Genomic DNA, 144179 nt, shown 5'->3' with positions numbered 1-144179 from the left:
TATTAAATAATAAACAAATTTATCTTTAATTAAGATTTTTATTATAATGTTAGTTTTTCAGTTGAAGGTTTTTGAAAATATTTACCCAAATAATAAAAAAAATAAACTCAATATAATGCCCTGCGTCCAATAACTTTTGTTTTGTAAGCATGTGTTTTGACTTTCTTATAAAAGTGAATGAAACCTAGATTTAGTTATTTCGTACTCTTTCATAGGCAATTTTGGAAACATATTTACAAACAAAAGTTATTGTGCGTTGGACATAACAAGTGGATTCATTGCTTCTGTTGGTTAAAAACAATGTTTTTAGATGAAAATTTGTAAACGAGTTTATAAAGCTTTGTCTTTCCATGACTGAACGAATTGCTGAATTATCTCGCAAGAAAGCTGGAAATATTACATATTAATGTAGACCGTAACAAACTTTTGATCGATAAAATGTTACATTTATTTAAATCAATTTTATTAATAATAAAATGAAAACCTGGCGTGACGTGATAACTTATTTTCGATACTATTGACTGTCGATTCTGAGAAAATTAAACGATGGCTGCATTTCCTGTAACTAATGTAGACATTTATCAACAGTCACATTCTTTTAAGAAAGTCATAATGAATGGTCCAATAATGCGTTAACATAGATTTATCGATACTATCGATTCGATAGTGTCGAAAAGTTATCATTCCACCTCTGATTTTTTTTCAAACCAATAATAATTAGAAATAGAATTAACCATAGAATATAATATAAAATCTAAAACTTACTCCTTTTTATATATTTACAATAGTTTTATAAATCCTCTTTCACTAGAAATGAGCACTGTAACAAACTTATGATTCTTCTGTATATAATTGAAAAAAAAATTTGACGTGTTTTTCAAGGAATGTGTAAATTTCTAGAAAACCTGTACTAAAAATTTTGAAATAGAAATATTTATTCTTTTACAAAATAAAAAATTGCAAGGTTTTAGAGGATTTTTTTTAATCTACATATTTGAAAAAAAAAGAATATATATCGGTTAGGTGAATTTAACACGATTTTTCAATGAGCCAGTGAATTTTATAAAAATGCTATACATAATTCATTTTTTTCCACTGGGTATAGGCTATGCATCAAAAGCTAATTAGGATGGTGCAAAATAAATCAGTTTCCAGGAAAATTAAAATTATATCACTGTGCATTTTCCATATTTCATAAAATATCTGGGACAGATATCAACACAGCATTTAAAAGCAATGTAAATATCAATTTCTATAGTAAATACATTAATATTACTCTAAAGCACGTCAAAAAAAACTCGTTTAGTGACATTTCAATTTTTTTAAATTTTTTTTTATTGTCATAAAAAATCTAAAAGTAAATCTTAATTTTACGAAAATATGATTTATATTTCTAAACTAATTGGTCTATGTTAACCCTTTCTTCCGTGGACAACCATCGCCATAATAATTTATGAATACATTATGTCTCTTCCTTTGAAGTCTTATAACACTAAACTAGTGCTTACAAATGCCCTATTTACTACTGCCCCAGTTTTCCCTAAACTATGTCAAATATCATAAACTTTTGGATATTTTGGTTTTCTTCTAAAAATTTGCACTTTTGACTTAAAAATTATATAATTGTAAATTCCGGCACTTTTTGACAAAAAGAACACCTGACTTACTTTTTGTAACTGACCTTAACACTAAACCTACCAAGACCGATCAAATTGCCCGGTTTAAAAACATATATTTAAACGGCACAATGTTGCTATCAAACTTCATGACTTAAAAGGGACAGATAATCCTAACCGGCTTATGTAGGTGAGATTCTTAACGTGAGCTAACTCGGAGTGCATGCAAATTCGATTTAGAGCTGAAGTTGGGAGACGCCATTCAGTTATCTTGAATAAAATTCGTGAAATTATACAAATTTTGTATTTAAACCAAAATATCAAGGATTTGGATGAACTGACAGAAAAGTGTTATATGGGTGAAATGTAGACCAGAATGTTCTCTATAATTTTTCCATAGAACATGATCTCATCGATTACTCAGAAGCCAAGACAAGCGAGGTTTTTTGTTTCTTAACTTGTTTTTTCATCCAGAGTGCCCCAAGTAGTCATTTTTTGAACTTCAACTATATCAAAGAATTGTTGTATTTTGTGGGACTTTCCATTTAAACCCCTATTTTAAGTGTCTTTGTGGAGTAGAGGCAGTCAAATTGGCATCTGAGTGATTTCAAAGCGTTATTATGGGAAAAATCAATTTTTTCACACTTAAACGGCAAAATCGGAGTGATAGCGTAGTCTGAGCGGAAAATGATGTATGGACGAAATGTAGAGACAAATGTCCTCTACAATTATGTCGAAGTAATCATCAAAATCGGTTCAGCGACAGTCGAGAGGTTATGAAGGTTATTGAGGTTATGTGATATTGAAATTCGTTTTTTGACTGTGGCGCCCCTGGTGTTGGTCCCACGAAGTTCAAATGTTCTAGAAAGTTGTAGTATTTGGTGAGATCTTTCGTTTAAGCCCTCATTCATCAAAATCGGTCACATAGAACCGGAGATATGATTTTTTAAATTTCGTGAACTTTGGCCCCTCACATCTCCGGTTCTATTGAAACCACAGCGCACATACGCACCATTTTGGAAACGTCCTAGACTGGACTACAACATACTAAAATTTCATTAACTTGCACAATGCCGTTTTTGAGAAAAGTGACTTTGAATTTCAATGAATTTTGACGCTATCACAGCGCCACCTGTAGTGACCTTTTGAACTTCCATCTGAAAGTGCTCATCGAGACGAAACCAAAAAGGTAAAATTTATGTCGATATGTTAATTAGAACCGGAGATAGAGGCCGGTCAATGTTCGAACTTTGACCCCTTATAGCTCGGGTCAGGGGTTATGGATCGACTTAAGGTTTTTTTTGTTTGATAGGTATAATCAACGGCTACAACATACTAAAATTTCAGCCCGATGCACAATGGAATTTTTGAGTTATTTAACTTATAAGATTTAAAAATTTTCTTTTTAATAATAGCGCCCCTAGCGGTGGTTTTATGAACTTGCGATGTTAGAAGGGGAAGTGGCATTTCACGAGAGCTTTCCAAAAAGCCCTCATTTTTTTAAATTCTGACAATTAGAACCGGAGTTATGGCCATTTTAAGAAATTTTTTTTGGACCCTTATAGCTCGGGTCAGGGGGGTCGGGGGTCAATGCACCAAGTTGCAATTTTCACCCGATATATAACCTTTGCCGAAAACCGCGAGTCGATATCTTTTTTAGTTTAGGAGCTATTAAGCTCCAAAGAGCGGCCGGCCGGCCGGCCGGCCGGGAACGTAACTTAGCCACATATATATTCGTGATCAGGAAGTGCTGAAACACGTTTTGGGCAAGTTTGAGCTCGATCGGACGACATGAAATTTTGTTAGGATTATAGTAGGTGAGATTGTTAAGAATCTCACCTAATATTCATGTAGTATATTTTTCAGTATCTAAATTTTAATTTTTTCCTCTTTTTCAAGAAAAAATTGTTAAGTATCCTACCTAACGAGGTCTGTCATTTGTGCGGTAGGAAAAACTACCAAAAATGGTTAGTAGGTTTAGAGTTAAATAGGGGAATACTTTTTGACTTCGCACATACTCTGTGGCTTCGGTAATAATTATTCAGGACTAACTATTTAGGACTAACTTTTAAAATATATTGTCCTTTGGTCAGATTAATTAAAGAGATATGGGAAAAATATGAAGTGTTCAAAGCCAATGTGTGTGCAAATCCTGAAAGCCTTCCCCTGCTATTTAATAAAATATTTAAAAGCATTGTTTACATGTAATTAAATATTTAATTCCATGAGATATTTCGATTCCATGACATTCTCTGATTGGCTAGAACTTGAGAGTATTCAACACTGAATTAAACACTAATCTCATGCTAAAATTTTATGATTTTGTGCTGTGTCAGCTGCATCATTATGTGCACTAAACTTTTCTCTCATAGAGTTTTATGTTAATGTGTTTTAAGTTTGAACCAATAATTTTTAAGTGTTCTTTCTGTTCTTTCTCTCTTAATCTTTTCCCTCAAAAGGGTCGATTTGCAAAAAACCTTACAAACAGCAACTACTGTAAAACTTTTCAGCTGAAATAAAAATAAATAATTGTGATATTGTTTTTCGAGAAACAAACTTTTGGACGATAGAAAAGTGGAAAAAGTGTTTGAACGAAAATACTTACTTTTCGGTGGAATGAAAAATGACAAAGAAAATTCTTGAAAGTTATTTATTTTAAAAAGGAGAATTTCATGACAGATTTTTATGAAAAATTGCCATGTAAAATATTCCGACAGCAGAAATCTGTGTCACCCGCTATTCTGCCAGGAAGGGAATGACAAAGAATTAATTTGGAGGCATCTTTCGAGGGGTGTTATTTAATATTTGATTATGCAGCCTTGAGAGGTGTGTTTCATGTTCATGTATCAGGAGAATGCCATGCATGACATTTTCCTATTTCTGTTGATTCACCGTGACTTCTTGGTCGGAGATTCATTAGTTTCTGAGTGCTTTTCTCTCTCCCTTCAGACACCACTCCATTCTGATGGAAGCATCTTGTCTCGCTCAATGTATTTCCTCCATCATGACACCTTCTCATCCCTGGGAAACTGCATCAACCCGTGCCATCCCATTTGTGTACGCTGTTGAGATGCAATGGTCGGGGGGGGAGTAAAGTGTTGAGAATGAATTGTAAATTAAAAAAGCACAAAAGACAAATTGCACCCTCTACACTCACTTGTCGACATTCAGGAGCTGCGACAGGGGTTGAGAATGAAGATAGGGATGGTAAGAAACAAAACACAGCTAAAATGGGGAGATATACAGCGTGTGTGCACAGTGCACCACATTCCCTTTGTTTGTGTATCCAGGGAAATACCTCCACTTCACTCCCAGACACCCCAAACACCATCCAGTCAGAGAAGAGCTTAACAGTCAGGCAGGATGTGGACACTGGGGAAGGCGTATGCCAAGGATACTCTTCTTCTTTTTGCCCTCTCACAATTTTTCCGCCTTTGCTATCGCTTTGGTGAAAAATGCATGACCATTCGCAATATGATTTATTTGTGCATCCGAAAGAGCTTACTTATTCATGTAGTTAATACAGCGAGACACTCTTATTTTATTTACACTTCCCGGAGGATAATATATTAAAAGGGGTGGTAAAAGTGAGAGATTCTAGATTGCTTTTCGCACACCATTCGCACAGAATAAAGTTGAACGGAAGAAAATTTAAGACTACTTAAGCCCCAATTAATCCCAAATATTTCGAATAGAAAGCTGACGTTGGGGATCGGCTTACACGATTATCGAGCTCTTAACAGGATTTTCGTAAGGTACAGAAAACATGCTGAAATACAGATAATTCAAAACATAGTGAAGAGGTGGGCAATTGGCGGAATACATAAATAAAATAATTTATTCATCACAGAATGTTCAAATTAGCTAAAATGCAAGAGTTTGTAGTATTTTCTGCGGCCACCGCCGTCTAAACGTTAATGACTAACCTTCAAAATGAAAATTGTGGAAAACTCCTTCATTGCGTGTAATATGCCATTCATGTTTTATACATGAATGAGTAAATTATATATAAACTTTAACATATATTTCACTTATCTTAATGAGCAAGAGAAAAAGGCAAACAGAAGATACTACTCTCTGTACTATTTGCGATGATCATAAACATTGTGAGAAGTTAAAAATAGCTATAGTTCTAATTGAGCTGTAAAATAAACCATTAGTGGACGAGGTCCAAAAAATCATTTAGATTTATATTTTAAGAGAAAGAAAAAAAAACAAATTTATAAATTTGGTACAGAATGTACTATCACAACAAAAATTTTGCATCTAAGGTAGAATAGCCTAATACAGGGGATCGAATCTGTATCGGTTAAATTAAGTGAATGACGAGATTTTCACGCATTGCTAGGCCATTTGTTGAGACATTCCTAAAAGAATGTGACTGTTGATAAATATTTATATTAACTACAAAGGAGTAGCAAAGCGTCCCAGCTTTGCGAAGTGCTCGAACTCGTAATTTTGATGCTATACATCATAAGTAGGGGAAAGTACGCTCCCTTCGAACGTTCATGCCTTCGAATAATGTGAATTTTCTTTTAGTTTTCCTAAGAGACTTACACATTTCCATTAAGTAGTTGGCTTATCATTAATTGTTGAAAATTCCATGATAATTTAGTGTAAATCTCTTACGAAAAACAAATGAAATTCACATTATTCGAAGGCATGAACGTTCAAAGCGAGAGCACTTTCCCTTACTGCTTTCATATCATTTACCGTTTACCGGTTATCAACCGATTTAAACCGATTGATAAATAAATATTGTAAGCCCATATGGGGCTCACCTAAATAGAAAAATACAAACTTAGAGGGAACTTGGAGAACTGAAGGTGCCACCCATTTTTCACTTCATGAGAGTGAACCGTCCACGGCGACTGATGCTCACTCACTGAAGACTGAAGACATTTACCTAACAATAAAAGCCCCAAAGCAACCTTTCAGCACCCATAAGGATGGTAGGGGTTGGGCGTGTCAAAGGAATGAAAGATTAGGATTGGTGGGTTATAGCCGTCGACTGGGTTGACATGTGTCGAATAGGCCATACGCCCTACAATATATATCATTAAAATTGATTTTAGGGATAAAATTATTTTTTACGGGTTTGTTACCGGTTTAAAACCGAATAGAATCGGTTCAAACTTGTTAGAAATTCCAAGACCTTTGCAACGAGCCAGAGGTATTTCTATATAAGGACGAAATGTCCGTCTGCGCAATCTTTAAATTATATCAAAAAATTTAAAAAATAATCGCACAAAAGGTTTTCGATTAATCCCAAAAAAAGTGGAGCTATCGTTTCAATTTTTTTCGTAATTGATAGACGATGCTATCGAAAAAAAGTTATCACCCCAGGTTTCTTCCTTACTTTCGATTCATGGACTTTCGATTTATCGGGAGAATTAATTAGTAAGATTATGACATTAAATAATATATATTTTAAAAAAAATCGTATTCATATATGGACTGATAGAAAAATCCCATTTGAAGCAGGTTTTACTCAAAAAGTAAGCAATTCAGAGCTAGGGGTAAAACGGGTAAAACACTAAAAGAGATATGTATCTACTTCAGATCTTCGCTGCCCTCTCGGAAGACAACATCCTCTAGGTTTTTTTTCTTTTGCCGTTTCCCTCAGCCTTCATTTTCCCCCCTCTAAAACCTCTAAAACTATGCTTTTTTTCGTTTTTCTAAAAATATACAGAAACGAATTCAAATAATTTGCGGATATGTTGTAATGCTAGTCATACTGCACACGTCGCCAATTGGATATTTGTGACTGGAAATTTCTTCATTTTGAATTTTTAGAGGTCAACTCCAAAGTACTTGGAGTGCATATTTCTTCAGCGATTAAATCAAAATTCCTATCTATTTGCATAGATCTCAACTGGTAGAAAAACCGTTTAAGTACCTTTAATTGGTACTTAAAATTAAATCAATTGGACTTGAAATCAAACGATAAAGACACCGTACAAACGAGCAGTAAAATATAAATTTGGATAGAAAAAAAAAACAAATTTATGAAGTAACTCAATTTAGAGCTTTAAAAGCTATGACATTTTCATGCAAGGCTCCAGAGAAAGTATTTATCAACCGAATAGTATCATATTTTGGCTCCTTGGAAAGGTCTTTGAATTTTTAAGAAGTCTACACTGGTTCCAATCGATTCTGAATCGTTTAATAATCGAAAACTAATCCTAAAATCAATTTTATCACTCCTAGTTGTGAATCGGTAAATAAATAGTAAATTTTGCGAAAGTACTTTTAAAGTATTAGCATTTAAATCACGAGTTCGAGCATTTCGCAATGCATGTGACAGGGGCCTATGAAACCTAATAAAAAGTGAAGCTATTTTTCACTTTTCCTTTCAAAATTTTGCAGATATTGCACGGCGATTTAAACATTATTCTCTCGTAGTTTTTGTATTACTTCAGCGAACATAATGAAATATATGTATATATATTTAGATAGCTTTTAACGCACAATTTTGATATGTATCAGACTTACTCGTATAAGTCAATTCTCTTTAGAAAAAGAGTTGCCATTAGGTTTCAGTGCATCTATGCAAAAACGTAAGAAAAATGAATGTCGAGAGGCCTTTGGTATGGGACGCTTTGGCACCCGCTTTTTAAACTATTCCGAACAAGTTTATTTGTAACTATCTAAGAAAAAAATCGTTACCTAGAATTAAAATCCGATTAGAGAATAGGGGAAAATATTATCAAAATTAACGTAAGGTCAAACTTTGCTTGCATAACTTCGTGGACAAACTCTGTGCTCGAAATATTCAACAAAATGTACTTTTATGTTTATCTATATATTTTTCCCCTTCCACTGAAGGAGTAAAGTAAATAAAAATGTTTCCTCGCGATCAATACGGATATCAATTGTATAGGAATTAATTATCCAAAATTGTTCAGTTTTTTTATCATGTATCATACCATAGTCACTAATTAATTAAGATTGATTAAAAATGATATTCTGATGATAAATCAGATTGAATTCGTAGAAAACCGATATGAATCAAAATTAAAGAGTAATTCACGAAATGCTCTATCTCCATTTGTTTGAGCATTTCGCAAAACAGAAACGTTTTGCCATGTCTTTAATATTTTCACCAAAATTTGAAATGAAATCGAGTTTTCTCAATTCATAAGTTTCTTATTGTTCGGCAACGTGTGAAAAAAAGTTTGATAAAGAGTACATTAGGCCTGAAGGATGAGCCTTTTGACCAAAAAGTGGGAGAACCTTGGGATGGAACTGATGAAGAGAAGTTCCCAGTGACTTCAAGAATATTCTCTATCAGTATAAATGGTTGAAACCTGTAACTTCCTACTGGTGAGTACTTCATGAACCTCTTGATTTTTAATATCTGACCACCACCGCCCGGTTTATTGGGTATACAAGTAAGAGCATCAAATTTATGAAATCTCCATCGAATTATCCAGGAGATAAAAAAATTAAATACAATTATATACTTATCGAATATATAGTACCTATACTAGGGGAAAGTGCTCTCCCTTCGAACGTTCATGCCTTCGAATAATGTGAATTTCTTTTGTTTTTCATAAGAGATTTACCCTAAATTATCACGGAATTATCAACAATTGATGATAAGCCAACTAATATTTAATAAAAATGTGTAAGTCTCTTAGGAAAACTAAAAGAAAATTCACATTATTCGAAGGCATAAACGTTCGAAGGGAGAGTACTTTCCCCTACCTATATCTCTCTGTAAGATACATTAGTTATCTTTCCAAAGTTCCGTTTCTTATAAAAAAAAAGAAATAGCATAGCAATATCCAGAAACTGCATAAGTGTGCTTTATTAGTTAAAATTCTATCTGAAAGAAAACGAAGATTCACAGGCAAACTATTTTCATTGGGTCTATAAAAGATTCTTCTTTTGTGCTTATGCATGTTTTCCCAACGTAACGACAAGCATAGAAAGTTGAAGAAATGAAAAGAAAATAAATCTTCGATGAACTTCTTATATTCTGCAAATGTACTTTCATGTCAAAAGCTTCTTCTTTGGCACCTAAACTTTCTTCCATCATTCAATCTATTTTTCCTCATCGACACACATGGAAAAAGTAATAGGGGGGAAGAACTTTTCATGGTCCTATGTAAATGCTGAGGCAACTCTCCATTTTCACCCAGAATTCACTTGTGTAATATGATGAAAAACTGATGTGCTGTGAAGTTGATTTTGTAGTATGAATCTTACAACTTTTGTGTAAACTTTCCACTTCTTCCTTTTCTTTATGAGCTTTCGAGTTTAGATCTACATTTATAAAAAAAATTGTTTTTTTCTGCCTTCCTCACAAGTGAGAAATCCCTTTTTTCACCAAAAAAAAATCATCCCAGAATGGTATAATAGAAAGGAGGAAAAATGTGTCTACCTCTTCTCCATGCCATCACAGCAAGAGAAAATATTGACGATGGGTGAAATGGAAAAGTTACTTGTTCTTACTTTATATTTTCTCTTGCTTTATGTCTATGTAGTTTATTCTCCAAAGAGGCAAAAAAAGGGGGCAGAAGATGGAGATATTTTCTGTGGGCGCCAAACGGTAGAAAAGTGGGTGAAAATCGTGAATCGCGGACATAAATGTCAAGAACAAAACTTTTATGGCGCTCAGAAAATAAATCATGAAAGAGGATTTCATAAATATTATTGATAGAAGCATGTACCCTCTTGCAATGAGAAAATTGAGTCATTTTTCAAACAATTTGCACTCACATGAAATTGTTACTGGAAAATATGAAGAACGAAAAAGATCAAGTTCCTTTTCATCATACATACACCACAGGGAATTTTTCATTTCAAATCTCTTTTCATGGGGGAAGAATATGAAAACTCTGGGTATTTTTCTCCTAACAATAGCAGGATTTTCAGCTGAAAAACAATCAAAAGATACGGACTTTCAGTTCGTTGAAGAATATATGCTATAACTTTTCATGATAGACAAAATGCACTCATAACTAAAAGCTACTTATAATTCGGTACAATGAATGATTATTAGGAATACTTATACATTCAGAAAATAAATAAATATCTCCCCAGTGAAATGATGGTCGGAAAAATTAATACGCCCTTTTCACAAGTCATTGCAAAAAGTCATAATTATTTTGAATGGAAATATATTAATATTAAAAGTTATAGAACTTTGAAATGCATTTTGTCCATTTGAGAATACGAACATAAGGCACTAGACCACTAAGCAAATGCTTATGAATAATCAAACTCAAGCAATACACAATATTATACAACTATTTGTATACTTAGAGAAAACACTCCCCCTAAAGGGCTGAGATAATAAATTGATGCTATTGACCCGGATGTTCTTCTTCCTAAAACGATATGGCACTAGGGTTAAGTGCCCCTAATTGGCCACACCTCACTTTCTAGCCGAGTGGTCAAAATATATTTGATTTTACAAAACTTGTAAAAATTTAAATAACAAAGTCTCATAAGTTTCGTCTTCTAATAAAATGTTAGAATCTTCTCAAGATAATAAATACTATGCTTGATAATATTTACATTTTATGTTATGACCAGCGCACAATAACTTTTGTTTGTAAACATGTTTTCAAATTTTTCTATGAAAGAGAGTGAGATGACTAGACTAGATCTCACTCACTCTCATTGAAATGTCAAAAACATGTTTACAAAATAAAATTTATTGTGCGTTCGACATTATGCTCAACGCACAATAACTTTTGTTTATAAATATGTTTTCAAAATTTCCTATGAGAGAAAATGAGATAACTAGATCTCTGTTTCATTCACTCTCATTGAAATGTCAAAAACATGTTTACAAAACAAAAGTTATTGTGCGTTGGACATTATAGTCCTTTATTATGCCCAACGTACAATACCTTTTATTTTGTAAACATGTTTTTAACATTACAATGAGAGTGAGTGAGATCTAGATCTAGTCATCTTGCTCACTCCTATAGGAGAATTTTGAAAACATGTTTACAAACAAAATTTATTGTGCGTTGGGCATTATGCCCAACTTTTGTTTTATAAACATGTTGTCGAAATTGTCTATGAGAGTGAGCGAAATGACTAGATTTGGATATCTTTCATCTTTCACTCGCATTGAAATGCCAAAAAATGTTTACAAAAAAAGAAGCTATTGTATGCTATTATGATCAACGCGAAATAACTTTCGTTTGTAAACATGTTTTCAAAATTGCCTATGAAAGTGAGCGAGATGACTAGACCAAAGTTTCATTACCTCTCAAAGAAAAGCTAAAAACATCTTTGCAAAACAAAATTTATTGTGCGTATTATTGGGAAATTTTAAATATTTATGCTCTTCAAATAGACATTCTAAACATCTTTCGGATAAGCCTATTCCTAATGAATCTATTCCTAATGAATTATCTTTTTTTTTATTCCGGAACTTAGAATCAAGGCTAAGACGACGATGGCCGTATTAAGAGAAACATTCGAATATTACGGGAGTTATATGTTCTAAAAGGGGTGGAAAAGCATTACAGGCTTTGTGAAGTACTCGAACTAGTGACTTAAATGCTATATCTCAAAAGTACTTTCGCATCATTTACCGTTTACCAGTTCTCAACCGATTTAAACCGATAACGCAGTTTTAAAAGTAATAGAATTAATTCTCGCAAAAAATTATTATTGAATAATTATTATTATTACTCAAAAAAATCCTTCAAAATTGTTTTAGGAGTAATAAAATTGATTTTCGATCCAAAACTACTTATTTGTTCATAATAGGTTCACAACCGGTTTGAAAAAATTTATAAATCTCTCAAAAAATACCAAAAATAACGTAGAAGGAATATAATTAAATTTCGGATAAATATTAGTTCTCGATTTTGAACATCTACGGTACTGATCTTAAAATATGTATAAAAATAGAAAAGTTGTGAACAAATAAATTTTGTACTTTGTTCAAGTGAGCTTTAAAAGCTCTCATAGGTTTTTAGATTCAAGATCTTCCAATCTGCCTACCTGTCTATGCCTTGAAAAGCTTTATATAGAAATATTTTTCAAATTTTCTACAATTCAGAATCAATTATAACAATCTGAAAAATACTTAAAAAAAAAATATAAGAGTTTTTAAATTGATGGAAACATAAGTAACATTCCAAGTATTAATCATAAAATTTCATTATTATATCAATTTTCATTTCTATTTCAATTTATTCTAGTAATTTATGTAAGAGAAATCGGAGCATCACTGAACATTGGATAGCACTGAACCGAACACAGATTTTTATTTCTAAACTCCTTGGGCTATGACGATAATTTCTTCAGTGGGCAAGCATCCTAATAGTATCTATGAATGCATACAGGTCTCGTCCTCTGAAGGTTAATATTTAATTAAAGAATCATACTGTTCGGTACTACCCCATGTTCGATGGTGCCCCAGTTTCCCCGCTTCATTTTTGCATAACTTCAGGATATTTCGAACTTTATTACTCCTATATTTTATAACAGATTATAACAGATGACAGGGAGATTTTCCAAGACTCATTGTTGAATAGCATAATACGATGTATTTAGAAATACTTCAGATTAAACGCGCATTGGGGAGAAATTCGACCCTAGTAATAAATTTTGCAATGAATCTCCCAATTCAGTGATCATTAAATAACTCCTTAAATTGATTGAATAGAGAGGGCAACACAATATATCGATAACTTTTATATTTCCTTTTCAGTAGTTTTCAGTTTTATGGATTCCCGCTATGTAGCCATTCCAATCTTAATTCATCCTTTTCGTTTACTTTAGAAATTCAATAAAAAGAAGAAAATTCATTTTACAATTTCCTTCACTCGAGACCAAGAGACGCAAAATGTCTACATAAAACGAAATCATAAATTGATATTGAGAATGTGCACAAGTAGAGTCAATCAATTGGAGAGAAGAAAAAAATCTATAAAGTTAAAATAAAATACGACTGCTTTAACTCAAGTCCCTTATTGCCATCATGTACCTTCGACCCTTGTGATGTTAAGTCAACTAACCTCGGTTCCACTTGAATAATCTCTCTTCCACCTTCTAAACATTTATTTACAAAGTTTCTTTCGCACTTTCTGTCCCAACGCTTCTACCGCACACAAACTAATCAAATTACATTGATTGGGTGTTTTATATACCCCTATCGATCAGTTTCTTCCTTTTCCCATCTCATTTGGGATACCTCTTGTACGATTTTCATCTCTCTGCCATCTACATCTCCACTACCACTTCTCCAATGTTTATAGCTCTACCCGCTCTACCGATGCTGTGTTGTTTGCTACAATCTTTCTTGGTCCTCCAAGAAAATATAAATGATAAGGTTTACTATTACTGTTTACCAATTCCACCCTCTCATGCACTTTTAGGATTAAATGAATTTAAATTAATTTCCTTTTCATTCAATTTCTCCAGGAAGAAAAGACGGAATTCCCCAGATTCACGAAAAAACATGCTACATTTGTGCATCCGTTATAAGAATCTATTTTCGAGATTGTAGAAAAGGGAATTATGACTAATCCACAAATTTATCCAATTATCCCTTTTACGAGTTGTACTATAAGAAGAGAAACCCTTCAGATTACTCAACAACAATTAAACCTTTCAATGAGTGCTTATGAATAATTTCAATGTCCCAGATTTGCAATTCTGGCGGACTTACAAAGCTTTTCATTACGTTTATTGTATTAATTTAATATGTACAACATTGTCTGTTTCTATGTAAAGGAAAATAACAGACTGCAACATTCGCTGTTCAAATGAAGACTTTTGCAAATTATTCAGATCAATAGAATATAATTAAGTTAATTGTGGCGTGTATTTGTGTGTTCTGCACAAAAGTAACACAACTAAAGTGCTCTGTTGCACTTATTCATTAAGTTATTAGTTGAAATTTGTAAGAAATATAATAGACAATATTAAAATTATAGTTAACAATAAATTTAATAAGAACTAAGATTAAACAATACAACGTACAGCTTATTATAGCGTTATCCGTAAAATAAAAAGGGAAACCTGTAGAGGAATTCTCTATCTTTAGGACAATGTCATGTGGAAAATTTAAAATTTTTCATATGATAAATTCCGATAAACTAATCAAATATCTGTCTCATATCAGTCACTAAAAGCTTCATAGAGCCTTTTCCAATTGCCATTCAATGCTCACTGGTCTTTTATAGTTTTGTTTTTCCGAATTTACCACGAGAATTTGTCATATGACATTGTCAAATTGTTACAGAATTTACCCACTGTAAGGAAATTCTGTAATGCCCTGGACACGCTTAGGACTTAAGCCGAGAGGCGACTTAGTGGAAAATGATGGAAATGCACTTTAACCATTATTTCTAATATAATTACGCTAAGCCGTCTCTCGACTGATCCTCATGTCTGTCAATGCCCTAACACTCTGGCAATGCCATATAACAAATTACGTTCGAAACAAAGGCGATCTTTTTCGAAAATGTGAATATGAAGTCACATATTTGAAATTTCTGGTGTTTCAAATGACAATAAATTTTACAAAAATATTCTTTCAATTAAAAATGAACCAATAAACGGACTGCATTTGTATAATATCATTAAGTTAAAGGATTTCATTAAAAAATCAATAAATTTCATTATCTAACTCATGTAATATAATAAAAAAAGCTTGATTGGTATTGTCATGTTTCGAAGTCACGTATGACAGTGCCACAAAAATTACAAAATTCGCGTACCGGGGAGACCGGAGTAGAATTAGTCACCAAATGATTTTTATTTGCATAAAATTAGTAAAAAATACTTAATAAGGTAAAATTGAATATTTCGGACATCACGGAATCAGGCAAACCATTCTAGAGTCAAGCATTTCGAACGTGATAACAAAAATCAATGAAATAATTTTCAAAGTAGGGGAAAGTACTTTCCCTTCGAACGTTCATGCCTTCGAGTAATGTGAATTTCTTATATTTTTCGTAAGAAATTTACACTAAAATTTAGTGTAAATCCTAATCCTAATTACACTAAATTTTAGTGTAAATTTCTTAAGAAAAATATAAGAAATTCACATTACTCGAAGGCATGAATGTTTGAAAGGAGAGTACTTTCTTCTACTCTTGAACTACGTAACTACTAGTAACTACTACGTAACTACGGAACTACACCGAGAAAAACGTGGATGGTAAAATTTACCATCCTGCATACAAAATTCTAATGGCCGGATAGTAAAAAAGTCACCCAGCAAACGCGATATTAAATTGGACTGTCAAAAATTGTAGAATCTATTGCATGGATAGTAAATTCTAATAGCCGGATGGTAAATTTTAATATCCCCGGATGTTAGATTTTACTAGCCGGATGGTAAATTTTACTGGCAGGATAGTAAATTTTACTAGCCGGATATTAGAATGAAAAATGTCGGAAAAATTTATTTTTCCTTATTTTCATTGCTTTTTGGCCATTGTTTGAGGGCTTGGGGCCCTTCTTGGATGATATTCTCTGTATTTCAAGCCATTTTGGTGCGTGAAAATTGACGACTGCGCCGAGATTTGAACACGCGACCTTTGTGATGACAGTCCAGCATCTTCCAGCTGCGCCACGAATTGCTATAATGTATTCAAAGCATATCGGGAACGGTTGAATCGGCACCCACGATATTCCAAAATGACATTCTAACAGCAGGATGGCAAATTTTACTGGCTTGGATGGTAATTTCAATCCAAATTACTATCCTCCGTTAAAATTTACTGTCTTCCAGTTAAATTTTAACATCTAATATGCGGCCAGTAAAATTTACTTCCCGGATATTAGAATCTAAGAGAGGTCAAGGTAAAATCTAAATGAGGATAGTAAATTTTACCATCCGGCTGTTAGAATTTACTATCCATAGGATAGTAAATTTTAAAATGTCAAGATGGTAGATTCTAAAGGAAAGTTTCTATGGAGGATGGTATTTTCAACTATCTTTTGAGATAGTAGAATTTAAAGACACGATTTGTAGAAAATACCATCCAAATTTTTCTCGGTGTAGGTTGGACTGACTAAAATTTCACGTTGTTCGAAATTCTACTTTTACACTACTAATAGCCTTTCGAAGAAATAAAGACATTCGAAAGCCAAACTAGACCTATTCGGAGATTGACTGTAAGTCTAAAGTGCAAGTTTACATATTAGCCGTTTTAACGCTGGCTGTTCTTCCATTTCGAATTTTCAGTATTGACACTTTAATCCTCAATAAGTACCTGAGTCCAATAAAATAATAAAAAGCAATATATACTCAACAATAACAGTAATGTTGGATACACTTATGACTTAAGTCGAGAGACGGCTTAACGTAATTATAATTAAAATAATGATTAGACTGAATTCCCACCAGTTTTCCTCTAACTGTCAGAAACTGATGGAAATGTAATCGAATCATTATTTTGATTAAAATTAAGTTAATCCGTCTCGCGGCTTAAGTCGTAAGTGTGTCCAGAACATAAACGTTTTGCTGCAGAGAGTATTTTTTGAAGTTTTATGAAATAACAGGATGGTAAAATGACTGATTTTATATTAAAAATAAAAGGAATGACCCTTTTCTTGAACTGATTAACTTTTGAGCAATGCTTAAATTTTCGAACTTCCAACGGGATTTAAGGTAAGTTATCTATATGATATACCTTCGAATCGGGACAGAAGAAACCTAAACCGGAAAGAGCCCTCAAATCGAAAAGGTTTATTACTGATTGCAATACTTTGATTAGGAGGGAGTATATGTAGTTGTTTGGCACACTTTTTATGTATTTTGACTGTGAAAAATTATTCCAAGAAGATTGTGAAGAATTTTCAAGAATTATTCCAAAGGAGAACAAGGAACTGTGTTTCAAAGCTCAGATGAAACTCAGAAAATAAATAAATATTCTTGGAAAAGGAAAAATGTTTAATTTGTTGTTTTATCCTTATAAATCCCAATTTAATGACGCACAGTGATACAAAAAATAATGTGCGAGACGATTTTTTCTAGTATCATTTGGCATTTCTGGATAAAGTGTTTCAGTCCTACGTAAAGTACTTTATACTCAAGTACTTCAAATGCTTTATAATTTTAGTATCTTTTATATCTCTGCCGGAACACTTTTTCCACCTTTTCTGTATATTTTCGCATCCTTAGGAACAAGAAAATTACGTTAAATACTTAATTTATTAAAATTTATTTGAATTTATTCTTCGCTCTTATTTTGACAATAAAAGGATGCCCATGCTTTGTTCGTTTCCAAGCTTTGTAATTACTAAATTTTTCACCATAACTACCTCCAAAACATATTCGAAAATGAATATTCTAAAAGACGTTTTCGAAATAAACGAAAAACATGATTTTGGACATGGAAAAGGGAATGAGGGAAAAGGAAAAAAATACTGTCCTAGATAATATTGACTTATGGAGGGCTTGCCGAATTCCGGAAGTCAATATCTCTTATCGTTTGACCTCTAGCCGTATCACAAGTTAAAAAAATTGTATTATATAACTGCTCTCGCTTTGAGTTCACTGAGAAAAAAGAGGGTGAGATTAACTTTTTTTCCTCATAACTTTAACACTTTTTAGGTGTAAAAATATATCAACATTTTTTAATGTCAATTTTACATCTTTTGAAAAGTAAAAATAACATGAAAAAGGGTAACTTTAACCCCCAATACACCTAAAAAGGGTAATATTTACACCGATTTTGGATCAATACTGCAGGGTAAAATTAATATTTCCGGAATGTTATTTTAACTTTTTCGGATTTCTCTCAGTAATTCGAGCAGTAAAACAGTCGTATCAAGTAATGATACTGGTTTGTAGAATCCAAACAAAACTGAAGATATCTATTTCTTTGGTCAAGATATTAAAATGTCTCAACTACCCTTATTTGAAACATTCCCGCTCTGCCCTAAATATTGGTTTGTTTAATAGTCCTTCTAAGATTAAATTATGTATCTCAGTATACAATTTTATCCTAGATAATTTTTCCCATAATTGGCATTAATAAAAATAAATGAACAGTTCTTTCTGCGCAATCGTAAACAATTTGCTTCGAAAGCAAAATATTGACGAAATTTTCTTATGCCCAACGCACAATAACTTTTGTTTAGTAAACATGTTTTTGACATTTCAATGAGAGTGAGTGAGATCTAGATCTAGTCATCTCGCTCATTCTCATGGTAAATTTTGAAAACATGTTTACAAACAAAAGTTATTGTGCGTTGGGCATTATAGTGTGTATAGGCCATAATGGGCCCTACAGACTAAAAAAAAATATGGTCCACATTTGGTAGTTTCTCCTAAACAAGCGTAGGCAATTTGCATAAATAAGAAGATAAATATGTCTTAGTGTATAAGCCATAAGAAATATTGTGACATATTTTTTAAATAAAAAAAAATGAAATTGATTTTAACTGAAATTTTCAATGATTGAAAAATTGGAATAATTGTAAAATGTTGCAAATGGTGTTATGCCAAAAACAACAAAGATCAAACTAAATCTTTTATCACTGTAATTGAATTTTGTGAAAACCAATAACTAAAACGAAACATGTATTCTACCTTCATAAATTGTAAAGCAGGATGTTTATAGAGAAGCATTCGCGCAAAATTAATTAAAATTTAGAGGGAGACATTAGATCCGACAAAATTATCCCCTTCAGAGTTAATGAAGTGGAAAACAATTGAAATTTTGCGGTATTAGGAAACTGTTAGAGACTGCAGTGATCATATTTCAGACGGTTTAGTCATCAAGCATTAGTCACCCTGTTTTCGTGCACGCATTTTCTATTTTACGGTTGTTTGCTGACATTAATACATCCCCATCACTGGAATATTACATTCTATGTTAATTATAAAATTCACACATCATTGGAGGAATGAGAATTTGAACAAATTCAACTTGAACATAAAGCGTGTTTTATTACACCTCATCGTAACTCAAATGCATAAATTGCAGGAAAAGAAATGTATTAAAGTAAAAGTTCATGGGATCTAATTAGTGCATAGTTCGTGCTCCACAAATTTCACCATAGAATTGCGGTTACAGATGAAATATTTCTCTGTGTTCTATATTGAAATTGTTCTCCATAGCGACAGAAATTACTCTATAAGGAATGATGATTGAATAGATTCGCAAATACTTCTCATCGTTCACTAAAATATCTCTAAATTATCATTCCTTTCAATAATATTGTGAATAGACATAATACAAAGGTTAGTATGTATTTAGAAACGTTATTATTTCACAATACACATTAAGTTTTCTAGATAAAGTATTTTGATTATACAAGTTTAATAAACATAAATATACGATTTTCTATACTGACTATAACTACATTATTTTATGAAAATAATTAATTGCTGCTTCAACTATTTCATTAAAATAATACATATTGAAAAGCTGTTGAAATTTATTAGGAATACAACTAAATTTTATTATTATAACATTTCAGTGTTGTTTATTAAATTCATTAGCCCAAAATAATAAATAAAAACTTTGCAAGAGATCCTTTTTTAAAGTATAAGCCAGAGTAAAATAAAGCGTTTTAAACTTTTATGACAACTTAAAGCTCTGTTAAAATCGCTTTTTGTTCAGTGAATTCTGTGTTTTTTTATTTTTTTGTTTTATAAATAAAATCATATTTATGAATAAAATTTATATGGAAAAAGGTTTTCTTGAGTCTTAGGTATGATAAAGATAACTTCCCGTAAATAGAGAGTTGACGATTAAGGATTAGTCAATTAAGAACGATTTTGAGCTAGAAAAGGCTTAATATATCTACATTACTAAAGCCACTAAAGCAGTATCTGAATCCATTGTTGACTAAAATCGTTAATTTCGTAATGCTTCTGTAACTGATTATAAAAGTAGTTTCACGATGGTATAGCACTGAATAACTTCTAAGATTTTTATGAAAATTTTGGTTCAAGGTCTGTACGTGGGGGGTAGTTCCAGACACGCTTTATGAGACAGTTTTCGATATGCAATAATCTTTTACTTTAATTTTTAAAAAAAAATGATTTGATAAAATATGAATGATAAATTATGAATATAATAGGGAAAGGTTTTCAAGCTTCGCACACACCCTGGCTTTAAACACTTTATACTTTTCCCATATTTCTTTTATGAATCTGATTTAATGGCAATATGTCTTAATAGCCAGCCTTAAGTCACACATTTCATGAAAAAATAGATAATTAAAGGAACATGGGAAAAATATGATATGTTCGAAACCAGAGTACCTTCCCCTAGTACTTAAATTTTTTTCTCCCAATATTTTTCTATTTAAATGTTTAATTCTTTCGCGTCTTTAGGGTCATATATGACCCGGGGAAAAAAGTTTCTTTTTAACTATTTACATTAATTGAAATCTAACTGGAGTCTTGAGAAAATGAGCCAAGAATCTTACATCCTTCTATTATGATGTCGTGCACGAACAGATAGATTTCAATTAATGTAAATACCCAAAAAAAAACTTTTTTCCCCGAGTCATGACATTACCCTAAAGACGCGAAAGAGTTAAGGCAAATTAAAGAAGTAATCTACATAACTAACCTTCCTAACACTCCTTTAGATTTACATGCAAACTTCACAACAGATGGGTTTAATTTTTATATAAGCATTACTATAATCGTTTAAAAAGGATGAGGGCAATTTGATCATCTGCAAAAATTGTCAAAAAAAATGTATCAAAATTAATAGTTTAAAGTATTAAGAGAAATCCTAATCCTTTGAGATCATATTTTATACTGCCTTTTAACCCTTTTAGAACGATTCAATTTATTTATACTTACTATAATATTTAGCGTACGGTCACAGTGACAACTCCATAGAAATTGACCATAAAACATTCAAAAATTGAATAAACAATTCTGCCAATCGACTAGTTCACTATACCTTGCGACTTTTTTGGAACAGTGAGAGTATTTATTTATTGAAAAATAAAATTCAATTCGATGAAACTTTCCGATTTTACTACTCCAACTCATAGAGCGTACAGCATTGTAATCCGTTTCTTTTTTTTTTCAACATATCACTGGCAGTCTATATGGTAAATAATATCGACTCTCCAACATTTAGTGACCCCCCATAAAAAAACAGATGATTTTCCTGAGTCTTCTCACTCTCTTCTTCAGCTTCAGAATTATAATTTTTTTTGTAGGGGAAGGCTTGGCTGCATTGAGCTGGGGCTACATAGAAAACGCATACTTCTAATGGAAGTTGAACTTTAAAGTAATGTGATTTAGATACGCAAAACAATTGTATAGATATAAATCAAATGATGGCTAGGTCCAACTTCATTTAGAAATCGGGGAAACTGGGGTACCACCAAACACGGGGTAGCACTAAACACTAATTTTTATTTCTTAACTACTTGGACTATCTCAACCATTTCTTCAGGAGACAAGCATCCCTATAGTGCCTATAAATTCCCATAGGCCTCTTGTCCTTAGAAGTCGAATATCTGATTAAAAAATCGCAGTGTTTGGTGCTACCCCGTGTTTGGTGGTGCCCCAGTTTCCCCTATGCGAAAAAAAGCGTTTTCAATGTAGCCTCTGTTCAATATAGCCCCACCTAACCTTATTGCTAAAAATTGTTTTTGAGATGTTTCATTTCTACAAGATGTTTCGCTCGTATAAATCAACAACCTTCGTTCATGCATTCTAATGTGTTTTCAAAGTCCTAAATGGGTTTTCTGGGTAGTAGTGATTATGAGAAGTTATGCAATTAGGTTATAATTAAATTTCCATACAGCTGATTAGATCAGCTTGTCAATCTTGTTCTCTCTTCTTGACTGGCATAGCCTCAGTAAAACATACTTTACCAAACCAAAATATAATTATATACTGAAATATAATTTTTGAAATTTTCAAAAATATTCAATTATTCAACATAAAATTAATAAATTAGCAAAAAAATTAAATGATTTTGCGACAGTAAAAAAAACATTAAAAATTATATTGTATGTACTCATGAGTACGAAAACAGTACGAATATTTTCATCTAAATTTATCTAATAAATTCACCATGTTAAATGCTCCATATAAACAAAGCAAATAATTTTAAAATGTTTTTAATTAAGTTTCTGCCTCTCTACTGCACATACTACAAATTAGATAAATGATGTGATGCAAAAAAAATCCCCTATTAGTAAATGAATGGGGAAAATAAAATGATTTAGCATGTTAAATTGTTGATAGAAGAAATTAGTGCAATAGTTTTGTTGCACGTATGAATATTCAATAAATCCCATCGACATTTTACCCATTGGCAATTTTCAGTGGAAGTCACCATGCGGAGTGGGTGGTAGACTATACGTTGGACTACCGATCACTTTTGTGTATAGATGAAAAACAAATTTGCATTTTTTTTTCTGTGTTACACCACCGCATACATAGCATGTGCTTGGATTGTATGTTGGTATATATTTTGTACCACTAACACCGCCACTAACACTTTGGTCTATATAACGATGTTACGAACAATATTACTCATCTAGCTCTTGCCGATTCGCCATAGATCTCATACCATTTTCAATTTCACCTGTAGCCTTTTCATTTCCGGTCCTTGCAGGAGCCACAAAAGATGGGGAAAAAAGAGTAGAGAATTCACAGCCTGGCACCCATGCTACCCTATGCCGGAGGAAATGCTGAAGGCAAAGTCGCGTGATATTCAATTTATGTTGTCTGATTTTTCCGCAATGATTTGATTTTTCCACTTCACATTTTTTCACGCCATCACTGTAGGGGTGAAAGAGTGCTGGAGAATGTTTTCCTCGGTCCCCCAAGCCATGGGGAGAATAAATGGGGGATGCCGTGGTGGCTGATGATGATGACGACGATTATGATTTGATGAAATAATAACAGCACTCTCAACTGTAGCGGTGCTCAGACTTTTCTCCTTGGTTTTTTTTTCTGTCCCATCCCAACCCCAACCCCTACACTGGCCTTGTTCAACCCTCAGTACCCTCCCTCAGTACATGTGAATTCCGGGTTACTCCTAGGACTGTAGACGCATGTGAATGGTGAGTGAAAAAAGAGAAAAGGTCTCCTACTCAACAAGGGGATACATCTCTCTTCGGTGCCCCCCTGTAAGCGCTGATAAATGAAATGAAAAGTGTTATGAATAGATGATGAGGATGAGAGCATGAAAAATTGAGATGTTTTTCCTAAGTGAAATCCTCGCACCCAACACAAGACGATGAAATTTTCTCTTCTCACCAACCCTGTGCTTTATTTCGTTATTCAATTTTGTCTTTCACTCCTTATTTTAATGGGAAATTCGTTTGTGGTACTCTTTTTGCATCCAATATACCATCCACTGCAGAACTTGTCCAACGAAGAGAAATGCCATAGCATGGGAATAGTTAATCCCTTTCCGGCAAAACTCTTCTCTTCCGCAATGAAATTTTGAAATATCGTGTTTCTCCTATCCTATTGAGCTTCAGTTGAAGTTCCAATAAGTTAATTTTTGGCCTTTGGCTTTCACTGACCCAGAAGTCAAAACACTCTCTAAATCAGAAAATTGTGCGAAACGAAGTTATGAGATTAAACTGTGGTGGTGTGTTTGAAACTTTTTAAACCATTCAGTCTAGTTATGTGATAGTGGTAATATGCGGAATTATCCAGGTCTTTCATTGAAAAGTTTTATCAAGTTAAAAGCTTCTAGATAAATGTCTGATAACTGTTGAATATTTTACTCTTTCTTTTAGTTTTCTATCTATTGAAACTAACTTAAATTACATAATCAAGAAATTGAATAATTAGTTATCCAAAAATCGAATTAACACTGCATTTACAAAAGTTATAGAGTTGAATTTACGACTTATCATTCTCGGGGATTAATACTATAACTGAAACTTAAAATAAAACGAATAGAATGATTGGCATAGGGGAAACAGGGGTAAAATTTGTTAAATCGAAAATTTCAAAATTTAATATTGAAAAAAAAATAAAATTTTGAACCTTATTTTTAAAGCACTCAATGGATCAAGTGGTAGAGCACTCGCTCGAGGATGCAAGTGTCCCGGATTTGAGTCCGTTTTATGTCACCAGGAATTTTCCTGGCATTATATGTTCGAATTGTACCCAATAAGCTTCACTGAACACTGACAAAAATAAAAGGATCAAATTGATCCAAATTTGATCCTTTTGCAAAGGATGTATCAAATTTCACACTTTGAATGCACGTTTCTCATAATGGAACATGTTAATTTGATCCATCCTTTGCAAAAGGATCAATTTGATCCTTATATGTTTACCAGTGCACTTGATTCCACGAGGGATGAGACTGACAATCTCATCTCGCGCAATTTTTTTTTTTCATTTTTGGATATGTTTTAAAGGTTATTCAGGTGGAAATTTCGCAATTATACTAAAAATCACTGAATTATTCCTAATAACATGAAGGCAGGACACGAATGTCCCTTCCGGAAGCGTCAGTGTCCTGCCTTCATATTATCTTCACGTCAGTTTAACCACTTCGTTATATTCCTAATAACGGTTTTTCAAGGCCAAGATTTAAAAGACTTTAGAGATCGTATTTATCAACCGAATGGTACTATGTTTGGTCTCGTGGGGGAAGAGTCTTAGAATTTCCGAAAAAACTGAACCGGTTCCATTCGGTCCTAAACCAGTTAATAGCCGATAATCAATTTTTATCCGAAATCCAATTATATTGCTCCTGAGGTGTATTTTAGGCAATATTTTGAGTGATTTATAAATTTGTTTAATTCGGTTATAAACAGATAAGTAATTTTGGACCGAAAATCAATTATATTACTCTTAATACTATTTTAAAGGATTTTTTGAGTAATCTATAAATAAGTTCAAATCGATTGAGACCCAATAAACGGTAAATGATGCGAAATACTTTTGAGGGATAGCCCCTAAGTCACGAGGTCGAGTACTTCGCTAAGCCTGGCACGCTTTGCCAAAACTTTATAAATACGAAAACTTAAGATATTTTCACAATTCGTATTCATTTGCTCATTTTTGATCATATAGTCTGTAAATACAAGGTCTTAGGCAGTGCTAAACTATTTATAAACATTGTAAGATTACTATAACGTTTTGGAACTTCTCTTTTTTAAACAATCTTTTTAGAACTACATTTATAATAATGAATCCCTGTAAATCTACGCAAAAATACAAAATATTTAATAGAACAAGTTTTAGAAAATTATTATTACAGTAAAATTTACAATTTAAAAGCATTCATAAAACAATGCTATTTTAGAAAATATATTTTTGAAATTTCAAACTAAATCAACCAAAATACTTTGCAAAACGTTTTTATTAAACATTTGAAGTTATTAAAAAAATCTTAATATTATCATTAAGCTAGTAAATTATTAGAATTATATTAATTCGATCGATAACTGCAATAGTTCTAAAATTGATGAAAATAAAGAATCATAAAAAATTCCATTTTGATACAATTTTATAAAATCAGTTGGTGAACTCAAACGAAAAGCGTTGTGAAATTAACTAATTAATTCACGACTTTAGAAACATAAAAGTTTTACTTCAAATTAAACTGTCCCTTCGTTAAATTGCCCCATTCTTCCCTAATCTGTTGTTTTTACCATAAAAATTCGGTGACTTAGAAAAAAACCGTTTTACCCTAATTATACGTGTAATTAAAGAGATACGTTCCTGTTATATCAAATGAGCGATTTATACTTACAACGAATTATACTTACGAATTATACTTACAACAAATTATACGACTTTCCCGTATCCGAATGACAACTATCAAACACTGGAGAAATTTACACATGGGGTTGTTACTTGTAATTTTCATCCAAAATCATTCGGATAATGGAGAATTGAGCGCATTGAACGTAATCTCAAAATTAAAAATTAGGGTAAATGTGCCAAATTTCGGCATAGTTGCATGCAAGCGTCAAAGTCTCAAGTTTGAAATGTAATATTTTAAATACAAATTGATTTTTTTTATTCTTTCTTCTGAAGGAGTGTTGCTTGGAACCTTGTAAAGAGTTTACCGTCTTTATTTACTCTAAAATCATTCTTAATACATTTTAAAATTAATAAAAATGTAGACATAGCTTTGGTGCCCTATTTCGGCCACCTTCATTCTCATAGTTCCTTGCCCTTCGGAATATCTTCCAATATCTTTTTCACATTATCTTGTTTGTCGAAGCTACATTTTTTGTTATTCTTTTGCATTGTATAATCTCTAGAGTACGTAAAATCTCAAAGTTCATGGAAATTCGAGGAACAAAAAAGGTGGCCGAAATTGCAAGCTGGCCAGAATTTAGCACACTTACCCTATTCGATTTTTTACCCGACATTTTGATTTTTGCTTAAAGGTAATATTATGTTATTAAAAAAAAAAGTTTTTTACTTTATATCAAACTCGCACGTGGGAGAGAGCAAGTATATTTCGCGTAATTTTTACTAATACTTCTTCAAATTAATTTGAAATTTAAATAAAAAAGATTAAATTTAAAACAATATGGATTCTATTATAAAGTTATTAAAATTTACGATCAAGGATACTTTATTCGTTTCTTCTTTAGAATTGTAACTACCAAATGAACAAGATTTAAGCACACTTCCAGTATAGTACAAGACAAATGAGATTGTTAAGAATCTCATCTAATACTAGGTTATTCATGGGGTAAGTTAATGGAATAATTACAATATCAAAAAGTACATCGTTCAAAAATTCTCGTATCTGAAGTACCTTTTATATTTTCGAAACCACACAATAATACACCAAAGAAGCTTTTAAAATGTAGCAAAACTTTAATGTCATCATATACATTCTATGTTTATATATTCTACCATAGCACTAAACCGCAAAAAGTCTTTGGATAACAACATTTCTAAAGTGTAAATAATGAATATAGCAAAACGAAAAAGAATGATAAGGCCAGTGTATAGAAGAAAACTTTCCAAGTTAATAAAAAGGGTGGATGAAAGTAAATTCACAAAAATACCTTCAATCTCTGTGCAAAATCTCAAAAGCTCCAGCTGCAAAATTGATAAGGTCACATGTATTCACATAAATTGGGATTAAATTCAGAAAAAAATGCAGGAGCAAAGACACTTCTCCAAATAACCATTATGTTACGAAACACTGATCCTGAGATGTACAATTTGAGAATTTTCTTACATATATATGAAACTCAGGTGTGACAACATATTTACCTTAACTTCCGAGGCAGCAAATTGGAATTGTCTCTTGCCAAAACTCGATAGCAATCAGGGAAGATGTAAAACTTTTATGCTGTGTACAAAATGCATTAGAACATTAATTGAAAATCTTGGAAAGTAGCGAGAAACGCCAAAAAAATGCTCAGAATGGGATTATCTTAATTATAGCGTAAAAAGAATTTATTCAATTTCATCCTTCTAGGTTTTGTGACCGGAGAATATCCACTTCTGGTGGAAGGTGAAATATAGAGACAACTTGACTCTTCCTCATGTTTCATTCACATCCGCGAGAGAATTCTCTCGTGTGAGAGGACGAGAGTATCCGATTTGGGATACTCCTGTGTATCACTTTTGGACTTGGTACATTTCGTGCTCATGGGTTACGAATCAGTAGCATCCGGACGGTGAGGCAGAGCTTTTGCTACCGCTCATAGGATCTGCCATGCATTTGCGTGCTTTCGAGTGAGTTATCAGAGTTGGGAAGGAAACTCTTCTCCGTCTGCCGTGTCAGTTGTTGGTGAATCCTCGAAGGAGACGGTCGTGCGCGGAAATTTTAAAACTCCCAACCGTTGAAACTTGTTTTCCTGAATTCGCATTCTTGGTGGTCAAACATTTAACCGGAAGAGAAGTGGAAAAGATATTAAAAAAAAAACGAAAACGAACTCATGCAGTAATTTCCCAATTTTAATTCAGTTCGTTGGACTTGCATGGAGAGGGAATGTGGTATTTTTCCTTTTTATTATTATTTTACATATTTCTGGCAAAGGAGATAAAGTGATGAGAGGAGAAACCATAAAAAAGCATCTACACGATATTTATACGATTCCCTACCAGACTTTAATGGAAAATGTGCAAATGTGAAAAACGTGGCATTTAGTTGAGAGATCCATATAGCGGTTTGGATGAGTGGTGAGAGATGATCCAGAAAAAAAATAAACAACATAAAAATTTATTGTCCGTAAAAACATTTTCTCCCAACAATTGTGAGTCATTGACAAAATGGCAAGATAAATACTCCAAGCAAATACATATTTTTTTATGTTACTTTCGTGTTTGGCAAAAGTTGAGTGGATAAAAATTGAAACTTTATCTAAATGGATTATTTCATTTATGGTGGATAACTTTCCTAAGTGTTACTATCTCGAGGTGAAATAAAGTTAAGATATCCTTTGTCCAAATTCACATCAGAAGTTACAAGTCAACAATTCTAAGATTTAGCCAAATATAGTAATTCAGACACATACATAACACGAATTTGTAACAGGAAGGAAAGGCGAAAACCAAAATCCCACAAGATTCTCTCAACTACTCCAATAAGTTTTACTTGAGATACCGGCAAACACTGCACCCGAATACAGAAAGTTCACTATTATACAAAGTGGGAGAATAGAGGGATCATGTAAAAGTTCACTCCTATGGAATATTGCAAAACACTATACAGATCTTTGGGAGATAAAATAATTCTATTGCAAGTACTTTGTGTTCCGAATGTAATTTCCTCAGTGTCCAATAAGCAAGAGCATCTAACCAGAAATTACATTAGAAGCCTCATTTAAATTTCACCAAAAACTGCTGAAGCACTAGGAGAGGCAAAGAACATATATCTCAAATTACATAATAACAGAGCACTCGAAATTCTGTCTCGAAATTGTATCCTGATGAAAATCACCCAACTGCGAAATTATCTCTTTCTGTGGATTGCACAATATAAAGAGAGAAATATGTTAAATCTACATTTTCTAATTAGTTCATTTGCACCCCAACCAGTGCTATTTAGTGAAAATTTCTTTCCACTTTGACATTACGAAGATATTTCATAAAGTTTATCAAACTATGCATTTAAAAGTGAATTTAACATTTTGTAAATTAAAAAGAAATCATTATCAAATTTAAAACATTGTGGTTATTTTCTATAAATATAACATCAAAGCTACTTTACTAACAAAAGACTTGTAATTGTGTGAATTGCAATTTTAACAATTATACAGAAAATTTATTTAACATTGTTAACATATGGTCAGGCAACAAGCTAGATTGTTATCATTCAATTATGCATTATGCATAAAAGAGAATTGCTACGTAGAGTGAGGTAGATTTTATACAATAATTTCAACTTTGACTCTGCGATATGGTAAACAGAATTTAACTAACGATAAACCCCCACAAGGCCATACTAGCTGTGATTTATTTGACGTATCTTACTTTGAAAAGCATGCAAAGATCGATCGCAAGCTAAGATTTTGTGATAAAAAATCTTTCTTAAGTAAGATTAGTTTGTAAATGTTTGTTAATTCCTATTGGGCACTTACGAATTGCCTGTAAATCCTAAAACTGTCTAATAAATTCGTAAATGTTTATATTTTTTCACAAACTTGACGATCATTCTTCGTTCTTTTACAAACATTTTGTTCGTAAATGTTCGTAAACATACAAAACTTTAGGAAATTTCTGTGTGTTTACAAACATTTACGATCAAATGTTTGCAAATGAGCAAAAAAATGTCTGTCAAATAATCATGTTACAAATAATGTTTGTGAAAAGTGCGCAAACTTTTACGAACTTTTACGAACCACACAGAAAAATATATTTCGCAAAATTGTTCGTAAAAAATGCTCGTAAATTGTACAATTCACTAAGAACATTATTTGTAAGATGATCAATTTACACAAAAATGTTCGTTCAATTCTGTAATTTATTCGTAAAGTTTTGTCAGACAACAAAAATGTACGAACAATTTTTTTCCAAAAAACAAAAAAAAATACTCGTCAAGTAATGATATTACGAAGTATGTTTGTGAGAAACATAATCTTTTACGAACTTTTTAGTGGGTTCGAGCATTTAGTAAGTCCACAGTGGGAATTCACAAACATTTACAAACAATTTTTCGAAATATTTGTTTCTGTGTAGTCAGTTAAATTTTATGAAGTTTTAATCTTAAGATTTTGTTTATAAAAGAATAGAAACATTTCAAAAAATCTCTCTCTGTAAAAAGGCTATTAAATTCATGTTAATTAAAAAGCTCATTCTCTTTTGGGTCCTTTAGAATAGTTCTAGATGGGTTTCGACACATAAATGGAAAGTTAAAGTCCAAAACACTTAAACTAATAATGGTCTTACTAAAAACACAAGAAATTGCTGTCTTTTGTTTTTGAAAGCAGAATCAGAAAACTTTTATACTAGACACTTCATTCCATCCTCCCTTTTTTCAAGGTTTATAGGTCCACAATAAAAAAAAACTTATGGTGTGAAAGACTATTCCATTCATAAAGATTTTTTCCATTCATAATTCCATCTGAGTTTGGATTAAAAAGTCTGATATACCGAATTTACTTCCAAAAGAATTACAGAATGATACTTGGTTTCAAGTATCTAATGAAGAATATCAATTAAAAACACTTGAAAATGTTGAAGAATTCAGGAAGACTCTTGGAAAGACTGAAAAAATTCTTTCACCGAGAGAAATGTTTTATAAAGTATTGCAAGGTTTAGCTAGATGTTTATAAAAATTATTCTAACTGTAGATAACCTTCTACTATCCACAAGAAACCAAATATTTAAATTTTTTATAGCTAAAAACGCGTTTTCTTCTCGGGGTCTGTGAGTGAGTACCATAAGAAAATTAACCGTCGTATCGGCGGTCGTCGGAAGAAAGTTTTTATTATCAGATATTTTTTCCCGATCTTTCTTTGTTATAAATGATAAAGTAGTCCTATTTTTCCTCAAACCATACAAAATTTTAATACTGCACAATTTCATATAGCATTTGAGAAACTTGAAGCTTCATTAAAATAAAGTTCAAAGGAAAGCTTAAAATTTTGTTTAAAAAAATCTATTACCAAAATTTTAATATTAGATGAGATCATATATTCTGTCACTAGAAGAGGTTGAAAGTTTGGAGTGGTATATCTCAGCTCCTGATGAACATAATTGGATGAGTGAACTATTGTTGGAAAGCTTGGTTCATAAGCTTTTAGAATCTTGTATACTTAATCTGCTATGGATAAACCATGGTCATCCAGAACCATTTATGTCGAGAAAGACACATTTTGCAACGTCTTTTTTTGGCCATCTACTTCTGGGACCAGGAGTGACCCACTTTTCTCGCACATAAACTGTTTGTTAGAGGAACTCAAAGGGTATAATTTGTGGAAGACACTTTTTTTTTGGACATCTTACCTTTTTTTTATTCATCGACTTTTGCAAGAATTTTGAAGTGTTAAACGCAAGGAAAAAATGACAGAAATCCTAAAAGAGTGGTTTCTGGAGGAGAAGGATAGACGTGGGGATGAAATTGATGTGATATTTGGATTCCTTGGATCAACTTATGGGGGAGTACATAGAACATTCCAAGTCGATATCTTCATTAGTTTGTCCAGAAAATGAGATAGAAGGATTTCTGTCATTTTTTTCTATGCGTGTAAAATGTTAAAATTCTTGCAAAAGTGGATGAATAAAAAAAAGTAAGATGTCCAAAAAAAAGTTTCTTCCACAAATTGTACCTTTTGAGTTCCTCCAACAAACAGTCCATGTGCGAGAAAAGTGGGTCACTCCTGGTCCCAGAAGTAGATGGCCAAAAAAGACGTTGCAAAATGTGTCTTCCTCGACATAAATGGTTCTGGATGACCATGGTTTATCCATAGCAGATTAAGTATACCAGATTCTAAAAGCTTATGAACCAAGCTTTTCAACAATAGTTCACTAATCCAATTATGTTCATCAGGAGCTGAGATATACCACTCCAAACTTTCAACCTCTTCTAGTGACAGAATATATGATCTCATCCATATATCTATAATAAAATATTTCAGTGTCATTGCACTAAATAATTGGCCAAAGCTTAAAAGCTTCCAGAGCCTTATAAATTTTATATAAAGGGAACGCGATGGAGCTTAAATATAGTGTTATGAAATTAAATATTAACTTAAATGCGAATAATGACCTTTATTATAAAACCAAAATTAATATCAGGAAAATATAAAAAGTTACGGTATTCGAAAATCAAAACAAAATCAAGATCAAGATATTATGATTCTCATATGTCTTAAAATCTTGATATCCAATATACAAATTGTATGTATTTTAAGATTGGCAATTCTGAAACCAAAAGAAGGAAGTGGGGCACTTTTGAATTAGGGCAGTTTTGAGACTGGGCCTTTTCCTCCTATTTTCAAATGAAAATGGATTTTACCATGATATAATTAACCTTCACAATCCAATTACGAAGCTAAATTACATTATAATAAAGCTCAGTTCCACTTAAAAATAGGTGAAGAAGCCCAATTTCGAAGCTGTCTCAATTCAAAAGTGCCCCATTCCCCCTATTTCAAGATTTTAAGATGTCAAACTTTTTGTTTTCTTGAAATACATCATCTTCAAAGAGGTCACAGAGGAATGCGCTATTAATGAGGAATATTTCTACAAGAAAGAATTCAGAAAGTAAAAGTGCTTACCTCATACATTAAAAATAATACATTAATTTGAGTTCGATATTTAATCCAAACTGGCCTAGGAGACGGTGGCGCCGAAATTGGACCTTAATATGATATAATTTTAATTTTAATTCCAATTAGAAAAATATGAGAAGAAAGCTCAATTTTAAACGTACCTCAATTCAAAGTTGCCCCAATTCAAAGTTACCCTCCTTCTCTTTATATATAAATTTGTATGGATCGAACTATAACATTGTGAGTTTGTTTTTTATAAAATTCATTCAAATTAGCTTTATCTTTAAATGAAAGAAAATGAATCAGAAAAAAATAAATTTCGCAAAATTTCTATTATGGTATTTATAATTAATTAAATTATTTATATCTCTCTTCAATGCGTTTAGAACGATATTTTCATCTAAAAATTAAACATTGTGGTCACGTTCACTCTCATATGACGAAGAAAGAATAGAGAAAATTTCAAAAGTCTTATAAAAATTTAGCAATCTAAAATTTTCAAAATTGATTGAAGTTGTGAGTTCATCAGGAAATTTTTGTTTAAGTTTTAAAATGAAAGAAAATATGACTTCTGATAGTAATATTATATCCTCCATTCCGCAAATAATGAAAAAGACGCTACATCTAAAATCTGCTTCTGTACGAAAGCGCTTCTTCCTCTGCTTCCCCATTTTTCTAAATTTAATAAATAATTTCACTACTTTGTTGGTACTGCATTCACCTCGGAAATGGGCTACTTCAGTTGATGAAGATTGTTAAGAATAACTTTTAAAAATATTAACTTCCAAAAGTCATAGTTCCATAAGCATTTTCTTCTTCTTCTTCTTATTCTTCTCTTTCTTCTAAAGGTGATTCTATCTTGAGTTATGATTTATCAAAATACTATATTTTATTTAATGGCTTATCAGTAATTTTAGTTAAATAAAAAAATGGATAGCCAAGTCATCCATTTATATCACAAATTTTCGCATAATTTACATTTTCCCGGTTAACAATCGATTTGAATCGATTTATAATTCACTCAAAAGATTCCCAAAATGCTGAAAATTAATAAAATTGATTTTCGGACAAAAATTTATTATTGTAGAGAGTGAAGCTCAGTCAACAGCTGTTAACCCAGTCAACGGCCAAACCACCAATCGTAATCCTTCAATTTTATAACACCCAACGCATCATCCCTAGGCGGGTGCTGGAGGTTGTGATATGGCACTCTAGTTGCTCATGGCAATTAACAACAGTATTTCAGTGATTGAGCATCAGTCGCCATAGACAGTTCACTTCTATGAAGTTAAAAGATAGGTGATGAGTGGCACATTCGGTTTTCATTCTCCTTTTTATAACATTATTTAGTTATCGATAAATAACCGGTTAGCAACCGATTGGAATAGGTTCAGATTTCTCAGAAATTCCAAGACCTTTCAAACCAGTCAAAAATGAAACCATTCGTTTGAGAAATACACTTCGTAGAGCCTTTTTAACTTTTGACTTTTAAAAACCGTTGTTAGGAATGATTCAACCGATTCAACGGTATTTTAGTAAAAACGAAAGATCCGCCTGCATAATTTCTAAACATATCCAAAAATAAAATAAAATCATACGACTGGTTTTTGAGAAATCCGAAAAAATAAACTAGCTTGGGTGTGAAAAAGGAAGAGCGGGTAGAAAATGAGGAACAAATTAATAATGCGGAGGCCGACTTAAAGAGAGGTCCCTGTCTATCTCTATCTCTAGGCATTTACCCTGTACAAGTGATAACATACAGACATAAGGATGAAACGGATAGACGGACGAACAGTCCAACTGATGGACTGACGAACGGACGAATGAACGGACGGACGAACAGACGAACGAACAGACGAACGGACAGACGAACGGACAGACGGACAAACGAGCGGGCAGACGGACGGACGAACGGTCGGGTGAACAGACGAACGAACGGACGGACGAACGGACGGACGGACGAACGGATGGACGAACGGACGGACGAACAGACGGACAAACGGGCGGACAGACAAACAACCGTTACAAAACTCGAATCTTCAGATTTCCAAAATTCTAATAATGTATGTCCTTTTGTAGGGTAAGGAGTCGAAATATATAAATTCGAGAAATAAATTTATTATTATTATTATTATTATTACATATCTACCTCAAAATCGCAGGATTATATAACAGTTTACTCTGTAGAATTCGAGCAGTAAAAAGTTTAACGTTGAAAAGCCTGGAGTTTAGTTTTCCCATTTTTGAGAAAAACCTGAACAAATTTTCAACTTTGGTAAATAAGAAAGCAAATTTGCCATTTGGCTTTCATTGTGATATCCAATAAATGCAAGATGTGAAATTTTTAAAGATGTATATAAGTTTATGAATAGAAAGTTATTGTTGAAAAATACCATTACCGATCCGACGTTCGATGCTCTCAATAGTCTGATGCTTCTGGAAAATACTCTCAAATTTAAGCTTGTTCTCAAATAACGCAAACTTTAGCAAGTGTTTAATTTGATCTACTAGAAACTTTCAATTAAAAATATCTTCCTATTTTAATTTCTCAAACACATTTTGAATGAGCAAATATTTCCACGGATACCAACTATATTTCCTCACCATCTGGTGTAGTTCTCAACACTTTTTATGGACATACAGTAACTCTTTGGTACTTTTTCTAAGCTATTTACCTCTTGATTTGTAATGTATCTTAAGTTTAACAGCTTTTCAGAACACAAAATCTAAAACCAACTGATGCACTAGGAAAGTTTCCCATAAATAGAAGTTCTGAAGAAAAAGAAGAACTTTGCAAAACACGTAAAGTAAATATACCATTTTGATGGTAGAGATGGGAAAAAAAAAGATCTACCTAATTTTCTGCTTTCTGTAAAAATGTTTTTAGTCTGTTTGGGGCTTTTGAGTAGTCTCAAAAGCCCTATACTATATATAGTTTCTTTCTGGTCTTCATTAATAAAGCACTAAGGAATATTGAAAACGTAAAGAAATCACATAATAAATTAAATGGAAGTTTTTTTTTCCCACAAAAATTTTCAATTTCCACTCAACTTTGATGTGTTGCAAGGCGTCGGAAGTGGTAGAGTGTATTGCAATCTTATGTAAAACTTTAATGCAATACAAGAATTGGAAGATGCAGCAACTTCCCTCTCATCCACTTTCAAATCTCTCTCGTTTGGTGTAGATTGTAAATCAATTTTGTGAAAAATGATGTTGGAGCATTCGAAGCAACTTGCTACTGCATTATACCGCATTTCCCAAAACATTCTGTGTCTTTTATATTTGTACAACAAAATGCAAAGTTTCTACCAAGCTCTCATTGGATAATTTATAACAATGGGCACAACTATTAAATGGATTATGGTGTTTTGAAAAGGTTAGTATACTCTCCGTCTTGTAATATAGAAACTCAATTTATAAAACAACTGCCAAAGAATACTCGTAAATCTTGTATCAAGAAATTCGTATAGTTTATGTACATAAACTGTGTTAATGTAGACTACTTCCGTTAAAGCCAATATAGGGGATTGCACGAACAATATATAAAGGATGTGATTGAGGATGCCAGACAGGAAAATTAATCAACATAAAGTGGTTGTTTCATGCACATTTTCATTACTCTAACCACTTTCATCACCTTTTCTAACGAATTGCTGTTAAAACACAAAAAGAAACATAAATGTGTATTTCATAAATATTATATATAGTAATTATTACTTTAACAAAATATTTTAATTGTAAAAACCACACGAAGTGCTGCGATGACTTTTTATTGCTTTTCAAAGGTTTACTGAAACAATAATAAAGTGAACTGTACACTTAAAACGAATATAAAAGTAGAAAACTATTTTACCGGTGTTAGGTGTTAATAACTTACCGTAAACCACCCGAATTCTTCTACATAATTTAGAAATTAAATAATTTTTACAACATGTTATAAATTTTTTTTAACGAGGTTTAATTTAGCATAACGATTTCAGGTAAGTGAAGCATGTATCGATCGTGAAAATTGGATCTTTAACCCAAAATAAAAAGATTTTTTGAAAATTATTCGTTAATCTTTACCAATTATCTTGTGCAACATGTGTTCCATCCATTAGTAAGTGATGGTGCAATTCCAATGAAAAATTAAAAAAAGGGGTGGCAAAGCGTCCGAGGCTTTGCGAGCTGCTCGAACTCCTGAGAAAGAGCTCCGCCTTATATTCCTTTTCGCACATTTTTCCGGTGCATATAAAATTATTGTCGAATTAAATTTGTCTATAGGGAGGAGTGGGGCTACCTTGGGCTGTGAGGTTACATTGTTATACAGTGCTGTCTCTCTATATGCACACTCTCTATATGCACAGCTTTTGTGTCGGTTGCATTCAAAATCAATTTGTTTACATTTTGACAAAGTAATAAAGAAAATTATTTTCTTGGTAACTAATTTTTCTTGTTCTTAATTTTCTTAATTTTATTTTTTTCTGTCTCATATTATATTTAAAATAACACGGGAAATTCTAGAACAAGAAAAAAATTGATAATTTATTAAAAGAAAGAAAAAATCGTTGGGAATTTCAAAAAAAAAAGTTGTGCATATTCAGAGAGAGAACTGTCAAAAAAAGTACCCAAACTGTGCATATAGAGAGACAGCACTGTATGATTTTTTTGCATATTTCTAATAGAAACTGGGTTTTAACATAATGTAATTTGGATAAGCACAATAATCGTGGATCTAAATAAAACAATTGAAAGAACCATGGTTCTTATTGATGCAGCTTAATTTAGAAATAGGTGAAAAAATCGTATATCAATGCAGCCCCACAGCTCAAAGTAGCCCCACCTCCCCCTAAATCATCACAAAACCATCTTAAAGTTGAAAATTGTTCAAGAAGAGGGTTTCAAAAAATCATGAACCTTTTAATTAATTAATTAACCAAATCGGGTGAAAATTGGGTCTTTGACCTTGAATAATTCAAGATGGCGATTTTTCCAGTGAAAGGTGTCTAAGGACGAAATGTTCAGCTGGACGACCTCCAAAGCATATCCAAAAATGAACGAAATGGCCAAGGCCAATTTTTTGCAAAGTTAGAAAAACCTCATTTTTGACGTATTTTAGGGGGATAGGGGACGCATGAAGAGGGAGGGGAAAAAACTAAAGAGATTACTTTCGAGATAATTTCATTAGACAAGGGGTCATAAGACTGAAAGTTGATATCTCTTACCGTTTGAATTTTATGAGTCAAAATACTGAAAAAGTGCGAAAAACAGTAGGGGAAACTGGGGCACCACCAAACACGGGGCAGCATCAAACACTAATTTTTATTTCTAAACTACTTAGATTATTCCTATCATTTCTTCAGTGAACAAGCATCCCTATAGCGTCTATAAATTTCTATAAGTCTTGTCCTCTGAAGTCGAATATCTGATTAAAAAATCTCAGTGTTTGGTGCTACCCCGTGTTTGATGGTGCCCCAGTTTCCCCTATATTTAAAGTAGGCGTATTACCGTTACTTTACCGGTTCCCCACCGATTGTGACCGATGCAGTCGGGTTCAAAATTACTATACCTTTCAAAAAGTCCAAATTTAACCAAATCCGTTGAAAATTAGACCCTCCAGGGTGGTTTTGACCTTAAATAATTAAACATTGCGATTTTTCCGGTGATAGGTGTCTAAGAACGAAATGTTCAGGTGAACTACCTCCAAAACATATCCAAAAATGAACGAAATCGCCAGGGACGATTGTAAGATCATTCAAATGATCCTGTTTTTGGAGGGGTTATAAGGGGTGGGGGTAATTTGGGTAAGTTAGTACGATAAAGAATGTTGACTTTGGGGGGTCACCGAAGACAGGAAGTCAATATCTCTTACCGTTGGCAGCCAGGATCGAGAGAAGTTGAAAAAGAAAACACAAATGTGGAAAATGCTCTCTCGTGGTGTTCGAGCAGTTAAAATGAAAAGAGGAAAAAATAAAATTTACCCTTAACACATAAATGAGACTTTCATTTATTTAGCCACTTTCAGCTCTTTGTTTCATTTCATTTATATTTCTTTCTAACACAATTTTTCATTTCATTTTCTCCCTTTTCATTTGTTTTATTCAGTGGACTAGAACCATATTGCAAATCTGCAAAATGGTTCAGTAAATATCTGCAAATAATATTCAAAAATCATTTTAAAAAATCTGACTTTCAATGTCGATAAGCTTTATAAGTTATTATCATTTGAATATAAATCGTAAACGATTAACATTACTTATACTATGCAAATCAAGTGATTTTTAGAAAAGAAATTTACAATCCATATTAATAATTCCAAATTTCAGTATCTTAATATTAGGTCAAGTAAAAATTCTTAAGTCTTTTAAAGCTTTATTATATCAGATTTAGATCAAATATGCACCGTTTTGTTTGTTAATTTTTTATACATTTTGAAGGCAATTTCATAATTACACTTGAAAAGGATCACGTCTCTAAAGGTCTCTACACATTGGGAGCAATTATCTACCTACACCACCGACGTTTATTATCAATTTTTTTTAATCAATTTTTTATCAAAATCGCTTACAATGTGTAGACACCCTAACTGCCAAAAAAGAAACTTGACTAGCTCATTTTTAGAAGTCTTTCTTGAGGACAATTTTGCACCATCAAACACGTTTTGCAAATGCTTGGAAAGGTGATACTTTTTTGGTGCTAGGTCGGGACTATACGACGACTGCGATAGAACCTCCCATCTAAAAGCTCTCGGAGCTCCTGGAGCGCCATTAAAGATGTGTGCGGCCTGGTGTTGTCTTGATGGTCCACAACTTTGGCCAATTCTGATCGCTTCTGGTCGATCTCCTGCTTCAATCTGCCCAGTTTTTGACAATAGAAGTTCTAATTGAACATTTGGACATTGGGCAGTAACTCATAGTGGATTATTCCCTTCTAATCCCATCAAGCACACAGCAAAGCTTTTTTGGCCGTTAATCTGGACTTGGCAATCATCCAGCTCATCACGTTTAGACCACAATTTTCAAATATGGTCCTTGATGGCTTCGGCACACCTTTTAGATCAGGAAAATTTCATGAAATCAAAATTCACATCCCTTTCTCTCTCAAACGTTTTGCGTATGTCTATCTTATTCTTTCGAACTTCTAATTCGATTGAGCTAAATTTAATTTGTTATGATGTTTAAAAGAAGAAGAAGAGGGCGAAAGAATGTGGTAGACTGATATAATAGATTTGAGAAAGAAAGGGATGGGAATTTCGACTTTATGAAATTTTCCCGATCTGAAACCTGTGCCGGAGCCATGATGATCCATTTATTTTAACGAGTGGGGTAGAATTACAAATAAAATTAAATTTTTCTCAAGTAGATAGATAACTGTGCCTCTCACGGTTCACTAGACTACCGATTTTTTTGCAATGAACGCGATTTCGTAGCAAAAAAGTACCGGAGTGCTGATTTTTAGCTCCAGATCACCGCTCAGTTGACTCTGATAACTAATTATTCGCTGATAAATACACTGATAAATTCAGAACTGAATAAGTAGTGGTTTGTTCAAAATTCACTGTCTAATTCTATCTGAGTCTGATTCTCCCCCATTTTCCCCTAATATCATAATGTTTGTTTCACTTTCATATTGGCTATCTGACACAACCCTCAGTATTGTTCGAAACATTTTATTTTTCTAAAGTCATAGGTGTGATTGCCCTGTACCATTCACTTCTGCTATTTGCTGAAAAATTCTTCATGAATTGAAGAAAGTTTTTTACAGAATGAAAACTGCCCTTTATATCACGAGTCATACACCCCTATGTAACTATGTACGTATGTAATAAATACAGAGTGCACTTTACACTTGCTATGAAAAGTATCACTAACTAATAAAACTTTGAGTTTGAAACTAAAGTGTATTGAGGTGTTTTATTGAATGGTTCGAACCATAAAAACTATTAAAGTCTTATATTAATGAATTTGTGACGTGAAGCTTGTGCGATGGATATTGAGATCTTACAATAATATTTATAATTCAACTCACATCGTGTGTGGAAAGGTTAAACAGTGACAAAACTGATATTAAGCTGAAAAAGCTGATATTATTGAGAACTTTGACCGATTAATGTTGTTGAATTCTAGGAAAATAAGTCGATAAGCCGGCAGTGGCCGCAATTAAGTCATGATTTAAAGTTTGAAAACTAAAATTTTAATTCAATTCAATCAAAAAATATTTCATTGGATGAAAATTATCATATATTAATACAGAAAGAGTAATATATATAATAATATATCACAGGTCAACATAATTTATTTTAAATTTTATGATGAACTTTAATAAGTTCGGTAATAAATCACTATTGAATATCAGTGATCCATTTTACATTCTGCAATTTCAGGCACAATAAAATATTCTGCATTTTATATTTTGTTGCATTTTATTTGATTTACTTGTCGTTTATATCCTGAAATTTAAAATTACTTCCTTTTAATAATATACAGTGGCGGCCATAATAATAGAATCAGCTCCGCAACGACCACTATTTTACCATGAGCATTTTTGTTTATTCCAATTCGTTGAAATAATTTTCACATGGAAGTGTTTACCTATAAAAAAATTACCTTACGTCAAATAAGTGTTGTTTTGGCCGCTGGAGGTCTCTATTTTTCACAGAATACATCAATAGTGAAATTTGGTTTGAACATGCAATAGGACCACTTTTATTTAACACTAAACCTACCGACCGTTTTTGATAATTTTTCGGTCAAATGACAAACCGCGGTATAGGGTAAGATAACAAATTTGTCTTGGAAAAGAGCAAAAAATTAAAATTTAAACACTGAAAAATATATTACAGGCATATTTTAAGAAATTAATAAAGTATGATAGTGACATTGCACCGTTTAAATTTGTGTTAATTTTAAACCGGTCATTTTGACCGGGTCTTGGTAGGTTTAGTGTTAAATTAAAGAATGTGATCTATAAATCAAATAAGTTTAAATAAAGCCATATTTAGAAACCATAAATGACAGTTTTCCAGTTTTTTTGGCCGAACTGAATTTCACTATTGACGTATTCTGTGTAAAATAGAAACCTCTAGCGACTAAAACAACCCTCATTCTACGATTCTAATAATTTGAAGATTTCTACTGCAGAATTATATCAACAAATTGAGAAAAAATACAAAAGTTAAAAAATAAGAGCTTTGCAAAATAATTCTATTATTTTGGCCGCCACTGTATATTGTCGCTTGAATCAGCAATTGTCGTAACTTCCCCATTAGATTAAAAAATTTTATTACAATAGCGAAATACACAGACTATACAAGAATTGTTTGCACATTTGATAAGGAAATAACGACAATTACTCATCCAAGCGATGACACATCAATGACATAACTTGAGAAATCAATTAATTAATATGTAACCAAGAAATTAACAAAATGTGATTTTGTTTACACAAAGAAACGTATGACATTAACGTATTGTAAATATTATTTCAATATAGTAATTCAATTTTTGAATTTTTGATTTGAATATCTGCAATTTTATTAGTATGCGAAAAAACTATTAGTTGAATTTTTTTGGGGATCATTTGGTAAAATGTCTATAAGAATTTAATGATAGTATAGCGATATCAGTTGTAACATTCCGAACTAACTGCCCAACTTAACATTAATGAGTTGAGAATTCTCAACCTAATAGACGTAGGTCTGTCGAGTGATGCACTTTGACCCTGGACCTGACTAGGTCAATTCACAAAAAAATTACATAGTTATAGTTTTATGTTAGAAAAGTCCAAAAGTTAAATAAAATAAATTCATTGACATAAAAAGTTCTGTGTTTCGATATAGACAATTTCGAAATTTCGAACATCAATTTCTCAATGTTAGCTGGCTGATAATGCACGAACCTTTGAAATTCTGAATATCTTTATACTTTCCGTACAGAAGTAGATCTTGAAAAATTCGAAAATCTATTTGAAGATCCAAAATAGAGACTTTCTTACTTCTTGACAATTCCGCAAGGTGGCGGAAGTTACATCCTGTTCGAATTTCGTAGTGCTCAAGTGTCAAAATGTGTCGGTTTTCACATTGTTGTGAAGAAAAAAACAGAAAACTACGTTTACTGTTCTTGCCCCAGTTTTTAATCGCTCAATAATCACTGAGTAACTCTTTTGCCAGCTTTTTAGTGTGATATTTGATAAATTTTCCCTACCTTGTTCGAAAATTTAGTATAAAAATTCGAAATTGAATTTGAATTCTTCGAACTTCAACGACTTTTTGTGCAAATAGAGTTCCATTTACCTTTTATCCAAGACACTATTGGAGAATCAAAATCTACTTCTGTTTGAGCCCATTGCATTTAATGATTAAAAGTCCTCAAGTCCTTATGTTTTACAGTTCCGTCATCTGAAACGTATAACTCTGAAATGATCGGATCACCAGAAAATCATTTTAAGAATTATGTGTGTCATAAAGTGTTTCTGTACTGTTTGAGAATTATAAGCTAATTAAAATGGGATTATAAAAAACCTAAACTAACTCAATCTTATATCCTATTCTTAGTCTTCTCAAGTAGCATAGAATTTTTATTCAAGCTGCGATAGCTGTGTTTCTCTAAAGAAGATGACCTGCGAATGCGTGCAAGGCAGAATCACAGCTAAATGAATTGAAGAAACCTATTTGTAATTATATACAACCACTTTTATCAAAAAGGAATTCAATTTGAACTTTTTGCTTAGCTGTTTTTTTCTTCACTTCTTGTGATGACTGTGTTGTGTGAAAAATGAGATCTGTGAATGGTATAAAAAGTCCCTTCGAGTTTTTTTTTTTCTTCGGCACTTCCGAGAATAATTCAATAATATATCGAGTTGAGGAAAATCCACATTTTTTCCACTTTTGTTTACTTCCTCAAACCACCCGTGGATGCTTTTGAAACAAGTTGTTTATGGATGAAAAAAGAAGATAAGAAAAGAAAAGTTAAGTGTTAGTCACAGTTTCAATGTCAAAGTTTTCAGGAAGAATGAGACACCCCGGCAAACTTTCCACTCTTCAACTCATGCATTTGGAAAAGTGTACTCTCCAAGTTTTTACCATAAAGTTTGCTCTCCCTAAAGTTTTCTCTTTCCACCTCATGCCACTTGTGAAATCCATATCATCAGATTAAACTTTGCTCCGCACGGTAGAACAAATATTTTCAAAACATTAAAATTATTGAAATTGTTTAACAACGCATAGCGTGTCTCTTACCGGGAAAACAAACAAAATAACTATGGAGGATGAGTATTACTTTTTCGTTTTTTTTTTTTTAATTAAATCAACGAATTGAAAATTCTTCAATGGAATGAAAACGAATTAATATGTAAGGGAGGAATCACATTTATCGTCAAGTTCTAACTTTTACATACAACACCTCATCGTATTTAGTTAAATTTACTCATTTTATAATCAAAAGTCAAAACCAGAGTGATAATTCTATGATTTTTCGGTATCTCCATTTCCTTCACTCTCCACCCCTTGGGGCGCCATTATCATATAAGTTAAAGGGTTACGTGGATCTACCAGACTAAAACACAGCATATTTCCTTGACATCTTCTTTTAACATCATAAAAAAAATAATTCTAGCTCATACTCGTATAATGATACAACCGTACAACTATATTTTCTGATATTTTCACGGCAAAATTTTAAAAATTCATTCGGGTTCCAACGGCTGAATTTTTGAAATGAAAATTTCAGAAAATATAGTTTAAATGTTGTACCTTTATATGATTACGAATTGAAATTAAAATGAAAATTTGTTATGTTTAAAAGAAAGAACTTAGAAAAATATGGTGTTTTCCAGTCTTTTTGACCCACGTAACTCCTTCATAAGTAAAAATGAGATTGAAGGAAAATGTAATTACGGTGTTTCTTACAATTTTAGATATTTCACATCTTACGTGTTTGATTCATTGAGACCAAACAGTGTGAGATATCGACTGCTGGTCTTTTGTTACGATTTTTTAAGAATCTTCCAATTATTTAGCCCTACAGAAAATTAAAAAAATATATATATTTAAAAAAAACATAAGCGATAAAAGAAGAACAAAATTGACAGTATTTTGGCAGAAAGGGTCAGAAAAATTCAAATTTGGCCAACAAAAAAAAAATTGATCAGTAAGAAGAGAATTTAGTTCGTTAAATTGCTAACTTGGTCAATAAAAATTAATCTAGGCAAAATAGGAAATTTGATCAATAGACATTCAAGCTAGTCAGTTACTTCAAATAACCAGTAGAAATTCCATTTGTTCAGCAATGAATTAAATTTTGGTTGGTAAAAAGAATCTCTCTTGGACATTTTCAGTAGAAAATTCACATTTCGTCAATAAAAGATCTTATTTATTCTGTAAAAAAAATCATATATTAATAATTTTCAAAGTTTTATCAAAGGGAAAATTAAATTCTTTTTCTCTAGAACCAGCTAAAATGCTAATTGCTAATTGTCTAAGTCGAGCTCATATTTTTATAGATTTAAGTTTTTACTGACCGAAATTGATAATTTATGCCTCTGGCACACCTTAGATCGATAAAAAATTATTAAATCAAAATTCGCATAGCTTTCTTTCTCAAAATATTTGCATAAGTCAATCCCACTCGGTCGGGCTCAAAATTGGACTGAACTAAATTTAATTTGATGTGATGTTCAAAAGAAGAAGAAGAGTGCAAAAGAGTAGGGTAGACATACGCAAAACTTTTAAGAAAGAAAGGGATGTGAATTTTGATTTCATGAAATTTTCCTGATCGAAAAGGTGTGCCGGACCCGTTACTTAATAAAATTGTTTTTTTCATTGACCTAAATTGGTTTTTTGTTAAACAAAATCGAGTTTATTATTCATTGATGACAATTAATTTTTTTATTGACTTAAATCGGTTTTTATAAATCCCAAAGTTCATTTAACTTTTTCCTGACCAATATAGCAGTTTTATTGGCTTTTAATGTATTATTAATACCTATTCAATATAATTTGTTAATAGGGTTTTATAGTAACGGACACTACTACATAATGTTATAAGAATAATCGTCGAAATTCTTCATTATTTCTCTCAGAAGTCATAATGAGTTAAACTTCAAACGTTTTAACACATAATTTTTAATTTTAGCCACAAAAGCTTCCATGTAAGGGAAAAGCGATAATAAATGGCTCATTAAATTCTCCTCAAGCTCTTAGCTCGATAATGTGTGTGTGTGGGAAAAAAATATTAAACATGACTTTATAGAAGGATGTGGGGTAATTTAACTGGTGGCCTCAGGGTGAAAATTTCCATTCTCACAACTAGAAAATTTTATCTGACACTTGTTGAGTTTATATTCCTATATCCTCATCAACACGCTACGTAGAGTTCGTCTTGTGATTAAGGCCACCCCAGCATTGACTCGTTGAGGGAGCAAAATACACGAGAAAATTATCTGGGCGAAAAATAAATTAGATGACTCTATTTGTAGAAGAAGATAAATGTATGGAGAAATGTGAGTAATTTTTGCATATTATTCCTCAAATTTTTCTTCTTATCTTTTCAGGATACGAAAGTAAATGTTGGAAAAGTCCACCGAATCCCAGATGGAATACTTAAGGATTGTTCTTGGAATTGTTGTAGTGAGTGGTAAGTTCATCTTCATCCATTCATCCGAAAAAAAAATCTGTGTTTACATTATTTCGAGATTGGCTTATACAAATTACTTGCAATCATTGAGATCCTTGATACGCTATTACCCTTGAGATATAAATTCTACTCAGGATCTATTTACCCAAAATCAGACAACAGCCTTATCGATTTCTTTCTCACTCAGGAAAAATTGTATTGTAGTTTTTACAATTCATGTACTTTAGTTTATTGTAATCTTGTACAAAGTCTTTTAAAATTTTCTAAGAGATCGGCGGGTGCCCCTCGGGCCATGTGATTATCCCGGTATTCTTGCTCCAAATTGAAATGCATTTTTTAAAATTATTCACTAATCGAAAAAAATGTTAGCAACTAATTTGTCTGTTCCTTTGTCTTAAGTACTTCTAGTGATTTATTAAGAGGTAGGCAAACTAAATTTCGGTTAGCTTGCAATTTCGTCCACTTGTTTTGTTCCTTAAATTCCAAAAATTTTTGGTTTTTGCATACTCTAGAGAGGTTATACAATAAAAAAAAAACAAAAAACATCGCTTTTTCGAACGAGATGATGTATAAGAGACTTTGAAAGAATTCCGAAAGACCAAGCAGCTATAAGAATCAAGATGGCCGAAATATTACCCAAAGCTACGTCTATATTATTATCAATGTATATTTTTTATTTTATTTTAAAATGTATTATGAAAGATTTTAGAAAGTACAAATACAAAGACTCCTTAAGAAGAAGTAACAAAAAGAATCACTTTGTATTAAAAATATTACATTTCAAACTTGGTTTTGGTGTTTGCCTGAAACTGTGTCGAAATTTAGAATAATTACCTTTCGCCTAAATTCTCAAACCTCTATGCATTCTTCTGGGGGTATTTTTGGAATACATTTGAAACATTTTGGATGATTTGTTTTATTGCTGGATATGTTTTTGAGGTTGCCGACTTTTTAATAATATATGGTCGAACGAATACCTGTTCGGCAATGACCATCTATTGGCGATTTCGTCAAAATATTGAAATTTATTTATTGTATTTAATAAAATATAGTTTTATGACGTTTTTTCATTAATTTATCTCTTCCTGTAAGGATTGATGTTCAAATTTCGTATCTCAAATGGTACAAAATAAGATGCCAATAGGTCATAATTCATGATACGATTTCTTAAAGCGCCAATAGGTACCCATTCGATCCTAATATGAAATTGACTTTCAAGCATTCCTTCTAACAACTTCTCAAAGTTAAAGGTTAAACAGCCATACGCGTATATTTATTAACCCATTGATACATGCTTGGATTCTTTGGAAAGGTTTGAAATCCCAAACAAATCAGAATGGATATTAAATACGTGATTATAAATCGATTTTAAGCATTAAAAATAATTTTGAAAAAACACTAACAAAATGAACTTAAACAGTGCACGCCTTTGAAAAAAATACTGCGGGAAGGGAGAGTAGAAAATTTTTCTAGGGAGCCATTTAAGCAACTCCAAAATCGAATAAATATTATAAAATTTCTTTAATATTCTTCAATGATGAGTGTTTGGGTGAATTTATGTGGAAATTGTATTATTTTGCGTTGAAATAAAATTCAATCAGAGCGAGTGATACAAAATCCTCAAAATTCTAAAAGTTCACCAAAATAGAGCCAAAATTTCTACTTTGACAAGGATTGGATATCATTCGCCCTAATTGCGGCTTTTTTGCTCTTCAATTTATTAAAAAGTATATTTTCCGGAAGGACAATTTGGCTTGAAACAGCAAAATGAGAATAGCCAAAGCGGGCAAAGAAATTAGTGGCGTACGCAATCAGTATAGGGAAACTATACTAAATTTTGTACAGGTTGTAAATAAGATTTATAATAGTAATCATAATCGCGTATCACTTACCACGTTTGAGGTTCATTTTGGTTCAAGTTCTCTGTTCCCATTATTCTTCTTTCTCGTATCACATCTAGTCCTTCTGTATCTAATTCTACCACATTCTACTATATTATACGTTATGCACTACCTCTTACATGTATATGAGCACCAAAGTTCTGAGTATCAAGTGTGAAATTTTTAATACAATTTAAATATTTTTGTTACATTCTTTTCAGAAGTGTTGGTTGGATCCTTTTAGAAAAGTTTATCGTCTTTGTTTACTCTTAAAAATTAATAAAAAATATTGACATTCCTTTGTATGCAATATCGCACACCAAGTTTCTCGAAGTGTCTTCCTCCTCCGAAACTCTTCCATGGCTTTTTCCACAGCATCTCGTTTATAATAAAGCTACGTCTTTTTGTTTCTTTGCCATTGTCCAACCTGTAGATAATAAAAAAGGAAAATTCATGAAATTTATAGGAAGATAACAAGTGTCCGATATTGAAATCTGTCCGAAATTTCAAACAATCCTCCTGAATTATTTGTGGAAAAAATATTTTATATTAATTTCAGGTTTTCTAAAATTTCAAATTCATGAGTTTAGAACATTTCGCATCAGCATACGACCCCCCTTTTAATAACAATAAGCTTAATTGACTTTATTTCTCAAAACTCTTGCTGTATTATTAAGTGAGTTATTTGATCATTTATTTATTGTATCGTTAAATACTCATCCATTAGATAACATGAAAAATACCATAATAAGCCCTTTAATGCTCGAAGCAGGAGGCTTCTACATCAAAAACCGAAAATCCTCAAGCCATTCAAATAAATTGCAAATATTTCTTCTCCCCTTTTTTACATCATCAACTTTCCACCACGCACTTAGCCCCTTCGCATAAAGTTGACAAATACGTCTACACTTTTTCTTGGCTCCACATCCTAGGTCCTTTATCCTCATTTCATTTTCTTACTTATATTTTCTCCTCGACTCCTTCTTTTTTTTATCTTACACAACATAATTCTAGCTATTTTTCGTTATCAAAGCAGAATGAGATACAGTCTTTATATGTGCACAAGCCCATGTTGTCTCGATGAATAATATTTTCAGGGTAAGAAAACCACCGAGCATTCCATCAAGACCTCATGAAGAGGACCTAATTCTACCCCTAGAATGCTATGTAGATTGGATATTTAGGTATACACACGCCTGATATATCTTTAGTGCGTCTCACCTAACACAAGAGTCATCTCCACTTAAAGTGCTTATGAGTGGTCGGCTTGAAGTGAAAAATAGATATTTTATTCATGAATTTATGTACCCATCCCTCTGTAGGTTTCAATCTCTTCAGCATCACATTCACCACACTCTCTGCAGCTTAGTGAAAATCCATGAATCTCTATAGTTTGGTGCCTCTTCTGGCTCCCCAACTCAGGGAGCTTCCAATTTGATGGGAATAATGGATATGGGTAGTTGAGAATAGGACACGAAGTATAAAGCAAGAGGAATGTGCAAATTGTGTTCATAGCTTTTCTCCATAGAATGTTACATTTTCAGTTTTCCCCAAGAAAAAAGAACATATCCAGGGACGAATTCATTTTAGTATGGTCTATCTAAATTTCTAATCTATAATCTTACACTTTTGTAGCCTGAAACTTCCCTATAACATTTGGCCCATAAGGATGTTTCATTAGGCGATAAGTGTACTTCCCTGTAGCAGCGCAGCTAATTTGATGAAGATACTGTACCTTCAACTCTGACTTCCTTTTCCAATTTCTTCCCGTTTCTCATTTTTGAGGCATTTTTCTATCCTCTCATGCCACATTTTTCGATATTTCTTATAGTTAAATTCGTTAAATTCTCCACAGGATCGTCTGTAGAGTTATATGAATGTGATTCAACATATCTTGTAAGTTGATTCTGAACATTCTCATTCCTGAAGGAGCAATTTCCTCCTTCTTCCCATATTCCCACATGGCGTCAGCAAGGACTTGTGCTGCGAGACAGGAAGATTGAAAAAAAAGGGATGAGCCAGAGAGTGAAAAAGCAAATTCACTTCTTGGTAGAATGTGTAATCGCAAAATAGAACCCCATTATTACGATTTATGTTATCCAAGCTTAATTAAGATTATTTACTAGGAGTATAATCTTACCAAGAAGATCACTATATACTCTGTACCAGATAAAAAAATATTTCCCAACTGGTATGTTGGTCTTAAAGTTCTTATTTCAGTAGAATAAAGACTAGAACAAAGAGTTGTTGGTTTTGAAAATAAACTTTCTAAACACCGATAATGAGTATGGGAATTTCTGAATGAATTTACACCTGAGATTCTCATTATAAACTTATTATAAAGCCCAATTGTGAAACATTTAAAAGTTTTAATTCTAATGATAGCTATATTGGCCAGACTTACTTAAGACGTTTCAACTTAATTTTTAAAAAAAAAATGGGAAAGTGATACTGAAACTTTTCCAAAATAAAATTTTGAAAGTGCAATATATCGGGAACGTACAAACGGATTTTGAAAAATGGTACTTTTTCGGGACTAACAAATAAAACTTTCTGGCAAACAGTCCGAAGACTCAGATGGAACAAGAGCAATTCTACCCAAAAAGTAACATCCACGAAAGCAAATCATCTGATCGTAGAGGAAAAGGTCTTAAGTCGCTGGAACTTCTCAGAATTCCTCAACCCTCTGCAAGGCACTGATGGTAAATTAACCACAGGTAAAGGCCAGGGAAGACATTAGTCCTTCAGAGAGTGAAGTCCTGTTTGTGATCAGAAATGACTGCAGGAATTGATGAAATACGTCCCTAAATGCTGAAATTCATGGCTACAGCAGAGGTCAAATTGGCTTACGCGTGTCATTAAGGTGGCTTGTCAAAATTGGAGAGAGCACCGAAGGACTGGCAAGTTGGCGTAAGCATACTCATATTTATTCAAGAAGGGAAACATAAAAAGAGCTCCAAAATTCTAGGGGAATTCCCTATCTGAATTTTCCCTACAAAAAGATAGACAAAAAGAGACATAGTCGAGCCTAGAGCCTAGACTAGGTAAGGAACAATGCAGTTTCAGACTTGGTAGAATCACCACGGATCAGCTTTTTACCCTGAAGCTGATTGTCGAAAAGGCTTGGGAGTATGCAATTTCACTCGTTTCCACAATGATCGTTTCTTGCAAAAAGTATAAGTCAGAGTACCGAGAGAACAACTTTGGGTTGTACTGCACTGCACGAGTACGGACTGGATGAGGAATTTAAGGCAGCCATACAGTCATTGTACAGAGACTGTAGCAGCTCTGTTCGTGTAAACGGATCCAAGTCGGAAGGTTTTTAAGTGAGTGTTAGACTGTATCAGGGATGTGTCCTATCACCATTGATATAGAGACAAGATGATAAAGCGCAATCGAAGGCAGAATGCGATTCGTATTGGGGATTTCAGGGTGAGCCATCTCCTCTTTGCAGATGATTTGGTTCTTTTTGGATCCTCCGAAGAACAGCTTCAGGGCGCACTTGACCGATTTGTAAATGTTTGCATGTAGGGGAAACTGGGCACGACCAAACATGGTGTAGCACCAAACACTAATTTTTATTTTCAAACTACTTGGATTGGACTATCTCGAACATTTCTTCAGTGGACAAGCATCCCTATAATGCCTATAAATTTCTGTAAGTCTTGTCCTCTGAAGTCGAATATCTGATTAAAAAATCGCAGTATTTGGTGGTACCCCGTGTTTGGTGGTGCCCCAGTTTCCCCTATAGAGGTGAACGTGGATAAATCGGAGATCATGGTAATCTCCCGACAGCCTGTACAATGCACTCTATATGCCAGTGAAGCCCCATTGAAACAGGTGATGGTAAGATGGACGCAGAATTCTCGTCGCAGGCCAGGCTTCTGCAGTAATGAGGGAGCTTAGTCATGGCGGAAACGTGATGGGGAAGACCGAGCTTAATCTTTCCGCTAAATTGTAGTTTTTTGAAGCTGTATTCATTCCTATTCTCTCCCATGGTAATGATGAGGTTTGAGTAATGATCGAAAGTGTAAGATCGCGAATTCAAGATGCCGAAAAGACGTACCTCTGGGCGATTCAGAAAATTACTTGTCGAGATCGAGTAAGGAACGTAGCCGTTTGTGAGGAGCTAAGAGTCGAGAAGTTGCTTCCTTGAGTTGAAAGATCACAACTTCGGTGGTATGGTTATGTTCAACGCATGAATGAAGAAAGATTCCCCAAAAAAGTTATGCAAGCCATTGTGGACGGGTCTCGACTTTGGGGCAGACCTAGTACAATATGGCTGAAGCAAATTCAGTGCCTAGGTCTAGGTGCTCCTTGAGATCGAACCCGAACATATTCTTGAAGTGAATGAGGATCGACATGCGTGGCTGTTGATCAGGAAGTCCTGATGAAAAGATTCAGCTCCTTTTAAAGAGGAGATAATGCGTTACTATATGGCTGACCGAACCCAGTTTTGGAATATTCAAAGCATACAATTTTTAAATATAAAGTTGATCTGAAATGGTTAATCAAACCTCAGCATTACAATAGCTGTTATTCAGAAGGAATTAGATTTGAAATAATTTTGATCAGCAATAAAATATAAAATTTTAAGAAAAATAAATCTCTTCGCTAACAGAAAAAAGCATTTGGACTTAGAACTTTTCCGAGGGGCCTCAGTGGATCAGTAGATAGAGTAGTGCTCCTATGACTGTGAGGTCTCGGGTTCGAGATTAAGCAGCTACGGTTTTTACCGCTGTTGTATTATTCTTGAATTCGTCTAGTGAATTATTGGAAAAGTAATATCAATGCATTGACAATGAACCGTCTAAAAAAGAGAAGTTGGTATGAGAAATAAGTTTCGAGATATAGAGTTCAGTCAAATAAAAATACACATTCACTGCTCAGATCCACAAACCGAGGCTGGTCTACCGTGATATAAAGCGGTACTGTATCAGAACGCACACGAGGACTGTGATATAGAGCAGGTTTACCAGTATAGGACAGATAGAGCTAATAAAAAATAAACAAACATTTTGAATATTGATTTATTCAATCAATATTAAAGAGTTTAAAAACAGTTTTGACAAGATTACATCAACATGGTTTTCTAGTTCGTTTAATATTCTAATTGTGTCTCTTTTGCCATGATAAACATTAAAATATCGAAACCACAGCGATTTCATCCATATAAAGCTAAACGTATTTACCTTTCTAACATTTAATTTGCACTAAATCTAATGAAATTATACAAAAATGACCTTTCACATTCAGATTTCGAGAGTCATATTAGTTTAGTAAACGTTTCGACTCATATGTGGTATTTTATAAAGATAAACAAATTAGAAAAATTGCATATTCCCGTTTTATATTCAGTCCTTGATAATATCGTCTTCGAATTTATAGACAGACCCAAGTTCTAATACTAAAATGTATACATAGTGAATAAAGCACATAAAAATAAAGCGCTCAGAATATCTAGTGGGAAGATCATTAAAGAGATATTTTCCTTATGATGACTACTGGGCATTTATAAAGCAAGTTCAACAATTTAATACGTTTTCCATGTGTCTATCGGCAACTTAACCAACTGTAGAGATACTGAACAAACGTGCCGAAAGTTCGCAAGGCTCACCCCTATTGAATTGAATTGAATTGAATTTTTTTTTTTTGCTTTTCGTCTCTTCCAACTCCAATTCATGAACTGATATGACTTTTATTAGACAGAGCAATCTGATATTATTTTATTTATAGGACTTTTCGTTTCTCCAGTCACCCTTCTTCGGAACATCCTCAATGGTTGAAAAATCCATTTCTTTGCTATACTTCCTACATCTTATTCTTTACTCTATAAGTCCAAGAAACTTCACTCTCAGACACAACTCTTGATCTGATTCAGAATTGTTTCCACACACATACACACAAACCAAATTCAATTTATCCAGGCATTTTCGCATGGTTTTCATCGGAAAATTCAAGCAAAAACTTTTGCATTACAATCTTCTCGTCTTTCACACCCTGTCGAAAGTTTTATCAGATAAAACGTGTGCAAAAGGGGACATGAGTACTTCTCAAGACTCTGTGTTTTGTGGTGGAAAATTCAACGGGAAAGCTTTCACCGGAATCAATTAGGTGCACTTAAAACTAAAGTGAGCTTTAACAAATTTACCATTTTTCAGTGAAATAATGCAACTATATTAACTCACATAAACTTCATCTCTTCACCAAATGCAATTTTAGTATTTGACAAGCTGTACGTACATATATAATGAGAGTTTGTAAAATAATAGAGTCCATTTTCATGTCCCAGCACTATTCAAACGAAAATTTGTGTGGGTGACCGGTCTGGGATTTGTGTGCTGTGTGTATTCAGATTGCATAACACTCTGTTTGTCATGTAATTTTATACAGAATCTTCCTACCATATCTATATGCTTTTACCAGTACTGTTTGTGCCATATCCTCAATTTCAGATTGAATAACCATCCCGCTGCTCTTCCGTTACCAAACCATCTCCCATTTGCCCTTTACTTTCCCTCTCCTACTATGGTCCCGAGACCACCCCAACTAAGAGGATATACAAAATATATCATTCCACCATTTTCTACTCATGCACAAAATCCTGACAACAATTCACATCCACACACACGATGTCCATTAGGTCAAATATAATGGCATATTAAACTCAAGAATGAAAATTCCTTTTGCAAAACTTATGAATCACTGAAATTGCATTCGCATTCTTCTACGGATTTATTGTGGGGGAATTCTTCCAGGAATGAAAGAATGTGTTATTTAACTACCATGAACAAATATGTAGGATTTTTCTTTTGAATTTATAATAAAAGAGAAATATGTCTCTCCTCCATAAAACAAATGTTAAGAGAATACACATAACGAATAGAGTGAATTTTTTTTTAAAAAAAAAATCACAATGAAACTTCTGACAGCAAGAAACTGAATTCATGTGATAAATGTCACAAAATAGAGCAAATTATTTGAATTCATTACATTTTCTACCAGTGAGTGTAGTTTGGGGCAGTTTGACACAGTCCAATATTTTAAGGCTCGAACTCAAAGAGCAAGCTGTATGGGAAACTGGGGCAGTAGTAAACATACCTATGTTTACCTATGTTGATCATTTCTTCACCTCTGAAGTCCAATATCTGATTAAAGAATCGCATTGTTTACAACTACTCTATGTTTTCTACTGCCCCACTCTTCCCTATATATTGGATAATTGCATAAGTTCGTGGGACTTTTTCACGCTGGTCCTTAACCCTTTAACGACGAGACAGTTTTCGCACACCGAAAATCAGTAATAAAAATGAAACCAACGAACAAAATCAGTAAAAGCCAACAGAGTCTGATTTGGTCTATTTTTGTCTCTATGAACGATAGGGACAAAAATAGCCTAAGAATTTAAGTAATTTTTCTAACAATACTAATGAATGATAATATTCAATCTAATGAAAAATAATATGTTTGAGTATTGTAGGTTTTTTTCACAAAAGGGTTTTGCTTAAAAAAATTGGAAGTATAAAAAATATAAAATTATTTTTCATTATAAGAATTTAAAAATTCGTCATTTTTGAGCTTAAAAATTTACTATGTAGCAAATAGCTGAAGACTTTCAAAAAATATCCTAGATTCCTTCAACCTTCTACTTTGCAATTACGTACACACATAAGGAAAAGGTAGCTTTAGGTAGTCAGGAAAAATTATTTTCTTTATGGGACACCAGTGTTCCAATCGTCCTTAAAGGGTTAAGGGGTATCCTGTAGCTTACCTCCACCATTCATGTTTACTCTTTTGCTTGTATTGAAAAGATTATAGTATCTTACATCCCTCTAATGCCAAGTATCCTTCAAATAAGTCGATATCTCCTTTCGAGGACCTTTCCAAAATGTGGGACATAAATGTACATTTGCAGCATTTAATGTTAGGAGATTATTATTATTATTATTCGTATCGAGATATTTGTACAATGTAATCATGTTATATTGATGTTTTATCCCGTGTTGGAAGAATCCGCTAAGTCTATTTGTAAGACCGCCCAGGAGCGCCTTCCCCGTGATGTGGATGCTTCTTCCATGCTCCCAGAGTTTTTTGGGCAGTGGCGGTGCATTTTATTACCTTATATCACAGTGAAAATGTTTTTTTTTTTTCTTTTTCTAATCATTCAGATCTTTGCACCGGGCGGGACTCGAACTCACAACTGTGAGAGTCGAGTCAGAGATCTCATCCGCCCAATAACCAACGGTGTTGCCCATTGCGCCATTGCGACTGAGACCCCCAGTCGAATATTGGATTTCAGTGATGAATTTCCACGGAAAAGTATTTTGGGCGTTTATTTAGATCAAGTTCTTGCTTTTAAGAATGATTAAAAGATGCCTTGGAAAATTTCGAAATAGGATTTATTTATACTTCGAAACATCAACTCCATTTTAAACGGCCTCTAACATTAATGGCAATATTGTGAGTATCCTATAGAAAAAAAACTGTGGATAACAATTGAACAGATTGTTAGGATGTTGGACAATAATAATTCGATTGTATTTCGCTATTTAGGAAAGTTTTGACACGTTTAATACGTTAGAATATAACATTCTGATACTTTAGAAAAGCTCTGATACGGTTTTGAACGTTTTGACACTCATAGATCATGAATATCACATGACCTAAAAGTCGATTGTCATGGACGTTCCGTCCGTCATATAACCTTTTCTAGACAGAGAATGGAGAGAGTTTAAGTGGTCCGATACTTCATCGTGGAAACGGGATCCAGAAGAACTGTTAATACCTCTGGGGAATTGAATACATAGAAGAGCCTTCCCATTAAGGTTTAGAGATATCGACAAGCGGTTTTTGGCAAGGGTAAAATGTCAATCGGCGGCTAGCAATAAATGATGTGAAATCTACCCCCTACTGCAGTTTTGAAGCACCCTCAAATCGTGCATTCTCAATAACGCAGTCCATATAACATCTATCGATCTGAAATTTAACTGGGCCTAAGAGCTTTAGATTAAAAGAAACTTAAGCCCACAGACCCTACTGTGCCCCGAGGTATAATATTAATAATAATAATAATAGTGCTGGCACAACATTCCATGGAGGAACTAGGTCTTCCCGTAAGGGAAACACGCGTTATAATTTTTTTCTTATACAGGATGAGGTTCTCAATCCCATGCCACGTAGAATTAAGTGCAGTAAAGCTCACTTGATGCAATCCGAACACCTTTAACGCCAGAAAAATTTCTGGTGACCTAAAGGGAATTCGAACCCGTGCTTAATGGGTCAAGTGCTCTACCATTTGACCCATTAAGTGCATGACTACATAACGAGGTATAAGGAATCAAAAAAGTCATTTTAAAACGACCTACCTATATATGACCGGAAAAATTTCGACATCAAATTTTCGAAGGTAGAAGTTCAAGACACCTTTGACTGCCAGTGGAAATTTTGTTTCACTTCAAAAAAAAAAAAACAAAAAAAATTTTTTTGTCTTGCCCAAAGCTGGAACTAAATTTTCACTGGCGTTCGCTGGAGTAGAGTTAGTAAATTTCATGAAATTTCCGCCTAAAGCAAATGGCGACTGCTGTGAAATTTTTGAAATTTTACCATCTCTAGCTGGAGGTGAACTCATAAAATATGCATCACACAAGTTCAATATCTGAACTCCAAAATTATTTCAGAGCTTAGAATAGATTAAACGATTAAAGTATAAAGGTAAAATTCTCTTAAAAAAAATGCAATGTATTAACAATTGCAATTTTGTGTAATTTTGCACATCTTTTTTAAGTTATCTATAGTCATTTCACCCATCTATAACAAAAGCCTAAATTCATTCGTCTTTTAAAAGTTTTCGCAAAGATCTAATATTCAAGGTGAAATACTTTAGAAATTATTCATTTTTTAATTCACTAAAAGTTTCAAAAATTTCCATAATCCTAAGATTTGTAAAATTACATTAAACAACAGTGTTCAGGCACCCAAAAATGATACATAGTATATCTATGAGTGTCAATCCGGATGAATAAACATTAAAAATGTATGATCAATTTTGGAAAAATATCCCATACGTTTTTCCACGATTCACGAATGTGCGTTTGCATATTTTATCCAAATTTTTATTCAATGAATGTATTCAGAATCACGAAAATGGTGTCAAAATCTAAAGCGATATACTGCACTGATAGAAGTTTTCAACCATTAAATGCATAATTCATTTACAAACACTTTTTACTTGTTGTATAATTTGTTTTCCGTAGATTAAAGCTTTTATGTTATGCATACAAATTTTTTGAGAGCTATATTATGCAAAAAACTTTATTGCTGACATTTCATAACAATGCTTAACTAATATATAGACTTTATTGTGTTTTTATATGCCTTTCAGCTATTCAAATTTATTGGGATAAATGCATTTAGAGATTACGATTTAGTGCCTTTTAACTGATTATTTGTCCGCGACGGGATTTAAGGATGAACAACAAAAATAGAAATTGTGAATTAAAATAATTTCTCTGGCTAAAATATGAATATAAATTATTCTGTAACTACCTATGAAAGGATATATGGCTTTTTGTAAAGAATTGAGTTTCATAATATGAGGCGGGTATTGAGAAAGTGAATCTTTTTATACCAAACCACTCTCTTGTAAAGCCTCATTCAAGGATGTTCTGGCGTGGGTGGAAAAAAAAGAGATACATAACATTGGATAAATGGGAAACCTTTCATACGTTTAGAGAGAAAATTTTCGATCCTTCATGAATCCATCCTTTTATGAGGCCGTTCTTGACGCTTTATGTTCTTGAATGTATGTGGTGCGGCAACATTTTCCGCTTCTCCAGATTAGATTCCCAGGTTTTATGGGCAACACGGAAAGCGTTATATGAGTTTACCCGGATGATGAATAGAATGGCTCCAGGACTAAATCAATATATTAATGGTTTGGGTTGGGAATGGAAATATGGCTAAAACCAAAAGAAGGGATTTTCGCACATATACAAAGATAATGGATTAAACATTAATATCAATTAGATGACTATCCTGTTTTTGGCATTATACACCATTCACATCAATTGCATGGTGATTTATGTAAATTTAATACCAAAATGAGATGTGTTTTATATGTGGAAATAATCAAAAGTTAATCAATCAATCCACTCAAGTAAAATCAATATTGTGCCACTTTGTTGGCTATATCCATGAAAAAAATATTTATCACTCGTATTAAAAAAAAAAGAACACCCAAAAATAGATACACATTTGCGCATCACAATATTGAAAGTTTTATGCATCAAACTTCATGTATGGGATATATTTTCAAATTGAACGGATTAATATGGGCATCAATATCCAAAAAGTGCCACATTTGCAATTTATTGCAATCATTTTACAGTCGCCGCAAAACTTTTAGAGTCTGCAATAAAAAGTCACTCTCTCCTAATTAAATAATCATGGTATCAATAATTTGGTGTATTTTTTTTTTAATTTTAAATTTAGATTTCTTTTACATCTGGAGAAATTCGACTTTTCACTCATTGAAATTAGGACGCTGAATATGCGCTGACTGTCATAATCATACTTCAGTAAGGTTCAAATTTATCAGTGAAGAAATAAAAACAAAAATAAATAAATTTAATTCAATTCAGAAGGAGATGTATATCCCTGATAATTTTGTTGCCAGAAAAAAATCATGACAATCATATGACCCCTGAGGAGGAATACCTCTATTATACCATTCAACAAAAATAGTAGCTTTTAATTTTTCTCAGCTGCATCAGATAAAAAATTAAAGCTAAATGACTGTCTAAATTCAGAAAGCGATTGATGTTTTTATTACGTTACAGTAATTTGGAGTACATGTCCTGTTTTTCTAAACTTTTCATTCACAAAGCCCATTCTTCTGGAGTTTTTGGAACTTTTACGCCTAATATCTTTTTTCTCTCGCACCGAATTCATAAACAAATCTCTCCTATTTTCTACGGTCCTCTGCATTTTCACACATTTCAAACACTGCATTTTCCAAAAAAAACACGATTTTTTGGAAACTTCGAGTAATTCTTGAATCTGTATTACTTCTCTACACCCGTCCGAGAATTTGCAGTATAAAATTGCTGACCGGGAAGTTGTCTGATGACGGCTTTTACGATTTTTTATCATCCATCAGAATGCATCCTTTAAGACCCTTCACAAGTTTATCATTCAACCTTCAGGCCCTAGTTTTGGTCACTTATAGCATTGCTCATCACTATACGATGAGCTGCTGGTTGGGCTTTGTAAGTAAGCAAACCGTTCATCTTCTTAATATCTTGTACCAGGCTGGATGAGATACCCATTTTTAGGCCACATTTCGTTTAGAAGCAGGGGAGTGAATCTTGAAGTACACAAGCATCTTTTTCTCCATTTGATGGTCAGAATCCCTCGTTTCTTACCACATCCTGGTTTTTAAGCAATAGTTTTGATTTCCTTGAATCGTAAAATTACGTTCCACACGGTCCCACATGAGTTCCCAGTCATTCTTCTTATTTGTGAATGCGTGAGATATAGATTTTCAAGACATTTTCTCCATTTTTCTTTAATTTCTCACCGATTATTAAACATAATTAGATGAGACTATACCATTAAAATAAACCTAATGAATGACACTTTAATATTTACAACAAATCATTCCGCACTGACACCAGGTTTTGACAGATTGATAAATAATTTGTTCAAATTTTATCGTGGACACGCTATATATCCCACACATTTGAGGAAAAAAGAAATGCAAATTTGGATGTCATAAAATTCTATCGACCTAAGAGGTGTAGAAACGGCAATAGTAAATATTTTGATCATTTATTTTTTCAAATTAAATTTTCTACTGACCAATCATAATTTAAATTGATCATAAATGATGTCACGTTATTCATTCGTTTTTCTTTAAATGTATTACAAGCCTAGAAACCAACTGATCTTCTGGGACCTCCCTCCAAAACACTCTTAAAGTTATAGGGGAGACTGGGGCAAAAAGTAACAAAACCGATATTTTTTTTTGAAAGCTACCCTAGCGCCCCAGAAATTTCTAATTAGCGCAGTTTTATAGGAAATTTACCGCTCTATAACTTTGTGAAAGTAATTTTCCTCTATTTTGTAAGTAAATACGTTTATCGAGCCGATTTCTAAAAGGTAATTACGTGACTATTCTCAAAACTGCTGGGGCAAATAGTACCAGACATAGGATATTATCACATTTTGATTCGCTTCATTACGGGCTTCCGTAAATTTGAAAAAAATACCAAGAGGATATATTTTCAAAGAAAATTTATTCATCTATACCTTTGTTAAATACCGTTTCCTCAATCTGAACGAAAAAAGCATTATTCAAGCTATTTTAGAAAAAAACACACAAATGACTGCAAATCGTTTGACCTATGCAAACAACAAGCGGCGAGACACAGCATTGACGTTTGTTTTCGCCTTGAGACATCAGAAATTACTTCACTTTTTGTTACTTTTTGCTCTTTACCTTTTGTTACTTTTTACCCCAAGTGGCCATTTTTAATAAAAGGATTTCTGGAGAAAAGAACCTTTGCGAAATTCTAAAATAGATAGCGGATTTGTATTGAAAGAATCCAAATTATTTAGGAAATATTCACCAGTGTATCAATTTTGGAAAATAAGTAGGTAATAATTGATATCTTCTGCAAGCAAAATATTTCAAAAATAGGGCTAAAAATTTCGATAATTTTTATTTTCCAAATTCCTTGTTTGAATTCTAAGAAATTTACGACATTGAAGAAGGTCTATGGAGGCTACCTGTAGAAAAAATTTTGAGCCGCTATCTTTTTTTATCTTGGAAGATATTGAATTTTGAATTTTTCAATTTGTGACTTTTTGCCCCAGTCTCCCCTCCTACAAAAAATAACATAAATTTGTTCCCTTTTAACCTGTCCAAAACAAAACGATGTTGAAGTCGTCTACAAAATGGTCTATGAGATTTTCACTGATTTGCATTTGCATTATGTATAATATAATAAACTTTATATATAATGTTAGACCGGTTAGACCATATTAGCAAATCTACATAAATTGAATAAATAACCCCACTGGCCGAGTTTAGGAACCTGTCAAGTACAGGGCACTTTATCTTACCGAAAATAAGTTTTTTTTATTTATGTTTTAGAAGTTGTATTAACAGATGTTCCATTAACAGACATGAACGATTCCTTCTATTAATTTTAGAAAGTTAATAGTTAAACAGCTCTAAAATATATATTTCATAGCAGATGGAGGCAAATTCCAATGTATTTGAAAGGCCTTTGAATTTCTTATAAGTCTAAACCGATTTCATATGAATTTCCATTAATTATTGTACTTTTCGATATAGCATCTAAGTTATGTGTTTGAAAATAACTAGGAAAAGGCTTTTAGGCTCCGCACACACCCTGGATTCGAATGATTGATTGTTTAATGGTCAAAGATTTGAAAAACAAACAAAACAAACAAAAATATTGTTTTATTTATTTCGATGTAACCGGGCTTTTATTGCCATTTTGTTCATTGTTCAGTTTACAAGTTTATTATTCAGTTTACAATGTTCGTGAAAAATGTCCATTCAGACACTTCAATCATTTGCACCGGGCAGGACTCGAACTCACAACTGTGACAGTCGAGCCAGGGGTCACACCGCCCAAGAGCCGAACGCTCTTACCAATTGCACCACGGACCCCCCAAAACAAAAATATTATGTTGTCTTTAAAATATTTAATTACAAGGGTTACATAATTAGACTAATGACGTGGTCCGTATTGCTTAAACCGTAAAAGAATCAGAGTGATCCTATTATTTTTGCAGCGACTGTATAATACATTGAAAGTTCCAGGTTGTTACACATACATACGTATTACGAGTGCAATGCTAATAAACAATTCCCTATGTGCTCACTATTCCATTTAGTAAATGAGTTAGATGCGAAATGTTCTTTTTGTGTAATTTTCAGATTTTCTCCGAACAACGCAGAGTATTATAATGGACGATGGCAGTACTTTGCAAGCCCCATCATTCCTACAAGAGCCATCATCGAGGCTTACGTTCAGCAATGATACTGGGTCTCAGATTTCATGTTCAGCACATGGAAATCCTCCAGCAATTGTTACATGGCTCCATAAAGATGGTTCGGTGGTGAATGCGGTACCTGGATTAAGGTAAGTGCAATGAATCAATAATCATTTTCCGAGAATACTCTATATACAATCTTCTTTACCCCAACCCTCGTATCTGTGCTACACTTAATGCTCCTTCCTGTTCCCTCTTACCCTGAAAAAAAAGATGGAGTGCATACAAATGGAAAATAATGTTGCGACATATCAACTCACATTTGCATAATACGCACCAATGCCATATATTACGATTCCCATGCAGATTTACAATTCCTCCTCAGAATGTCTCATCCTCTACTCTGCATTTGCACCCCTACAGCAACCAAGGGTTTGTGGGTGTTATTAATCACCCGCCACCTGACAAACATTCATGTATACCCCACTGACATTATGCAGACTTTGCATTTTGGTATTTCCATTCCCAATGCAATCGCATGCTCGTCGCATTGTCGCATGCAAGATTTAGGGGGTGTTACAAACAGCTCCCCACATACTCATCCTAAATATATATATTTTATTTAATATGCACCAGACATACATGTCATTTTGTACATTATTCAATACCTTAAAACTAAAACTTAAATAAAAAGCATTACCTATTATATTTCATTAATCAAATTAATCTTATCTAGGTATTCATAAAGTTTTTTTCTCAAATTTAGCGCTAAGAATAATTTTTAAGTCACTAGTTTTCAAAATATTGTTTCTCTCACTTTCAAATTTTTTACATTTACTAAGAACATGCTCCACAGTTAATGTGGAATTGTCACAGTCACAAACAGGTGGTAGTTCTTTCTTCATTAGATATGAATGGGTTAATCTACTGTGCCCAATTCTAACTCTATTGAGAATTACTTCATGTTTTCTAGGCACATCATCACTATACTTATATCCATAAGGTACATCACAGATTCGTCTAAGTTTATTTGTTAAAGGAGTTTCCGTCCATCTAAAATTTCGTTGTTTTTTGAACTGATTACTGATGAACAAGGCCATATCCTGATAGGTACACAAATCTGTATCAACTTCATATTTTTCTGTAGACTCTTTTGCAGTCTTGTCTACCAATTCATTATTGTGGATCCCAATATGACTTGGAACCCACATAATTGAAATATTTGGATAATTATCGGTAAGAATATCCCTGATTTGAGAGATAATACTACAGTTAGTAGAAGTGTGGCATATAGCATTAACTACTGATAGGCTATCTGTTAAAATCAATCTTCGTTCAAACTCATTCAACGGTATTGAACACGCTTCAAGAACTGCCAAAGCTTCTGCTGAGTATACTGAACACACTTCAGGTATTTTTTTACTAATAACTATACCATTTGGTCCAACTACACCATAACCTACACCAGTTTGCGTTTTCGATCCGTCAGTGTAGTACTCGGAATAGCCTTCGTATTTAGCTCTTCTTTCTTGAAAAAGGGCTAGAAAAGCTACAGGATGCGTATCGTTCTTTTTGTGAGATGACAAACTTAGATCAATAATGGAATTCAAACTTTTCCAGGGTGGGTTTCTTGGGGTTTCAAATTGGATTATTTTTAAGTGTGGGGTATTAAGTTCAGATGATAATCTTTTAGCCATATTAATAAATGGTTCTGGATGTTTCATATCTGTTCTATATGATGAATTATGACATTCATTTGACAAAGGGAGTTTAGGAAGATGGTTCAGTCTGTTTAAATATTTATTACAAATCACTGATCTTCTCTCTTCTAGGGACGAAAAACCAGATGCAGCTAAAAGACTTTCGATGGGGGATGATCGAAAAGCTCCAAGAGCTGATCTAATCCCCGCACGATATGGAGATTCTAAAATTTTAAGTGTGTTTTGATTAGCTTGCGAATAAGCTTCACAACCATAATCTATACGGCTTAACATAAGGGAGTTAATAATCAAAAGAGTTTGTTTTTGTTTAGCTCCCCAATCTTTGGAAGAAATAGTTCTGATTAAATTAGTAACTTTGAAAATGCGTTTCCTTAATTCTAGTAAATGGGGTCGCCAAGTGAGCTTGGAGTCAAAAATTACTCCAAGTATTTTTGCTTCTGTAACTACTGAAATCGGATTGTTATATAGAGTTAGGTTTGGGTTTTGGCAAGATCTTTTTCGGCAAAAGTGTATAACTTTAGTTTTTTCAGATGAAAAAACTACACCGTTATTATTGGACCATTCTTCTATTTTATGTACTGTACTTTGCAGTGATAAATTTAACTGGTCATTTCTTGGGTTTGAAGAAAAAACTATTAAATCATCCGCGTAGAATAAATATTCCACGTCTACGCATCGATCTAAAATTTCAGTCAAGCTATGTATCGACACTAAGAACAAAGGAACACTTAATACAGAGCCAGTTATCATTCCATTTATTTGTTCATAAAATTGGGATTCATGCTGACCTACCATTACCCTAAAAATTCTATATGAGAGAAAATCCTGAATAATATTAAACATTGAGCCTGAAAGTCCCCATTTCGCGAGTTGATGTAAACAAAGAACTCGCCAGGTTTTTTCATACGCTTTTGTCATGTCAAAAGTGATACAAGTAGTATGAGATTTATTTTGAAGATTATTACTGATAAAATTTTGTAAATATACTGTATTGTCAGCTGTAGACCGTTTATTTCGGAATCCTGATTGTCTGTCTGATAAAAAATTATTTTTCTCCATCCACCAAGTTAATCGACGCACTATCATTTTTTCCAATATCTTACTCAGACAATTTGTTAGAGCTATAGGCCTATAACTCTTTGGATCCGTAGGGTCCTTACCGGGCTTTAGAATTGGGACAATATTGGCTTTTCTCCACTCGTCAGGATAGTGACCGGAAATGAAAATTGAATTAAAAAGTTCTAATAAAGTGATTTTACTATTAAAATCTAAATTTTTAATCATTGAATAAGTGATTGAATCCGGTCCTGGCGATTTGCCTTTTGCATGTGCGAGTGCATGTTCTAATTCATCATATGAAAATGGTTGATTTAGCTCTAGAACGTCAGGTGCATTTCTTAGTTCTATTACCGTTTGTTCTAAACTTTGTTTTTTCTCAAGGAAAGTTGCATTGTCAAAATTATTATCACAATTTTTATGAAATTGTTGAGCCAGTATATCGCAAATCTCCTCTGGTTTGGTGTAATAAGAATTTTCTCTTTTAATTTGGTGGATTGTGGGTGATTTAAAATTGCCAGATATTTTCTTAACTTTATCAAATACATCTTTCACTGGAGTCGTATTTGTAATGGTACTGACGTAATCTGTCCAAGATTTCTTTTTTGCTTCTCTAACCAAATTTTTAAATAAAAGTTTACTGTCTTTGTATTCATTATAATTCTCATCAGAACAATGTCTTTTAAATTTCCTAAGTTTTCGTTGACAATCTTTGTGAGCTTTTTCTAAATCGTCGTTCCACCATGGGACAATCCTTTTTTTGGGTTTTGCCTGAGATAATGGTATAGTCGCTTTGGCTGCGTTAGTAATAGTATCAGTTATAACTTGAACATTTTGATCAATTTGCAGATTATGAGAGTAAACTGATCGAAGATCTACCTGGTTGGAAAATCTGGGCCAATCTGCCAGATACTCCTTCCATCTAGGTCTTCGCATTGAATCTGGTCTATGGTCTGGTAAATTGATAAAAATTGGGAAATGATCGCTATAGTGATGATTTTCACTCACATTCCACTGCAAGAATGGAACTAGTGATGGACTACATAGAGATAAATCAATCGCCGAAAAAGATTTAAAACCAGGATGCAAATAAGTAAAAGATCCATTATTTAAGAGGAATAAATTGTTAGAATAAATGAAATTTTCTATCGAACGACCTTTTGTATTTGTATCTGAACATCCCCATAAAGTATTATGGGCGTTGAAGTCTCCTAAAAGTAAGAAGGGTTCAGGCAAAACTTCCAAAAGCGTGTCCAATGCCGAAATGTCAATTCGATTACTAGGATTTAAATAGATTGAACATATTGTAAGTCCTGATAACAAGGAAGTTCTGATAGCAACTGCATCTAAATTTGAAGGCAAAGAAATTTCAGTGAATTGTATTCCATCTCTAACAAAGATACCACAACCACCGGCAGCCGTTGTATGTAGATCCTTGTTAGAGATCAAAGTGAATCCTCTTAAGGATATGGACTTGTTCATAGTTAGATGTGTTTCTTGTATACAGAATATTAAATTATTATTATCTTTTGACATGGATTGAATATCAACAAAATTATTTTCAAGACCATTAATGTTATATTGAATAATTGACATAATTAAAGATTAATTAAATCAAAAAAAAAAAAAAAATATATATATATATATATATATAAAAATCAATTCAATTATTATATTTTATTTGAAAAATGACTCGGAACCGCACCCATGCTCACACCATCAGACGGGGAATCCTTCAATAGGATACACTGTGATGAAACACATTGCATCCATCCGGAGGAACCCCACCCAAAGTCGTGCAAACACAAATGCGATTCCGAATCATCCTTCAGTTTAGCGTGTGTCTGGATCATCCATGTCTGAATCACTATTATATAATACCTTATTTGCTGATGCAAGTAGATTTGCTGTCTCCCGCATCGTTTCTTCAATACCGGCGCCCTTCTGAGGGACGCCATCTCCGGATCCGGAGTCGGAAGGAATTGGTGCAGAGTGATGCTCTGTCCTTTTCTCAGTTGTTTCAGGCTGGGTATTCGTCTTTCCATGGAAGATGAATGGGCTAGATCTCTCCGCTTCTGCAGTGTCGGTCACATAAGGTCCCTCAGATGATCTGGATTTGAATGCAATTCCGGTTGCCTTGTTGTTCAAGTTTCCAATGGACTCATTCTCCATGTGCTCACCCTGAATAAGCTTTCTAGGATATTGCGCTGGGGGTTTTCTATTGCCACTATTGTCTGGAGAAACCCGGGAGTTGCTAGACACGACGTTGGCAAAAGAGGAGTACATCCTCTTCTTCTCCTTGAATTCCTTCTTGGCTGCAATATATGACACTTTTGTCATCACTCGGATTCTCTGGATCTCAAATTCCTCTTGGAATACTCTGCACTTCCTGTACCAAGATACGTGTCCCTCACCGCAACTGGTGCACTTTACTGGATGTGTACATTCTCCATCGTGTTTGATTTGGGAACAGGATCCACAGATTGCTTCTTTTCCTCTGCATTTTGAGTCATGATGACCATATCTTTGACATTTCTGGCACCTCATCGGGTTGGGGATATATGGCTTGATGTTCAATGCGTGGTAGTAAGCATTGATTGTCTTGGGAAGTTCTGGCTGGTTGAAGGTCACTATAAACGACCCGGTGTCTTTGAGCACCAATTTCCCTTCCTCGACGATTTTCCTTTTTATTCTCTTCACTTCAGTGATATTGAAAGCTGCCAGTTCCTTTTTCAGTTCCTCATCAGCGAATTTCGTAAATGCAAAACATGAGATGACGCCTTTGCTCTGATTCAGGAAAGGATGCCAAGAAAATCTCACTTTTTTGCCATCGATTTCATTAATTTCCGTCATTTTCCGGCCCTGTTCAATACTGTTGACCTGAATCAACAGACTTCCATTGGACAGGGGCTGGAAGTGAGGGATTTTTCCACAGACAGTGTCGAGAGTTCTCTTCACCTTGAAGCACGAGATGCTTAAGAAGTCCGTCTTCTCGAGGCTTTCCGCAATGATAAAGCGCTTCGCTTCATGGCTATTCGTGAAGAGTTTGTTCAAATCCATTGTTATCGTTGCTCTTTTTCTTTTCCCACGCGAAAGCACGGGAAAGGACGCATCGTCACTCGGCAACTTTGACAGCTCCGAGAATTGCCGATTGCTTTCGCCGCGTTCGCCGCTGCTTGCGGCCGCCATCGCTGCTAACTTCACTCCTTCTCCTCCAGAAACGCGTCTGGAATTTTCACTTTTTCTCAACAAAGAAGCCTCCAAAAAGGGAAAATAATGTTTTCCACTGTTTAAGGGCTACACTGAGCAAATGTTTTTGTTAATTCTCACTCGAGATTTGCACTAAAATTGGCCAAAAACTTGTCAAAACACGGAGCGTTCAAGAACACGTCTGATTGCTTCCAATGTCAATTTGACACTCTCATCCTAAATAAGATTTACTGAAGCTAGAACTACAATTCGATGGAATATCTTCGTTTTCTCACAAAACTCTGACCATAGTTTCCCCTTGATAATAAACAATACGACTGAATGAAGATTTTATTGAGTTTTACAACCAAATTCTTGTGCTGCAGTTTCTCAAAGGCATTTTAGTGTTCAAAAGAAGTATTTTTGTAATTTATAAATGTATAAATACGTAAATTAAATGCTTCTACTTTTCCTGTGAAAATTCAAAGAGATACCTGCAAACTTTTTTGCTACCATGGGCTATTTTCAACAGTTTTTCTGAATGCAACTTAACAAAGTCTGTCGAATTACAAAAGGAATGCCAGTGATAAACTTGTATTAGCTCATGAGAGACGAGATTTTAGGAATTCAATTAAAACCACAATTTTTCAAATTCAAATAAAACCAACATTGATTCAGAGATCCAGGATTTTAACATTTGGCTTCAAAAATTGTTAGAAAGGCGATATAGGGGTCATTCAAATAAATTTACTGAATAACCGTATTACATTAACTTCAAATATTCTGTAATAAAATAAAGGAACGTTGGACTAGATTAAATAGATACACGGATTTTGACATAGATCCTTCTCCTCCTTTATTATTAGGACCTTTACTATTGTTGTCCTAGTAATAAAGGAGGAGAAGGAACTAGGTCAAAATCCGTGTTTCTTTTCATTCAAATTAATCTACTGACCGAGCATCTAATATTAAACAGATACATTTATTCATCGACAATGCTTTTGTACAATTTCGTTTTGATGAGAGACTCTGTAGTTTTCAACGGCCACCGCCATCTTAGCGTTCGTGAGCAACCTCCAGAGCAATACGATAGAAAAAAATCTCTCTGAAATTGTATGCTAGTCATGTAATAACATGGTCAAACCTTCAGAATACACAAAATCTCAATAAGAAAGAGAAAATATACAAAAGATTCTGCTCTATAGAAATTGAACTGCTTTGGAGCATTGTAAAAGATTAAAAATGGCTGGTTTGTACTATATTTCTACAAAGAATCTGTGGTTCTCTATAAGAACCCCAATCATCCGTATGAGGCCGTAGTCGTTTATCAGATTGTAGGTCTTTGAGAGAAGGATTTTGTCGTTTACTGTATCAAAGGCTGTCGAAAGGTCGACGGAGGCAACACATGTGATATTGCATTCCTCGTAACCGGCGGGGCAATCATCTTCCAGATGGTCCCCTAATAAAAAAATTGACTTACTCTCCGAACAGCTTATCATACAGCAGGTGCAATCCTCTTCAACAGCATACTTTGAAACATTTTGAAGAGATGGTATAAAAGAGAAATGAGAAATAGGACGGTAGCTCCTCGGATCATTAACATCTTTTCCGGGCTTCCGAATTGCCACCACATGAGCTTTTCTCCACTTCTTCGGTATTTTGCCTTGATACAAGCAATGGTCAAAGAATTTAAGGATCCAGTCAACAGTGACGGGTCCAAAATTCTTTATCTGTTCAGCGTACAGACCGTCAATGCCTGCCGCCTTCCTGTTTTTCATCGCTTCAATAGCCGAAGTAAGCTCGTCCATGCAAGAAGGTGCAGACAGGCGATCTACGAGTACATCTGAGGCAATATTCCGAATTATTTGGCTTAGCGGCGATTTTACCAACTCTACCATTCAAGAGCAATTGATGAGCGATTTGGTTCGCAGTGACTTGTGAAAGAGTCGTCGATGGTGGGGTTGTTGCCGAAGTGTCGTATCGATCTCCAGACCTTATGGCTACTGAGAGTGAGATTGAGACTCTCAATAGTCGACACCCAGCGCTCTTGATGGCTCCTCGCAACAGCATCGGCTAGTGTACCACCAGGCTCTATAGAAGCATTACTAAAAGGATCCTCTTCAAAAGCCCGGTAGTACTCCGACATCAAATCAGATGTCTCAGAAAGCAGACCAAGGATGTAGCTGGTGCGACAATCCCTGAAAATACACAACCTCGATATCTTTTTAACTGCTTCCACAAACCGTCCATAATTCTCCGGTTTTGAATCAATACCTCTCACGGCCAAATCAACATTTGACGATATTCTTGCCAATTTGCGTTGCAGAAGTTGAACCTTCGCCGAAAAGGAACAAGTCTGTGCTTAACGGCAGCCGTAATTTGGCACATATGGATCTATGCTGGGAGTGCGGTATCGGGGACAGTACATTTTTATAGCAGGAAGGGGCTGATTTGTCTTTCACAAAGATAAGATCAGGATTGTAACCCTGTCGTCATATTGCACTGTAAAATTATGCTAGTAATTTAGCATCGTGAATTAACGATAAGCCCTTGCACTCGAACCACTCCTCCAGCTCCATCTGCGCTTGTTGTATCGTAGCCCCAGAGAGTATTCTGACATTTAAAGTCGCCGAGAACAAAACCGACAGAAGATGTCACGAAGTTACTCAGCTCCAAGAACTGAAAGTCTTCTCCCGGAGGATTGTAAACGGATGTTACTGAGAAATTTTCAAAGTCTACAGTCAAGATCTCTATGTTGTTGGAGTCAGTGAGCGCAACCGATTTGACGTCCGAATTCGGTTGTCGGCCTGACAACCGAATTGTAGTTAATGTCCGAGGAATTCAAATCCAATTTCGAACTTTCAAACCAAGTTTTCTCGGAACGATGGGAAAATTTATAAAATAACCACACTGAGAAGCCGTTAAGGATTATTCATTAGGGTAAATGTCCTAATTCAAAACCATTTCCAGACGCTTTAACTTTGACAGAAGATTCAACACATTAAGTTCATTTTTTTCTGAAGAGAATTACATAAATTTGCTCCTTAACTCTTCTAGAAAGTTACTGTTTAGTGAAAATTCTTTAGATATAATTTGAAAACTTCTTAAAGTTAAGTATAATGCTTAAATAAATTGATAGTTTTGAATTAGCTTTATTTACCCTAATTTATGAATGGAACAGAAATGACAAAAATATTATGAGCCTAGCTGCTCTGATTTATTCCTCACAATAAAATGATGTTTTATCTTTAACACTTCAGGTACGAAAAAGAAAAATGTCCTAAATTTGGATTTTGAAATTTATCTTCGAATACCTTTTCTCTTGTCAGTCATTACAGTAGGTCTTCCATTTTTTTAAATTTAATATGCATTTCTAATATTTCTAACTATATAATCGCAGATGAAATCTTAAAATCTTTTAAGTTCGCTCAAACACTCAGTAATTAGTCACGAAGTGAATTATAAAACGATCTTTTTATATAATGCAATAAATTATTTTTTCTTTCCTATATAAAATAGGAAACTGACGTATCTCAAAGTAAATAGATCACATTCAAGAACACCCAATTCAGAATTGGAGAAGCATAAAAGTTTCATTGGAAACCACCCCTTATAAGAAATTTTGAGAAAAAGTTCAAGTTCCTTTTGTATTTCACAATAGCAAATCAATCAAATCAAAAAATGATTTTATCATTCAATGAACAAATAATACCTGCGCCCACTCAGCCAGAAAGAGCAAACGTAGAATTGTATGGAAAATAATGCTTCATTTTAATGATGTACTTATTGCACGTTGATATAACATTTTATATATAGTCGTAGATACATTTCCTGACATATGACTTTTGGCATCTGCACGTAATGTATGTTGCAGAAAAATTCATTTGAAAAATGAAATGGTATATTTCCACACAAAAAAAAATTGAGCTCGGGGAAATCTGCATAAAATAGAAAATACAAATCTCAAGATATTATGTTGGGATATGAAGAAGAAAATATGTAATGCACGGGGGATTCAATGGTTTGAGGTTGATATGCTGGAAAGGGTAGGATAAAAAAATATGTTAAAAAGAATATGAAGAGGGAACATGTTTTATACTTCTTGCATTCAATGAATAGAAAAGTGTCTGTAGAAGAACTAAATGCATATGATGGAACAAGATTGCAAGCACTCGTATTTTATGAAGAATAATAAAATGAATCTTGCTCAACATCTACTTACCCATTGCTCGTACTAGAACTATGCACTGCAGAATGAAGAAGTGCATTTAATTAAATATAAATTAATGAAGTGTTAGACGCTTCTCGCTTTTCCCTGCTTCCCCAAAATATGAAGGGAAATATTTGGAATAATAGCAGAGGTGCATTTTGTGAAGTTTACTAGTACACCACACCGATCACAATCTGTAATTTCGACAAAATAAAACTGAACCTACATAATAAAAACGGTATTCAAATTCTCAATTAGAAAATTAACAAACAAATAAAACAAAACTGCTGATAATTTGCTTTTCAACAAAAAAGGAAGGAATATATACCAGCTAGAGAGGGATTAATTAGCACGTGATTCTATTTGGGTGAAAAAGCATTGAAAAACCTGGTGGAGTAGTTTTTGTACCTGAGAGAGAGGTTATAATTAGCACGAGATCCTGGTCGATAGACTATAGAAGAACTTATGCCCCGTGAAACGGTTCACGTAGTCGAAAATAGAGGAAAATTTGAGGAATGGGGTCGAAATTGACCGAATTTTTCTATGGCTCTGATGAGTCAATGAGTTGTCTATGTGGAATGCTGCAGTGAAATATTCAAACGGAAAATTGGAATGAGATTGTCCAGTTTCTATTTACATATCAAAAAATAAATACACTTCCATTGTAATGGAAAACTTATTTAAAATATAAAAGTGAGTAGAGCATTTTTGTACGAGGAGTGGCAACTGAAAAACAGGAGAATGATATCATTAATTGAATCAGCATTTGTCGTAACTCAATTTTTTCGCTTTTGAGGATATTTACATATTTGATTGTGAGAAAAAATGATTACATTACGGCGTTATCACACTTGCACATTAAAATTTTAATGTAATTCACATTAATTGTCGTTTGTGAGCGTCCAAATATGTTATTTGTGTCTTTGAGTCACTTAATATTTGAGGTTTTTCTATTTATTGATAAAGAAGTGGACTTGGCCTACAAAAATAAGTTTAAATTTACCTAAAGCATTAATATTTTTCACATTAAAGAAAATTAAAGAGAAAATCGCATTAATTTTTCGCATTAATGCTATAAATCAATTTATATCAAATTTTGCGGGCCAAGTCTACCTTTTTATCAACAAATAGATCACATGTTGAATATATAATGATTCAAACACACAAATTACACATTTGGACTCTCACTAGCGACAATTGAATCATATTAAAATTTTAATGTGCAAGTGTGATAACACAGTTATAGTCTTGGTTTTCTGTCATTAATTTAAAGCAAGAAAAGATAATAAAATTTATTTAACATAACTCACAAAAATTGAGACTTACCAGGAAAAGGGAAATATTTAGTTAATCTGGTCAATTTTGTAACGTAAAAGGGATGGCAAAGCATCCCAGATTTGTAGATTGCTCTATATAATAAATCTATCTGCGAATTATCTTTTCGCATGATTTTTGAGTGTATAATGGTTTTATTGGTAGAAATTTGGTTAAATATGCATTGCATATGTGTTGGAATGTTTTTAGCATCAGTAACATGTTTGCGCTCAAATAAAAATGGATTATCGAGAAAAAAATAAATCAATTACGATTATTTGGAAAATTGATAAATGATTGGGACTGTTATAACCGGGTTGGAAATTTCAAAATCTTTCCAAAAATTCCAAATTAAAGCAAATCGTTTGTAAAATGAACCCTTCAAAAGTGGTTGAAAGTTAACTTTTAATAATTCGAAATGACGATTTTTTCAGTCATAGGTATGTAGGGACAAATTGTTCGCCTAGGGTACTTCCAAAACATATCCGAAAATCATTTCAAGAAACTTGGGCTATATCCAAAAAACACGGTATTGTAGGAATTGATGAGGTGTGAGGAGGAAAAGAAAAAAAAACGAAAAATTATAGATATTTTCTCGAGTTAACTTACAATAGTCCAATTTTAGGTGTGATTCCTTCATAATCATTTATTATTTTGATTCAAAATTGTTGCTTTCAGAGCTTATTTTCAAAATTAACAAAAGAACTGAAAATTTTGACTCCTAAAAAATGTCAAAAGAAAATTACGACAAAACTTATAATATCTTTTCGTAGGGTTGAATGAACACCTCTTCGACAAGGAACCCCTATTGACACTTTTTATCAAAATGTTAAAAATGATTTATTGTATCTAATAACATGTAAGTAATATGGCGTTTTTTTTTCATTTTCTACGTTTTTTGATAAGGATAAGTGTTCAAATTTCGTATTCCAAATGGTACAGAGTAGGGTGTCAATAGGTCCTGACACGAGCACTTAAAGTGTCAATAGGTGTTCCCTTCAATCTACTGCACCGACAAATTGATCATCATTTTATTAGTGAAAAGCTCTCTTTTTCTGGATAGGAGAGACCGAGGTATAATTTATTAGCCAGCAAGTGACATTTTTCACTGTGTATTTATAAAAAAAAAATGTTTAGGCTGATAAATATTTCAATGAATAAAAAGGGAAGTATTTACTTAGAATTAATAGTAATTTCCTTAATATTCCATCTAATGCAAACTATAACATCCCACTGTCTAATACTATCAGTGGCTATTCTGCCTAGGTTTTCAATAATTCCTAAAGCTCTCTTCTTCACTTTACAGTATCTCAATACAAGTAACAATGAATAATCAAAATAAAATTAAAAGAAAATTACGTAACACTGCATTACAAAAAAAGGAAAATGATAAATTGTCTTGCAAATTTTTTTTCATTACTAAAACTTCGGGATTTTGGCTTTCGGGATTTTGGCCCATTCGGGATTTTGGCTTTCGGGATTTTGGCGTTCGAGATTTTTGGCTTTCGGGATTTTGGCGTTCGGGATTTTGACCGGGACCCATCTAATAGTATAACGGCTGATTACTTAATTAGGAATATTTTAAGGTTAACGTATAATATTATTAAGGGTCAAAAGAACACCTATTCGGCTAAGAACACTTATTGACAATTTCATGTGATAGAGTTCAAGTAAGATGACACTTTTCATTAAACTAATTCTTCCTAAAAGGATAGGTGTTTAAATTTCTTATTTCAAATTCAAATGATTACAAAATAGGGTTACAATGGATGAGCACAATATGATAGTAACCATGGGTGTTCCATCGACCCTACCAAGAAGCATTTATCACTTGCCCCAGGTTTTTTTTTTGTGTTTCGAATATTTAAATTATATTTATATTAGTCTTAGATGCGAATCCCCATAACTCTATACCATAATTCTAAGCATCCCAACCTCCTTTAGAGAATATTTTTGACCACAATATTATGGCAACAAGATTTTGTTTTCTAATGACATTATGGCATGACTTACGACCAAGGTCGAACAATTTTTTCGTATCAGTCTTTCGTCATCATTCCAGTGTTACTAATGAGATATTCTTTTAATGATTCAACGTGGTATTTCATGATTGCGCATTTGGGATTTGTTCTAATTTCATGTATTTTGAAAATTTCCACATGCAGCCAAATTGTCGAAGTGAAACACTCGGCCGTTGACGACTGATACGTTGTAGACAACTTTAACTCTATCTTATCTAACGAAAATTGGTTTCTGTGATTCCATATGATTCCGAAAGAGTCTGTAATTGATTCCATTTAAAATTCTATCAGAATCTTTCGAGTTATTCCATGAATTCTGTGGATTTTGGCAGGAAATTAATTATATTATACTTGTATAATTCCTTGATTTTGGAATAGCAACCAAAACATTCTCCCCAATTTCAAAGTAAATTGACAACGATTCATTTAGATTCATTTAGCAAATGTTTCCTCCAGATGAGACAACTACCGATAATACTTAGTGTCTTGTACTGGGATTTGTGGCATGTTGAATTTGACCAGAGTAGCTAATACAAAGCCGAAAGCATAAAACTTAAAAGCCAATTAAAATATATACCCACTAGTTCAGATTCATTGAAGGAATATGGGAAAACTATGAAGTGTTTGAAGGAAGCCACAGGAGCCACAGTATATGTGCGAAGCCTGAAATACTTCCCCCCTATTCTAATGAAACTTTCTGTATTTCTAGCAAATAGCTATTAAGGCGTGAATTTCAAATATTCATTCGAAAATGTTTAAATGTTTCTTATATCGTCATTTAGTTAAAAATATTTAATGTACTTCAAATACTAAGTTATTGAATTAATTGTACGAGGACTGAAAGCTTAGTCTTTAATATGAATTTATTTATTTAGGGGGGCATATAAAAACAACTATCGTAAATTCATCACACATTTTATCTGACACTATGTACAAACATTCAAGTATGCAATAGATTAGTGAATGTATGGGATACACAAGACCCCAATATAAATCTTGAAACTCTCAGTGTTTAATCCACCCCATTCTGACACTCACGGCACCAACGTAAAAGCAATATTAAACATATACTGAAGTCTGTATTATGTACCTTTATATAAAAAAAGGCACCGATTCATTCTGATTTAGCCTCAAGCAATTTTATTGTGTGTACACAACGCCTTTCACTTCTTTTTTCTTCTTTTGCAGACAGACACCAGGAAACGGAACACTATACTTTCCTCCATTTCTTGGTCAGTACTATCGTGCAGATGTCCACGATGAAATTTACCGATGTCGTGCTAGCAATAAGGCCGGAACAGTTCTTAGTCGATCCGTACATGTTCACGCTGGTATGCACACAAATTCTCTACCAATTCTTGTCTCAACATATTACCAAACTCCTGTAAAGGAATAACCAGGATTCACATAATATAATATGTATACATTCAAAATCTCTATGAATATCAATTTGTTCCAGTTGCGAGGCAGCAATATGATATTCGAGTAGATGGAAAGGATGTGATTCTGGGAAACACTGCATTTCTTCACTGCCATATACCAGAGCATGTTCGTGATTATGTATCAGTGACTTCTTGGTACCGAGGAGATGAAGTCTTACTACCAGAAATATCTGACGTGGGTGAGTAGATTGTTTCCATTCACATCATCTTCCCCTATTATGCACGCTACACGATATAATTCTATATATGCTAAAAAAAGCTATTCTGGATTGTCATAATAAATATTCAATACTCAATTGAAGAAAGTTGCTAAGCTTCAATCTATAAAAAGAATTGATTTGAAATTGTATTGATATTCCTATATTTCTACTAATATGGTGAATGATAGATAAAAAGAAAATTTTCAACAAGTTGACATATCTGCAATGAATTTCTATTCATTTTCCATTAAACTGTCCATCAAATGACATTTTCAATTTTCTATTTCTTATTTCAATTTATTCATTTTCACTATTTCAGCAATAATTCTTTTACTTATATACATAGTGTCTGTTGAGACACAGTACTAATTTCCATTTAAATTATATTCTTTGTACTTTTTGCATATCGGAATAGTTATAGTGCAATGGACTTTTTTTAATATAGAAGAAATTTTATATAGAAATTTATAGAAGAGGCATTTAATCTGTCTGAAATTCATTTAAAGTGTTAGATTTTATAAAACTGAATTAAAAATATTATAAAGAAATATTATACATTAAAAGTTACCACTCCTTTTCATTTTCTAGTTCATAATTGCTTCCAATTTTCGTCAAAGAGGCTTTATTATCAGAATACCTCATGATATTCTCACTAAGCAAACAAACTTAACTAATACCAAATCACCCGTCGACTGGGTTACCTACTGTCAAATAGGTCATACCCTATTTTGGTCCATCATACAGAAGTTCGTTAAAAGTCTAGTCAAAGATTATAATTTAGTGATACAGTAGAGCCTCGCTATAGGCCATATTTGGTTCCAGATTTGACACTTGGGTCGCACTATAGTCCATGTAATTTTTTTAAAATTATCAACGACTTTTAGTATTGAAATTGCTCGACGGCTTCCACTTTCTTTGCTATTGTGGTACTTGCCCTCGCTCTCTTCATTATGAATCACAATTATCACAACTACTTAATAAAGTTTGCCAAAAATATTAAAATAATTATGACAACATTGCATGTCGCGTACTAAAAAACATAACCTAACTTAAAATCAGTGTTTTGAAATCAACGGTTGATAAATTGTGGACTATAGAGCGATGGCCTATAGCGGGGTTCTACTGTATGTCATATTTTCTTTAAGATCATGACTTATTATTCTTACAATATGTATTTCATTATCAACAAGACTCTTAATGATTCGGTGATAATTTTCTTGTCCCGGGCCCTAAGACGACTAAATCCACTTCCTGAGATCCAAAATCCAGAACTTGATACTCATACTCACCCTTCCGGGGTTCTAGTTGTACCGAGACTATCTTGCTCTCCCTACGAATGCTCTCCTCTCGATTCCCTTCTGTAGTGAGGGCAATTAACTCGTGAATATAAAAAAATAATGACCATTAAAACTTTATAGAAAAACTAACTTCTATAATTTTAAGTAAATTAAAGGTATTTTGTAATCAAAAGAAAATTTTAAGAAAATATTACAGCAAAACAAATTTTACGTAATTAAAAATCTTCAAAGTACGTAGATTTTCCATTATTTCCTTAATTTTTCAAATTCCCACCAAAATATAATAACAGTATATGAAACTTCTAAAAAAAAAACTTCTTTTTAATGTGAAATAAAATTTAAAAAATTTAAATTCACAATCTCGAAATAGTATGTCAGTTTGATTATAAATTTAGAAATCGAAGATGTAAAAATATTAAATATTTTTTTAATCTTTTAAACAATTCACAAAATAACCATAAAATAACCAAATATAATTATTTCTCGTAATGTTTTATTGATATAACCTGTAATACTTTCTACTAATATAATTATAAGTATCTTTAATTGAATTTTATCAAACCGACATAAATATAGGGGAATGTGGCCTGGGTTTGAATGGGCCAGGACAGCCCTTAAATATTTCAATTTTACTGCTCTAACTCCACAGAGAGAACATTATAAAATCCTTGAATTTTTTTCCTCCCCCAAAATTTCCACCTTTCACTCCCTGAGGACCATTTTTATCTACATATCCTCGCGTTTCAAACGATTTCTGAGAAATGGCGTAGCGTTGATTGTCCGTCTGTCCGTCCGTGCGGTCCTTACCACGCCTACAGCATAAACTTTTAGAGATAGAGGCTCGGGACCTTTGGGAGACTCCCCCATAAGTCGACTCTGGGTCCATTAACATGTCCCTCATGTGTCCCCTAAAAAACCATGTTTTTTTCTGGATTGCTTGGGAACGCGTCGTGCGATTTTTTTTTACATTTTTGTATATGTTTTATAGATTTCCTAGGCGGACATTTCGCCCTTAAGGCCTCTAGGGGGAAGTGGGGCTACTTTGAGCTGTGGGGCTACATTGTTATACGATTTTCTCGCATATTACTAATGCAAACTGGACTTAAACATAATGTAATTTGGATAGAGAAAGTAATTGTGGATCTAAATAAAATAATTGTAAGAACCAGCGTCATTTAGAAATAGGCGAAAAAGTCGTATAACAATCTAGCCCTACAGCTCAAAGTAACCCCACTTCCCCCTACACATTGGGAGCAATTTTCGTCAAAAATTGCATTTTTGACAGAATTTTGACATTTCCACCTACAGAGTTACAGGCAATTTTTTTCAAAAAAGCATTTTTTGACGAAAACTGCTCCCAATGTGTAGAGGTCATTATACGGAAATACCGTTGAATCATTCCTAATAACGATTTTTTAGGTCAAAAATTAAAAAGGATAGACAGGGAATTTCTCAACTGAATGGTAATCATGTTTAGGCTCATTGGACAGGTCTTTGAATTCCTGAAAAGTTTAAACCAATTTCTATTGGTTATAAACCGGTAATGAACCGGTTCATAGCAGATAACTATTTTTATCAATTATTATCCGAAACTCAATTATATTACTCCTGCTTTGAGTGATTTATAAATCGTTTCAAATCGATTGTGAACCGGCAATAAACCGATGAGTATTTTTGAGGTATAGCATCTCATCTGAGTCACGAGTCCGAGCACATAGGAAAGTCTGGAACGCTTTGCCACCCCTTTTTGGATACATTTTGAAGGTAACCCAGATAAACATTTTTGAACCAATTTGTGGCCAAAAGTCATACGAGAAGGTATTTTACGTCGAGCTCTATCTTGTGACGTCCAGTATTACGTAAAGGAAATTTCAAGTCCTTTTTATGGGTACCCAAAATGTTTTATACTTTCCCTGATATAATTTATCACACTAGAAAAATTTTATACATAGGTCAATTTTTAGTTTTTAAAAATTCAGTGGATACGCATTTGATGTTGCTTCCTTTAAAAAAAACTGAAAATATGAATCTGAAAAGGAAGTCATAAAATTTGAAGTACAACGTATTACCGCTTGCCCGAAATGGAATAAAAGTTTTAAACTTTATTCTTCAATATACTCGAACGTATAAAATTTTGATAAAGGAAATGCTCAAGAAATCCGAAATGTAATTATATATTAATTGAATAAACATATTATGTATTAAACCTAAAGTTATAACCCAATCTTTTCCGAATGAATTTTCCAAGAAGATTCTTTGAACAACAAAATCCACATCTTCCTGCATTGTAAAGTCTGTGCAAGTTAATTTTGAAATTGTGTTCGAAAAAAAGTTTTAAAAACTTTCTTTTCATGAGATTATATAATAATACATTATATATGTAATCCTTTTACCAATAAAAAGTTATTGAGTTTAATCCATATTCAATCCAATGTTCACATGTCAGACAAGAAGCTATTACACAAAAGAACACATTTTCAAAGCTTACAGATATTTTTTTATCAGAATTATAGTGAGAAAGTTAATATAAATCATGGTAAATTAAAATCTATGATACTTTGTGTCCTTCTTAATGTGTTTCGTGGAAACAGAGATTATTTATTTGTATTTAGGGGGTATGGGAATCGCTCAAAGAAAATCAATAAAATCTTTCCGGTCTAAACAATCTCCTGATGCTATACCGTTCCTGGTCTTTTTTTTATAAAACTCTGGGAAGGATCTATATCTTGAAAGCTTGAATTTAATGAAATAAAAGAGGCTCTGTTTTTACTTATGCCACTCTGATGAAGCTTCAAGTAGGAAAGCTCTGGAATGAACTCATGCTTTGCCTTTTCGGCCGCCACCAGCCCCGCATCACCAAAGCTTTCTCATGTCGGTTTTTCCTCGCAGTTTGTTTATTTGTTAAAAAGTTCAGGACTTCTTATCAACTTACGTGAAATGTGATTTCCATATAGAGTTTGAAAATTGGAAAGAAAAATGTGTCGTGAATATTTGTTTAGAGACCTAAAAATAAAATCTCTGTGAAATATTCCTGGGAAATATATTTCAGGTGATATTTTTTCCCAGGACATCTATCCAATATTGATACGTTATTTAGAAAGCTCTACTGAAGTTTGCCTTCAAACTTCAGTATAGCCAATTATTCAAATTTGGCAATAGGTTGATTGAACGAAGAGGAAATTATGGAGATTGAATACAAATGGGACGAAATAGGAATATAGTTGAAAAACAAAGTCATTTCAACCACATGTCATATTTCAGTGAAAATTTTATAGAGAATATGGATATTTTCTCCAAAGAATTGCACAATCCTTCCGGTTCCCATAGATTCGCTCATCCTATCCTTGTTGTATCTTAATTTGTCTTTACGCATGAATAGAGTATTGATGGAATTCGCCAAAGGATATTGCAAGAGATATTCAATGGAATATCATATATTACAAATATGAACACACAGAATATGCAGAGGAAGTGATTCTGTTGATTCTATTGCATATCTCATTCAAATTTATGTATTATACATATGAAACCACTGCATCCAGTATTTTGTATATATATATACCAGAGATTGTCTCCTAAGAAGGATGTGTGTTCACTGGAGTAAATTGTACATATATGTTTCTTTGTACAACAGTTGAGATGCGCACAGAATTTCAAATTGGATTTAAATCAATCAATACTCTCATCTTATGAAATATTACTCGAAATGCTGGAATTTCTATCATTATATTGTTGAATTTTTAAATAGCAAATTTTCGGACAGTTTCAAAACCATTGGAAAGCTTTTTTGATCACATTTCCCACATTTTTTTTATACAGTGCCCGCTTTGTATTCCGGATAATTGGGAGAAAATGTGACAGGTGTCTGCTTAGTTATCCGGATGGATTTTTTGAATTTGTTCAACATTTCGAAAGTATAATACAAAACTTTTTTGTAGAATTAGTATAAAAGTTTTAAAGAAGACTAAAAAAGACATAATTAGAAAATTCTATACAATTATACTTCATCTATTAAACAAAAACTTCATAAGATAGTTCATTTTCATTGGTGAACAGACATGCATACATAACCTCAAAATTATTTTATAAGTAACCGTCGAGAACTCATCCGGATTACGCCTATCAAGCGGGCACTGTATTCTATCGTTAATGTTATCATTACTTTACTCTGATCTATTCTTCTGCTTAAAATAAACAAAATTATATTGACATTGAGCCCTTTTACTTGTAAGATTTCAATAAAACATAACGAATTTCAATAAATTTATTCTTCCTAGAAAATAATTTAGTATATTTAAATTTTAAATTTCAGTTCCAATTTAGTATTAATAAATGCTTTGTATAGATGCTTTTGAAAGTAAAAAACATCATACATGATTTGACCATTCGCGTTCTTCGCACCCTCAGCGTTGGTGACCAATCTTCCGAGTCGAAGTCGAAGCTGGAAATGCTTTACGAACATATGTGTCTAAGATCGAAATATTCACCTTGACTACTTTCAAAACATATTAGAAAATAAAAAAAACCCTAGAAGACGTTTTCGAAATAAACCAAAAAACATGGTTTAGGAGTGGTAGGTGGGGCGTAAGGAGGCGAAGGAAAAAGACTGCCCAAGATAATGTCGACTTATGGAGGGTCGTCGAAGATCAAAAGTCTGATATCTCTTACCATTTTGCCTCTAGCTCTATATAAGAAGTTGAAAAACAAAGTGGATTATATAACTACTCTATCTGTGAGTTCGAGCAGTAACTCGAACCGTACAGTTTCAGTACCCGAAACTCGGATGTAGTAACTTATGATTAGTAAAAAGTGATCGGACAAAATAAATATTTGAAAAGCAAAGACATTAAATTTGAGTAACTTAAGCTTGCTCTGTAACATTGTATGATAAAGTCAAAAGTTCAACTTTAAATATTTAATTGAATAAAATTTTAAATGGCTCTATCCCAAAATACCCAAACCATCAATATATATATATATATATATATATATATTACTAAAATGCCTTTGCCTTATATACACTTACTTAAATGTTGTTAATAACTTTTTTTCTTTTTCTTCTTCTTTTGCCAAACATTGTAAGAGGGGCGAACCCTATTTGTTTGAGAAATTAATAAATAATAATAATAAAATATCTACTAGGCGAATCATATTCATTTGTGGTAAAAATCGTGTGCAACTCTTTCTCTCTCAACAAAATTTTATTGCTGATATTAGCGACCATTCTTAAATGATACCATTACCTCAAGTGCAACATTAGATTTTGATTGGACTGTCCTAAAGCTGTAATGAGTTATTCTAAAATCGAGAATTCGTTTACGAGATTATAAATTCATATTTTTCATTTTTTATTAGGTAAAAAACAACTTCTATAAAATAGGTAATAACATACAAAAAAGATTAATTTAATTTCATAATGCTTTATCGAACTACATTTTACGATCTCCGAAATTGTTAGAAAAAATGGAACAGATTCAATCCAATCGAAAATTTCATTTATTCAGCATAATAAATAAAATAAAATAAATTAACTGTTATAAGGGAAATTTGAGTGAATCTTAACCTAATACAGATCCATCAAATGGCCTTAACGATTAATGCTCATGTTTTTTACATTCAATTATTATTCGTGGTATATTTTCCAAGTAAACCGTATCGATTTCAAATATCAAAAAATAAAACCATGGATTTTCGTCATTTAAATATCATAAATTTTTTATCCATACTTCAATTAAAATCTCTTGAAGTTTATTGAAAATAAATCACTGAATAATAATTTTATGCACGCTTAGTAAAGCGTAAAAGCACAAAGAAAAAAATTTCAGAGAATGCATTTAATTTTTCACTTTTCATTTATGTTTGAGTATAATTGCTCTTTTTCAAAATCATATTGAATCGATTTTAGGTTAATTGAATCAAAGGAATAATATTTTAACAAAGTGAATTAACGAAACCTGTTTATAATAAAGATATTTAGAAACTTATAATTCCACAGGTTTTCTTGAGATTCAGAAGTTCTATGGAATTATTCTAATTCAAATCCGAAGTGAGAGCGTTATATAATACCTCAATTTTAAAACATGTAAATATTTCGACTCCATACTCGTATAAGAAACATATTTTGGTATAATATTGAAATTTTGAAGTTTCAAAAATTACGTCATTTTGTTTATCTATCCAGTGGTTAGAAGACCAAGAAGACAAACAGATAGAGATATAAACTTCGGATTTTACCTTTTTCATTATTGAAACGACTATAACTTGCTTTCTCCTCTCCTCTGTCTCATCAAAACCATAATTTTAGAAATTTCAATGAAACTAACAATCCCTACATTCTTCTTACATATATTTTCAAAGTGTTTTAAGGTGTATAGAAGTATTTAATCATTTCTTTAACAAGTTTTCAACCAAAGTCTTTCACAGCTCTAGAGACCTTACTCTTCAATCGGAGTACACTGCAGACAGCTAGGCCTTTTTGAGCGCTTTATGCTAAATAGTTTCAGTCAAAACATATGACACCCAATCCCAGTAGAGAAGAGACAGGAAAAATTATTACCTCCACATAACCATGTCACATATAAGATTAATATTAAGATTAATACTTTCTGAACTGCGAGAATGGCAAAAAAAGAAAGGAATTGTTTTATCTTGCCTCTCTCTCGCATTTCCCCTCTACGTACAAAATTGGCAGCAATGCAATTGCTCGAAAATTTATTTATTTTTATTTATTTATTTATTGTGCTTACACTCGAGTCCTTTTCAAGTAATTATATGCTTTGCGTTTATGCCTAACCGAAATTAAATAAATTAACCGACTTTAAATAAATTTGACCCATTATAATATTATACTTTAATAGCTAGTTCAATGCCTCAAATTTCCTGTAAAAAGTTATGTCTAAAATACATTAAAAACATTAAAAAAAAAATTGGGTGTCCGAAAAAACTTAAGTCGTCCGCAAGTATCACGCTTTCCCCTAATATGAGTTTAGTAATATGAATAACATGAAGTTCCTGTGTATAGGGTAGAATGGTGTAATTTGGAACAATTTCCAACATGGAATTTTGAGATTTTCTCTCTGTTTTAGATGTTGAAAAGAAAAAACACGAAGGAAAGCTGTTGTCCTTCTCCTTACTTTTCATGGCATTTTTTCTATGCCTATCTCTTTGCCCAACAGTGGGGATAATTTGCCCTATTTCTACTCTGAAAAAACTCTTGTTAAACGGACAAATGGATTTTGTTCAAAATTTGTCAAAAGGATGTTATTTATCAAATTGAAAAAAACTTTTCCCAACATTTTAAATGGAAAAACATCCTTTTAACAAACTTTTCTTGTTAATTTGATAAGACTTTTCATTTATAAAATTTGCATTTTGTATAAAATTTGCCTAGGTTCCCTTTTTTATTGAGATTAACTAGAAGTTGAGATGCTTACAAAAACTGTCCGTAATACTTTAAATTAATCTACAAATATATCGTAGACATAAATCTTTATACGCCATCATACAATAAATGCAATTTTATTTATTTCATAATTCACAGGTGGGAGATACTCAGTTACTTTGGGATCGAATGATCTTTATATACGATCTGTAAGATCGGAAGATGGCCTAAAAGAATTTTCCTGTTTAACCATCAACACATTAACTGGAGAACGAAAACTGAGTGATCCAATCTTTTTATCTGTTAAAGGTAAGTTCAAATATTAAACTGTAAGTTTAACATGAAAAAGCCAATCTCCATAAGTAAAAGTAATGGCCAGGAGGGGAATTCTGTAACGCTCTGGCAATGCCATATGACCGGTGGCAGCCAAAATCCCGAAAGCCAAAATCCCGAAAGCCAAAATCCCGAACGCCAAAATCCCGAAAAGGCCAAAATCCCGAAAGCCAAAATCCCGAAAGCCAAAATCCCGAATTGTTAAAATCCTGAAAGGGATGAAATTATATGGAGGGAAATGTTTAGAATAATTTCCCAAGGCACAGAAGATTTCCCTTTGCCTCCAGCAAGCGCGAGTGCAATCGTGGGAGTAGCTATGATACTTTTAAGAATTCGGGATTTTGGCTTTCGGGATTTTGGCCTATTTGGGATTTTGGCTTTCGGGATTTTGGCGTTCGGGATTTTGGCTTTCGGGATTTTGGCTTTCGGGATTTTGACCGGGACCCCATATGACAAATTGGGTTCGAATATTAGGAGAGCTTTTTCGAAAATGCGATTCTGTAGACGTGACATTGCCATTTTAGCTCACGTGACATTGTCAGAAATAACATATTTGAGATTTCTGGCAATTCAAATGATAATGAATTTTGTTAAACAAATCAACCAAGACGTACTGTATTTTCATAAAATCATCAAGAAAAGGAATTTCATTAAAAAATCGATGAATTGCATTTTCGAACTCATATGATATGACAAAAAAAGCTCGATTTACATTGTCACGTTTCGAACTCACGCGTGACAATGCCACGAAAATTACAGAATTCCCCTAAAGGAAAGGCAGAAGATGTTTTATCGAAAAAAAGGAATCATGATAGAGCAGTTATTTTATGTTGGTCTCTCAATGTTGTGATACAAGTTAAACCAAAAGTTATAAAAGGCATTTAATCTGTTATTCCACCTTTCTCTTCTTTGACACTTTTGCAGAAATTTCATCGAATATGGCGCCACAAACTAATCAAAAATCAATAACGGAAATTCATGTTGACCGGGGCAATGATATTCACCTGCCCTGCAATGTGCGCGGAAATCCCATTCCCATTTTCACGTTAGTATCAAAACCCCAATATATAGTTCATGATGAAACTGATATAAATTGTGGTTTGTGAGTAGGGCTCGATTAGTGTTTTCATCAACTACTTAAGTTAATTGCTATTATTTTCTGATTCTGCTCTCACTCACACCCCAGATGGTTTCGTGTAACAGATTCTGGAGCACTGTATCCACTGCCAACATCTCAACGAATCATACCATCGCAATCGATTTTACTGCTTAAGAACTCAGACGAACGTGATTCGGGAAGATGGGTAAGAAACTATTCATGGGGAAATTTTATCCCAATGAATTCTTAATGGTACCATTGATTCTCTCATTTCTTTTTTTTACCATTGTATTACCCAGATCTGCAAGGCGTCTAATCAATTTGGGGACCAAAAGTTGGAGATACGTTTATTCGTCAATTCATATCTATCTATTCATGTTCATCCCCAAACACAAACCATCAACTCAGGCGGTAGGGCAATTTTCAATTGTTCCATCGTTGGATCTCCAATTGACAAAATTGAGTGGTTCCATGATGGAAAACCAATTGTGCAAGACACCCAGGGAAGGTAAGTGATGAAAAGTATGACATGGGTTCGTTATTTTTTTTTAACAATCGCTCATACCATCTCTTCGGGGGGATCTGCTATTAATCACCTTCGCATCGAGCAACACGATGATGATGAAAATACAATAGAAAATGTCCCCAAATTAATCATACGTTATTTTTATCCCTCATCCCTGCTGTTCTTATAGGATAAAATTGCTATCACCCACCTCCCTTGTGATACTGCAAGTGGGACGTGAAGACAGGGGTATTTATCAATGTATGGTGTCCAACAAAAAAAGTAGCGCCCAGGGAATAGCAGAACTCAAGTTGGGTGGTAAGTATATTAAATTCAACTTGTATTGCTGCACAAACTCTCTATTTAATGAAATTTCGTATTCCACTTCCGGTTGGAGTTTTCGAATTCAATTGAATAAATTTGAATTTCTGCCCTCGTCTTTCCATTCTCAATAATTCAAACTCAAAGCCACTTTGGCGTATATCTCAAACAAAATACAAATAAATTTTACTTTTCTTTTATTCATTCACCAAGGCTTTTAAGATTTTAGGCCATTTCAGTACATGTGTGTTAATAAAAAAGGGTCTAGATTTATTTAACAAGTATACAAGTATATACACCTCGACGTCTATTGAATAGGAAACCAAAAGCTCTTAGGATTTCTTATAAAGTTCCCTTCTAGCTCTTGACTTAAAAATGGTATCAGAATTCCTTCCAATAATGCCTTCAAAATACAGTTACTTATTCTTAATCCCATATCTTTTGCTGGGGGAATTGTTTGTCTTCTTAAATAAACTCCATCTCAAATTATTTTACTTCAAGGCTTTTTATTTTTTTGGAAAAGTTTTTGTCAACTAAATTTTCCTTTTCTTAAATTTCAATGCTCAATAAGGAGACACTACTGTGAAATTGAAAGTGAAATAAGACAAGTCAAACAATTAAATTTAAAGATGGGCGGTTCCTCAAAACACTGCTGTCCTAATAAATATGCCACACCTCTAAAAGGCGTGTAGTAAATAACAAATTGTACTACTGTAAAAGTTATTGAAAGACGATGAATTCAAATTCTTTAAAGACGAGGACAGAGGGAGCTTAGGAAGAATGTTGGTACTGCCTATTCCTAAGACTCCTACATTACCTGCTAATGTCTAATAACTCTGACCCTTGATTAATATTCTACATTTAAGTGAATTATATTACCAAAAACCACAACTCAATCGATAATTAAAATACAAGTAGGGGAGACCGGGGTTGTTGGGACACTTTTTCATGTTTCGATTTTGGGACGTTATTCCAGAGAGATAAGAAACTGTTTTAGAGTGTTATATGATCTATAGTACAGCCATAGGCAAGCCCCTGGCAAATGGCCTGGGGAGTTATAGCCCAGGTAGTCCAGCTTCTCATAATTCTACTTAAATTCATATGGGAATTTGCACTCGAGACCGTTACATGAAATATTTTAAAAGTGAGTATAGTTTTTTCGTATTATAAGATCGGGTACAGCATGTCGGGACAAATATACTTGATGGGTCTTGGTCAAAATCCCAAAAGCAAAAATCCCAAACGCCAAAATCCCAAACGCCAAAATCCAGAAAGCCAAAATCCCGAATGGGCCAAAATCCCGAATACTTAAAAGTGTCATAGCTACTCTCACGATTGCACCCGCGCTTGCTGGAGGCAAAGAGAAATTTTCTGTGTCTTGGGAAATTATTTACACATTATCCTCCATATAATTTCATTCATTTCAGGATTTTGAATATTCGGGATTTTGGCTTTCGGGATTTTGGCGGTCAGGATTTTGGCTGCCTCTAGATACTAAGGTAACGTGTGGTAATTCGGGACCCTTTTTAGCACTTTCAAGTTTCAAACAGTTTAACGACTTCTCAAATTATTTTTTTTTGTTGATACAAATATTTATGTTCCTTATTCTATCCGGAATAAGATTCTTACCAAAAAATGTTGAAAAATACATTATTTTTTATTCAAAATAGCAAAAAAATGTAAAGAAGTAAGAATGGTGTATTTCGGGACAATATGGTATATCGGAACAGACAAAAGTGGCTATTATGCAAATAAATTTCACTGAGCCTGATTATTTACCTTCGAGCAGAAGGTCCAAACTTCACTCTTTTATAAAAATTCACTTGTAAAGTCGCTTAAATCGAAAAAAAACTAAGCACTGTCGTGTTGACATCTAAAAAATTAACGCACTAAAGATTTCGCAAAATGTAGAATGTGCCACTCACAATTCACGCATATTTCACACTTTAAATTAAATGAAACTTTAGAAATTTTATGTTTATCTGATACGTAAAGAGCTTAATATTTTATATAGAACTTAAAAATAATAAGAAAACAAATATTTATATGATTTTTATGTGTCCAAAAATACCCATATTATGTCCCGAAAAGCACCTTGTCCAGAAATACCACACGTTACCCTAGGCAACTGTATAAATACGTTTTAAATTTTATACGTGTAAATACGATAAAAAGAAGCAACTTGCCACGGGCTTGCCCATAGGTATTGACCTTAATAAAAGACACAGTGGAGTTCTGAAAAAAAGGGGTTTCTTGGAAAAGAAAAAAAATATTTAATCTGACTTTAGTCCCTAACATCCCTGATCTGGAGCACAATTGGATAAGAATAGGGATGTTTGGGACGCACTTTTTCTAGCATAATTTGGTATTTCTGGCAATAAAGAACATCAGCCATGGGTCAGGTGTTTGCTCGGGACAAATCTCATTTATAGATTGCACTCTAAATCCATTCAGTCTTTTCCAAGAAACGGTTTTGAACACATTTTACTGAAATTCTGCCTTTCACTCCTAATATTTCAAATGGCCTAAATAATATCCCCGTGAATAGTTTTGGAACTTTAAAGAGTTTAAATAAAAAATAACAGACCATAACCTCGGTAAGTTTTATAAAAATATTTTCCCAAAATACTCTGTAGAGAGAAGTGAGGCATCTTTTAATTGGGGTAGCTTTGATATTGGACTTTTTCTTCTATTTTCAAATGGAACGTTGGTGAGGTCTAGTTCCCAGACTTACACTACGGAGAGGACACGCTGGAACATTTTTAACACTAAACCTACCGACAATTTTTGGTCGTTTTTCGGTCAAATGACAAACCGTGGTAGGGTAGGATACTCAACAAATTTGTCTTGAAAAAGAGCAAAAAAAATTAAAATTTAAACACTGAAAAATATATTACATACATATTTTAAGAAATTCATAAAGTTTGAGCGCGACATTGTACCATTTAAATACGTGTTAATTTTAAACCGCTCAATTTTAAACCGGAGAAAAAATCTATTTTTAAAGTTGCCCCAATTCAAATTTGCCTCACTTCCCCCTAAGCTGACATCAAACACATACTAAATTTGATTTTTTTTAAAGATTTTTTAAAAGGTTTTTACAAGATTGTGTAGTGACTTAATCTCATTTATTTCAATATTCAATGTCTCAAATTACCACTATCCTAAACATACCCGGTCTCTCATAATTTGATTTTTTTTAATTAAAAGATTTGAAAATTGGTATTGATAATAATTTTCAAACTTACATCCCCTATTCTATGCGTACATCGCCGGTTTCCTTTTAGGACAATTAATTATTTTTCCAAAACCGTAATCTAAAAACTATTTTAGAGCAGAATTCGCTCAAATAGCTGAATCAATTTCCCTACAAAATATGATAGGGAAAAGTACTCTCCCTTCGAACGTTCATGCCTTCGAATAATGTGAATTTCTTTTACTTTACCTAAGAGACTTGCACATAATTATTAATAATTGATAATAAGCTAACTAATATTTAGTAGAAATGTGTAAGTTTCTTATGGTGTCTACACACTAGAAGCAATTTTCGTCAAAAATTGCTTTTTTTAAAAAAAAATTCTGACGTTTCTGCCTACAAGGATAGGGAAATTTTCTTTAAAAAGGCATTTTTTAAAGAAATTTCTACTAAGTCGCCATTAGGGAAAATAAAAAAATTCCCATTATTCGAAGGCATGAACGTTCGAAGAGAGAGTACTTTCCCCTATATATTTTTTAAAAAATATCATGATTCATGGTATTATAATCTCGTACCATCAGTCTGATATTTTCATTGAAACTTCATGCTAACACTAATTATACAGCACAGAATATCGAATGTAAAGTGAATTAAAATAATGAATGGCAATAGTCGAAATATGCCATTAAGCTTTCAAAATTAACATTTAGAATTAGCACAAATTTTCTGTAATAAGAATAATTAAATTTATATCCATCTTGACTGGAAACGTCTTTGTCCTAATGAATTAACCAACATGGCAGATGGAATTTGATTTCTGATGGCCTAATTAATTTCGCATTAGCAAACCAAAATGATAATGACGTCAGTCAGTGAAGTACAAGGGTGTCTTTTGTGTCCATACATAGAATAACTCCATGCCCTATATATTTCCAGTACAATTGTATGTCCTTAGGTGGTTGAATAAATATTGCATCATTTTCCCAACAGATACAGTTCCTGAACTAATTTATACGTTCATTGAGCAAAATGTCCGTCCGGGACCGCACATTTCTTTGAAGTGCTCCGCCACAGGATCCCCACCACCACAGGTAACCACATTCTCTCAATAATCTTATACCTCAGCCATCCCTTTTTGCATGCAATGGACATGCTACCCTCAGGAAGCTGCATTAGCCTATTATCCATTAAATTCCATTAAACAATGCAATCAGCTAATAGTATTCCTTTTGTCAGTTGTAATCAATACTTCTATGTAATACATTATGTAATGCCTCAAACCTACACTACATGCCCTCAACATACCTAATACTCTATCCATATTGGCCATACCTCCCTCTTCGTGTGAACACCGGCTTCAATTCATTTTGTGCCTCTTCTCTCTCTCATTCTCCGATGGATTCTGTATCCGGAACATGCGAGAATAGTTCACCTGGCTGCTGGACTCTGAGCCAATATTGGATGTGTCATCATTGCATCGATACGCCATCGGGCAGTTTGTTGATATAACCGGTGATGTAATAAGTCATTTGAATATATCACATGTCCGGACCGACGATGGAGGATTGTACAAATGCATTGCCGCAAATTCTATTGGGAGTGTTTCACATGCATCTCGATTAAATGTTTATGGTATGCTATCCGAGCAGAGAATTAATGCCTATACATAGTCTTATCTGTTTAATTCATTCACCCCATTTATAAATCCGTCCGTTCATATCCGCCGACTTTAAGCCCACGTCATAACAATTATTGTTACAGACCTTATCATTTTCAATTCAGCATTAAATTTTAGAGATAAGATTGATAGATAGATCGATAGATAATCTTAGATAACTTTTGTAATTTATAAAAATTTACTATACACTGAGAAAAAAAGAGGGTGCGATTAACTTTTTTTCCTCATAACTTTAACACTTTTTAGGTGTAAAAATATATCAACATTTTTAATGTTAATTTTACACCTTTTTAAGGGTAAAATTAACATGAAGAAGGGTAACTTCAACCCACAATACACCTAAAAAGGGTAACATTTACACCGATTTTGGATCAATACAGCAGGGTAAAATTAACATTTCCGGAATGTTATTTTAACTTTTTCGGATTTCTCTCAGTGTACAGTAGACTCTCGCTCAATCGGGTACAAAATTTTGTTGACAATTTTCACGTATAATTGTGAAGCAAATTTGCTCAAATTCGCTGTAGTTCCTCTTATTTTATCATGATTCTTTATAATTGAGCACTTCTTGTGGAATTTACAATGATTTTGACGCCCAAATCTATTAATAATTTGGATGACATTTTGCCCCATATGCCCGATTGAGAGAGAGTCTACTGTAGATGAACCTTAAAAAACGTATCCAAATATTTAAAAAAAAATGTATCAGACACTTTCAAGATATCGCAATAATCCCTTCAGTCGACTTATGTGATGGTTCCTTGAAGACCCAATTGCGGTATCTCTTACCGTTTTGACTCTAGTTCTGGTAATAACAGATAGGGTTGCAGCATTACTTATGGCCTCTTCTCGGAAAACCTCAATTTTTGTCACAAAAAGCACAAAATTAAAAATATTTGATGCTGTATCATAGCATTATTCTTAATTTCGTAATTCTTAGAAATATTTTAGACAGTAGGGGAATACTGCATCAGTATGGAAATGTCATATGGCAAATTTATAACTTTTTAAGTAGTAAATTCGAAAAAAAATAATCAAAAATCCATCTCATATCGGTTACTAAAAGCATCGATGCTCAAGCGCAGAAAGTAAATCCAAGCTCAAAGTTAAACTATAAGAGCACATATACTCGACTTACTTCGATGTGAGTATGTGTTGCTCGCATGAAGTATAGGGGTAACTTTTCAAAATTTTCTAATCCATGGCACTCCAATCATCTCCTAAAGAGCACCGTGCAGCATACCCTAGACAGAGTATGTCTCAAAACAAGTTCGCAACTAATTATACATATACCGCCAACTTATTGATTCTTCAAAAAATTGCTTTTTAATAAAACAAATTAAAATTTCTGCAAGAAAAACATAGGGTAAGTGTGCCAAATTCCGGCCAGCTTGCAATTTCGGCCACCTTTTTTGTTCCTCGAATTTCCATGAACTTTTAGATTTTACGTACTCTAGAGATTATACAATGCAAAAGAATAACAAAAAAATATAGCTTCGACAAACGAGATGACGTGAAAAAGATATTGGAAGAATCCCCGAAGGGCAAGGAACTATGAGAATGAAGGTGGCCGAAATAGGGCACCAAAGCTATGTCTATATTTTTATTCATTTAAAAATGTATGAAGAATGATTTTAGAGTAAATAAAGACGGTAAAGTCTTTACAAGGTTCCAAGCAACACTCTTACAAAAGAAAGAATTTAAAAAATCAATTTGTATTTAAAATATTACATGACTTGAGACTTTGACGCTTGCATGCAACTATGCCGAAATTTGGCACAATTACCCTATCAGAAAATATTCACTGAAATTCATGCCACTTCCATATCTTTATCAATGCTTTTTGCAAGGTGTGATAATAATAATAATAATAATTCAACATATTTTTTCTCAGTGTTTAGAGAACATATTCCCTCTGAGACCCATTAAGGCACACTATTAATTTCAGGAAAATTGCTAAAGCATATACAAACTCCTTTGATATATTTAAATGACATAATGTTATCTACATTAACTTAATGGATCTTCGGCACATTTGCAAGATAAAATCAATATTTACGTAGCTGCATATGAGATCACCTCTGTTGTATCATATTTTGTTTTATCGAACAAATCTATGCAACCCCATAAATGTTATGCTTACCCTCAAGAGACGAAATGTTTGCTATTTCATGCAAGTCCGGAGCTTTCCAATAACACAACGATATGTTTTCTCACAATAATCTTCTGGCACTTTGGTACAGTTATACCAAGAGATGCAATCAAGATAAAATAACTGTTTCCCCAGATAGAAATTTTAGAGATTAATGAGACCTCTACTTGTGTTTAACTATAAAATATTGATAGTGGTATATATATGTTACGTAGTGTATATATTGCCCTCATATCCTTATATGGTGAAGGATGTTATTTTTCGAATGTGATAAACTGTTAAGTTTTTGTTAATTAAATTAAACATAAAATATTACATTTAAAAAATCAGAATGTTTAAAAATTTGCCTTATACCTGCAATTCTTATTCCGAATTGGAACAATTAAATATTTTCACAACGATTTTGCTTTTTTTGCAACTTTAAATAATTGCTTGCAATGAAATGGAGTGTAGCTTTAAGAAAAATATTTCTCCAAATGAATCTGAATTTTGGGAAAAATAATTTCCCAGCAGTGTCTGTCCAGTTTTTCATTTTTAATAAGTCTGTTATTACAGGCCTAGAGGATAAATGTTTAAAAATATTGACTTCGTGTCTTGAATGCCCCCTCCCATAAGTCGATATTTTCTAGAGATATCTTGTCATCGTAGCGCAATACTTTTGCTTTTCCATCAAAACTTTATGTTTTTTATATACATAACTTTAGTACGATTTTAACTATTTCATTTCCGAATTTGTGTTATATTTCAATGCTGTTCTAATATTGAGCTTTAGACTTTTTACCGTTTTTTTTTTATTTTTAACTAAAAATATAATTTTATCTTTAAGAGCGTTACACTTGAAAGCTGGAGGAAGAATTTTCTTGAAATAAAAATGCAACTTTTATTTGCGTATCTTCCAAAAGTGTGGAATTTAGTGATGCTTTTAGAGAGTTTCAGTTCAAGAAAAAAGCAAATATACATTTCACTCAAATCTTATTATTTTTCCATCGTTTTATAGAGTTCCGACATTCCGCTGGAAATTCTCGTTAATGAAAGCCACAAGTTACACAAAACCCAAGTGGACTTGAAATACGCAGATAGGACTCAATGATTACAGTATTCATTGGACTTTGATAAAAATAGATCCAGAGAATGTTGAGTGGAGTGTAAATACGTGGTCCTTTTTCCTGAATTAATATTCATATTTGTTTAAACATTGACCAACCATACATACAAGTAAAAATTATATCGACAGTTCCGTTTCATACTATTCTAAGTTGTATTGCTTGTCCTGGCACTTAGCATTTTAATTGAGGCAAATTTATTGCAAAACAAAATTATGCATAAGGGAAGTGTACCACGGATCGGAATGTTAAGAGACGTGCTCCATATTTAGTTGAATATATGAGTTCCAAAACACTACTTGGTATGTTTTTACATGCCAATTGATATATTAGTGATCCATTTAATCATTTTCGTGTATTTGCACTTTTGCTAATTACGGAAATTAATAATATATAGGTGTAATTGTAAGGATGCAATGTGTTCCGTGGATCGGAAGGGACTTAATCAGGTGTTCCACGGATCGGAAGGGCGTGAGCCACGGATCGGCAGATGTTTTTGATGAGGATTCTCCTACTTTCTTGGCATCTAAATCACTCTACAAGGCTTCATTGAAGCTTCTTTGTTATCCTCACACTGTGTACTGTGTATTCACATGATACAACTTCTAAAATTGTTAAATTTAATGAAACTTTCACTGGTAAATTGTTCTATCACAACAAAAACATCTAATAATGGTTGTAAGGATGAAAGCTGAGCGCAATTTTCCACGAAAAAAATATGCCGATTCGAGGAACAGATGAAAGAAAACGGTACTTGTTCGTAAAAAATAATTTATTTTCAATATTCCTTGCCGAAATAATTAAAAAAGTGTATTGATAGTGAAATTAGAGTCACTGAATATTCATTTTTAATTAACACAGATTTGTTAATCATTTTAATCAAACATAATTCCTCATATTCTTGCAGACAAATCCTCGCGTGAAATATTAAGAAAGTAATGAATGGCAGATTTTTTGCTAAGACTCTGATACAGTAATTCAATAAATCAGGTAAATAATAGTAATTTTGTTTGAAACTCGACGAGAAAATTGGTTCTGTAGATTAAATATGAACTAACGTGATACATCTTGCTAAAGAAAATTGCTAAAATACATTAAATAATTTTGAAAAGTACATTTTATTTTGGGGTGCCGATACGCGGGACAACCTTCCGATCCGAGGAACACTGACGATCGCTGGTACATTTACCTTACATCATAAAAAAATAATGCTTTAAATTAGGTCATTTGTCGATAAGAAATACACTATATTGGTAAAAATGAAAGGGTTTACCGATGATCCTTTGAAAGGGTCACTGTTTTGACACCTATTTATCTCCGGAATAAACGAATAAAAAGAATGAAAAAATCATCTTAGGTCTTCGCTCAGATAAGGGAAATACGACAAGAGTAATAAGTTTACGATAAAACATAATCTATCGTCATAAATATGCATACAAAATTTCAAATGATTCAAGTGAACCTTTCAAAGGATCAAATATGATCCCTTTTTGTTGAAAAGGGTAAATTTGATCCTTTTATTTTTACCAGTGTACGGTCAATTTTGGCATAGTAAGGAGCGAGATACAGTGAACTTGATTGGGCTTCGCAATCTAACATTAGAAAGGTCTCAACCTCAGATGCAACATACTAAAATTTCCCCGAAATCGGTTAAATTTATTGTCCGGTCAACACATTGTCAACTATAACTCGAGCCAGGGTAAAGCGAGGGAAAAGCACGACCCATCATTGGAAAGGTCTCGGCTTCAGCTATCACATACTAAAATTTCATTTGAATTAAAAATAAAATTTTCAAGTTACTCGACATCGACTTTCAAATCGATTTATCGATTTTAGCTCCCCTAGTGGTAGTCGTATAACATTGGTATGTTTGAAAGGGTTGTAATATTTATTGGGACCTTTCAAAAACATATAGAATTAAATTCTTTTCAATTAGAACCGGAGCTAGAGACATATTAGGAACTTTTTGGCCGGTATAGCTGGGGTCAGGGGGGGTCAGATAGGATCAAGTTTTTTTTTAAGCAAAAGCTCTTAGGCTTAACTATAACACCTATAACATATTAAAATTTAAAACTAATCCATTCCATAGGGACTAAGTTATTTAAGGAAAAAAATTTAGGGTGTTCCAAAATGGGGGGGTTATGTCTCATATTATTATTCGATGTTGCTCACTCGATAGCCTTTGCCGAAAACCGCTTGTCGATATACCTTTTCGTTCTCTCACCAGAAGCATCTGAACTCCGTAGAAACGGCCAGCCGGATGCCCGGAAAATTGATTTTAAACGGGTTTCATATTCGTGATCTATGAGTATCAAGACGTGTACAATTCCAACCTTTCTAATATTGAGCACTGGGCGTCTTCGAATGGTTTGCTTTTAAACCCAAAAAAGTCTCAAGCCATCGTTATTTATAAGAGAACAGCTTCTTTTGGTTTTTATCCTCTATTCCTTCACGGAGAAATTATTCCCTTTGTTGATCAGGTAAAAAACCTTGGAGTAATATTCAATTCTTCTTTGTCTTGGTCAGATCATGCCACATCAATTTGCCGTAAGGTCAACTATTCTTTGTACACCCTTCGACGCTTCCGGGACATCACACCTTATGACACTCGCTTGCTCCTCACGAGAGCGCTTCTTCTTCCTTTCTTTAACTACGGAGCAGAACTCTTCTTTTCGGCGGATAGTGACACCATTCGTCGTCTGACAGTTTTTTTCAATAATTGTGTCAAGTATATCTGTGGCTTAAATCGCCGTTACCATATCACTCCCCATAGAAATGTATTTATTGGCTGTGACCTTATTTCACACTTAAACTTAAGAGCTGTGCTCTTTCTATTTAATTGTTAATATTCGGATGTCCTCGGTGTCCTGAGTACCTGTCGAGTCTTCTGGTTAGGGGGGAGGGGGGCTCGGCCAGGGTTCGGGGACTCATAGTGCGTAAGGTCAGGAGTGACTGTCTTTACCGGTCATTATTTCTAAAGGGCATAGTTATCTTTAACTCCGTTCCAAGTGATCTGCGTAGGTCTGCAGATAGCATCCGACGCTTTTTTCAGGCTGAATCTTAAGAAAACACTTATTGGATTTCTTTTTCTTATTTAATTTTCATTTACCTATACTATTGCAAATCGTTCTTTTATTTTTCTTTCTCTTTTTTTTTGTTGCTGGTTTTTAACTTTTTTTTTCTTTTTTCTTTATCACAATTGCAAGAGGGATAAACCCTATTTTTGTGATTGAATAAATATTACTATATTATTATACAAAAAAATTCAATGACGAACATCGAATCATTGATATTCCTTAGCATCTTCAGCATACAAATAAACCTCCTGAAATTTTGGATTCCGAACATAGAAAAGTAGAGAATGAAACAGTCGACAACAACACAAAACTAATTTGCCATAAATTAATCAAATTTTCTATGATTTAGGTCCTCCATACATTCGTACAAGTAGACTAAAGCAATTACTGACCGGGACTGATGTCACTATCCACTGTCCCTATTCTGGTTATCCGATTGAATCAATCAGGTGGAAGTTGTCAGAGCAAGAAATAATTCCAAGTAAGTATTTTGTGGCAGAGAGATAGTGACAAAATAAGATTGATGATGGGAATTTACTAAATGGACTGAAATGTTAAAATAGATTCACGTTATACTGTGGCGAGTGTCCAGGATGGTGGCTTTCTTAAGATAAATCAAGTGGATACTCACGATGCTGGTCGTTACACATGCATTGTCCGGAGTAGATCTGGGGAAGAGGCACGAAGAGATTTGCAGGTTGTCATCAAAAGTCCACCTGTTATCGAACCATTTGCCTTCCCTAAGAATCTCCAGGAAGGTGGTAGGGCACAGCTCTCGTGCATTGTGTCATCTGGAGATATGCCAGTATTTTTTAGTTGGCACAAAGACAATGCTCCCGTGCCCATTGGTTTACAAGTCACGGAAAAGAAAGAAGACTTCTTTAGTATTCTAGTATTTAAAGATCTCACAGATCGACATAGTGGACGGTATACGTGCTTTGCCACAAATTCAGCCGCCAAAGTGAATTATACTGCAGAACTCAATGTTCGTGGTAAGTGAAATATCTTCCTCATCCTGTGGGGAGTATTAGAGGAATTTCGAGAAATTTCCTGTGTGAGTGATTGAGTGTGTGTAATTTTGCCATTAGTGCCACCCCACTGGAAGCAGGAGCCCAAAGACACAGCTGTGATGCTAGGCAATCCCATTTCTTTACACTGCGAAGCTGGCGGATTTCCAGAACCAACCATTTCCTGGTTTAAAGGACAAGGTGAGTGCAACAATTTCCGTTTCCAATGCATTTTCTTTTCATTCTCCCCATTTAGTTTCATACTAAGAAAATTTCTGAAAAAGACCGAAGTTTCTAATTTATGCCACACTGTAAAGAGGTTTTGAATTTGAATAAAACCTGAAAAGAATTGTTTGTGAAGGAAAATTCGCAGAGTGCTCGGCTCAAACGCAAATAAATTGTGACGATGTGTACTTTCGCTCGTGACTATATAAAAGTTTACGGTGAATTGAGAATGTTTCGTTTATCATCTCAAGTCCATCTCTTAACTCAATTACTTTTTATTGAATCAAGTAAGGGTTGCAATTCACTATAGATATCAAGTAACTCTCAAGACAATATTGTCGGCTCCTGCTAGTCGATATTCAGAAAAAACTATTGCCGCACTACACTGTTTAACCCTTTAAGGACGAGAGGGTCAAAAATTGGAGTCACAAAAAAATTTTTTTTTCTGACTTAGAGCAAAACAACTTAAGAAGCCTATATGATAAATTTAGATAAAACTTTAGAAAACCGTAGGAGTCACCCTTTACCCAATCGTCCTTAAAGGATTAAAAAAAAAGGAAAAGTGTCTTGGATAATATTTAGTAAAATTATTGGTAAGTGTTTGTGAATTCCTACTGAGGACTTACGAAATGATTGTAAGTAATATTACTCACTAAAAGCTTGTAAAAGTTTGTAATTTTACAAACTTTTACAAATTGTTTTACTTACAAACTGTTCGTAAGATGATCACTTAACGAGAATTTTTGTTCGTATGTGTTCCTAAACACATTCAGAAATGTTCGTCAAACTTTGTCATTTGCTCACAAAGTTTTGTTAGACAAACAAAAAGTTTGTAAAAGAACAAAAACTACTCATCAAGGGATCATGGTTTAAGCAATGTTTGTGAAAAAAGTACAAACTTTTACAAACTTTTAGGTGGGTTTATAATTTACAAACATTTCGTGAATCCTTATTCGGAATTCACAAACATTTACCACCAATTTTAAGAAATATTTTATAATACAGATATTCGAATAAACACGCAAATATCACTAATACATTTTGCGCAAGTATATTATATAAAAATTGGATGATTTGAGTGTCACTTGCTCTGATTGACGATTTCTCTGTACATAAATACAATTAACATTGAACTAAAGTTCGTAAAATTCTCACAATAAACCAAAATTCATGGACACCATGAGCTGCCGGCTCAATTGTACGCACCACATCGTTTCCAAATCTCGCAATCCCAAGAGTAAGCGATTGCAGTGCATAATGCAATTGGCTAAAGGTCGTGTAGCAAGTCAAGCAGAGCATGTGGCCTCTAATAGCTCAGTTGGTAGAGCACTCGTCTAGTTAACGAGAGGTCTCCAGTTCGATTCTGGGTGGAGGCAGGAATTTTTCCTGTCTCCACTGAGAAAAAATTGGATGATTTGAGTGTCACTTGCTCTGATTGACGATTTCTCTGTACATAAATACAATTAACATTGAACTAAAGTTCGTAAAATTCTCACAATATATTATATAACTTCCCAGGAATGTCCCTTTGCCCAGAAAAATTCTCTTTGCCCCAAACAGGCGATACTGATAACTTTCCAAAACACAAAAAAAATTCCCTTTTGTCCCAAACAGTCGATATGGATAACTTCCCAAAACAAAGAAAATTTCCCTTTGCCCCAAACAGGCGCTACTGATAACTTCCCAAGTCACAAAAAAATCCCTTTTATCTTAAAGAGGCGATACTGATAATTTCTCAAAGCACAAAAAATTCCCTTTTGTCCTAAACAGGCGCTACTGATAACTTACCGAAACACAGAAAATTTCCTTTTGTCCCAAACAGGCGATACTGATAATTTCCCAAAACACAAAAAATTTCCCTTTGCCCCAACTAAGCGCTACTGATAACTTCCCAAAATACAGAAAATTCCCTTTGCCCCAAACGGGCGATATTGATAAATTCCCAAAACAGAAAACTTGCCTTTGCTACAGGCGATACTGATAATTTCCCAAAACACAAAAATTTACCTTTTGTCCTAAACAGGCGATACTGATAATATCCCAAAACACAAAAAAATTCCCTTTGCCCCAAATAGGCGCTACTGAGAACTTCCCAAAATACAGAAAATTCCCTTTGCCCAAACGGGCGATATTGATAAATTCCCAAAACACAAAAAATCCCTTTTGTCCTATCAAGGCAATACTGACTATTTCAAAAAAACACAGAAAATTTCCCTTTGCGTCAAACAGGCGATACTGATAATTAAAGAGCTGAAAGCTCAACCCTGAACTCAGACCCGAGGTGCATAAGGTCCTTACCTTTGTAATTTCATTATTTTATTTTATTACTTATGCAAAACGTATGAGAGTCGAGATTTCAAAAGACTAAGTGTCCAAAAAACAAAGATTACCGAAGACAAAGATTCCATAGACAAACTGGAAAAAATAAAAGTGTAAAAACAAAATGGAGAAACGAACGTTCCCTCAAACCCAATTTGTTTTATGTAAAATATTTTGCATTAACATTTTATTTTGGGGTGAAGACGCAACCTTCATGGTCGATATATGTTTCACTTACCTTAAATTTTTCAATTTATTATAAATAATTATCTTCTTGTGTGTAGTTCAAGTCGGAATCTCAAAAAGTTTTACTTCCATATAATTTAACTTAACAAACAAAGGAGGATAATTTTGGTCTAACAAACTTTCGAAGGTGAATTGAACCTTCTTTTGAGAATCAGTATCTGCACAACAATTCCAACACCTAGTTTCTTCATTTTAATACTATTTCTACAAACTTTTGACCAACTTTTACAAAAAAACTTATTATCTACGTGGTTATCTAGACAAAAACTATTTAATTCATTTAAATTTGATCGAAAACAATTGCAAACATAGACCTTTTACGTTCTGCAACTCAAAATTAGTTTTATTTCTGAAAAAGAGCAAAACTGATCTCCTGTAATTCCAAACACGAAAGGTAAATCTTTTTGGAATAAGAATGATATGGGATAAAATCGTATGAGCTGATCCTCTATTTCACAAATATACAGAAATCTATTTTGTTCTATTTTAAACGTTCCACAATCTAACAAAAAGCGTAAAGTTTTGAAAAATGTTTCCAACAATGCATTTTAAGTAATCATTATCTAAAAAATTATTCAATTCTTTGTCCAAGTATTTTAAAATATCAAAAACGTAAAAAAGTGAGGTAGTCCACTGTAGTTTCCAAAGAACAATGTGTAAATATCCTTACACTTCACGATATCAAAAGATTTAAAAAGGATTCATTTCCTCTTCTACAACTTAAATAAGAGAAACGGATTAATATATGGACTAATAAAATGGTGTGAGCCTATTACGGTAGAGTACACTTATTGCATATACCTGCCATTACTTTTCATCAGATGGCTTAGAACAGAATTAAGGACGTAAGACACTAGGATTTATATTTACACGTCATTTCTTTTTTTCTTCTTTTTTATTCTCTTGCAAAATGGACATCCCATCGTGTGGATTTTGATAATGCTTGGGCGAATGTGCCAACATGATGGAATAAAATAAATAGGAAAAATGTCACAGGACTTCCATTTAATTCCCCTGAAAAATAACACACTCACTGTGGATTTTGCCACCTCAGACGATGAAGGATATTACATGTGTCTGGCGAAAAATGATATCGGTTCTGGATTGAAGAAGGTTATCCATGTCAATGTTAATGGTAAGAAGATGAATTTCCAACAAGACCCTTTGTAAAGAGCGCAATTCCCTTTTCATTTAATATACCCTTGTTCCAATTTCACGAAACTATCAAGTATATAAGGTAAAGTACCCTTACTCGACCGGGTTCCTCTATTCGACCGGTGGGTCAATTTTTGAATATTTGATGGTGAATTTCATCAATTTCTATGAATTTGTCACTGATTCGTATTATTTAAAGAATAATTGACCTATTAATGTTAGATCATACACAAAATCTCATAGCAAATATAATTAAATTGAATAAATAAATCTACCGGTCGAATAGAGGAACCGGTCGAATAAAGGGTACTTTACCTTAGTGTTCCAATTAAACTTACACGATGCTTATGTCTGTCTTGAATTTGGGGATGGCTTCTTAAGCGTGTAAGATCAAATGGAAGGCAATGTCTCACTGTGCTACTATACATATTCATTTCAGAACCCGTGAGGTTTGAATATCCCATGAAAAATGTTTCATCTCGACGCAATGATCCGGTCACCCTAAGTTGTATAGCTATAGGGGATGAACCCATAAATGTTGTGTGGTCCCACAATACAGCTAGGATAGATCTCAATAATTATCGGTGAGTGATGGTTGTTGGGGTGGTATGTTTGAAATATTTTGTGCTAAATCGTATATAAAATATTTGAGATTCCTCCTAAAAACCATATGCCTCTTAAAGTACATCTCAATTATTCTCTGACAGATTAAATATAGCGGAAATAAAGACTGAAAATGGAGTGAACTCCCAACTCTCAATAAGCCGTACAGACCGACATGATTCGGGACGCTATAAGTGTATTGCGGAAAATCCCTTTGGCCGTAGTGAGCACACCATCTTCCTGGCTGTACAAGGTATGATTCTACAAAGGGAATTATTCATTAGTTGTACAATGAGAATAAGAAGATTCTTTTTCTGAGACGATCCCCATACATATTGTATTTTACAGAACGTCCGGATGCTCCGTCAAATCTCGAGGTAGTTGAGGTCAAAAGTCGCACAGTGAAGCTATCCTGGAGGCGACCTTTCGATGGAAATAGCCCTGTTCTCAGTTACTTGGTTCAGTACCAACCTGTAAAATCTCTTCATAATCTCCCACCCACCATACACACCACCGAAGCGGAATGGAACTCAGGTAAAGAGAAATGAATACTACCGAAATATATTTTAAGGACGTTTGAAATATTTCAGGATTTATATAAAATGTCTCAAGGGAGAAAGACCGTATGACTTTAAACTTTAATATTGTTTTATGCTCTTTAATATTTTCTCAATAGAATTTTATACTACACAGAACCTCATAAAAATTTCAAAAAATTTGCAAACTTTTACTCACTGAAACCAAAAAAAAAACTAGAAAAAGTTTAAAATTCAACAAATATTAAAATTTATTAAGCAAACTATAACATTTTCAATATCCCATTCTGCATTCAAATTATGAGAAAGCATGAATGAAGTGGAAAGTTTGAAAATTGTATGGCTCAATAGATAAGTTTATTCTATTGAACTTAAGAGTAAATTTTCAAGAAAAAGCTTCTATTGAACATGGAGCATTAAACACATAGAAAATCACTCATAAGTGCATAAGTGCATGTTGATGCTAAAATGTTAATTAGGTAAATTATGCGTCACAACGTCCTGTCTTAAGTAAGATTTATGCAGTATTATTTTTTCTGGTACAGGGATGGAATTATCAGTCACATGCCCTGTGGAATTTAATGAAGGGCATTACAATGGGTTCTGTTCAAAAATCTTTAATCCTATCAGAAAACTTCTAGTAACATTTGAACGCAGGATAGTTGCATCATAGAGTGGTCGTTTTCCTATTTAATCAATTACATGCTGAAATTAAGTTTACAAATTTACGTGACGTCTTCCATATACGACACTATCAACTACACATTCTCAAGAGCTTTCATGAGTAAATTTGTTTTCTGTATCATTGAAATTCCCAGCTAACACATTAAATACTGATCAAGAACTTGATATGTTCTTAACTCAATTAATTAATTTTAAAGAGTTGTAGAATATCAAACTACTTAAAAGTAGTGAATACAGAAATTACAATGTCATGACTCAGCCTTAACACCAAGTACTTAACTAAGGACTTTAAACTAACTTCTTTTTTAATTGCTCTAAAATAAAATACTTTTACCTCCCGGAGAAGTCTGAGGCCTTCATCTGCGTAGTGTCATATCCAATCCGATTTTCTCATGACAATTTTCATGCTGAGTATAGATGCTAAGTAACTAATAAAGCGGTATCAAAAATCGGAATGATATCGAGTCTCTATAATTCATGTATATTTCACCGCTTTTCAACTTTTTCAAAATTTTAATGGCGCTACAACCATTTGCTGGTCTTGGCTGAATTCAGGACCCGTCGTCACTGGGGCCTATTACGCGCCACTTTTCTCCAATTTTGCAGCCCTAGAGCTGGCGTCCTGGTCCGAAACGTCGGTCCATAGGAGGCTTGGTCGGTCTCGTTTCCTCGAAGTATAGAATCCTCTCCTACAGACTTTCTTAATTGCGAACCAAATGACCAGCGTATCGGAGCCTATTGAGGAGTATTTACTTGACGATAGTTACCTCTCGGTAGCGCTCATACACTTCATGGTTGTATAGGCTCAGAAATCGTCCCTCTTTACATACGGAGCCAAAAATATTTTGGAGAATCCTCCTCTCAAACGCAGCTAAGAGTTCGCAATTCTGTTTTCTGATGACCCACGTTTCATATGAAAACGTGAGGACTGATAGAATCATAATCCTATACAGTACTTGCTTGGTCTTTATGCCTAAAGGCCTCTACATATTGAGAGCAATTTTCTTCAAAAATCGAATTTTTGACAGAATTTTGACGTTTGTACCTACAACAGTGCGAACGATTTCCTTCAAAAGAGAAATTTTTGACGGAAGCTGCTTACAATGTCTAAACACTCTAAGGTTCTGGATCGGAAAACTCTTAATAGACTGTTGGCTTTCAGTAGCCGGCTGTTGTTGTTGGCTGTGATTGTTGACCCAAGACAGCCGAAAGAGTTAACAACTTCAAAGTTGTAGTTCTCCATCGGGAACCTTGTTTGATCGATGCCCTCCATAGATGTTGCCGGAGTTGCTGCTGACAAGGCGTAGTATTGCCTTCATTTATCTGTAGCCCCAGACTTCGTTCCGCTTGCTCAATCTGGATCTGGAATGTACAGCTCTGGGATTGCGTCCCATGATATTAATATCACCTGCATAGGCTATGCATACCGGCTGCATACGCCGGAGTCACGGATCGCTTTCTCCAGTGCCACAGGTTGAAGAGAACACACGATAGCCAGTCCCCATGTCTGACCCCGTTGTTCATAGGGAAGTCCTGTGACAACGATCTGTTCACCTTAAATTTGCTCCTCATATGGGTCATGGTCATCTTAGTCATTCGTATCAATTAGGTGTGATTCCTTCTAATCACACCTATTTTTTCGGGATTAACTCTTTCGCGTCTTTAGGGTCATATATGACCCGGGGAAAAAAGTTTCTTTTTGGCTATTTACATTAATTGAAATCTAACTGGAGTCTTGAGAAAATGAGCCAAGAATATTATACATCCTTCTATTATGATGTCGTGCACGAACAGATAGATTTCAATTAATGTAAATACCCAAAAAAAAACTTTTTTCCCCGAATCATGACATTACTCTAAAGACGCGAAAGAGTTAAGAAGTTATGAACCATTTTAATTTTTATTTACCGAAATTGGCTCTTCTACTTACCGAAATTTAATTTTTACAGACCATTTTGAATTATTTTCGCTAATTTAATGAGCAAAAATATTTTTCTCTAAGAAATATGTGGGAAATAGGGAACTTATCATCACTTCTGTTAATAAATTTTGTAAAGTAAAATTTGGAATTCCGGACAATGCAGATTTCTAGACAATACAAATTTCCGGACAATTTAGAAGTTCGAACTTTTATGGACAACATAGTAATTAAGCAATTCTAAAGAACTTAGGAAGTTGCTAAATTGATATTTGATCTAATTTTGCTTTGCCCGAAATTCCGTGCTGCCCGGAATTTCAAAATTTACCGTATAGCCGTTATTAACAGCTTAATGTATCGTAGTATAATAAAAGTTGATTTTAATGATAAAATATATTGGAAAAATTTCGAGGACAGGAAAATTTCAGGGAATATTTTAACCAATAGGTACAACAGTCAATGTGACTCTACCAACTGTTAGCGATACCCTAACGATTGATGGTGAACCTAGAGAGCAAGCAATTGTGTCGGGACTCCATCCAGCCACGGCGTATCTTATTAGAATGTTGGCTATTAATGAAATTGAAAGTAGCTCTTACACGGACGCCCTAATCATCAAAACGCAGGAAGAGCCACCCGTTGAATCTCCTCAGAACATCCAAGTCCAGACAGGTGGGATGGGAGAGTTAATTGTAACTTGGCAAGTACCACCAAGAGATTCTTGGAATGGGGAGTTGCTGGGATACATGGTCAACTACACTGAAGACAAACAGGCTATTAACTACGTGAGTTCAAGTGGCGCCACAAATAACAGCATCAAAGTTCGAGGCTGGGCCACCACAAAAACAACCATATCCGGACTGAGGATGTTTACGAGATACTTGGTGAGGGTGCAAGCGTACAACGGTATTGCGTCAGGACCCTGGAGTCAACCGGTTATCGGGACAACTCTCGAGGGAGGCAAGTAGTCTCAACTCTTATGACATTTATTTTTCTCTCTCTGGGAGATGTTTAATAATGGAAAAGGAATTTTTCTCTCTTTGGATTTAAAACAACCTCTTGATTCCTTTTGCTTTTATGGTGCGGGAAAAAATGTTACTTGGAAAATAAAACAGTTCCGGAGGCATCACCGCAGAATGTAACTTGTTTTCCGGCTGGTTCCCAGAGTATTCGAGTGACATGGCAAGAACCACCTCCTGAATTTCATGGTGGCATCATTCAGGGATATAAAATCCTCTACCGTCCATTAGTGAAACAAGGTCTGTCCTCAAATACTCATGTTTATTTTTCGTCCATCCCACTGATATTGGTTCGCTGAGTGGGTGGGAAAAACTTTTAACAGTTAGACATTGCCATAATATCCAAACTTCCAATATTTGTGCGGATTTCTTCCTCTACTATCTTTCCAGTTGAATTGTCCTCAACGACTGAAGTGAAAAGGACATCGAACATGGAAACTCACTTGCACGCCCTATACAAAGCCACAAACTACTCGATACGTGTGCTAGCATATACTAAGGGGGATGGTGTGCCCAGTGATGCCAAATATTGTTCAACTGAGGAAGATGGTAAGTTGTTTTTTTTTATCAAGGGAAAGAGTAAAATTTTCCTATCTACCCCAATTGAGTATCCCCATTATAATGCTCGCTGTTTGTTCATTCCTATGAAAGTCAATACATAACCATTTTAAGTGCAGTGCACATTTTTTAATTTTCACCATTCACATGAAAATTGTATTCCAAATACATTGCAAAAGACTTCAACATTTTTATGCTGTTCCTGTTGGGGCATTTAGCTTGTCATTTCAATACATTTTCCATTGATTTTATTTTTACGATTGTCAATTAAATTATTTAACATTTGATTGAAAATGTCGTTACTATATATATTTCCATGTAGCAATTTCGTATAGAATTATACACATAAAATAGTTATTTCAGTTACCAATATTTTATGTAAAAGTAACATGATGAATACTTTACTCCAATTAGTAATATCACTAAGTAGTTTTACGATCTGTATAATTTCAACAATATTAATCTCAATTAATAGCTTTTGTCTGATTTATATTTTAATTCACTGTGATAAAATTATACGCAATTTTTGCCAAAGGACATATTACATATACATCTTTCACCAATGAAATTCAAGTTATTCAGTGGCGATCTTGAAGAAAATTGTTGTTTATTGTCACATTCCGCACATTTTCTTTAGTCAATATTCACTGTATTTTATTAGATTCCTATTATAATCCCTATTCTTTCTTGGCTGTCTTTTTGAATTTATTTCAGTCACTTGTATTGTACTAAAGAAAATTTGTCAGAAGAAATGGCCAAGAAAAAATATAATATTCTACAGGGTATTGGAATTCGTAAACACGCCTTAAAAAAGGGGTGACAAAGTGTACAAATTTTATGAAATTTTCAAAGTTATGACTCAAATGTTACAGCGCAAAAGTAATTTTGTATTAAATTTTTTTTTAGCAATCTAGGGTCGAAAGAACACCTGTTCGGAAGGGAACACTTATTGACAATTTCATCAAAATATTGAAATTTGTTTAGTGTATCTAATAAAATGCAAATAATATGACGTTTTTTCATTAATCTGTCTTTTCCTGTAAGGATAAGTGTTCAAATTTATTATTCCAAATGATGCAAAATAGGGTGCCAATAAGTCAGTATATGATTTCTTAAAGTACTATTTGGTATTCTTTCAACTGACTCATGGAGAAACGCATCGTTCTCTCGAGTCAAAGAACTTCACATTTTTCCTCAAGCCGAAACTGTTCGTTTTTAAGTTTAGGGGAAAGTGCCCATGCTTTACACGGTCCTAAGCTTTACAATGACAAGAGTTTTCGTATGTTTTTCAATATATGTGACTCATCTCATCCTTATTTTAAAAACTACGGGAAAGTGTCTTGTTTTTAAAATCGCCTGCACAAAATGGACGAAATTTAAAGCTAGCCGAAATTTGGCATAGTTGCCCTCGATGAAAATATTAATGAACACAACTTTGTGAAAACCGATAATTTAGCCGAGCGACTAAATTCGGCCTTCCTTACCACGCTTCTGGGAAGCTCCCTAACTACTGCAGATGCCTAACCAATACTCCTTTGAGAGTTCTGAATCCATTTTATCATTACTCGTGAATATGAAACCCTTAGATACTTAAACTTCTCCACCTGTTTCAATTTGATTATACTGACATGTAAAATACATTGTACAGGTTGCTAGAAGATCGTTTTACTTCCGATTTAGTTATCGGAAGTTTTATTTGTATCTGTTGATTTATCGATCATAACTGATTATAATCAGTTCAGACTTGTCAAAATATCTAAAACTTTTCCAATTAGCCTCCTAAACATTTGATTGAAAAATACGCTCTCGACAATTCTTTTTGGCTTGATCTTGGAAAACCGGACTGAAATATTCGTTAAAACAGAGGTGTGCAAAAACCGTTTGAAACCGAACAAACGTCAAACGAAACTTGTACGACAATGGTCAAAACGCTACCTGAACAAACTTATTTTGATGTTTATTCAGTTTCAACGGTTCTTGCACACCTCTGCGCTAAAAGATATCCAAAATAAAAATAATCGTACGAGACGTAGGAAACGGTGGAAAAAGAAAGTCAAGTAAATGGTTCTTGGATCCTCTTCAAACAACGTGACACCAAAAAAACTTGATATTTCAGATATACAAAATTCTACAAAAATTGCCCCTTAAGGGGTAAGGATATGAAGTCGAATTAGTAATTAAATTGTAAATATAGGAAATAAAAGCCAAGTTAATATTGAGTTAATATTTGTTTAAAGGGTTTTTTTGTTAAAATTTCTTTTACCAAATTACTTTACTGCCAAATTTTACAAGCTAAATTTTCTCAAGGATCAGCCTGAGTATCTGTTTGTGTTCTTAGGCGGAAAAAAATCGGAAGACTTGATAGAATTTGAGTAGTAATAGCTTTGATGTCAAATAACAATTCAATCATGTATTTCAGTAAAATGAACTATAATACGTAAATATGTCATAAGCAAAAACCACACTTCAAAGGATTCTGAATTTGTGGAATTGAATGCCTCTTGCAAAAATATATTGCTACAATTGGACCGCATTTGCTTAATTAACAATATTGAAAAATGGCGGCAATGAACGTATAAATCAATTGGAATGCAATTTATTATTTCGATTAAATGAATTGACCTATTTTTCATGTTTTGCATTAAATTTTACAATACATTACATTTTAATTATTGTTGCTGTGGTTAACATTACTTTGAACACGTATCCACACACTCATCTACCCCTAGCCACCCCAACTTTCCAGATAGCAAAAACTATATATATCTGCAAAGTGTATATTGGTTTTGTTTGATCCCAATACCTCTATATCCTATATGTTTATGCAGAAACAGTGGCCTGAATATATTAATTGATATTGCAAATATTTAACAGTTCCGGATCCACCGGCCAATGTAAAGGCGGCCGCACTGACAGCGGATTCAATTTTGATTTCGTGGCTTCCGCCAATACACAAAAATGGCATCATAACAAATTACAATGTTTATTGTCGTGAAGCGGGCCGAAAGGGACAAGCTAAAAGTAATTTATATGAAATTTTGCAATATTCAAATATAGCCTTTTCATGATGGACCAACAAAACTACCATTCTGGTTTTTTTTCTCTTTTCTCGTTATTCAACGTTTCAGATCATTTGGTCCGTGTGGATGAAAATGGGAATCCAATGACTTTCGAGGCACGAAATTTGCACGAAAATCAAATGTATGAATTTTGGGTGTCAGCCACAACGGGAAGTGGAGAAGGTGAACCAACAGCCGTAATTGCTCAGGCCACAAACACAAGAGCACCAGCAAGTATAGCCTCATTTTCCCAAACACTTCGCCGGGCAGTGGGCTCGAGTTTGCTACTCGAATGCCTGGCTGTTGGTAATCCAACGCCACGTACACGTTGGTTCACCAGAGACCGTCCAGTGACATTTAGTCCATTCTATGAGGTCACCACAGATGGCAATTTGAAAATTCATAGCATCGAAACGAGCCTCACGGGAAATTATACATGTCAGGCCAAGAATCTCTTTGGCCACGATGAAATTGTCTATACAATTGTTGCCATGAAGACCCCCAGTGCTCCTCAATTGGTAGTACAATTCTCTACAGCTGATAGTATCCGGGTGACTTGGGAACCACCCGATGACGGTGGTGCCCCCATTCAGGGCTATATCCTGTCCTACCGAACAGGCGACAGCGGCTGGCACAGACTCGATTTTACACCTGAGCAAACCAGCTACACCATAACGGGTCTCAAGTGTGGCAATCAGTATATCCTGAAAATGATGGGCTTCAATCGTGTGGGTGATGGACACAGCAGTGACGAGATTATCGTAGGGACAAAGGGAAAAGGTAGGGATAATTGGCAAACAATACCCCTGCAAATTTGCTAGGAAAGTATACAATATATAGCACTCAGACTTTTCCATTATACCTATTAACAGTGTCCACAGCACCAGATGAGAAGGATTTTGTCCAAACAAATGCCACTTGTGCCAGCATAAGTCTCTCCCAGTGGAATAATGGAGGATGTCCTATCCATCATTTCTCTGTGGAGCATCGTCCACTTGGTATGTCACTGACCTACACATTTACCATCTTACTCCTTTAGAATACATATAGCATAAACACTTAGGAAAATTGCTTGATTAGTTACGTGATCCAGAGAGAATTGTCTGGAAAATTGAAATTATATAAAATTAACCCTATGACAATGCAATGGATAAAGTTTTAGCAAAGCAATCTTCCGAACATTGCTTTTCTTTCATCCCTTTATAGTTCTTTTTGGTGTTTTATGTGCAAAAGTACGACTTTCGAGTAATTTCTAGTTTTCAAATTATTTCAATAAAATTTTATTTTTATTAAAATTTCTGTCATCATTTTTATTTTAGTTCACAAAGAACTGTTTAATTATGTTATCTGTTGTCAATTGTCATAGTTTGACCAAATAGGGTGGCGCCGTACAACTTCGCTATTGTAATTTTAATCCCTCTGAACCATATCAATATTCGTATAGCGAACTTTCACAAAATCATTTAGATATTCGAAAAACGCAATTAAAAAGAACATACCATTTGAGTACATATGAGTCCCAGTCAAAATGCCGAAAGCCAAAATCGTGACCGATACTATCCCGATGTGGTAGTTTACGACAAATATGATCCAACTTTCGAATAATGCAATTCCAATAACCTATTCTGAATTTTCAAAAAAGTCAGAATTTGAACACTTGGCAGCTTAATTTCTAAGTATTAAAGAGACACAAATAAGACATTTTAATATTTTTCGTGAAACAAGGAAGCATTAAGTCATATGAATTAATCCCCTGTCATCATTATTCCAAAAAGATTTTTCTTGCAATTTGAATTGAAATGGGATCGACTTTGCTCTTTTTCAGAAATAAAGTAAAACTAATTCTGAAAGGTAATTATCTTCAGTTTCTTCCGGTGTTCGTCAGAGGATTGTTTTGTTCTCAAAATAAAAAAAACACAATTTTCTCCAAAGCTATCGACCCTCGGTATGGGTCTTCCTCATTGGGTCAATTAAAATCTTTTAAATGATTTGGAATCGTTTTTCGTCATCTTAACACTACACATAGCCACTAAAAACTTACTTTCTTCTTTGAAAAGGGAATTTTTTGGACACTTTCTACTTTGAATTTAATTTAATTTAATTTAAATTTTCTCTATCTGCTGCTTTCTCTTCAATGGTTTTGTTCTAACTTTTTGGAATTGGAACAAAACCACTGAAGAGAAGGCAGCAGATAGAGAAAAATTAAACTAAATTAAATTAAATTAAATTCAAAGTACAAAAGTGGTACGTGTAGTGTTAAGAGGACGAAAGACGATTCCAAATCATTTAAAGATTTTAATTGACCCACCGAGGAAGACCCATACCGAGGGTCGAAAGCTTTGGAGAAAATTCAGTCTCTTTGGTTTTGAGAAGAAGACAATCCTCTGACGCCTCTGGCGAATACCGGTAAAAACTGAAGATAATATACAACTACGTCAGATACAGTATGCGAAGATATCTATGAAAGCTAAGTTTGTAAAGGTTATAGTGAATATTATAATGCACTCTCAAATAGAAAACAAAAAACTATTTTTGTCCAAACTAATTCGTAAAATAAATTCAATATTTGATTCTATCTCCTGAAAATTTTTTGAGAACAAATTGGTCCCCTGTGATTTCCAAAAAGTGACCCAAATTGGAAGATGAGCTTCTTTACCGAATGTCTCATTTTTTTTAATAATGCTTTATTCCAGAGATTTGGAAATTCTAATAGGGGAAAATGCGCTACTTTTGGACGACTGAAGCATCAGACAACTCAATTTTTTTCTATGTTCTTAATGGCAACCCATGGCTTTTTTCAGGAAATTCAAAGCTTCGGAATTAAAATATAATATTATAATGGATCACATTTCTTAAAAACACATTGAAAAGGTTGAAGAGAATGAATTATTCGTAGCTTGAGTCGTCCGAAGGTAGGGCGCTTTCCCCTAGTTAAAAATCTCTTTCAATACATTACTTTTAAGTCAAAACTTTTTAATTTTTAATTTTTCAAATGAGGACAAGTAAAGTAGAGAGTTAATTGATCTCAAACCACACCAGACTGAAAACTCATTTGCGCAGAATAAATGTTATCGAGAACCCAATCTATGCGGTTTGTGGCGAATATGAGGACATTGATCATGTCCTCTTTAGATGTCCTCGTTTCAGGGGTGGTAGAGAGGAGCTTGTTAGCTTGTACAATGCTTTATCCCTCAACCTTCAAGTTAGGGACATATTAACATTGAGAATAGAGTTCAAGCGGGTTGGACCACTGAAAATAATACCCAAAATTCCTAAAGAGAAACGGAATAAATGTTTAAATTCATGGATAGCCGGCTTCATTTTGAGTGGTTACTTATTTATTTTATAAAGGACTGGCAGTCAAAATAGACTTGAGGCCTAAGACATTAACAAAAGATAGAGGGGAGAGATACGACAAAAGAACAAGAAATTGATTAGATTTGTAAGGGAAAGTGGTCAACTTCTGTGCACACTTATCATTGAAATATTGTAGGGGGAGGCTTTGAACTTTCGCACACAAAAATGATGTTCAAGTTCAGTAATTTTTTCTGACTACCATGCAAACCGTATGGATTCTCCAACTATGCCAAAAAAATGTCTTACTTATAAGGTTCATAATCCCACCAAACAAAATCCCAGGAAATCCTTAGATTTTCCTCCAGAGGAAAATGAAAATTTAATGGCGATTTGTCCGATAGATGAATCAAGTTTCTACTATCGCACACGATTCACGCCATCATTGAACACCCCATTTTCACCGTAAATTTTGCACCGGATACTAAAAGTTGCACATCATTGTTTAAAGGGAACTCTAATCTACTTGATTAAACCATTTTTATAAGGAATAAAACATTTTAATATCACTTTTTTGGAACTTTTCTGAGAGATGTTTTATTGACATTAAAAACCATTTTTTTGCTTGATTCTACGAGAATTTCACTCCGGAAACTGTTAAATCTGATGAATACTTTCTTGAAAAGTCCAAATATCACCAAATTTACACGAATCAATAAGTTTTTAAAGCTAAAAATTGACTAAAACTCTGCAAGCGAGAAGACCACACAAGATTCCACCATTCCTCCACGGAGCCGGATATGCACAAAAACGTTTGAATGCGCATCATTGAAGATTTCGCTGTTCCTGCAGCTGCAGGAATCGGGATTTAGCACAGATATTGAGCTTCAGCAGGTGAACAGGCTAAAATTTTCACAAAACATCTTCTTACGGACAATTTCTTTTCTTTGTCATGCAAAACAACACAATAGTGAGGTTATGTCAAAGATTGTCAAAAACCAGTTGTAAACTGTATGAGCTTATTGCAGATGTGATTCGTTCATTGCACATTCAGTTTGTGCAAGCTTGAAAAATATTTTAATATCAAAGAAATGCAAAATTGCTTAATAATTACTCAACTGCAGCCTATTTGAGTCAAATTACTTCTTGTTTATTAACTTTACGATTTTTAAGTTTTCCTTTTTAGTGGTGGATCAAATCGGTAGATTACAATAGATGTGAATATGAGGGATCGCATCTAAAATGAAGTTTCTTGGAAAATGTGAGAGAAGCCATGTCTTCTATGTGCGATCGATGAATCTGAGTCAAGTTTGTGAATTTTGTTCCACCCACAAAAAGTGCCTGTTCAGCCTAAAAGATTTTTACATAAATCTGATTCCTAATAACCCTTCTACCCTCTGTGATAGTAGTTTTTCAGAAAAGTGATATTAATTCTGCACAATCGTATGAAATATTGCACAGCAAAATTACAGTTTTGGACCTGTTTTTATTTTTTGCTTCCTGAAACTAGGAAAAAAGGATTAGACTCTCAATTTTTTCAGGAAAGATGGGATTTAAGGTTAGCTATTACAATATATAGCCATATGTGAGATTCATAAATGAATATGGGAGAAATATGAAGTGTCTGAAGGTAGCGTATGTGCGAACGATCAAAGCCTCCCCCTATGTTTTTTTCTTATTTTTAATACAAAAACTCTATTTTATTAATAGAGTGGGGCACCTTTGAATGAAGGATAGCTTTGAAACTGGGATTTTTCTCCTATTTTTAAATTGAGCCTTACCATGGTATACATAATTTAACTGCCCAAGCATATTAAGAAGCTAAATTACATTACAATATAGCTCACTTCCACTTAAAAGAGAAAAATTCCAATTTCAAAGCTTCCCCATATTCAAAGGTTCCCCACTTTCCCCTAGAATAGAAGAGAATAGAACTGAATTAAAAGAATAAAATTTTTAAATTGGGATCTGCACTATTCGGCACATTCAAAAGCTGACAGATTTCCTTAGACCCTTGATAGGGGTATCTCCGGTGTTCTCCAGTGAAAAAGTTGTCATCTTAAGAAAAAAAAACACTATTTCGGTCTTGCTCCAAATTTCGGTCCCGATATAGACCTTCTTCAGTTTCTGGTATGGCATTGAAATTTATTTTGCTACATTTTCTTTAATTTTTCTTTTTAACAAAAAGGAATCTCGTGATATTTCTGTGTAAGAGGGTTGTATCTGGTCGGGACCAAAAGCTCTGGGCAAAACAAAAGAGGTTTTTTTTTGGTGTTAAGATGACAACTTTTTCGCTAGCGCAAAAAAATCGTACCAATTCTCATCGTTCAGACTCCCTTCACCCTTTAAAGACAATTGGATCATTGATAATCTAAAACAGGGGTGACATGATAACTCATTTTCGATACTATCGACTGTCGATTCTGAAAACTTTAAATGATAGTTGGACTTCCTGTATCCAATATAGATGTTTATCAACAGCTTTATTATTTTAAGAATGTTTCAATGAATGGTCCAACGATCCGTAAAAACTCAACATTCACTTAATCTAACAGATATAGATTTATCGATACTATCGATACGATAGTATCGAAAAGTTATCATTCCACCCCAGATTTTTTTCCTTTGACTAAAGTTATGTTTTATTTTAAAATAGTCAGAATCAGAAAAACAATTTAATCTTTGTGTGACCGGTAGCCCACTCGCCCATAAAGGGTTAACCCTGTTAAGTAAAACTTCAGATTTTATTGAAAACCATATATTACATCCCTTAAAATCGTAAAGGCTTTAAAATTAAAACATATTTGTCCTTTTCATTTTCATATAAAAATAAAACTGTAGCAGAAGAATAAAAAAGACTCCTTATTTGACCTAATTCAAGATTAAATCCCAGGATTAAAAATTCATTCTACCCAGAAGAATCTTTAAAGAATCATTCTTGCACTGCTAATGCTTTGAATCTTTGACAAAATTATCACGATGCAAGAAAAAAGTTTAATATCCCATGCATTGTGTTGAATGTAGCTAATAATTAAATTATTTATATGCATGTTCTGGCAGGAACAATACGTTGGACAGTTGTCAGTTCTGATATATCAAATTCCGAGGAGAATCGAGAAAAACTGCTATTTTGTGAATTTGCACCGGCAACATGGTACCAATTACGTGTCTCCGCAATAAATGACGCAGGTAAAACGACGGCTCAATTCAATTTTGGCACCACCACTCTAGATGGTGAGCGCGTGGCACCACCCGAGGTATTCCCATCGGAAAATGACTTATCCCATGAGATTGCTACAGTGTCCGGCCAGCGAAATGTTCTACCACTCATTGTTGTAGTCATTGTCATTATAATAGCACTCCTGTTGACGTGAGTAGATTATCATTTTATTCCTGTCGCACAATCATTATTAATTAAGGAGCAATTACGATGTGCGTGTTCATTTTACTAATTACTCTCTTGTTCTGTCTTTTTTTTTCTGTGTCTCTGGGATGGGTGGCGCATCCTTGCCATATATACCCTTTATACACCTTTAATTCTGAGAACAGAATGCTAATCCTAAGGCACCGTCGAGCATTCTGTGGCCCATCAATGAGTGGCTATGAATCTCGAGCTATACCAAATGATATAAAAGAGGAGCACGAAAATAGGAGGAACCAGCAAGTTTATTCGGCATCACCTGTTAAGACAGTTGACAAGGGAAATGAATCCGGTAAATGAATCACTCACGCTTGAGTTTTATTGAACAACATAAAGAAGTGCACGTACCACCCTTAGATCATTTATCAATACGTCACACCATATCTAAACCTCCTACTAAACCCTATCCCCATTGTAACTAAAATGTGGTATGTTTTTCGTTTGAAACCCCATTCGCAGAAATGTACGAAATTTCACCATATGCCACCTTCAGTGTTGCCGGCGGCAGAACAAATGCCTCTGGTCAGGTGATGAATGCTAAAACACCTACCCGTGGTGTCACCTCATCTACCTTAGACTATACTATGCAATTCAAAACGTTCGGCCATCCGGATAGTGATTTGAATGCTACGGCATATCCTGTGCTCCCTTCTTCCGGTTTTGGTCACGTGAAAGGAAAGTCCAGTTGGCACAAGCAACGATACTACAACACAGACGGTGAGATCCGGATGAAAAACGCTCCTTTATAGAATATAATCCAAAAGGGAGATGCAAATATGATAATTTTATCCATTTACTTTGGTGTGTTCAGATGAATCAACATTGAGCAAAAGTATGACAGTGGTGGCAGGAAGTAGTCAAATACAGCCACACAGGATAAAGGGTAACAGAGAAAGTGGAAGTCACGATAGTCGACTCATAAATAGAAGTAAAAGCCGTTCAAAGGAGAATCGAGATGAAAGTGAATCAGACACTAGTGTAAGTCCTATCAATGAATTCTCCAACGCACCCACCTACAGAGTACCGGTTAAGTCAAGAGGTAAAGTAATATTATATTCTCTAAAGTGGTAAAATTAAGTTTTCCAATCTCAATATCCATATCACGCTTGTCTCATTTTTCCCCCCAGCAGATATGTTTCGACCAGATTCAAGTACCGAATCCAATAATGACAACTCACCCTTGACCGAGCGCAGGAGCAACACACCGAGGCATGTTTTGCAACCAGAAGTGAGGAGCCGTTCACGCCAGCAAGCCCCCAAGCCGCGAGAGAGTCACTCGATGGATATGTTGCGCTCTGGAAGTAACAACAGGTAGTTCAGGTACCTGAATCCTAAAATAGTGTTAGAATTTTTCATCCACCTATTTGCACCCATTCATGTAGAAACCAATTTTTCCTACAAAACTTTAACCATATTACTACAGTGTCGTGGAGTTCTCATTTCTAAAAATAAAACCCTAAATATTGAGAATACTACCCTAAATATTGGAATAGAGGAACGTGGGGCAATTTTATGAAAGATTTTTTTATGAGCTTTATTTTTCCCATACTTCCATGTTATTATAGCAAAATAGCAAACCCAAATGTGCACTAAAATGATTAAATAAAAACATTCAAAAATTTAAAATAAAAATACCAAAAATAATTAAATTTATAGTAAAATAATAAGACTTTTTCTCGAACGAAAAGTAAGTTATTTTCTCATTATTAAAAATATAGACTACATTTAGGGAATGGTGGGGCAGCTTCTCATTTCTCAACATTTCTTGCGAATCTTTTCCGCAAATTATTATGAACTTTTTTGCTTTTAGTTGTATCAGGAAAGGATTACAAGGATATTTGTTGGCTTACTCGGTTACCAGAATAGTTGTTGTAAGTTACACAAGTGTACTTCCGAAAAATGTATGATCTAAAAATGTGTAATATAAATTTTATGTACACTCAGTCCCGGTATTATGCACATTTTCAGGACCGAAAAAAAGCACGAAATGGCATTACGCATCAAGAAAATTTGCATACCCGCAGGGGCTTGCTTTTGAATAAATAGGCCGTAGAACGAATTTCGCGCGGGGTAAAAGTAGTCAGAGCAGAAACATTAAGCTTTTTAAAAGAATTTCATCAACAAACAGTAGGGGAGACTGGGGCAAAAAGTCACAAAACGGATATTTTATTTTTTATAAACTACCCTAGTGCCCCAGAAATTTCTAATTAGTGAAGTTTTATAGGAAATTTACTTCTCTACAACTTTGTTAAAGTCATTTTCGTCTATTGTGTAAGGAAATACATTTATCGAGCTGTTTTCTAAAAGGTAATTTTGTGACCATTCTCAAAAATGATGGGGCAAATAGTACCTTTGCTTTATTACGGGCTTTGGTAAATTTGAAAAAAATAGCTATTTTTATAGAAAATTTATTTCGCTTCACCTTTTTAAAACACAGTTTTCTCTATCTGAACGAGAAAAGTGCCTTTCAAGCTATTTTAGAAAAAACACACAAGAGACTGCTAATCGTTTGACCAATGCATACAAAAAGCGGCGAGATGCGGAAATGACGTTTCTTCTCACCGTGAGACATCAGAAATTGCTTCGGTCTTTGTTACTTTTTGCTCCATACCTTTTGTTAGTTTTTACCCCAAGTGGTCCTTTTTAATAAAAGGATTTCTGGGGAAAAGAATCTTTGTAAAATTCCAAAATAGATAGTGGTTTCGTATTCAAAAAGTCCAAATCATTTAGGAAATATTTACCAGTGCATCAATTTTGGTGAATAAGTAGGTCAAAATTGATATCTGCTGTAAGGAAAACATTTTAAAAATAGGGTAAAAAATTTCAATATTTTTTTTTATTTTCTGAAATCTTTGTTCGAATTCTAAGAAACTTACGACTTTGAAGAAGGTCTATGGAAGCCATCTATGGAAAAAATTTTGAGCCGCTATATCTTTTATCTTGGAAGATATTGAATTTCCAAATTTTCAATTTGTGACTTTTTGCCCCAGTCTCCCCTACTTTTTGGCCAGAGTTCTTCAATAAATGGTTAGAATACTTAAAAATTTTACCTTAATAAAAGAAATTAAAGTTTTATTCTGAAAATGAAGCATAGTGTTTTCAATGAATTTCTGAATGAAATAATTTCTTATTTCAGTATTTCTTATTATATCATTACTTTTATATGTATATAATAACCATTAAAGACTTTAGAAATGTGCTAACACAACAATTGCCTTTCAAATAATATAACTTTGAAATATAACAGGATTACAAAAAGTTAATTGCAAATATTTAACCATTTTGAGTAACTTTTCCAAACTTGTCAAGAAACTTTTGGCCGATGCTGTACATACGCAAATATGAGCATTTAATACATTTACGATCATGTATAGAAAAACTTTAAATTAAAAATTCTCCATTTGCTAAATGAAATTGCCCCACTTTTCCCTAATTCTCAAATGTGCTCTTAAGTGGAAACTTGTTCCATTATCATCAATGAAAGTTTTTTGAAGATTTTGGTATACCACATTTGGTCTTTGTTCTCTGAAACTCTCAAATTAACCCCATGTTTTTCAGTGGAGAAAGATTAAACTAACCAGTATTAAAATTTAATAGCAAATATATTGCACAACTATTGTGTTTTAGTGGTTTTCTATTTAGCTAAAGTGGACACTCCCTCACTACCTGGGAAAAAGGGGTTTGGAGGTAATTAACTATAAAATAACATAAATATTTCTCTTATAGTTTCAACAGTGAGGTTATACTTGAGGATGGGCTTAAATTTCACCCACCAAGTGGGTTTACGGATTCACGTGAATTCAGCGAGGCAGAATGTGATAGAGAACGAGCTTTAGACTTAGAAGTACAAAGAGTAATGGAAAACAATGATATGCAGAAGGTGGAGAGAGAAGAGTTAACCTCACTGTTGGCCAGGTAAGAGGATTAAATTTAGCTATCTTGTGAAATATACACCATTCCCATACAATATGCATATATATATACATGAATTTGCTTTTGATAAAATATTCCATTTATTGTATTTACAAATTTTTGACTATATGTAGAAAACAAAAGCATATTAGATCATCATTTTTCGTCGGTTTTATAGATAAAATCCTAAATTTACATATTCCTCCATTTTCTGGACTTATATACATCAAGGTACCACGAGAAGAAAGAAAAAGAACGTCAGGAATATACAATTCACGTATGAAAATTTTACAAACTTGTTTTTCACCTTTTCGGCTTCTTGGCGGAAGGAATTGGAAGCGACAGAGGAGAGCAATTTTCACACCAAACACATAAACAAATTGATTTATTCAATAAATTATAGATCTCAACAAGACAAAAAAACATGCTAAGTATTACAAGACATATTTGTGAAAGACAAGAACTTTTCACTAACTGTGAAAATCTAAATGTATAAACCGTCAAAAACAGAGGCGGAAACATGAAATGAAAATGAAATCAAAATAAAGGAAAACGAGAGTTGGGGAAATTAAAGTTTCCTAAAAAAAACCATGAAATTCTCCTAATAAAAAAAAAGAAATTAAAATAGAAAATTTTAAATAAACCAATTGATTCTTTTTAGACAAACATTATTTCATATATTTAAGAAATGATTTTTATATAAATGAAAATTCGTTGAACGATTGTAGGATCGTAATTAGGTGAAGAAATTTTTACTTATACTCCAATACTGTTCTTTATATATTTGTATAACAATTTGTGATATTTGGAAAACTGTTTTCAGCCAAAATACACTGTAACAAGAGGAAAACATGATAAATTGCATCACAAAAGCGTATCGTATAAAGCAGAATTCAAAATCTCATCTAAATGTGTATAATAGTAACAATCAATATTTGTTATAGTACGGTACAGTTGGTTGGGAAACTGATAGTTTGTCGTTGAGTTTGGGGAGGGTGGGCTTTATATTATAATTTTAAGAGTAGAACATCAGTGGGAAGCTTTTCCAGACTACACTGCGTGTGTTTTCCACTATGTGCAGAAAATTTAATTAAATGTTTAACATATCGATTTAACTGAATACGCAGGCATCTTCATACTGTACACAAACCGTGTTACAGTCGGAAATTGCGATGGATTGCAATTTGAAATTTAAACCCTTAATAAACACACGCCGTGAAACATAAAATTACTGCCACATTATAAAATAAAAGAACACATTATTGGACTCTCACAGTATTACAAAACTTCAAAAAACTTTCCTCCAGAAACCCATCAGTTCTGTCCCTGCAGTATTTTGATCCACTCAATTATGCCAAAAATGTTGACATCAATATAGAATTGAAATAAATATAATCGCGAGAGTATTAATTTATGTAAATCATATGAAAACATGTACAAGGGATTTAATTTTAATCTCCATTTGTATGACTAAATGAAACAATAACAATAAATGATATTAATAAAGAATTGAATTTTTGGTGTTTGTCATCAATTTAATTTTCACGTAAATTACCATGGAATTTTCGCAAAATATTCTACAAAAAATTATTTAATTTCCATTACATTTTTTAAGAGGTAATATTGAAAAAAAATCCTTTCCATTTCCTTTCTTTTTGCTTATGTTCCATTGAAATGCAGAAAGCATCAAGTGGAGGATATAAATTAAAAGAATATATAAACTGTATACGCCCAAAGAAGAAATTCAATACAAATAGTAATCGGATTGAAAAGCAATAATACACACTTTTCCTCATGCATATTAAAAAGCTGAAAGAAACATCCAATATCTTCGTAGAAATGTTCTGTTTATCTTTCATTCACTTACTCAAATATTTCTTTAGCTTGTCTCACCTTTATGATCTTCCTTATCGTAAAATAGCACGCGTTTAATTTCTTATTCCATTCCATATTTAAGGTAGAAACCATAGGAACACATCTTAACATAAAGCTTTTGTGTTCTATGTTGTGTTATGATGCCAGTCACCTGTCACATAAAATCGCCCTTTGTTCAATGGTACTTGAATTTTACTGTATTGCTATTTATTAAATTAATTACCATAAACAAATACAGTGTAGATTCTCTAAAATTCTGGCATTTGACACCAAAGATTCGACTGACAAATTCGGGCGTCAACCTGCTTAAAATGTAACGTGCTGGACATACTTAACGACTTAAGCCGATAAATGGTTTAATGGGATATCGATGGGAATTTAGTCTAATCATTATCTTGATCACAATTGCGTTAAGCCGTCTCTCGGCTTAATTCGTAAGTGTCCAGAGCATAACGATTTTTTGTTCATCTATCTACGTACTCATATTAAATTTGCGTATTATTGTAAATTTCATAAAAACCTCTCAATAATTCAAAATCACATCAAGAACATCTCAACAAATTTAAGTACATTTAATTCATTCGATAATTATAATCAAGATTAAAAAGTAGCCCGATCTTAAAAGAACCGAATTAGCAAGAATCTATTGTACGTAGATTGCAATACACCCCCTACCTTTCAACCACTGCACTCTCGTCTTAGCCCTGCTTCTGGCTCTAGAGAAATATGATAGAAAATCCCCTCCTTGGATTATGATGAACTTATCAATCATAATCTTAAACAATAACCATTGCCTAATTATCCCTTAATATTAATTATATTAAACGATTTTTATCATATTTGTACTTTATTCATTTAGATAGATGGATAAATAGATAGATAGATAGATATAGATATTCATCGACAAATGCTACAAAAGCGCAACAATTTACAGTAACAGTAATTGCTTTTCTTTCTATTGCGTCCACCGCCGTCTTAGCGTTGGTGACCAACCTACAGAGTAGGGCGTTTCAACTAGGAAAAAAATTTTTTGGCACTATTCTCACGGTGCTGTATTTGATGAGACAAGAAAGTTTTTCTTCTGCGGCCATATGATCAGACGCTGTTTAGAAGTGGCTGAACGACCCTCTCTGTAGAACAAATTTCTGATTTTACCGGATTTTACACTACAGAGAGGGTCGTTTAGCCACCTCTAAACGGCGTCTGATCATATGGTCGTAGAAGAAAAACTTTCTTGTCTCATCAAATACAGCACCGTGAGAATAATGCCAAAAAAATTTTTTCCTAGTTGAAACGCCCAACTACAGAGGCAAACGGTCGAAATCCTCCTTAACAGGTTGTATAATCCTTTGCAGAAAATCTGCTTTTTATGCTTATTCTGGCTTCAGACTGGAGATTTAGCCCAGATCCCTGAGGTCTCAAAAAAATAAATGACAATAGAATTTTATTGATTTTTCAAAATCTAATGTATCATTTGCCCTTAATATCCAATACTAAACAACAATTTCCTTAAAAAAATCGTACATGATAATGAATTAGAGGAGCTAAGTCAGATGGCTAAGCCTTTGGTCTGAAGCCCATATTAGACTTACCTTAAAATTACATACTTTAACAATTTTTCAAAGTAAAAGCAGAGCAGTCCATTCCTGCTCTGTTGGTTTCCGCGAATTAAAAGTACTACAAGAGTAGGATGACTAGCTCTAATGAGCTGTACAATGAGCTTTCAGCCGCTTCATCCGTATAAAAGGAACTAGGATAAGTACAGAGAATAGGGGCAGTTTCAAATACTTATGGTTTTCTAATTGATTATAAAACTATAAAATAGGAAACATAAGATGGATTCATAGATAGGGATACTAGTCCAATAAAAAGAAATGGTCAACAATTACTAAGAGAAAAGGGCTTTAGGAAAAAACGGGTTAAAATTAGTCAAGGGTAGAATTAGACCGTATTGTGTTGCAGTTTCCTTCAAAAAGAATATTAAGCTAACTACTATTTATTCAGAGTAATTAAACGCCTGATTCGAACATGTTTTTCACAGTATTATGAGCAAATATATTATTATAATGCAAATCTCAGCTTTAAATCACTCTCCTGTAAAGTTGGCCATTAGCGAGTTGTCCGGTTTATATTCTGAGGGATCGATAATCGTTTTTAACTGATTTATAAATCATTTAAAGATCACTTTTAAAATAGCTTGGTAGTAATATAATTGATTTTTACACAAAAATTACTTATTGCACGTCGCGTTTTCGAGCAATCGCAAAAAAAACATTATTCTTTGATTTGACAAAAACACTACTCAAGTTATTTTATTAAAGTCTATTCTAATGATAGTGAATAATACTATGCGCTATACAAAATTTCGAGATAATTTTCTAAATCTTGGAAATAATGCTTTAAGTCAAAACATAAAAAGTATCTCAAGAATGCCGGCTCTCCCCTATACCGCTGTTTCTGTGGAATTTGAGCAATAAAAGTGTACTTAGTAGTGAATATCGTTTTATTCAAAGGATTTGCCCTAAATCCAAAGTTGTCATCTCAAAACAAATATTCCTCTAAGCCCCAGTAGATGATCAATTAAAAGACAATTCATTTAATGTCGTGATTGCTCGGAAGTCTGGCGAAAATCAATATCTACGTAAAATCGATATCTCTATCCGTTTGATCTTTAAGTCATTGATAGCTGTGATTAGCTTTGATATAAAATTAAATTCCTAATAAATAATGTTATCTTTTATACCTTTATTTCAAGGTTCAAGTATAATCGAATCGATTATCCTATATGTTCGTAGGCTAACTAATAACCGGACGGAAACTTTTGACCCATATGTTGTGCTGCCCAAATTATCCGGAATTGTTATCAGCACTGAAATTTGATATTGCGGATCGAATACCTCCCACATCGGTTGAAAACTCTCCCCATGGATTTTTCAATGTATCTGCATATGAATTTCAACATGTTTAGTCTCATGGCGAGAAATCCATGGGAATTAAATATTCCCAATCTTTAATTTCCTGTATTTCCCTGAATATGTTTGGAGGGAATATACCACAATAGTTGCAATTTTCCATTTCAGCGCAATGATTCCCATGAGCTCCAAGGAACTCATTTGTCACAAACAAGGGGAATCTTCGCTACATGTCTTATGTTAAAGCTGGTAAATGGGAACCACCCCAAGTCCATGCATGTATCCGGAACAAAACCTCCATCCACTGGTGTCTACATCACCATGTCTGTATCCTTGGTTCCACGATGGGAAGATAGAATGTGAATGTAAGGCTGATTTTATACATTTACGGGTAGTATATATGCTGAGTTGTATGTGGATAGGGAATGGTATAAAGTTACCACCCGTATTCACAAGTTCCTGCGAATTGTGACTTTTGCTTATTACATTTGGGACTTTGGGTATCGATCTGATATTGGCAGAGTAGGAGAAAAGGTGAGCTTCAAAAGCACCCCAATACACGAACGGATAAATACAATCATTGGGAATAGGTTGGATGTAGCTGTTTAAATTGGCTTCTCTCAGCATCGAGAGTTAGTAGGAATCGGAAACGAATGTCATGATTATTTTTCGGCACAAATGGGATAAACAACAAGATCAATACGAACTGTAGGCGCTCGGATTTTCGTGTTTATACTGGCAAGTATATATGCCATGTTGTGGCTCGAAATTTAATTAGGAATTAAAATTGGTATTGATTTTTTTTTTTTGGTCAAACTTTATTCGTGACTTCAACTAATTACAAATAAATTATAATTAAAGTCAGACTCTAATTAGATGGAATTTTGGAGCTTACAGCTTTGCTCTTACTGTAATATGGATTCCAAAAAGTATAGATATTACAAGTGACACTGAAGTGGACTCTTTTGATACTTTTGGCTATACAGCATAAAACTTTCATACCTCCATCACGAAATGGGATGAAATAAATTGAAAAATGTGATGACTTTTCTGTGACACATAAGAAAATGGTATCCCAAAAATATACTAACAACAAAAAGGGAGAAAAAAGAAAAATTTCATTTTGTGGTTCGTCTTTCGTCATGACACAAAAGAAATTACTATTTTTCTTCTTTTATGGCAGGTCACGGGATACCCCCCCTCTCAAATACTTCATAATAATTCAAAGAATTTTTGACGCTTCTTCACAAAAAGTTATTCCATTTTACTTACTATACTCAAGCATTTTTCTTTTTGTTATGTCTTCTTTAGGTCACAGCTTATCCATTGCTTTTTTTGGGTGAATAATGGACAAGAGAAAAACACACACCTTAGTAACATAAGACAACCCTAAAATTACCCTTTCAAGCAGCTATAGTTTCCAAGCCATTGTTTTTCCCATTTTTCTGGACTATTTGTCTTCAGTGGGTCCATATGGTTTGTTATTTCTTATAGAACCTCTACTGATAAGTGAAAAGCCAATATAGAGGCTCCGAGGGAAAAAACATTAGTCATACCAAAATTTTACGCAGTAATACAAAACTATATTTGGGATATTTTTTCTTTCCTAGCAGATTGATGTAACTTGAAAGAAAAAGGTATAGACAAGAGACAACTATCAATCCCTTGATACAGTAGAGTCTCTCAAATCTGAATCTCTCAAATTCGAACGCCGCCGTTTGGATTCAAAATGTCAATTGTGAGGTTATGTTAGAAGGTCCGTATTCTAGGTGAATGAAAATCATATTTATGTGCTTCTTCCTGAATGTTTACATACATTATAGTCATGTAAAATGAAAAGGAAGTATGTTACCACAAAAACTTGCGAGAAACTACGAGAATTTGATTCAAAGTACAATTTAATCTCACACAAAGTTCGTTAGTTTTGAAAAAATCATTCGAATTTGGGAGGTGAGAAATGTCAAAAATACCCCCCGAGCGTTCGAATTTAGAAGATTCTACTGTATATTTGATATTTTATTGGACTTACCATACCATACTTAAAGACTCAATGTTTCTTTTTGTCCATAAATATGTATTTACTGAAAGAATTGGCAATTCAAGTAAAAATACCCTACAAATTTCAGGTAACCGCTATATTTAGCCATATGTGCCAAAAGTAATGTTTTTCACTAACTCATCCGGTACTACAACCATTTTTTGCGGATCATGGTCAGCATAGCCTAACTCAGGACTCGTACCAGTTCGAACCTCCTATTACCTGCCACTGTTTCTCAATTTCGTGCCCCTATCCCCAGAGAGCTAGCGTCCTGCAACATGCCTGCATACATACAGCCTGCAACATGCAAATATAAATATTTCAGGATAATTTGTCTTGTCGAGCTTTATTAGTTTTTTCAATCCGTTCTCATATTGAAAGAATCAGAGAGTCCTTTTATTGGACACTTCTCAGGAAGGCTACTTTGTAATGAGGATGCTTTCTTCTGTTCTTGGGCACTCAATGAGTCAAGTGGTAAAGTGGGTAGAGTACTCGCTCTATGATGCAAATATACCGGGATCGAATCCCCTTTGTGTCACCAGGAATTTGTTTGGGCGTTAAAGGTATTCGAATTGCATCCAGTTTGCCTCACTGCACACTGCACTTGAGTTCACAAGGAATGGAACTGACATTCCCACTCCATCCCATCCCCGTAAATGTATGACTATATCGTCGGTTCCGAAGAAGACTATTATAAGTCTACTTACAATAGTATAAAAAGATGGTATCATTGGATGCAGAAACCTTAGATCTATATCCCCACAAAATTTTATGTTGATTAAGATATTCTTGCAAAAGTTAGAAGAAAAAAATTAAAATCAGCGTGCCCAATTATTGAGTTTTTTGCCCACAATTTTGCTATAATTAATTTAAAAGTAGTGTTAACTAGAAGATATTCAATGCGTAAGTATGATAAAATAGTTTCAAAAGCTGAAAGTATACTAATTGCAGTGAAATTAATGAAAATAAATTTTAACTGTCAAACTTTAAACCTCTTTTCTGTAAAGTTTACATTTTGGACTTACATTAGTCGTCTTCGGAACCGACGTCCGTTTGCAGGAAGGCCTAATTCCCCCATAAAACATTGTGCCACCATATCAATTTATTGTCCTGTACTATCTTTACTCAGTTTTGTTGTGGTCAGTAGTAGTGCTTGACCACATAGTCCTATTATGATACCAGTTGAACAATGTTTCTTTTTAATCAGTGGACTCAGTTCGATCTACACGCCATCGTTTAAACCAAATGACGTCTGATGACCATCTAAGATAGTTATTAGAGACTAGAATGACCATCTGAAAGTGAATTCTGAAATATTTAAGTTTTGTGAAAGTCTTATATGCCAAATGTTGAAAAAATTATATTAAAGACACCCAAATTCAGCTACTTTAATTTATGTGTTGGCTATTTTATTTTTGATACTTCACATTTCCTACTTTATCAAACCATTAAGGTATTATGGTGTAATTTGCAATTTTGAAATTTCAAATTTTGAAAAAGAAGACCACGATAAAGTACAATTCTTAAATTCAAAAGTTACTTCATCGTGGTGTTTTACTTTTGTCCATCTGAAACAGTGAGGAAATATCAAAATTCTAATTTAGGTACAATTCCAAATTACTCCATTATACCCTATTCCAAAATTTTATATTTCGTAAATCATGCGTGAATGAAACTGCTCCACTCTCCCTTGCATAGGATGAAGAAGTAAGGTGCTATTCTAATGAAAAATGAACGTGTTTTTTTTATTACTTTACTGTCTCAAAGTGTTTCTGGATTATCGACTTTTTTGTGTTGGGCTCTGTCTCGTCTTGACTGTTTTCCCCAAGTTCTTGGTATGTTCTAAAACCCCCGAACAGTCATGACAGGAAGTACTACAAAGAAAAGTCGATTATGTAGAAGCACTTAAGAACAATAAGATGCTAAAAAAAACATGATCATTTTTCATTGGAATAGCACTATTATTCTTCCTCACATACGGAACCAAAAATCAGCAGCAGAATTATTCATCTTTCGAACGCTGTCCGTTACGTTAAGGTTAGGAGTTCGCCATTGCGATTGGGGGGAGGGGGGTTACGTTCGTCAAAAAGACTGGAAAACAGCATATTTTCTCTTTTCGTCAACATAAAATATTTTATATTATAATTCAAGTTCTTAAGTACGAATTAAGTCATCAGCTAACAGGAAATATTTAGTGTTCTAACGCCAGATGGATGTACGCTGGGAAATCTTATCCACCCCAAATAATTTTTTTTATAAACAACCTCCACCGACTCCACAAATCTATCCTAACGTCTGAATTTTTAAAATTTGGAATGAAAGTTTCAAAAAATATGCAGTAGACTCTCACTCAATCGGCTCTTTTTCAATCGGGCGACAAATTTTGTTGACAATTTTCACGTTTAATTATGAAGCTAATTCGCTCAAATTCGCTGTAGGGAAAGTGCCCATGCTTGATACCATTGGAAGCTTCGTAATGACTAAATTTTTCCTATGTTTCACAATAAATGTGACTCCGAAATATATTTTAAAAACTGGCCACTTTCCCATAGTTTTTAAAATATGGTTGCGATGAGTCACATATAATGTGAAACATAGAAAATTTAATCATTACGAAGCTTCCAATGGTATCAAGCATGGGCACTTTCCCCTAGTTCTTCCTAATTTATCGTGATTCTTTATAATTGAACGCTTTTAGTGGAATTTACAAAGGCCTTGATGCCCAAATCTATCGATAACCTGGATGACATTTCGCCCCATATTCCCGATTGAGAGAGAGTCTACTGTAATAGAAACGTTGTACCTTTATATGCTTAAGAGTTTGATTTTTTTATTATGTTTAAAAAATGTAAAGAAAATATGCTGTTGTTTTATTAATCTGTGTGACCTACATAACCCCTTAATAAGAACTCATAATAAGGATCATTGTCTTTGTCCAGAAGAAGTTTTATCAGTTTCTGTACTGAACATCTGTTCGATTGACTGAAATAGGCTTTACTAGCTTTCGTCAGACGTGCGCAGACAGGTCTTATGTTGTCTACTGCAATAGCTGATCCAAATGCAACCCAATCTCAAAATTTCAGTTACCCAATATAAGACCGTTTGATTGATGGTTTCCGTAGAAAATTGAAGTTGTTGCTTCATAATTTTCTATTAGACATTATTATTTGGAAACAATTTAATCTATGTCTAGACTAGAATATAAATTGCAAAACTTCAGTCTTGTAAAATTTAATTTTCCAAATCTTATGAGCGTTTCCGTATTGTAGAAAAAGTAAGTAAACCATGTTTTTCTCAGATTCCAGATTCTATTTTGCGCTTTTATCAAAAGAATATCATGTTTTTCGTTTATTAACATTACAGGTATCACAGGTAATCCCTAAAAGATTTTCCCAGTAATTCACCTAAATTTCTTGCTGTAATTAATGGGTTAAAAGGGTTCCTTTTGGGAGAGATTTATCAAAAGGTAAAATGATATAGCCTTGGCATGTGATTTTCCATTGAGAATCCCAATACCCCCCAATACCATTAAGTTCGTTACGAATTGATTGACTGTTATAGGATTCAATGCTGAGATGTTGTGTGGTTGACGGTGACATTTAATCTAGTGTCCTGTCTCATGTGATCCATATTACATAAATATATGTCGTCCACCATCCCCATTAATGCCCCATCCATGCCATAACCCTATTGAATTTTGTGCGTAAGTGGTCATCATCCAGCAAACTCGCTGTTTCAACCGACCACATTGACAAAGCCAAAGGCAACAATACGGCCAGCACTGGCGCTCCTTTGACAGTCCAGAAATCGAGGAGACATGGAATAATTATGGATTAATTGTAATCCCCATTATATCAGCCATTATTGTGGCATCTGTCTGGTTTTGTGAGCTTCCATGTTCTCACCCTCTCCCACGGACTAGGCCTCCGCAATTCATAGCAACTCCCTGGGTCTGGGTGATGTGCTGGATGGTGATGTATTGTTGAGTCATCGCAAAATTGCACGTACCAGGCAAGATTCAATGTGAATAGATGAAAACCTCATCCCCAGAAAGCCGGCCAGGGCCAGGGAACCAAGTGTTGTTCCCATATCCACCAGCCAAGATACACCAGTTGGATATATTCTCTCGTGAGATGCTATAGGTCAAGCGGTCAGTCGTAGAAATTATCACTGGGGGATAGTGTTTCAGAGATGTGATGAGCATTAGCCCTCCTTTCCCCCGTCTTCCCCATGTAATGTTTTACCACCCTCCTATGTATATCTCTGTCTACATGACCTGCAATTGAACTCATGTGTGAATTCACATAAATACACAATGATTTATATTCAACACAGGATATACACTGAGAGTTGATTCAAATTGAACCGCCCACTTATTCTACCAATGTTATGTATAAGAGAAAAACTCAACAGATTTTCTGGGGTAAATCCAATAAAAAGGTGGATTACTTCCGTCTCATGAGCAATCCCTTGCTCCTGGGAGCCACCAGCATCAACATTCTCATCAAATTAAAATCCCACCATCCATGCTTCCCAGATGGTACATTTGCATAACATTTTGGGAAACCTCACGTTTTCATCACATGCAAATATAAATATTTTTTTCCGCCACTCAATCCAACCATTCACACTTTTTGCCCAAATTTACATCCAATTTGCATAATGAAATAATAAGCTTCCACGCATCCCATGAATATTTTTCACACACAAAAAAAGCTCGTCACGTCACAGTGCAAAATGGTTAGGAAGAAAATACTTGGTAAATGAGTTTAGGAAACTCAACCACTTTAAAGAAAATTTTCTATGTGGTCTCTCCTTGGCTGAAAAGCAAACAACATTTATCAGGTCATCTTTTAACATTAATCCTACTTTCTCCCATCTTTGTAAAAGATACATTCCTTATTATTATATACTTGACTGTGAAAAGCTCCCTAATAGAACTCAACATTCTAGTTTACCATTGAAAATTAGCAACGTTCCACAAATTTCTTTTGAAGATTAAAACAAAAGTATAAACCAAAAGAAGATCACTTCAAAATATAAATCACGCTATCTGCAGTTACACGATAAAGCTACGTTTATAATGGATTAAGGAATTATAATCCTCAAAATTTATATCTTCAGATCGGTCACAAACTTTTAGAAAAAAATACAACGCTTCTCCCTGATCAGGAATATAAATGAGGAACTATATTAAATCATCAAAACAATTGTGATCCAGGGTTTCTGCCGTTTACCTAGTGAGCCCGGTAATAGTAAAACGGCAACAGACGCAACCATGTTACAGATTAACAATCTACCAATTTTATACACTTAACATTCCATTATCCAGATGATTGAGGGTGATTACGCACAAAAACCCATATGGCAAAGGGATGTTTTTTTGAATTTCTCAGGTGTTTGACAGCTGTCATCCGAATATGCGGAAACGTTTTACAACTAATCTTAAAAAATCCATTTAGGACCTATACAGCTCATAATCTTTAAAAACCTTTCCTGGAAATACCAAAAAACAGTCATTTTTGTTTTTGTAAAAAATATTATGTACAAGTTATTGTGGTTGCTAGTGCCAATAAGTTTTTGGTTATAAAATTGGAATTATGAAAAAATATTAAAATTCGTTTATTAATGCGATAATTCGAAAATTAATAAACTTTGATCTTTGATACTTACTATATATAGCATATAATTGGATATTTGCCAAAAAATATCCTAGATTCCTACATCTTTCTACTTTGTGATTATGTATAATATTTACAAAAAAAAAGTATCTTTATAATACTGAAAAAAAAAACATTTTTTATGTGACACTGGTTTTCTAATCGTCCCTAAAGGGTTAAGGCATTTTTACATATTGTATGACATTTTTGTTCAAATGGAGTGTTTTGAAGGTTTTGAAGAAAATCGATTTCACATGTCGACATAAATCGCATTAAAAAACGTCAAAACAATCCACTTGTACAAAAATTTCTCATAATTTGTAGAGGTTTGATTGAATAATAAGATCAATGATAAATCCAAACAAACCCATGATGGAAGCCTCTACCGCCTCTACACATTGACAACAATTTTTTTTTGTCAAAAATTGTCATTTTGACAGAATTTTGACATTTCTCTCTACACTTCTACAGACTATTTATAGGTGCAATAGGTCCTTAATTAAAATTCTATATATACGACATCGGATCACTTTAATTTCGAAGGAGATTGGATCTTAATATCCCTATCGTTCTTACACATATCTTGACAGAATTTTGACATATCCTTCTACAGTAACACAGGCAATTTTTGTTCAAGAAAGCTCTTTTAACGAATATTTTTCGCAATGTAGAGATCATTATATCACCAACTTCTTAGTGCTCTTCGAGACTTGATATTTCTTGAAATCCGCAAGTTGATATCTCTTACCGTTCTCTCTAAAAGCAGTTATACGATGGTTGAAGGTGACCGAAGTACTAGACGAATAGACACAAACAAATTTATTTTTTTTTAGATTGTATAAGGTAAAATAGGGTAAATTGGAACCATTTACAATTTAGGATATTTAAGATTTTCTCACTGTTTTTGAGATTCAAAAGGAAGAAATCTGTTTCTTTTCTTCTTAAACGTCTTTTTCTCCTATTTTGTGGTCTTTGTTTTCTCTTTGCTCATCCGAAACAGTGAGAAAATCTCAAGTGTCCCAAATTGTAAATGATTCCAAATTACCTCATTTTACCCTATTCATAATCTGAGTATCAAAACGCGTTTATATTAAATCTAAATCCCATCTGACATTTCACCTTAGCCTGAAAATTCTGAGATTAGTACTAATCTCAGCTAAAAAGAAATACAATTATGACGGGAAAAAACGGGAATTAGATTACCTAGGGTAATTTAGGGCTGAAAGTTCTCTGAAATTTCTGCATAGGACTGGCAACAAATCAATTGCAGTCTTTTTTTATTATTTCAATACTGTTATATATCTCAATTTATTGTTTAAATAAGATGTAAAAACGATTATTGGTTTTTTATACTTTTAGGAAATTTATCAAAAGCAAAATCAAAAAATTTTCAAATATTTGAAAAAAATCACTGAAAAATTAAATTGTTATACTTGACATTCAGACAAGTTATTAACTATCTTTTCAAGTGGGTTAAAGGATAGAATCCATACTTAGGGTACAATAGAGTAATTTTGAACAGAATCTACATTTAAATTTTGTAAGTTTCTTAACTATTTTGCATGGCTAAAAGAAAAACATCACGAAAAATGCACTTCATTTTCTCTTTAGTCGTTTTTTCCCAAAATACGATTCTCTTCAAAACTACCCCATTGCACTCTATATAGTAAATTTATTTTACTATGGGATTTTAAAAGGATTTAAATTATTATCCATCAGTCACTCCTCTGCAAAGTTACTTTCAGTAAATATTTTAAATGCTACATACAAACTATATGTATAACTTTCAGATATTCATCACAGACTGAATATCATGTTAAATGATTTTGATTGTTGTTTACACTTTTGTGTACCAAACTCGGAATGAAATTTCGGGTTGTGCAGCTGAAAGCGCGCTAGGTGTATAATTCAAATAATAATTTCCGGCCATGAATTCAGGGTATTTGACTCCTCTGTACCATGGGAACCAAAGTCATCCTGATATTTGAATTATTCCTGTTTTATCGGATATGTACAAGAGTCTGATGATGGTGAGGTATTTCATCTCTATGTAACATATAATCCGATTGTGAATCAGTTTACTGGAAATCATGAATTTCAGTTATTATTTTGTATTTACATAAAGTCTATGTGACGAAAATGAGTTGCACTTTGTTTGAATTTCACTGTACATAAATATTTGTAAATTTATTTATCCATCACTTTTGCTTTGGATATCTCGCATCACAAATTACAAACTCTATCAACCAAAATTTGTAACAATTTTACAACATCTCCATCATAGAGCTTAAAAAAAATCTATCGACACATTTCAATTCAATGGCAATGCAGTCAAAAGCTGGAAAATTAGATTGGAATACTGGGTGAGTTTTTAGGAGTTTGGGGATAGAGTTACTATGATGGAAAAGCTGGGCTGAGGAATTAAATCGATAAATTCACACATAGCATTTGGTTTGATTGTGCCTCCAGTGGACTGTGGCGAAATAGGTTTATAGTGTCCAATACATGGGCCACTATTCGATATCGATGGCCCCATTTCATAATATTCTGAGGCGTTTTAGAATGCAAGAAGGATATGTTGGTCCTCATACTGAACTCTTTAATTGATACGAATTTAGAGGCCATCCATATGTTTGGATAACGAAATATTTATGTTTTTCGAATATAAATTACAGAAAAATTTCAAAACTTCATATTTATTTTCTAACATGTTTAATTTTGAGATAGAACATAACGAAATGGAACTGTCGATAGGTATAGACATAGTAAATCCATATACAGAAGGAAGACTACACTGTTTGGTCTCTTTGAGATAAAAAACCAATGGAGACTTCTATCAAGCTTTTTTCTTTCTATATTGCTATTTAGATTTCTTTTTTTTTAACATGCCCTACTGGTGTTTGGAGAACTCTCGGACAGAAATGGGATGAGAAAACTCTTTCATTTTATGTGTTTTATGTTTCTTCTTTTAAAAACTCAACAAAAGGTACGATGAAAAAGGACAAAAGAAAGAATATATGGTGTGAAATTGAATTAGGTTTTTCTTTTCAACTGCCACTATTGAATAAGAGAACAGCATCATACACTCAGGAATGCTCCAACGTATTTGTGTAACGTAACTTTCTTGGATTTTCCACTATGTGGTTAGGACAAACTCAAAATCAGACACTGGAAAAATTTCATAAATTTTACAAACAGACATAGAGGACGTTGGGGCAGTTCACAAGAGGGTTTTTCAATTTTCCATTTTTCTGCTCGAAGTCCACAGAGGGAGCATTAGGACCCTTCGATTTTGAACTATTTATATATATTTCGACTCCTTATTCCTTAAGCGATCGTAATGCTGGTACAATTTTAGAAATATGCAGTTTCGAGTATTTTGACGTCTGTATGTCCGTCTGTCTGTCCGGCTATCATCAGACTTTAAGGACTAAATAGACAGTCGCGGTGTCCGGACCTGTTTTTGGGACCCCATGTAAGGTAAGACGCGTGAAGTAAGTATAATAAGCAATAATAAACCTTATGTAATACACTAAAATAATAATAATAATAATAGTATTTATATTAAAATTAATTGAAACTACTCTTTTTCCCCTATAGGGGAGACTGGGGCAAAACTTGTCAAAACGCATATTTAATTCTTTCACGAGCTCTGAGAAAACTTAAACGTTTTATAATCAGCATATTCTTACAGCAAATTTACTGCTCTACAACATTGCAGAACACTATTTTCCTCTATCTCGAAAGAAATATGATTTTCGAATCATTTTCTAAAAGTCGATTTTGTGGAGATTCTCAAAATTGCTGGGGCAAATTTTGTCAGTTTTCGGATAGTTTGTGACGTTTTACTCTCGAAAACGTTAAAAATATCAAATAGACATATTTTTATAGGAAATTTATTCCTCTACAACTTTGCCGAAGATAATTTTTCTCTATCTTAACGAGAAAATGTGCTCAAATTGAGCTAATCAGTATTGATATTGTCTGTAAGCCAAATATTTCAAAAATAGGGCTCAAAAGTTCATTATTTTTTATTTTACATAATTCTTCCTCGAATCCCTTGAAACTTTGTAAGTTTAAGAAGGTTCATGAAGGCTATCTATAATAAAAATTTCAAGCCTCAGTCTCTTTTATTTTAGAAAATAGTGAATATTGAAATTTTCGTTTTGACAAATTTTGCCCCAGTCTCCCCTACCATGCGTGTGCTTTTATAGCACTCAATAGTGGTGCAACACTCGGTCTATGATATAAATCCTGAGATTTCGGATCCCCTTTAAGTCACCAGGAGTTTTTCTGGCGATAAGGTGTTTGAAGAACTGCATCCAATCCAGTCAGCTTCACTTCGCTTGATTCCACGGGGTTAGGATTGACAACCCTATCCTTGTATAAGAAAAAATAATATTGGATCTCCCGAACTCCCGTTGCGGGAAGGCCTAAGTTCCTCTATGAAACGTTGTGCCATCATTATTATTATTATTATTATGTGTGCGCCACCAACTTAGTGTTGCTCAAACCAGGGGTGACATGATCTTCTATTCGATCAACTGCCGATTCCGAAAAATTTAAATGATAACTGCACTTTTGTAGCAGATATAGATATTTATCAACAGTCATATTCTTTTAAGAATGGTAGAATAAAAAGTTCAATAATATTTAAAATTGCATCATTTACTAAATCTAAGAGATACAGAATTGTCGATACTATCTATACCAGAGGTGTGCAAGAATCGTTTGAAACGGAACAAATGTCAAATGAAATTTGTACGTCAATGGTGAAAACGCTACCTGAACTATTTTGACGTTTATTCGGTTTTAACGATTCCTGCACACCCTTGATCCATATTATCCATACTGATCCATACTGATCTATACTATTGATTCAATAGTATCGGAAAAGTTATCATTCCCCCCAGGTTAGCCTTGGAACCCGGAGCTTGATGCTCCCAAAAACACCCTGTTGCGGTACCGTTCTAGAGAGAAGAAGTGACCCACGACTTTCAAATTATAACCGTTGAAATCTTCTTAATAGAAAAACTGACTTCTACAATTTTGGTTAAAACAAAAATTTTGAAATGTTTTTATATATGTTTTATGATTATAATAAAGTATTTAACATCGAAGAAATTCTATGGTTCTGAGTTCTGATGATTGTGCTTCAGGTTTTAAAATCAAGTCCAATGCGATATTCTTGAGCAAAATATTCTCACCATCCCCTAAAACATATTTCATTCATATCAAAAAATCTTGTCCTTACAATTTAACGAATTTAGCACGCCAGTCACATAAAAATGAAATATCCTTTCATATTCTTTTGTGAACTCGAATATCACTGAAATTGCAAATTGAATATATTTCTTTGCGCTATCATATTCATGTGTGTGCTTTTCTAAATGTGGAAAAAAGCATAAATTTTTGCCTTCAACTAAGCAATAAAAATATTCTTGTACCAAAAGCACATATGCGACGTGATTAACGAATATCTCTTTGAATAGATTAAAGAAACAAAATTTATTTTGTAAATCTAATAAAGCCCTAATAGCGTAAAAACATATGCAATTTAGAACAACAAGTCCTAAGTTCAACAATGGAGAAGTTTGTAATAAGAACACAACTAAAAATAATCTTTAACAATAGGTGTACTTCATTTAATTAAATGGAACAATGAAAATTGTGCAAGAATTAAACAAGGCTTATCCTTGATAAACTGCGAACACGTTACTTTTCGCAAGAAGGAATGTTCAGTTTGTAAACATTTTCCATTTATTAAAGAAAATGTTTGAAATGAATATTCGAGAAATACTCCTTCAAGTTCTTATTGGAAGTAAAAGCGAGATATTTCAAGGATTATGCCAATATATAATGTACAATTTTGTAAGACGTAATAAAAAATGACTCAGTCGTCTTTCCTGTTTCTCAGACACAAACTTCCGTACAAACATGTCAATTTATTTAATACCATTAGTCCTGTACGCAAAGAGACAGTATCAGGGACCCCTCCCGTTACACATCGACTCTTTCAACTTGTGAGCTACTTGTGTGTCTTAAAGGCAGAATTTACCAACATTTTTGGCTTATTGAATCGTCATCCCCAAAAACCTTTTGCCGACATCTCGTTGGGTGCCATCCTAGCCCTGTTATTCGCCAAAAGGACGTGACCGGATTACCAGGATGTGATCCAATCAAATGATGCTGATTTCCACCCTCACATTATTATATATTAAATAAAATAAAATATACGTTTAGGTAGCTCAAGCATTCCTTTGATGATTGAATTACCCTCATGTGAATAATATCTACCTTTTCCGTGTAAATGTTATTTTAGAAGTATCAAGAACACTATAAGCTCAGCTTTTGGAATGTCATCGTTTTCACCCATTCAGATGTGAGTATCATTCTAATGTACAATGTATATAGCACCTGTACATAAGTATGTCCTCGACTTTTTTAAAGTTATTTTCTGAACTAAGACTTGTAATACTTCATTTTGAAATGAAATACAAATAACAAAAGCAACTCAAAATTCAAAATTTGTTCAATTCAATTCTCTAATTAGACATAATTAACTGGAATATTTACTCTAAAAATCCAAGTGTAAAAACTCAAACTTGTACACATTCTGCATCCTAATTCTGCACATAATACCTACACGTAGAACAGGATTAGAAACTTTTGCATCTATAACAAAGTATAACTGAATCAAACTTTCTGTA

General features: G+C 33.6%; 1 protein-coding gene across 5 annotated transcripts; it reads left to right on the top strand.

The window, feature by feature from the left end:
* Positions 1-28160: 28160 nt before the first annotated feature.
* On the top strand, positions 28161-126490 carry LOC129809874 (cell adhesion molecule Dscam2). Of its 5 annotated transcripts, none has more exons than XM_055860012.1 (33): positions 28161-28680; positions 36400-36591; positions 46743-46825; positions 63677-63881; positions 78432-78574; positions 78703-78864; positions 87724-87873; positions 88822-88942; positions 89084-89201; positions 89296-89504; positions 89692-89819; positions 94009-94109; positions 94446-94650; positions 101378-101509; positions 101592-102020; positions 102117-102236; positions 105808-105960; positions 106420-106564; positions 106688-106836; positions 106932-107117; positions 110169-110681; positions 110837-110980; positions 111131-111289; positions 114173-114319; positions 114427-115137; positions 115230-115355; positions 120712-121021; positions 121201-121364; positions 121532-121789; positions 121884-122111; positions 122200-122383; positions 124799-124987; positions 125216-126490. In XM_055860012.1, the coding sequence occupies exons 3-33, from the start codon at positions 46756-46758 to the stop codon at positions 125265-125267; spliced, it is 6111 nt and encodes a 2036-aa protein (XP_055715987.1). In that variant the 5' UTR covers positions 28161-28680; positions 36400-36591; positions 46743-46755; the 3' UTR covers positions 125268-126490. The 5 variants fall into 5 exon arrangements, with proteins under 5 accessions (XP_055715987.1, XP_055715988.1, XP_055715985.1 ...); XM_055860013.1 differs by having other exon boundaries at positions 28176-28754; positions 122203-122383; XM_055860010.1 differs by having other exon boundaries at positions 28176-28754.
* Positions 126491-144179: the final 17689 nt, after the last annotated feature.

Source organism: Phlebotomus papatasi, chromosome 1 (assembly GCF_024763615.1).
Source record: "Phlebotomus papatasi isolate M1 chromosome 1, Ppap_2.1, whole genome shotgun sequence".
NCBI lineage: Eukaryota > Metazoa > Arthropoda > Insecta > Diptera > Psychodidae > Phlebotomus > Phlebotomus papatasi.
The sequence above is the reverse complement of the archived record's forward strand: the minus strand, read 5'-3'. Positions and strand labels throughout refer to the sequence as shown.

Coding starts and splice junctions, on each gene's coding strand:
- LOC129809874 (XM_055860012.1), top strand. CDS start 46,756: ATGTTGGAAAAGTCCACCGAATCCCAGATGGAATACTTAAGGATTGTT. Junction 89,202..89,295: donor AACGTGATTCGGGAAGATGG/GTAAGAAACTAT, acceptor TGTATTACCCAG/ATCTGCAAGGCGTCTAATCA. Junction 122,112..122,199: donor AGTACCGGTTAAGTCAAGAG/GTAAAGTAATAT, acceptor TTTTCCCCCCAG/CAGATATGTTTCGACCAGAT.